The sequence below is a fragment of the Phoca vitulina genome, unplaced genomic scaffold, assembly GCF_004348235.1.
Source record: "Phoca vitulina isolate PV1807 unplaced genomic scaffold, GSC_HSeal_1.0 scaffold23, whole genome shotgun sequence".
Classification (NCBI taxonomy): domain Eukaryota; kingdom Metazoa; phylum Chordata; class Mammalia; order Carnivora; family Phocidae; genus Phoca; species Phoca vitulina.
Genome location: NW_022589726.1, coordinates 22,227,921 through 22,372,099, shown reverse-complemented (window position 1 = coordinate 22,372,099; position 144,179 = coordinate 22,227,921). Strand labels below are relative to the sequence as shown.

The 144,179-nt window shown below is 39.6% G+C and overlaps 3 protein-coding genes across 3 annotated transcripts; 1 reads left to right on the top strand and 2 right to left on the bottom strand.

Annotated features, from left to right (window-relative positions):
- The first annotated feature begins 45,410 nt into the window (after positions 1–45,410).
- On the top strand, positions 45,411–83,739 carry LOC116642630 (testis-specific H1 histone). The gene is made up of 3 exons (XM_032421109.1): positions 45,411–45,783; positions 71,732–71,848; positions 80,347–83,739. The coding sequence occupies exons 1-3, from the start codon at positions 45,411–45,413 to the stop codon at positions 81,219–81,221; spliced, it is 1,365 nt and encodes a 454-aa protein (XP_032277000.1). The 3' UTR covers positions 81,222–83,739.
- A 2,200-nt stretch (positions 83,740–85,939) lies between these two features.
- ZNF641 (zinc finger protein 641) lies at positions 85,940–100,651 on the bottom strand. Its single transcript, XM_032420437.1, has 6 exons — positions 100,533–100,651; positions 97,138–97,346; positions 96,508–96,599; positions 95,213–95,342; positions 94,484–94,597; positions 85,940–93,399 (listed from the first exon to the last, which is right to left on the bottom strand). Exons 2-6 carry the CDS (start codon positions 97,319–97,321, stop codon positions 92,645–92,647), a joined length of 1,275 nt encoding a protein of 424 aa, XP_032276328.1. The 5' UTR covers positions 97,322–97,346; positions 100,533–100,651; the 3' UTR covers positions 85,940–92,644.
- A 35,342-nt stretch (positions 100,652–135,993) lies between these two features.
- LOC116642629 (olfactory receptor 8S1-like) lies at positions 135,994–136,923 on the bottom strand. Its single transcript, XM_032421108.1, has one exon. It carries the CDS (start codon positions 136,921–136,923, stop codon positions 135,994–135,996), a length of 930 nt encoding a protein of 309 aa, XP_032276999.1.
- Between the last annotated feature and the right edge of the window lie 7,256 nt (positions 136,924–144,179).

The window sequence follows — 144,179 nt, the reverse complement described above, 5'->3', positions numbered from 1 at the left end:
TCCTGTGAAGTAGATACTACCTTCATTTTACAGATCAGGAAACTGAGGCTCAGAGAACTAAAGTAACTTGCTTAAGATCCTATAGCTATTAAATGAAAGCAATGAAACTCCGACCAGGCCTTTAAGGTCCTTAGAAGACCTTTTCCACCATACCAAGGTGCCTAGGGCAGAGATGTTACTACTTCTTGCAGGTTATACCATTAATTAATATCCCACTTAGTGAGGAATACGCATGCACATACACATGTATTATAACCCACATTTCCTTATGGTTATATTTCTCATTCTTTGAATTTAATCATGGTAGAGAACAATTTATTGTGTGTGTGGAGGGGGAAATCCCTTTGAAATGTGAATGCATTTATTAACCATTTTAGCCTTTTCCCTCAAGCTGAATATTCATGAGACCTTTTACCATGCCTTGCTATCCTTATTTCCTCATTAACTTTAAAGTTTCCAGAAATAAGAAAAGAAACAACGAAAGAAGAAATCGACTGGAGACATGAAGGAAAGTATAATAACTAAATAAGCACATTTTGCATTTTTAAAAACTGAATGTGTATAACACCCTTGGCTGACAGGCTGATCAGATCATCCCTGGAACAAAGAGTTATATACTAAGGAGGCGGTTGAATCAGAACACTGAAAAGAGAGATTTAAGAGGTTAAGAAAGAACAATCTGAAAATACCCCTGGGGCGCCTGGGTGGCTCAGTCATTGGGCGTCTGCCTTCAGCTCAGGTCATGATCCCAGGGTCCTGGGATGGAGCCCCACATCGGGCTCCCTGCTCCGCGGGAAGCCTGCTTCTCCCTCTGCCAGTCTCCCTGTTTGTGTTCCCTCTCTCGCTATGTCTCTGTCAAATAAATAAATAAAATCTTTTAAAAAAAATACCCCTATTCAAATATAGCAACCAGCTGTTCTCCAACTCTTGCAAGACAGACCTATAGGAATGGAGGTAAGTGCAACAAGAGTATTAAAATTGAGACAAGACATACTTTATTGATTTTAATGAGGGATTTGAAAGCATCAAAGGGACTGACCAAGGAGTGATGAAAAACCTTTTCTGTGGTCTTTGGAATTAGGACAGATTCCAGAGCATCAGGTCTTGTTCCAGCTCAAAATGGTCCAAAAGCAAAGAGTGGACTGGAGCCTACATATCCTTCTGTTTGCTTTCTTGTTTAACAGCATCAGTAGGAGACTGGGTGACCTCATCTGCTTCTTCCTCACTCATCTCCATATCCAATTAGCCTTTCATTCTCTCATTTCAATCTCCTCCACCACCTTTATGCACCCTATACTGCAGTTACTATTTACCATACACAAACCCATCCATCTGTTCATTCAGTTATTAGTTGGTGCCTACTACACACACATTCCACTCCTTCTTGCCTCCATGCTTTCACACATGCTGGTTGTTTTCTATGTAATGCCCTTCACCCTTATTGGCATCTGGTGAATTCTTTCTTTTTTTTGTGATGCAGATCATATGCCATCTCCTCAACAAAGCCTTCCCCAAAAACCTATCACTCCTCTCCAACTTTCTTTTACTGAAAGTGGCTTAATTTTTTTAAAAGATTTTATTTATTTGACAGAGAGAGAGAACAAGCAAGCACAAGCAGGGGTAGTGGGTGAGGGAGAAGCAGGCTCCCCGCTGAGCAGGGAGCCCGATGCAGGGCTCTATCCCAGGACCCCAGGATCATGATCTGAGCTGAAGGCAGATGCTTAACTGCTTAACTGACTGAGCTACCCAGATGCCCCGAAAATAGCTTAGTTTTTTTAGAAGTAAGCTCTTTTTATTCCATTCTTTGCTCTCTTTTTCTTTTTGAGTATAGTTGACACATGATGCTACATTAGTTTCAGGTGTACAACATAGTGATTCAACACTTCTATACATTATGCTATGTTCACCACAGGGGTAGCTACCATCTGTCACCATCCAACACTATTTTCTCTTCGAGCCACGAGTGCTGTGTACAATTTATACAAGGCCCTCAAAATAATTAGAAGAATTAAATTAGCTTTATAACAGTTCTCGGGAATAGATCAATACTGAGATATTTAACAATTTTATAATGGATTAGCTAAGAAATAAATACAAATATAACTGACAGAAATAATCAATACAAAAATAAAACTGAAAATAGGCAAAACTGGATGTGGTAAGATGTAGATCTATAAATTGTGACCCGGGAAAATGGGACTGGATAAAAATAATGCCCACAAAAGAAAACCCATAGTAGCAGAAACTATTATGTAAAATTTGATTTGGACAAAAGCTGATAACAGAACTGTTTGATAAGCTAAACATAAATGAATTAGTCTGGATGAAAATAATTTAGTATTTTTTATAGTTTTTATTTTTATTTTTTGTTATTTTGATTTAAAATCAATTAATTAATATATAGTGTATTATTAGTTTCAGAGGTAGAGTTTAGTGACTCATCAGTTGCATATAACACCCAGTGCTCATTACATCAAGTGCCCTCCTTATTGCCCATCACCCAGTTACCCCATCCCCCCCACCTCCCCTCATGACAAAATTGGAAATATTTTAAGTACTATACTAGAAAATTGATTAAGGGATTAATTCAGGTTAATGGAATTAATTATTAAGAGTAATTTCATATCAATAATTTATATGAATTTGGTGCTGATATAATTCTGATTTTAATGTGTGTATTCATTAACATAAATTAATCTCAGGATCAAAGTAGTGAGGGAAAATTAACTATAGGGACATAATTGTGGGACAAAAATATCTACTGGTTTTCCAATAGAGAGTAAAAATTTTTTTTTAAGATTTTATTTATTTATTTGACAGAGACAGACACAGAGAGAGAGGGAACACAAGCAGGGGAAGTGGGAGAGGGAGAAGCAGGCTTCCCGTGGAGCAGGGAACCCAGTGTGGGGCTCGATCCCAGGACCCTGGGATCATGACCCTAGCAGAAGGCAGATGCTTAACGACTGAGCCACCCAGGTGCCCCCAGAGTAAACTATTGATTAATGAGTTTTGAACAAGGAAATGAATATTTAAACTGTAATTTTTGTGATCACTTTCTAATTATGTAATCCACAAACCGAAATCTGCTTGAAATTCAATATTTAATACAAGATTAGATTATTTTAATTCTCTGAAAATTTTGCATTACTTTGTGTGCTTCTCCCCTTCCATTTAGCTTTCTTTGGAGCATTTCAAGGAGTTTTAAATTCTAATTTATATACAGACCCTTCTGTCTTAATTTCCAACAAGCATATTATATTAATCAGGAAACGAGAGCATTTGATGTAAGTCCATCATACAGAAAAAACGTGACAATTATTCTTTTACAATTAGAGAAAACACCATCATAACATTTAATATTTCATTATTTCATTGGTCCTTCTGCTTTCCAAAAAAGAAAGAGAGAAACTTGAGGACAAGAGAAAAGAAATATAAATTAATCTCTTTCCTTTAGTTTAAAAAAGCAACTAGATGCTTCACACCACAACCTAATTATAGTTGCATAAAATTTTGAATATATTTCAAAAACTCACAGAAGAACTAGAAGAAAATAGAATTGAATTTTGAATGAAGGGGAACTTCTGAACCAAAGGTGATAAAGCATCAGCCCTCTGGCCCACACAGATGTGTTTTATTAAGCCTACAGTCTTCTCTGAAGGATATCTCACATAGAAATCTAGATTCTAGCTTCTCCGGGAAGAACAATCAGTTGCACAAGCCTCAAGTCCCTCCAGTCCCAAGACTTCCCACTGTCATGCCACTGCATTGTCTTTCTGACCACTAAAGGAATTTGAGCTTGAGGACTTTGTCTAAGTCATACAAGAAATCACAAAGAGGAAGACAGATCTGATAGATTTTTACATCATATGGGAAACTTTGGTACAACAACAAAAAAAGCTACCTTATTTATTTTTAACAAATAACTGATTCAAAAAACATGCAATTACAAGAGGCAACAATATATTAAATTTATTATGTAAAAAGCTCAGCAAAAACACCAAAATGTTAAGAGATAGAAGGATTAAAACACCATGATGAGTCTAGAGAAAGATGAAAAAGAGAGAAATAAAAGGATAAGAACTCTTAACTCATAGAACTAGAAAAAACACCCCAAAGCATACAAACTCATTAGTAATCAAACAACAGTTTCAGAACAATCAGATACCATTTCTGAGACATTAATTTAAAAAAACTTAAATTATAACATCAGTGCTGGTGAAATGATATTCTATTCTTGGTTGCAAAGCAGTTTGGCAGTTTAAGAATGTTAATTCCTTTTAATGCACAGTCCCTTTAAAAATACAGACCTTGGAGTTCAATTATCTGGATTTAAATCCTGGCTTTGCCACTTAGCAACTGTGTAAACTGAGGTGACTTAAATTAACGTGCCTCAGTTTCTTCTTTTCTAAGATGAGAATAATAGTGATAGTACTTTATTGAATTAGGAGGATTAAATGAATCAATACTTGTGAAGTTTTTGGAATAGTGCCTGGCAAATAGTGCTATATAAGTTTGCTAAATGTGAATAGATTCAACTATTTAAAAAATTTACTCCAAGAAATTAACTACCAATTGAGAAAAAGCTTTGTAAACAAAATTATAAATCAGCATTATTTATAATAGCAAAAAATAAGAAGCTATAATATGGGAATGGTTATATCATTGAAAATTTAATGAAATATTATAGTCATTAAAATTATGTTTACAAACTCTGTGTAATAATGTTGAAATACTTACATTATAATTTTAAGTGAAACAAAAGGCAAAATATAAGCCAGTATATTTGGTACTCTCACTATATTAATAAAAAAGAAATTTCCTTTGCATTGATAAAAAATTGGAAGGAACTTCACCAAAATGTTGAATGGCTCCTTATAGATGATAGATCTATAAAATATTTATTTTTAATGCTTTTCTCTACTTTCCATTTATTTAAAACTCAGCATTCTTTACTTTTACATATTTCTTTACACATATTTTCAAGGTAGAAAGCGATATTTGTTTAATATTATTATTCTATGATTTAAGCTGTCATAAAGTGCACCAAAGAAAACACACTTCTCATTTACCCATTATACCTTCTTACTCTTAGTGTTTAAATACTCCTCTTAAACTGAACATTGTGTAGTACTAGTTTGTTTAATAAATATATAGTTATTACATATGTATGTAATTAAAATATATTGAGAATATTAAAAGGGATAAATCAACTTAATAAATATCTAATTTATTCATTCACTCAACAAATACTTATCAAGACCGTGTTATAGGCCAGGCCCTGTTTTAGACACTTGGGAAATAGCAACAGATCAAGATTATTGTCCTCATGATGCTTCCATTCCACTGGAATTGAGAAAATAAATTGAAAATGGTTTTGGCTAAAGGAATCTTGAGATGTCTAAAAATATATCTCTCAAAGAATTAAAAAGGATTTAGAAGGGTGAGACTCATGGTATAATTAACCAAAGTCCAACAAATTTAAAAATTCTTAGACATATCAACTTCAGACAACCCTATTCTGAGATGATTTTCTTAGATGTTAATATTAAAAAAATAAAGACAGACCCATAAACAAATGCAAAAATAGAAAATATCTGAAGTCATTTAATTACATATAAGATGTTACAAATTTAATAAATGTCAACTTGTCATTGTGAAAATTAACCATTAGGCTCATAGGAGAATAGGTTTTAGGATACTTAGTTTGCTGTCTTTGGGCCATGGTAGAATTAATAACTATATAGCTTTTGGAATTTTTTATGGGAATTAAAAGGAATACTGATATCAAATGCCTGGCTAGATCTTACCTACATCTATTATGGAACAATATATGTTGTCCTTGCCTTAGCAAAAATTGCAATTTATGTTCAATCTTTACTATGTGAAAGACAAATTTAACAAATTTGTTAAATTATAATAATATTTTCTATTATGTTATCTAGACATTTTTCAAGGTAAATGTGGTTTCTTTCCCTTTTCTCTATTACAGATTCTGCCCTCTTATAGTTGGATCCACTGCAAAGTCTCCATATTTCTACAATTGAGAGATCCTGGTGGGGTCTTCATATCTAATGATGGTCTGACTGACAGTGTGGGGGCCCTTGCTTGGCATGACAGATCTTTACTACTATGGACAAAAGCACAAGCTCTGTTTACAATGAAATTTCTCTGGCATCCACAGGAGAGACAGCACAGATAACCTTATTTTAGATCTTTATTTCAATCTATTTTCTTAATTCTAGCTGGATGACTTATCCACTTATCCTTTCTGCTAAAATACTTAGTAGTTGTTCACAGTTTCCCCTCCAGAGTAACAATTTAAGCTATTTATAAAGTAAAAATCAAATAAAGCCAAGAATACATTCTTCCTCCTGACAATGGCTACTTTTAGAAGGGGATTTTAAGCAATTGCTGAAAAAAGTCCCTAAATAACCCCCAAAACTGCCTCCTGACCCCAAATAACCCTAAAATGTACAAGGAAAACAAGATGAAAAGGTGACCAATTAATCCACACATAAAATGATTAATCCTTAAATATTAAGGGTTTGGCTATTTGTAGAAAATTATACAGACTTTGTGATTGATGAGGGCAAAACTGAGCATTAGAGTGGTTCTTTTCAAGCAGTATTAGCAGCCGTGGTTAATGTGAACCACATGTCATTTATGTGGTCTTGAAAAATTCCACTGATTGTAAAAATAATCAGAAACACAAAGATAGGGACATGAGATCGTCACATATGAAAGTCCTGGACTAGAGAGTTAGTTGGTCAATGATATAGATAGTATTAAGAAGTAAAATAGGGGCACGTGGGTGGTTCAGTCACTTAAGCAACTGACTCTTGATTTTGGCTCTGGTCATGATCTCAGGATCTTGTGTTGGGCTCCACGCTCAGTGGAGAGTCTGCTTGAGATTCTCTCTCCCTCTCTCTCTGCCCCTCCCCCTGCTCTCTCTCTCTAAAATAAATAAATCTTTAGGAAAAAAAAGTGAAATAGTCACTTTTTGAGATCCAACATCCACATGTGAAACTCACATATATATGGTAGATGTATAGAAAAAGCTTAGGGTTTAGAATTCGATAAACCAGTACTTACATCTCAGCTTTACCATTTACTTATATTTTTTTGGGATATTCTCTCTGGCTTGTCAAATGGTGTAAAGATAAACTGATAATGGAAATAATATACTTAAAGTGACCAAAAGACAGTAATTGCTTAGTACATGTTCATTACCTTCTCCTTTACTTCTTTTCTCCCATCTTTTCTTCTTTGCACCTCATATGTTGGAAGAGATCTTTTAAGGTCTTGAACCAATATTCCACTGCCATGGAAAATTCCTAGGTAGAAATTATGGTTTTAAAAAAGTAACTTTTCTAGATCAGGAAATTCTTTTGTATAGCAGATTAAACTCCTGTCCCATCTCTGACTCCTTGAACTATTTCCTTTTAATTTTATTTATTCTACAGATCATAAGGAAATGAGAAAAACTGAATCTTCATGTTATTTACCTTATTTTGTAATATGTTTATCTCTATGAGAGCCCTAACCCATCTTTTCTCAAAGGAGCAGGAAAGAAAAATGCACAGATAACAGGAAAACTATTTAAGCAGGCAAATGGATTAAGAGAAAAGCACAAATGGGGAAGGAGGAAGAAAAATAAATTGTGAGGCAGATAAAGGAAAAAAAAAGCAGATGAGCAGAAAATGGAAGATAAAGTCAAATAGGGAAAGTGAAAGTTAGAAATAAGAGGAGACAAGAATAGACTGTGAAAGACATAATTGCAACAATCCCTCCCATTTCTGTGACTCTCCATGGCTTAGATTCTCTCATATGCTCCTCACAACAATCAGTGAGGTACTTTGTGCTCTAAAAAGGTGTCACTAACAGGCCTTCAAGATGGAGAAATGGAGGGGTGCCTGGGTGGCTCAGTCGGTTTAAGCATCTGCTTTCGGCTCAGGTCGTGATCCCCGGGTACTGGCATCGAGCCCCGCATTGAGCCCGGCATCGACTGGCATTGAGCCCTCTGCTTCTGCCACATGCTCTCTCTCTCAAATAAATAAATAAAGTCTTTAAAAAAATGGGAAAATGGAGTCTCAGGAAAGAATAAGCAAGCTGACTTGTCAAGTAGCTAGACAGGAATAGAGGCAAGACTCTAATTATGATCTTTTAGTGTCCTTAAACCTCTATGGATCAAGGCCACTTTTACATAAAGTATTAAAACCGAAAGAAATTTTCTGGCTCTTAGGACAGTTCTCTTTCTTCTACTCATGCTAAAAGAGGATGGAAAAATGATTAAAGGAGGGATCTAGAGAGAGGGAGGTGAAGGACATGGTAAAGGCAGAAAGAAAGCTACAAAAAGAGATGGAAAAAGACCACAGAAAGATGAAAAGCCAAATAGGAAAGAGACTGAGAGGCCCACATAAGCATAATGGCACATGTCTTTGGATGAAATGGAACCAATCTCCCAATCTAGGGGTTTAGAACCTTCTCCCTTCAACCAGGTGACTCTGAGACTACCTGGTCTGGTCTCTGGGTTCTTTCTGCCTTGTAGACAGGTCACCTCAAAACCAGACCAGCCCTCTCATTCAAGTCATCTGCCCCTCAGCCAGAGCCAGAAGGGCAGGTGGGCAGACTCAGAGCCTGATGGAAATACAGAGGGGAGACACAGAAAGAAGCAACTAACCGGAGACACAGCTAGACATCTAGAGAAGAAACAGAGTAAGGCAGAGTAAACTGAGTCAAGATCTGTGACATCTTTTTTTTTTTTTTTAAAGATTTTATTTATTTATTTGACAGAGAGAGACACAGTGAGAGAGGGAGCACAAGCAGGGGGAGTGGGAGAGGGAGAAGCAGGCTTCCCGCTGAGCAGGGAGCCCGATGCGGGGCTCAATCCCAGGACCCCGGGACCATGACCCGAGCCGAAGGCAGACGCTTAACAACTGAGCCACCCAGGTGCCCCAAGATCTGTGACATCTTATCAATGGCCACTATGTGCAGATCTCTGGTGCGATCTGAACACAGGTGATTGCTGAGGGAGGCAGTGAGCGTTCATCTCTGAGAGATGCCAACTTTCAGCACAGGAGAAGTAAACATATTCACTGACCTTCTCCATGGGCTTCAGCATCTGCATGTGAGGACAATGGCTGTGCTGATATCAGGCCCACAATGAGGATGCAGTAAGTTCTGCTGTAAAGCAGCTGCTCATTTATAGTGTGACCTCCTGATTCTCTGCTCCCTCTGACTCTATTGTACTCTCCACGTTATCTCTCACACCACACCACACATACACACACCCCACACGTGCACGCACACACCCCCACACGGATGTACTAGGATATCCAGTAGGCTCTCAACATCAGGGAGGTAGAGGCTCCTTCTCACTGGTCACTGACAGGAGACTAACTGTAACAGATAAACAATCTATTCTTTCAGTCTGCCTTAATCTGACCAGGTCTCAGGAGTTTAAGCAGATCAGACCAGTCCTAGGATCCTCAGGGAGACCTGTACATTGGCAAAGGGCCCTGGAATTTCTTAGTTTCAGATTTCCTAAGCAGAATCCTTTCCCCACCCAAGATTGCTGTTTGAAAGAACTAAGGGTCAGGGTATTTTCATGTTTCCTGCTCCCTAATGTCAGACAAAGAACCCTCATCCCCCAAGGTAGAACCTATCTAGAACTGATCATCCTGACCCTCAGCCCAAGGGGTTCAGGGAGACCTAATCCAACATGGGACCCCAGGAAATGCAATGGATAGTAAATTTTCTTTGGAAAATGTTTATTCAGAACAATTCCTGAACTGAATCACCTATCCAGTCATGTTCAAAATTTCCTTCTTGTCTCATCAGCTTTTCTTTTTCTTACAGTTGGTTTCTTAGAATGAGAATTCAAACAAGATCCAGAACTTAAAAGCAGCACAGGAAATAGTGGGCCCATGTCAACAAGACTAATTCTGCATATCTCTGCTGGCAGAGGAGGTTATAATTTCCTCCCTTGCCTTGTTCAGATGGGCTTAGCAATTGCACAGGGTGAAGCTATAAGAACAGCGTTTAAGTCTCTGCTGTGAGCTTGGCCAGAGACTACAGGGCTAATAATGAAATAGTAAATATATAATTCTATCGGGCTTGAAATACTCCCTTCCTGGAGTTCCAGATACTGAAGCTAAGAGGTTCAATGTGACACCACGTTCCAGGAAGCAGCCATTAGGAGAACTGTAAAGAGGGTGGAGTCAACTCCCAACTACATTTCCTAGAATCCCAGAACTCCTTTCCAGTCTTTTCTAATGTTGGGTAGACTCTTTTTGAGGAAGTGATTTTAGATAAATCTGAGGTGCTTCACTCATTCCCCTCTTCTTTCTTCCATACTTTTTTCCTGAATGGCCCTTATCCCCCAAAGCTTGCCAAGGGAGCATGAAGAATTGAACTGTTTGGATTTGGTGTCTATTTTTCTACTTATAGTGGTTTGAAGTTTGTGCCATCCTCTGTCTTCTAATTATGCTGAGGCATGTGTTTTGTGAGTTTTAGTTTTTCTTTTTGGCCTATATGCTTCTAAAATATTTGTGGAGAGATTCGGTTTTAGGTAGCTATCATTATCCTTGATAAGCCAGAATCCAGCCATTTCAGTTTCTATTTTTGATACTAAAAATCCTTCTTTTGCTCTAATATCTCTTCTTTGTCAATGTCTTTTCTCCCTGGCTTTTTTTTTTTTTTTTTTAAACATTTTATTTATTTATTTGACAGAGAGAGAGAGAGCAAGAGAGGGGACACAAGGAGGGGGAGTGGGAGAGGGAGAAGCAGGCTTCCCGCTGAGCAGGGAGCACGATGCAGGGCTCGATCCCAGGACTCTGGGATCATGACCTGAGCCGAAGGCAGACACTTAACGACTGAGCCACCCAGGTGCCCCTCCCTGGTTATTCTTAAGACCTTCTCTCTGTATTTGGTATTTTGAAATTTTACTACCTTTTTAATTTTTATTTATCCTGTTGGAGATTTGTTGTCCCTCTTAAATTTAAGAATAAAACCTTTTCATTAACTTGGGAAAAATCACTCAGCCATTATCTTTTAGAATATGACTTCTTTATTCTTTCTGGTATATTAGTTTTTCTTTTTTTTAAAGATTTATTTGAGGGGGAAGGGGCAGAGAGAGAGGGAGAGAGAGAGTCCCAAGAAGACTCCACACTGAGTGCGGAGCCCGACCTGGGGCTTGATCCCATGACCTAAGACCACAACCTGAGCCAAAACCAAGAGTTGATCGCTTAACTGACTGAGCCACCCAGGCGCCCCTATTAGTTTTTTTCATTCTATCTTGCCACATCTCTTAATTCTCTTTTATTTTAGTTTATCTCACTGTCTCTTTGAGCTATATTCTGGGTAATTCTTTAGTTCCACATCTCGTAAGTTTTCTAACTGTTCCTTCTGTGATGTGTAAGGTACTGTTGAAACGTCTAAGTTTTTATTTCAAAAATATTTTGCAGTTATATATCTTATTTGTTTCTGCCAATTTATCTGCCTTCACTGATAGTATCTTGTTCCTTTCTCATGTTTTCAACTTTAGATTTTATTTCTTTGAACTCCCTCATGGCCCTATGTAGTTAATTTAGTCAACTCTTCCATCTACCCCCAAACCCTTGGTAATCACTGAACTGTTTTCTGTACTAATAGTTTTGCCATCTCCAGAATGTCATATAAATTGAATTATATAGTACATAGCCTTTTGAGTCTGCCTTCTTTTATTTAGCATAATGTATTTGAGATTCATCCATGTTGTGTATATCAATAGTTTTTTCCTTTTTATTTCTGAGTAGTATTTCACTGTATGGATGTACCACAGTTTGTTTACCCATTCATCATTTGGAGGTATTCACTACCACTCAAAATGTCAGCTTTTGGTGATTATGAATAAAGCTGCTATAAATACCTGCATATAAATTTTTGTGTGAAAGTTAAGTTTCCAATGCCCCTGAGTGGAAACCTAGGAGTAAGATTTCTAGGTGATATGTTAAGTGTTTAAATTTATGAGACACTGACAAATTATTTTACAAGAAGTTGTACCTTTTACATTCTCACCAGCAATATATAAGAAACATATGAGAGTTCTACTTGCCTTATTTCTTTGTCAGCACTATTTTCAGATTTTAATTTTTTCTGCAATTCTAATAAATGTGTACTATGTTCAAATTGTGATTTTATTTGCATTTCCATAATGACTAATGATGACAAGCATTTTTTGTGTGTGTGTGTGCTATTTGCCACACATATATTTTCTCTGGCAAAATATCTATCAACTATTTTGCACATATAAAAAATTGGGTTGTTTTCTTCTTATTTAGTTTTGAGCATTATTGATGTATTTTGGATACAAGTCATTTCTCAGATACGTGCTTTGCAAATGTTTTCTCCCAATCTGTTTGGTTGTTTTCATTCTCTTGATAGTGACTTTCAAAGAGCAAAAGTTTTAAATTTTGATGAAGTGCAATTTACTAATTTTTTTCTTTTATGGATTATGCTTTTAGTGTCATAGTTAAGAAAACTTTGCCAAAACCAAGGTCATAAGAATTTTTACCTATGTTTTCTTCTGGAAGTTTGATCATTTTACATGATATATTTAGGTCTATGGCTCATCTTGAGTTAATTTTTTTATAGGGTACATGATAAGAGTTGAAGTTTGTTTTGCATATGTATGTTCAATTTTCTCAGTGTAATTTCTTGAAAAGATCATCTTTTCTTTATTGAATTAACTTTGCACCTTGCTGAAAATAAATTGGCCATTTATATGAGGATCTATTTCAAAAATCTATTCCATTCCACAGATTTATAGGTCTTTTTTTTCCCTTTGAGAAGTTGTTTTTGGTTTTTTTTTATTATGTTATGTTAGTCACATACAGTATATCATTAGTTTTTGATATAGGTCTATCTTTTTGTCAATACCACATAGTCTTTGTTATTGTAGCTTTATAGTGAATCTTGAAATCAGGTAATGGGAGTCCTCCAACTTTGTTGTCATTCTTTTTAATTAATTGACTCTATTTTTAAGAGCAGTTTTAGGTTTACAGAAAAATGAACATAAAATACAAATAATTCCCATATATCCTCTAGCCCCTCACCCCACCCACCCAGCTTCTTCTATTATGAAGATTTTGCATTGGTGTGATGCATTTGTTCTAAATGATAAGCCAATATCAATATATTATTAACTAAAATTTATTGTTTACATTAGGATTCACTCTGTGTGTGCACATCCTATAGGTTTTGAAAAATGTATAATGGCACGTATCTACCATTGCTGGATCATACAGCATTGCTTCCTTGTCCTGTAAAACACCTGTGTTCCACCTGTTCTTGCCTCCCTCTCCCCATGAACTCCTGGCAACAACTGATTTTTAAAAAATTGTCTCCACAGTTTTGCCTTTTCTAGAATATCATACAGTTGGAATCATATAATATGTACCCTTTCCAGATTGGCTTATTTCACTTACTAATATGCATGTAAGAATCCTCCATGACTTTTTGTGGCTTGATAACTCATTTCTTTTTATCATTGAGTAATATTATTGTATGGATGTACCACAGTTTGTTTATCCATTCACCTACTGAAGGACTCAACAATTATGAATAAAGCTGCTCTAAACATTTGTCTACAGTTTATATCTCATTTGGGTAAATACCAAGGAGTATAATTGCTGGATCATATGGAAAGAGTATGTTTAGTTTTGTGAGAAATTGCTAAACTGTCTTACAAAGTGGCTGTATCATTTTGCATTCCCACCAGCAATAAATCAGAGTTCCTGTTGTTCCATATGCTCATTAACATTTGGTGTTGTCAGTGTTTTGGATTTTAGCCATTTTAATGGATGTGTAGTGGTATCTCATTGTTGTTTTAATTTGTAGTGCCCTAATGACATATGACATTGAGCATCTTTCATATGCTTACTTGCCATCTGTATATCTTCTTTGATAAGGTGTCTGTTCAGATCTTTTGCCTATTTTTAAAATCAGGTTGTTTGTTTTCCTATTGTTGTTTTAAGAGTTATTCGTATATTTTCGATACCAGTCCTTTATCAGATACATGTTTTGCAAACATTTTCTCCCAGTCTGTGGCTTGTTTCACTTTCTGGCCATTGCATTTTGCATAGCAAAAGTTTTTAATTTTAATGAAATCCAATTTATCAATTTTTTATTTTATGCATGATGATTTTGATATTGTTTCTAAAAAGTCATTGCCAAACCCAAGTTTCCATAGATTTTCTCCAATATTATTTTCTAGGAGTTTTATAGTTTTGTGTTTTACATTTAGCTCTATGATCCATTTAAATTAATTTTTGTGAAAGATGTAAGATCTGTGTGTAGTTTCTTTTTTTTTTTTTTTTTTTTTTGCATGTGTATGTCCAGCTTTTAAAGCACCATTTGTTGAAAAGACTATCCTTTCTCCATTGAGTTGCTTTTGCTCCTTTGACTATTAATTGACTATATTTCTCTGGGTCTATATCTGGGTTCTCTCTTATATTCCATTGATCTATTTGTCTGGGTTTGTTTGTTTGTTTATTTATTTATTTATTGCCAATAGTATACTCTCTGGATTAATGCAGGCTTATATTAAGTCTTAAAGTTGAATATTGTCAGTCCTCCCACTTTGTTCTTCTCCTCCTATTATTGTGTTGGCTGTTCTGTGCCTTTTGCTTTTCCATGCAACCTTTAGAATCAGTTTTTTTGTATTCACAAAATAACTTGCTGTGTTCTTTTCAAAGTTGTTTTGGATACTGTAGTTCCTTTACACTCCCATGTATATTTTAGAATCAGATTTATGATTTCTACAGAAATCCTTCTAGTTTTTTGACATTCTATTGAATCTATAGATCAGTCTTGGGAGAAATGACATCTTAACAATGTTTAGTTTCTAATTCCTGAACACAACATAGCTTTCCATTTTTGCTTTTACTTCTTTCCTCGGCATTTTATAGTTTTTATCATAAAGGTCCTATATATAATTAGATTTATAATTTAGTATTTCATGTCTTTTTAAAAAAGATTTTTTGTATTTATTTGTGTGAGAGAGAGTGAGAGTGAGTGCACAAGCAGGGGAACAGCAGGCAAAGGGAGAAGCAGGCTTCCCACTGAGCAAGGAACCCAATGCAGGACTCAATCCCAGGACCCTGGGATCATGACCTGAGCCAAAGGCAGACACTTAACTGACTGAGCCACCCAAGCATCCCTAGTATTTCATGTCTTTTGGTGCTATTGTAATTGGCAACTTTTAAGTTTCAAGCTTAGTTATTTATAGCTAGTATATAGAGACACAACTGGTATACTGACCTTGCTGAACTCACTTATTTTGTAGATTGAGATTTTCTCTGTCAACAACCCTGTCATTTGTGAATAGAGACAGTTTACATTTATTGCATTCCAATCTGTACTTTTTCAGAGGTACCAAAATCTGTACCCTCCCTCCTTCTATTTCTTTTTCTTCTTCTTAAGCCTTTTTCTTTAGTATTACTTCACTTTCTGAGACTTCCTGTATGATGAATAAGAGCAGTAATAGCAGATATTTTTGCCTTTTCTCAATCTTAGTGTGAAAATATTTAGTCTTTCACCATTATGATATTAGCCATGGGTTAAAAATTTGTTTTCAGATGTTCTTTATCAGTTTGAAGAAGTTCCCTTCTACTCAGAGTTGCTGAGATATTTTATAGTAAATGGGTATTGAATTTTGTCAAATGCCTTTTTTCATCTATTAAGATAAGCATATGGTTTTACTTCTAAAATCCACTACATGGTGAATTTCATCAACTTTTTAGTGTTGAACCTACCTTGTATTCCTGGGATAAATCTCACTTGGTTGTGATGTACTGTCCTTTTCATATAATGCTGTATTCTATTTGCTAATACTTTTTCTTGAAGATTTTTCTACCTATGTTAACAAGGGGTATTGGGCTGTAGTTTTCTTTTTTTTTTGTAATGTCTTTCTCTCATTTTGATATTCTGACCTTAAAAGAGTTGAAAAGTATTCCTTCATTTTCAATTTTCTGAAAGAGTTTGTGAAGAATTGGCATTATTTTTCCCTTAAATATTTAGTAGAATGCATCAGTAAATACCTATGGGCCTCATGTTTTCTTTGGTGGAATGTTTTCAACCATGAATTTATGTAGTATATATAACTTTTCATGTTATTGGTTTCTTTTTCAGTAATATTTGGTAGTTTGTGTTTCTCAAGGGATTTGCCTATTTCATTTAAATTGAATTTTGTAAGCAAAAAATTGTAATATTTATTATCCTCTTGTTAAATTTTTATTTTTAAAGTTTTATTTTAAATTACAGTTAGTTAACATACAGCGTAATATTAGTTTCGGGTGTACAATACCGTGACTCAACACTTTCATACAACACCCAGTGTTCATCACAAGTGCACTCCTTAATCCCCATCACCTATGTAACCCATCCCCCCCAACCAGCCTCCATTCTGGTAACCATCAGTTTGTTCTCTATAGCTAGGAGTCTGTTTCTTGGTTTGCCTTTCTCTCTTTTTTTCCCTTTTCTCATTTGTTTCTTAAATTCCACATATAAATGAAATCATATGGTATTCGTCTCTCTGACTGACTTATTTCACTTAGCATTATACTCTCTATCTCCATGCATGTGATTGCAAAGGCCAAGATTTCATTGTTTTTTATGGTTAAGTAATATTCCATTGTGCACACGCACACACACACACGCACACATGCACACACACACACCACCTCTTCTTTCATCAGTCAATGGACACTTGGCTGTTTCCATAGTTTGCCTGTTGTAGATAATGCTGCTATAAACGTTGGGGTGCATGTATCCCTTTGAATTAGTATTTTTGTTTTCTTTGGGTAAATACCTAGTACTGCAATCAGTGGATACTATTTTTAATTTTGTGAGAAAACTCCATACTGTTTTCCAGAGTGGCTGCACCAGTTTGCATTCCCACCAACAGTGCAAGAGGGTTCCCCTTTCTCCACATCCTCACCAACATCTCTTGTTTCTTGTGTTTTTTATTTTGGCCTGACAGGTGTAAGGCGATATCTCATTGTGGTTTTTATTTGCATTTCCCTGATGATCAGTAATGTTGAGCATCTTTTCATGTGTCTGTGGGCCATCTGTATGTTCTTTCAGAAAATGTCTATTCATGTCTTCTGCCCATTTTTTAATTGGCTTATTTGTTGTCTGGGTATTGAATTTGATAAGTTCTTTATATTTTTTGGATACTAGCTCTTTATCAGATACGTCATTTGAAATATCTTCTCCCATTCCAAAGATTGCCTTTTACTTTTGTTGATTGCTTCCTTTGCTGTGCAGAAAGAAGCTTTTTATCTTGATGAACTCCTTATTTTTGCTTTTGTTTCCCTTGCCTCAGGAAACATATCTAGAAAGAGTTCCTATGGCTGATGTCAAATAAGTTACTGCTTATGATCTCTTCTAGGATTTTTATGTTTTCAGGTCTCACATTTAGGTCTTTCATCCATTTTGAATTTATTTTTGTGTATGATGTAAGAAAGTGGTACAATTTCCTTCTTTTGCATGTTGCCGTCCAGGTTTCCCAACACCTATTTGTTGAAGAGACTGTTTTTCTTCCACTTGATATTCTTTCCTGTTTTGTCAAAGATTAATAGACATTTCTGGGTTTTCTATTCTGTTCCTTTGATCTGTGTGTCTATTTTTGTGCTAGTACCATACTCTTGATTACTACAGCTTTGTAATGTAACTTCAAGTCTGTAATTGTGATGCCTCCAGCTTTATTTTTCTTTTTCAAGGTTGCTTTGGCTATTCCGGCTCTTTTGTGGTTCCATACAAATTTAAGGATTATTTGTTCTAGCTCTGTGAAAAATGCTGTTGGCATTTTGATAGGGATTGTATTAAATGTGTAGATTGCTATGGGTACTGTGGGAGAGGAAGATGGTGGCAGAGTAGGAGGATCCTAGGCTCACCTGGTCCCAGGAACACAACTAGATAACTATCAAATCATCCTAAATACCCTAGAAATCAACCCTCTTACTATTATCTTAATATTTGTGGCATATTTTGTTGAAAGTATTGTAGCATCTGTAATGAAATTTCCTATTTCATTTCTGATATTGAAAATGTGTGTCTTTGTCTTTTTTCTTTGTCTGACTAGAGATTCATTAATTTTATTGAATTTTGAAAGAACCAGGTTTTTATTTCATTGATTTTATTGTTTTTGTTTTCAATTTCATTAGATTATTCTTTTTTATAATGGATCAGTTATTTAATTAGGTTCTTTGCAAGAAATTTAGAAGACCAACTTGTTCATTTTTTTTATTTAAATTCAATTAGCCAACATATATTACATCATTGGTTTCAGATGTAGTGTTCATTAATTTATCAGTTGCGTATAACACTGAGAACTCATCACATCATGAGTGATGAGTTCTTAATGCCCATCACCCAATTACCACATCCCCCCACCCATCTCCCCTCTAGTATCCCTCAGTTTTTTTCCTATAGTTAAGAGTCTCCCATGGTTTTTATCCCTCTCTGATGACTTCCCATTCAGTTTTCCCTCCCTTCCCCTATGATCCATTGCACTGTTTCTTATATTCCACACATGAGTGAAACGATATGATAATTGTCTTTCTCTGATTGACTTATTTCACTCAGCATAATAATCTCCGGTTCCATCCATGTCAATGTAAATGATAAGTATTCATCCTTTTGGATGACTGAGTAATATTCCAGTGTGTGTGTGTGTGTGTGTGTGTGTGTGTGTGTGTGTGTACACCACATCTTCTTTATCCATTCATCTGTCAATAGACATCTTGGCTCTTTCCACAGTTTGGCTATTGTGGACATTGCTGCTATGAACAATGGGGTGCAGGTGTCCCTTGGGATCAATACATTTGTATCTTTGGGGTAAATACCTAGTAGTGTAATTGCTAGATCATAGGGTAGCTCTATTTTTAACTTCTTGAGGAACGTCCATACTGTTTCCAGAGTGGCTGTACCAGCTTGCATTCCCACCAACAGTGTAAGAGGGTTCCCCTTTCTCTGCATCCTTGCCAACATTTGTTGTTTCCTGTCTTGTTAATTGTAGCCATTCTGACTGGTGTGAGGTGGTATCTCCTTGTGGTTTTGATTTGTATTTCCCTGATTCCAAGTGATGTGGAACATTTTTCCATGTGTCTGTTGGCTATTTGTATGTCTTCTTTGGAGAAATGTCTGTTCATGTCTTCTGCCCATTTCTTGACTGGATTATTTGTTTTTTGGGTGTTGAGTTTGATAAGTTCTTTATAGATCTTGGATACTAGCCCTTCATCCATAATGTCATTTGCAAATATCTTCTCCCATTTCGTAGGTTGCTTTCTAGTTTTGTTGACTGTTTCCTTTGCTATCCAGAAGCTTTTGATCTTGATGAAGTCCCAATAGTTCAATTTCGCTGTTGTTTCCCTTGCCTTTGGAGACGTGTCTAGCAGGAAGTTGCTGCAGCCAAGGTCGAAGAGATTGCTATCTGTGGTCTCCTCTAGGATTTTGATGGATTCTTGTCTCACATTGAGGTCTTTCATCCATTTTGAGTTTATCTTTGTGTATGGTGTAAGGAAATTGGCCAGTTTCATTCTTCTACATGTGGCTGTCCAATTTTCCCAACACCATTTGTTGAAGAGACTGTCCTTTTTCCATTGGATGTTCTTTCCTGCTTTGTTGAAGATTAGTTGACCATAAAGTTGCGGGTCCATTTCTGGGTTCTCTATTCTGTTCCATTGATGTATGTGTGTGTTTTTGTGCCAGTACCATACTGTCTTGATGATTACAGCTTTGTAATAGAACTTGAAGTCTGGCATTGTGATGCCAACCAGCTCTGGTTTTCTTCTTCAACATTCCTCTGGCTACTGGGGGTCTTTTGTGGTTCCATACAAATTTTTGGATTATTTTTTCCAGCTTTGTGAAAAATATCAATGGTATTTAAATAGGGATTGCATCAAATGTGTAGATGGCTCTGGGTAGCATAGACATTTTAACAATATTTATTCTTCCAATCCATTAGCATGGAATGTTTTTCCATTTTTTTGTCTTCCTCAATTTTTTTCATATGTGTTCTGTAGTTTTTATAGTACAGATCCTTTACCTCTTTGGTTAGGTTTATTCCTAGGTATCTTATGGTTTTTGTTGCACTTGTAAAGGAGATTGATTCCTTAATTTCTCTTTCTTGTGTCTCATCGTATAGAAATGCAACTGATTTCTGTTCATTGATTTTAAATCCTGCCACATTTCTGAATTGCTGTCTGAGTTCTAGCAATTTTGGTGAGGAGTCTTTTGGGTTTTCCACATAAAGTATTATGTCTGCAAAGAGTGAGAGTTTAACTTCTTCTTTGCCAATTTGAATGCCTTTTATTTCTTTTTGTTGTCTCATTGCTGAGGTGAGGACTTCTAGTACTATGTTCAACAATAGTGGTGAGAGTGGGCATCCCTGTCATGTTCCTGACCTTAGGAGAAAAGCTCTCAGTTTTCCCCATTGAGAATAATATTCACTGTGGGCTTTTCATAGATGGCTTTTATGATATTGAGGTATGTTACCTCTATTCCTACACTGTGGAGAGGTTTTTTTTTTTTTTCTATTAAGTTCAATTAGCCAACATATACTACATTGTCAGTTTTTGATGTGGAGAGTTTTAATCAAGAAAGGATACTGTACTTTGTCAAATGCTTTTTATGCATCAATTGAGAGGATCATATCGTTCTTGTCCTTTCTTTTATTAATGTATCATGTTGATTGATTTGTGAATGTTGAACCACTCTTGCAGCCCAGGAATGAATCCCACCTGGTCGTGGTGAATAATCCTTTTAATGTACTGTTGGGTCCAATTGGCTAGTATTTTGGTGAGTGTTTTGGCATTCATGTTCATCAGGGATATTGGTCTGTAATTCTTTTTGGTGGGGTCTTTGTCTGGTTTGGGGATCAAGGTAATGCTGGCCTCTACAGAACAAGTTTGGAACTTTTCCTTCCATTTCTATTTTTTGAAACAGCTTTGGAAGAATAGGTATTATTTCTTCTTGAAATGTTTGGTAGAATTCCCCTGGGAAACCATCCATCCCTGGACTCTTGTTTGTTGGGAGATTTTTGATGACTGCTTCAATTTCCTTGCTGGTTATGGGTCAGCTCAGGTTTTCTATTTCTTCCTGTTTTGGTTTTGGTAGTTTATAAGTTTCTAGGAATGCATCCTTTTCTTCCAGATTGCCTAATTTGTTGGCATATATTTGGTCATAATATGTTCTCAAAATTGTCTGTATTTCCTTGGTGTTAGTCATGATCTCTCCTCTTTAATTCATGATTTTATTAATTTGGGTCCCTTCTCTTTTCTTTTGGATAAGTCTAGCCAGGGGTTTATCAATTTTATTAATTCTTTCAAAGAACCAGCTTCTAGGTTCATTGATTTGTTCTACTATTCTCTTGGTTTCTATTTCATTGATTTCTGCTCTAATCTTTATTATTTCTCTTCTCCTGCTGGGTTTAGGCTTTATTTGCTGTTCTTTCTCCAGCTCCTTCAGGTGTAAGGTTAGCTTATGCATTTGGGAACTTTCTAATTTTTTGATAAAGGCTTATACTGCTATGTACTTCCCTCTTAGGATCACCTTTGCTGCATCCCAAAGGTTTTGAACAGTTGTGTTTTCATTTTCATTTGTTTCCATGAATTTTTAAAATTTTCTTTAATTTCCTGGTTGACCCATTCATTCTTTAGTAGAATGCTCTTTAACCTCTAAGTGTTTGAGTTCCTTTCAAATTTCCTCATGCAACTGAGTTCAAGTTTCAAAGCATTATGGTCTGAAAGTCCCAATCTTTTGGTACCAGTTGAGACCTGATTTTTGGCCCAGTATGAGATCTATTCTGGAGAATGTGCACTCAAGAAAAATGTGTATTATGTTGTTTTAGGATGGAATGCTCTGTATATATCTGTGAAGTCCATCTGGTCCAGTGTGTCATTCAAAGCCCCTGTTTCCTTGTTGATCTTCTGCTTAGATGGTCTGTCCATTGCAGTGCGTGGGGTGTTAATGACTCCTACTATTATTGTATTGTTAACAATGTGTTTCTTTAATTTTGTTATTAATTGGTTTATATAATTGGCTGCTCCTGAGTTAGGAGCATAAATATTTATAATTGTTAGATCTTATTGTTGGATAGACTGGTTAAGTATGATATAGTGTCCCTCTTCATCCCTTACCACAGTCTTTGGTTTAAATCTAATTAGTCTGTTATAAGGACTGCTACCCCAACTTTCTTTTTTTTTAAGGATTGTATTTATTTGACAGAGAGAGAGAAAGAGAGCAAGCACAAGCACGGGGAGTTGCAGGCAGAGGGAGAAGCAGGCTCCCCGTTGAGTAGGGAACCCGATGCGGGGCTCAATCCCAGGACCCTGGGATCATGACCTGAGCCAAACGCAGATGTTTAACCGACTGAGCCACCCAGGCGCCCCTACCCCAACTTTCTTTTGATGTTCATTAACATGATAAATGGTTCTCCACCCCCTCACTTTCAATCTGGAGGTGTCTTTGGGTCTAAAATGAGTCTTTTGCAGACAGCATATGATAGATCTTGCTTTTTTATCCAATCTGATACCCTGTGTCTTTTGATTGGAGCATTTAGCCCATTTGCATTCAGAGTAACTACTGAAAGATATGAATTTAATGCCATTGTATTACCTGTAAAGTCCCTTTTCTGTATATTGTCTCTGTGTCTTTCTGGTCTATGTTACTTTTGGGCTCTCTCTTCGCTTATAGGATCCCCTTTAATATTTCTTGCAGGGCTGGTGTAGTGATCAAAAATTCTTTTAGTTTCTGTTTGTCCTGGAAGCTCTTTCTCTCTCCTTCCAATCTGAATGACATACTTGTTGGATAACATATTCTTGGCTGCATGTTTTTCTCATTTAGAATGCTTTCTGGCCTGCCAGGTATCTGTGGATAGGTCTGCTGCCAGCCGAATGTTCCTACCCTTGTACGTTAAGGAACTCTCCTCTTGTCTAGAGCTGCTTTCAGGATTTTCTCTTTATCGCTGAAATTTGCAAGCTTCACTATTATATGTCAGGTGTTGATCTATTTTTTTTTTTTTTTTTGAGGGGGGTTCTCTGTACCTCCTGGACTTGAATGCCTGTTTCCTTCCCCAGATTAGGGAAGTTCTCAGCTATGATTTGCTCAAATATACCTTCTTTCACCCCCCTCCCCTTTCTTCTTCCTCTGGAACCCCAGTAATTCTAATATTGTTTCACTTTATGATATCACTGATTTCTCAAAGCCTTCCCTTGTGGTTAATTAGTTGTTTTCCTCTCTTTTCCTCAGCTTCCTTCCTTTCCGTCATTTTGTCTTCTATGTCATTTACTCTCTCTTCTGCTTTATTTACCCTGGCTGTTAGGGCATCCATTTTAGACTGCATCTCAGTTAAAGCATTTTTAATTTCAGCCTGATTAGATTTTATTTCTGCATTAAGAGATTCTCTAGTGTCTATGCTTTTTTTAAGTCCAGCTAGTAACTTTATAATAGTTATTCTGAATTTTATTTCTCGCATTTTACTTATCCATATCGATTATATCTATAGTAGAGAGTATTACCTCTGGTTCTTTCTTTTGCTATGAATTTCCTGTAGTCTTTTTGTCCAGAGAAGAACAGATGAACGAGAGAACAAAATAAAAAATAACAACCATGACCCCAGTGAAATACACACTAGACAAATCTGAAGAGGTCAATAACAAAAAAAAAAAGGCGGGGGGGAAAGAGAGACTATAATCTCACAGGTGGACAAAACAGGGTTATCCACTTGGTCCTGGGTGCCTTTTGATCTGTTTTTTAGAAGACACTATATCCCAAAATTGTAAAGAAAGAAAAACTTATATATATACAAAAATAAAATTGAACACAGTGAAAGGAAGCCAAAAATGAAGAATACATCTATAAAATATAAATGTAAAAATGAAAATTAAAAAAAGACTTAAAAACAAAGAGTTGATACAATAAGAAACTAGTTGAAAAGGCAAAAAATGTAAAAAGGAAAGGAAAATTTTATTTATTTATTTATTTTGAAGATGTTATTTATTTATTTGAGAGACAGAGAGTGAGAGAGAGCACAAGCAGGGGGAGCAGCAGGCAGAGGGAGAAGCAGGCTCCCCACTGAGCAGGGAGCCCAATGCCCTGGGATCATGACCTGAGCCAAAGGTAGACACTTAACCAACTGAGCCTCCCAGGCTCCATGAAAAGAAAATTTTAAACTGAAAGACTAAATACTCATGGGAAAAAACTTTGAATTCTATATACTATTTTCCTCTAGGGCAGGAGTTTTTCAGTTTGGAGTGATCCATAAACTTGGTATTCGACAGATGTTCCTGCTGGTCTTCTGAGGGAGGGACCCGTTGCACTGATTCTCAGGTGTCTCTGCCTGAGTGGAGTTGCACCACCCTTTGTCAGGGGGCCCGGCTCAGTGTAAGCTGCTTTGGGTTGCTCTATGTGGCTTTTGTTCCCTGGAGGCTTTTCATGCCACTTTAGAGGATGAAAAAAAAAGTAAAAATGGTGGTCCCCAAATCTCTAACCCCTGAGCTGAATGATCACTGCCCCAACTCTTCAGTGCACCTTTAGAGAAAAGCAGTCCGTCCCTTCTGTGTGCACCAAACTCCACAGACTCCTGCGGTGCACACCCTCACCAATCCAATCCTGGGGGTGGGGGTTCTCACTGTGGCCCCACAGCTCTCTGGGACCCTGCTCAGGGAGCAGCTGCCTGATCGTTGGGTGCACCTGCGCCACTCCTCCAGGGGGAAGGAGCAGGGTCTCCCAGTGGTTGTCACTTGCTATGCCCCTGCTTGGAGAGTGGTCACCTAATCCTGCCCAGTTTGCAGTTTATAGCAACTCCTAGCTGAGAGGCCACTCTGGGGTTCACTAATTGTAGCTGGCTTCTGCTCCAATGCTTGAGAACTCTGCCACACTCAGGCACCCCCATTCTTTCTGTGACCTCGGGGATTCTGAGACCACATTGTCCCACCTACGATTCTGCCCTGATTTGCCACCTGAGCACCTGTCAGGCAGGGATGTCCCTCACAGATTTCTAAAAGTTCCAATTTTGTACTTAGCTGCTATATCACTTTCCTGTAGCTGGCTTATGGAGGGCCCGCTCCCTCCAAAGTTTATATTCTGATATATCCCCTCAGATTCACGTCTCTGCACCTCCTACCTTGCAAAAAGTGTTCGCTTTTCTTTTATTTTTTATAGTTTAAAAAAAAATTTTTTTAAAGCTTTTATTTATTTATTTGAGAGAAAGAGTGAGAGAGAGAGAGAATACGAGCAGGGGGAGAGGGAGAGGGACAAGCAGGCTCCCTGCTCCTGTTGCACAGGGAGCCCCTTATGGGGCTTGATCCCAGGACCCTGTGATCATGACCTGAGCTGAAGGCAGATGCTTAACTGACTGAGCCACCCAGGTGCCCCCATTGTCACTTTTCTATTTGTAGAATTGCAGCAATTCTTTTCTTAGATCCCAGGTTGAATTTACAGGTGTTCAGAATGATTTGATAGATAACTAGCTGAATTCAAGGGACCAGATGAAATGCGGGTCCCCTATTCTTCCACCATCTTCCTTCTCTCCGAGAAGTATAGACATTTTAACAATATTGTTCTTCCAATCCATGAACATGGAACGTCTTTCCTTTTCTCTTTGTGTCATCTTCAATTTCTTTCATTAGTGTTTTATATTTTTCAATGTATATGTCTTTCACCTTGTTGGTTAAGTTTATTCCTAGGTATTTTATTCTTTTTGGTGTAATTGTAATTGGGATTGTTTTCTTTTTCTTTTTTTTTTTTTAAGATTTTATTTATTTATTTGAGAGAGAGAGACTGAGAGAGAGAGAGCATGAGAGGGAGGAGGGTCGGGAGGGTCAGAGGGAGAAGCAGACCTCCCTGCCGAGCAGGGAGCCCGATGCGGGACTCGATCCAGGGACTCCAGGATCATGACCTGAGCCGAAGGCAGTCGCTTAACCAACTGAGCCACCCAGGCGCCCGGGATTGTTTTCTTAATTTCCCTTTCTGCTACTTCATTATTAATATATAGAAATGCAATAGATTCCTCTATATTTATTTTGTATCCTGCAACTCTACTGAATTTGTTTATCAGTTCTAGCAGTTTTTTGGTGGAGTCTTTACGGTTTTCTATATACAGCATCATGTCATCTGCAAATAATGAAAGTTTTAGTTCTTCCTAACCAATTTGATGCATTTTGTTTCTTTTTCCTGTTTGATTGCTGTGGCTAGGACTTCCAGCACTATGGTGAATATAAATGGTGAAAGTAGACATCCTTGTCTTATTCCTGATATTAGGAGAAAAGCTCTGTTTTTCCCCATTGAGTATGACATTTGCTGTGGGCTTTTCCTATATGGCCTTTATTATGTTGAGGTATGTTCCCTCTAAACTTGCATTGTTGAGGGCTTTTATCATGAATGTATGTTGTACTTTGTCAAATGCTTTTTCTTAATCTATTGAAATGATCATATGGATTTTATCCTTTCTCTTGTTCATGTGATGCACATTGATTGATTTGTGAATACTGAACCACTCTTACATCCCAGGAATAAATCCCACTTGATCATGGTGCATGATGTTTTTAAATGTACTACTGGATTCAGTTTGCTAATATTTTGTTGAAAATTGGTGCATCTATGTTCATCAGAGGTATTGATGAGAAAGAGAGAGGTATTCTCTCTCTTTTTTTGTACTGTCTTTTTAAAAAAAATTTTTTTTTAGTAGGTTCTATGCCCAACTTGGAGCTCAATGAACATAGAGGGGGGAAAAAGAGAGGAAAACCAAGAAACAGACTATTAACTATAGAGAACTACTAATGGTTACCAGAAGGGAGGTGGTCAGGGGGATGGGTTAAATAGGTGATAGGGATTAAGGAGGGCACTTGTGATGAGCACCAGGTGTTGTATGTAAGTGTTGAATCACTGAATTCTACACTGAAACTAATATTACACTGCATGTTAACTAATTGGAATTTAAATAAAAACTCAGGGAAAAAAATCAAACTCACAATCCCTAGAGATCAAGAGTATCATGCTCTACTGACTGAGTCAGTCAGGCGCCGTTTTTGTAGTGTCTTTATTAGGGAATGCTGGCCTAGCAAAATGAATTTGGAAGCTTTCCTTCCTCTTCTATTTTTTGGAATAGTTTGAAATAGGTATGAATTCTTTTTTAACTGTTTGATAGATATCACCTATGAAGCCATCTGGTCCTGGACTTTCATTTGTTTGCAGTTGATTACTGATTCAATTTCATTGTTTGTAATTGGTCTGCTCAAATTTTCTATTTCTTCTTGTTTCAGTTTTGGGAGGTTATAGCTTTCTAGGAATTTATCTATTTCTTCTACATTGTCCAATTTGTTGGTATACAATTTGTCATAATATTCTTATAATCCTTTGTATTTCTATGGTGTTGGTTGTTATTTCTCCTCTTTCATTTCTGATTTTATCTATTTGAGTCCTTTTTTTTTTTTTTTTTTTGATGAGTATGGCTAAAGGTTTATCAATTTTGTTGGTCTTTACAAAGAACCAGCTCCTGTTTTCATTGATCTGTTCCATTGTTTGTTTTTTTTTTTCAGTTTCTATTTCACTTATTTCTGTTTTAATCTTTATTATTTCCTTCCTTATACTGGTTTGGGCTTTGTTCTCTTTCTAGCTCCTTTAGGTGTAAGGTTAGGTTGTTTATTTAAGGCTTTTCTTGCTTTTTAAAGTAGGCCTGTATTATTATAATCTTTCCTTAGAACAGCTTTTGCTGCATCCCAAAGATTTTAGACCATTGTGTTTTCATTTTCATTTGTCTCTTCATGTATCTTTTTATTTCCTCTTTGATTTCCTGGTTGATGCATTCAGCGTTTAATAGCATGTTATTTAACCTCATTGTATTCTTCCTTCCAAAGTTTTTCTTGTGGTTGATTTCTAGTTTCATAACATTGTGACCAGAAAAGATGCATGATATGCTTTCAATCTTTTTTAATTTGTTTAGACTTGTTTTGTGGCCTAACATGATGAGAATGTTCCATGTGCAATTGAAAGAATGTGTATTCTGCTGTTTTTAGATGAAATGTTCTGAATATATCTGTTAGATCCACCTGGTCCAATGTGTCTGTCATTCAAAGCCACTGCTACCTTGTTGATTTTCTGTTTGAATGATCTATCTACTGAAGTGGGGTGTTAAAGTCCCCTACTATTATTGTATTACTATTGATTTTTCCCTTTATGTTTGTTAGTAGTTGCTCTACATATTTGGGCACTCCCATGTTGAGTGCATAGATGTTTACAATTGTTATCTCTTATTGGATTTTCCCTTTATGATTATTTAGTGTCCATCTTTTTCTCTTGTTATAGTCTTTGTTTTAAAGCCTATTTTGTCCAATATTAAGTATTGCTACCTCAGCTTCCTTTTCACTTTGCATGATAAATATTTTTCTATCTCTTCACTTTCAATCTGTATGTGTCTTTAAGTCTGAAATGAGTCTCTTGTAGGCAGAATATAGAAGGGTCTTGCTTTTTTATCCATTCAGTCACTCTATGTCTTTTGATTGGAGCATTCAGTTCATTTACAGTCAAAGTAATTATTGATAGGTATGTATTTATTGCCATTTTGTTACTTGCTTTACAGTTATTTTTGTAGTTCGCTGCTCCTTTCTTCTTTTGCTCTCTTTCCTTGTAGTTTGATGTCTTTCTTTAGTGATACACTTGGATTCCTTTCTCTTTATTTTTTGCATATATATTACAGGTTTTTGATTTGTGGTTACCATTAGGTTTATATATAACATCCTGTGCATATAGCAGTCTATATTAGGTTGATAGTCACTTAAGTTTGTCCCCATTCTAAAAGCACTAAATTTTACCCACTCCGTGTTTAATATGTATTTTGTCATAATTTACATCCTTTTATTTTGTGAAAACCTTGACTGACTTTTATAGATATAATTGGTTTTCCTACTTTTGTTCTTTAATCTCCATACTGGTTTTATAAGGAATAATTCACTACTTTTATTATGCTTCTATGTACCTGTGACATTTTTTCCTTTCCTAATTTTCCTACTCCTAATTGTGGTCTTTTCTTTCCACTCAATGAATTCCCTTTGATGTTTCTTATAAGGCTGGTTCAGTGGTGATGAGTTCCTTTAGCTTTTATTTGTCTGGAGACTCTTTCTCTCTCATTGTATTCTGAATGATAGCCTTGCTGGATAGAGTATTATTGGCTGCAGATTTTTCCCATTCAGCACTTGGAATATATCATGCCATTCCTTTCTGGAATGCAAAGTTTCTGCTGCAAAATCAGCAGATACCCTTATAGGGTTCCCCTTATATGTAACTGTTTTTTCTTGTTGCTTTTAAAATTCTCTCTTTATCACTATTTTCTGCCATTTTAATTATTATGTGTCTTGGTGTGTGTGTACCTCCTTAAGTTTATTTTGCTGGGGGGCTCTCTGTGCCTCCTAGATCTGAATGTCTATTTCCTTCCCCAGATATAGGAAGTTTTCAGCTATTATTTCTTCAAATAAATTTTCTGCCCCCTTTTACTCTCTTCTTCTTTTGAGATCCCTATAATTCAAATGCTATTACGCTTGATGAAGTCACTGAGTTCCCTTAACATTTTCTCATTTTTATTGTTTTTTTTTTTCCTATTGGTTGCTTTCTATTACTTTGTCTTCCAGCTCACAGATCTGTTCCACTTCCTCAGCAACCATTTATTCCCTTAGTGTATTTGTAATTTCAGTTATTGAGCTCTTCACCTTTGATTGGTTTTTTATATTTTCTATCTTTTTGTTGAAGGTCTCACTGAAATCTTCCAGTCTTTTCTCAAGTCCAGTATCTTTATGACCATTATTTTGAATCCTCTCCAGCATATTGCTTATCTCTTTCATTTAGCTCCTTTGCTGTGACTTTGTTCTTTCATTTGGTACATATTCCTCTCTCTTCTCATTTTATCTAACTCTGTTTGTTTCCATGTATTAGGAAAGTCAGCTGTGTTTCCTGATCTTGAAAGTAGTGGCTTTTTGAAGAGGTCCTATAGTGCCCTGTAGTGCAATGTCCCCTACTCACCAGAACCTGGTACTTCAGGAGTATCTCCTATGTGTGTTACATGCACTCTACTGTTGTGGTTCAGCCAAATTTGCCTTCAGTCCAGTCAGCTCTAATGGCATCTTCGCCTGTGGTGGGCAGGGTTTGGTCCCTGTGCTGTTAAGGGGCCAATCTGGGGCCACCTAGGGCTTGTAGTTGAGTCAAACCAGATGTCTACCTCCAGCCCGTTTGCCAGAGTTGCAGTCCCACTGAACTGCAGCACGCTCTACCTGCATTGTCCCCTGAGACACTTTCACTGGTGGGTGGGTCCTGCAGTTAGATCAGATGTCTGGTCCCTGTCTATTAGGGTTGCAGTGACCCTGAACTACAGTGCTCTTTGTGCTGCCTCCTATGAGTTTTTTGTTGGTGGGAAGGGCTGGCAGTCAGATCAAATATTTTCCCCTAGTCCACTGCTGGGGCTGCACTTGAACTGGTGTGTGTAGTTATCTTCCCCTCTCCATAGCGCCAGAGTCACTTTGGAGTAGTTCTGGTCACTGTGGGGCCTGCTTACAGAATGAGATATGTCCAGCATCACTTTGGAGGGACTCCTGTTATGTGGGGTTGTTTGAGCGGGGCAAGTCCACAAGAGAACTCAGGGATGGGGGGATGGGGTGTTAGCAATCTAGATGATGAGTGTTCATGCTTGTTCCCACAGGTAACTGGGTATCTAGGTTGAGGGATGGGGGAGAAAAATGGTGCCCACCAACTCTTTTGTTATTGGAGAAGTCTCCTAGAGATCACTGCCCCTCCAGGGCATGTTTTGAGATTAGTAAATAAATCTCCTTCCTGTATACCCCAGATACTTTTCAAACTGCTGTGTCTATGCTGTATCTCAGTGGGATGGTTTGTTATGCTAGCTCTTTAAGGGAAGGGACAGTTTCTTATTGCCCTCCAGCTCTCTCAGAGCCAAGCCTCCTGATTTTTTTTTAAAGTAGGCTCCACATCCAGCATGGAGCCCAATGCAAGGCTTAAACTCATGACCCCGAGATCAAGACCTGAGCTGAGATCAAGAGTTGGACACCCCATCGACTTAACCACATGGGTGCGCCTCAAGTCTCCTGATTTTTAAAGTTCCCAGTGTTAAGCCCCGCTGATTGTAAAAACTCATGAAATTAAGTCCATCTTGTTTTCAAAACCAAATGTTATGGGGACTTGTCTTCACAGTGCGGGTCCCTTGTGTCTGGGGTGTCTGGTGTGGGGTTTGTTCCTCTCCCTTCTCCATGCTTGTGGTGTTCCTCCCATTTGTGGGTAGTTTCTTAATTTAGAATTTATTTTATTCAATATTCTAGGTGGCATGTGATAAACTGAACCTCTGTTGGTTTGCAGCTTGATTCATGTATCTGTGGCAGTGTTTAATTTGGTTCCCGACTGACCAGGACTATCCTTTCCTACAGTTTTTGATGTGGTCTCCTCTCTATGATTAATTGTGGAGAGTCTGTTCTGCCAGTCTTTGGTTCATTTTCTGGGTTACTTACATTGATGTGACTATTATCTAGGTGAATCCATGGAATGAGATGAGTTTAGGATCCTCCTATTCCACCATCTTCCCAGGCTTCCTTCTCAGGTCTATTATATTTTGTGGTTGCTGTCTACTTGTTGAATTGATTACTGAAATGTAATCAATTCCAACTATAGCTATTTGACCTTTTCTCCTTCTGGTTTTATTCATTTTTGCCTTATGTATTTTGAAACTTTTTTTTTTTTTTAAGACTTCATTCATTTGACAGAGAGAAAAGAGAGAGCAGGAACACAAGCAGGGGGAATGGAAGAGGGTGAAGCAGGCCTCCCGCCAAGCAGGGGGCCCAATGGGGGGCCCGATCCTAGGATTCCAGGATCATGACCTGAGCTGAAGGCAGACACTTAATGACTGAGCCACCCAGGCGCCCCGAAACTCTCTTCTTAGGTACATACACATTTAGGTTTATTATGTCTTTCCAGTGAATTGTCCTTTTATTGATCTTTGTTTGATTATAATTATTCTACCTGTCTTTTGATTTTTGTTTATATGATATATCCTTTTACATCTGACAATCTGTCTTTTTACAAGTGTTTGGACCATTTGCACCTAATTAATGATACAACTGGATTAAGATCTACCATATTACTAGTTGTTTTCTATTTGTTCCACCTGTTTTCTTTTTTACCCTTTTCTGCTACTTTTAATTGATTTTTTATGATTTGATATTTATCTTTGCAATTAGTTTATCATTTATAGCTTTTAGTGATTGCCCTATGATTTCTAATAGACACATTTAGTTATTTACATTCTAGCTTCAAGTAGTACTATGCCACTTTATGCATAGAGTAATAGCTTCATAACAAGATACTCTTAATACCTCTTACCCATCCTTTGTCACATTTTAATTATACCTATTATCTAAACCCATAGTACATTGCTACTATTTTGCTTTAGACAATAAATTATTTTATAAAGTGATTAAAAACAAGAAAAATATTTTATATTTACCTTCATCTTAATAATTTCCAGACATCTTTTTGTGGATCCAAGTATCTGTCTGAAATTATAGCCCTTCCTCTTAAAGAACTTCTTTTAACAGTTCTTGTGGTGTAGGTCAGCTGGCAATGAATTTGCTCTTTTTGTTTTTGTGAAAAATATATTTACAGGTGGTCCCTGACTTAAAATGGTTCAACTTAGGATTTTTTGACTTAACAATGGTGTGAGAAGGATGCGTATTCAGTAGAGATCATACTTTGAATTTTGATCTTTTCCCAGGCTAGCAATATGTAGTAAGATACAATCTTGTGTGTCAGTGAGCCACAGCTCCCAGTCAGCCACACAATCATGAGGGTAAACAACTGATACACTTACAACCATTCTATACCCAACCATTAGTGTTACTTTCAGTACAGTATTCAGTAAATTACATGAGATACTCAAAACTTTATTATAAAATTGGCTTTATGTTAGATGATTTTGGCTAATGTAAGTGTTCTGAACACCTTTAAGGTAGGCTAGAATGAACTATGATGTTTGGTGGATTAGATGTACTAAATGCATTTTCAACTTAAGACATTTTCAACTTACAATGAACCCATTGTCAGGAAGTAACCCCATCCTAAGTTAAGAAAGATCTGTTTTTCTCATTTCTTTTGAAAGATATTTTCAGGGGCACCTGAGTGGCTCAGTTGGTTAAGCATCTGCCTTCGGCTCAGGTCATGATCCCAGGGTCCTGGGATCGAGCCCTGCATTGGTCTCCCTGCTCAGTGGGGAGCCTGCTTCTCCCTCTCCCACTCCCCCTGCTTGTATGCTCTTTCTCTCTCTTTCTGTCAAATAAATAAATAAAATCTTTTTAAAAAATAAAGATATTTTCACTTGATATAGAATTCTGTATTAAGTTTTTTTTTTCTTTTAGCACTTTAAATATGTCACTCTGTTGTCTTAGTTTCTGATGAGAAGTATGCCACGATTTTAATCTTTTGTTCCTCTGTATGTGATGTGTCTTTTTCTCTGGCTGCCTTCAAGATTTTCTCTTCATCTTTGACTTTCATATTTAAATACAATGTGTATAATTGTGTGTGTGTGTGTGTGTGTGTGTGTGTGTGTGTGTGTGTGTTGGTTTTTATTCGGCTGTGATTCTCTGAGCTTTTTGGACTTGTGATTTGACATCTTTATTTTTTTTTGAAAATCTCAGCTATTATTTCTTCATTTTTTAAAAAATTTTATTTAAATTCAATTAACCAACTTATAGTACATCATTAGATTCAGATGTAGAGTTCAGTAATTCATTAGTTGCATATAACACCCAGTGCTCATCATATCATGTGCCCAGTCACCCAGTTACCCCAACCCCCTACCTCCCCTCCAGCAACCCTCAGTTTCTTTCCCATAATTATGAGTCTCTCAAGTTTTGTCTTCCTCTCTGATTTCTCTGATTTCTTCCCATTGTTTTTTCCTCCCTTCCCCTATGATCCATTGCACTGTTTCTCTCCTCATATGAGTTCTTCACATTTTTCTACCTTGTTCTCTCATCTTCTAAGTTTCTAATTACATGTGCGTTAAGCTTTTTGATATTGTCACACATCTCTTGAATATTTTGGTTTTTTTCCCACTCTTTTTTAATTTCTGTGTTACAGTACGGTGATTTCTATTGATCTATCTCCCAGTTCACTGACTCACTGCACACACACCCCCACCCCCCGGGCTATGTTGAATCACCTTATGGGCCTATTGGAGGCATTCTTCATTACTGTTACCATTTTTATTTCTAGTATTTCATTTGTCTTTTTCCTATAGTTTCCATTGCTGTCCAACTGAAATTACCCAACTCTTGATGCATATTGACTATATTTTCTACTAGAGCCTTTCATATATTAATCATATTTTATTTTTTTAAAGATTTTATTTATTTGACAGAGAGAGACACAGCGAGAGAGGGAACACAAGCAGGGGGAGTGGGAGAGGAAGAAGCAGGCTTCCCACTGAGCAGGGAGCCCGATGTGGGGCTTGATCCCAGGACTCTGGGATCATGACCTGAGCCGAAGGCAGACGCTTAACGACTGAGCCACCCAGCCACCCAGGTCCCAATCAGAATTATTTTAAATTCCCTGTCTGATAAGGTAAACATCTGGCTCACCCTTTTGTTTGTTTTTTTTCTTTGATTTTGTTTTTTACATGACTCCTAATTTTTGATTGAAAGTTACACATTGTGTGTATGGCAGAAGAGACTGAGGAATATAGTATTATGTCTGGAAATGGTCATGATCTAGTATCTATAATTTGGGGAAAATTCTCAATTGACCTCACTTTCCTTCCAGTTATTACCTCAATTACTTCCAGTTATTCCTTTCAGTTTTCAAAAGAATCTTCCTTGAAGAATCATCTGTGTAAGTTGTCTCTCCTTCCTCATGTTTCTTTAGTTCATTGCAATCTGGCTTCCATCCCAATTCCTTTGGAATTGCTCTCATTAAAGTCTCCAACAATGTAGATAGTCTCTTATCTATCCTAATTTTATTCAGTCTCTCAGCTGTGTTTGGGGAGGTCATCAAGAGGACATGCCCGCTGGCTGACCCATGAGCTAGACCCTGGCAATCAGAGGCTCCTTACCCCCTCCGCTGTTCTTAGAATGTGTACTTTGTTTGCCTTCCCTGCTCCCAGAAGCTGCCCCAAGGACATAGTCTCGAGACAGTGATGTGGTGTTGAGACCATTTGGATGGTACACATAACTGAACCCAGTTAAGGCCTCTATAGAAACTTTTAAGATTTGGCAGATGTGTATGGAGATCTACTCATCTTGCGGCGACCCAAGACAAGCCTCGTATATAAACTCCTTTGCTTTTCAAGTCTGCCACCTACTAATCTAGAGTGGCCTGCCTCTTTCTTCAGTCTCCCCTTGCCCTCCATGGTTTACAGGGGCTGGTTTCAGATTACATCCAGGAAGCTCTCAAGGAGGTTGCAACCAACAAGCTACTTACTTTCTTTCTTGAACTTTTTTTAAAATTTAAACTCAATTAGCCAACATATATTACATCATTAGTTTCAGATGTAGTGTTCAATAATTTATCAGTTGCATATAACACTGAGAACTCATCACATGCCCTCCTTAATGCCCATCACCCAATTACCCCATCTCCCACACACCACCCCTCCAGCAACCCTTAGCTTGTTTCCTATAGTTAAGTGTCTCCCATGGTTTTTCTCCCTCTCTGATGACTTCCCATTCAGTTTTCCCTCCCTTCCCTTATGATCCACTGCACTGTTTCTTATATTCCACACGAGTGAAACCATAAAATTGTCTTTCTCTGACTTATTTTGCTCAGCATAATACCCTCCAGTTCCATCCATGTTGATGTAAATGGTAAGTATTCATCCTTTCTGATGGCTGATTAATATTCCATTGTATGTGTGTATAGTATAGAAGATATACCACATCTTCTTTATCCATTCATCTGTCAATAGACATCTTGGCTCTTTCCACAGTTTGGCTATTGTGGATATTGCTGCTATGAACACTGGGGTGCAGGTGCCCTCTTGGGATCAATATATTTATCTTTGGGGTAAATACCTAGTAGTGCAATTGTTGTAGGGTAGCTCTATTTTTAACTTCTTGAGGAACCTCCATACCATTTCCAGAGTGGCTGTGCCAGCTTGCATTCCCACCAACAGTGTAAGAGGGTTCCCCTTTCTCTGCATCCTTGCCAACATTTGTTGTTTCCTGTCTTGTTAATTGTAGCCATTCTGACTGGTGTGAGGTGGTATCTCCTTGTGGTTTTGATTTGTATTTCCCTGATTCCAAGTGATGTGGAACATGTTTTTTTTAAGATTTTTTATTTATTTATTTGAGACAGAGAGAATGAGAGAGAGAGAGAGAGCACATGAGAGGGGGGAGGGTCAGAGGGAGAAGCAGGCTCCTTGCTGAGCAGGGAGCCCGATGCGGGACTCGATCCAGGGACTCCAGGATCATGACCTGAGCCGAAGGCAGTCGCTTAACCAACTGAGCCACCCAGGCGCCCTGGAACATGTTTTAATGTTCAATTAGCCAACATTAGTTTTTGATGTAGTGTTCAGCGATTCGTTAGTTGCATATAGCACGCAGTGTGATGTTGAGCATTTTTTTTTCATGTGTCTATTGGCCATTTGGATGTCTTCTTTGGAGAAATGTCTGTGCATGTCTTCTGCCCATTTCTTGACTGGATTATTTGGTTTTTGGGTGTTGAGTTTGATAAGTTCTTTATAGATCTTGGATACTAGCCCTTTATCCATAATGTCATTTGCAAATATCTTCTCCCATTTCATAGGTTGACTTCTAGTTTTCTTGACCATTTCCTTTGCTATGCAGAAGCTTTTGATCTTGATGAAGTCCCAATAGTTCAGTTTTGCTTTTGTTTCCACTGTTTTTGGAGACGTGTCTAGCAAGAAGTTGCTGCAGCTGAGGTCAAAGAGATTGCTCTCTGTGTTCTCTAGGATTTTGATGGATTTCTGTCTCACATTGAGGTTTTTCATCTATTTTGAATTTATCTTTGCATATGGTGTAAGAAAATGGTCCAGTTTCATTCTTCTACATGTGGCTGTCCAATTTTCCCAACACTATTTGTTGAAGAGACTGTCCTTTTTCCATTGGATGTTCTTTCCTGCTTTGTCGAAGATTAATTGACCATAGAGTTGAGGGTCCATTTCTAGATTTTCTGTTCTGTTCCACTGATGTATGTTTGTGTTTTTGTGCCAGTACCATACTGTCTTGATGATTACAGCTTTGTAATAGAGCTTGAAGCCTGGCACTATGATGCCACCAGCTTTGGTTTTCTTCTTCAACATTCCTCTGGCTATTGGGGGTCTTTTGTGGTTCCATACAAATTTTCGGATTATTTGTTCCAGCTCTGTGAAAAATGTCAATGGTATTTGGATAAGGATTGCATTGAATGTGTAGATGGCTCTGGGTAGCACAGGCATTTTAACAATATTTATTCTTCCAATTCTTGAGCATGGAATGTTTTTCCATTTCTTTGTGTCTGCCTCTATTTCTTTGAATCAACTTTTTATGACAGAGCCAGGCACCTAGCCCATATTCATTCTCACCCTTATTATTTTTTAACAAAATCGTGGTCTCATTTAGTGTAGCAATGTGCTCAGCTGAAAAAAAAATTTTTTTTTCAGGCTTCCTTAGATATAGAGATGGTCATTTGACTAAGTCCTGGCCAGTGAGATAGAAGCAGAAGTTTCTGGGTGGTACTACCTTTAAGAGGGGTAGGGGCTGACCCTGATGGTTTTTGCCCCTTGCTTACTCTCCCCTTCTCCCTTCCCCCCTTTTCTTGGCATGGAATGAAGATATTGTCATTGGGATCCAGAAGGTCTTTTGCAACTGTGAGGAGACCCTGAGGATACTAGCACACTATTACTTCTGCCTACATTCTATTGGTCAAAGAAATGATCATGTCCAGATTCATGTGACAATGGATAGGAATTATTAGTGTATTTCAAGGAGAGAGAAACTAGTCTATTAAACCAGTCAATACAATTGCTCATTCCAGAAACCTAGGAGTCATCTTTGATGCCTCCATTTTCCTCACTCTTCACATCTAATCCATTAGGAAGTCCTGTTGAATCTGTTGTTAAAGTACATACAGAATTCATACATTTTTCTCTGCTACCCTAATCCAAGATACCACCACCTCTTTCCCAGGCTCCAGGAGTCTCTTAGTTGGTCTTCTCCCTTTTACCTTCCTTTCATCAATTTTCCTCACTGCTTCAAGAGTGACCTTAAGGGTGCCTGGGTGGCTCAGTCGTTAAGCGTCTGCCTTCGGCTCAGGTCATGATCCCAGGGTTCTGGGATCAAGCCCCGCATAGGTCTCCCTGCTCAGCAGGAAGCCTGCTTCTCCCTCTCCCACTCCCCCTGCTTGTGTTCCCTCTCTTGCTGTGTCTCTCTCTGTCAAATAAATAAAATCTTTAAAAAAAAAAAAAAAAAAAAAAGAGTGACCTTAAAATGCAAATCAGTTTGCTTTGTTCATTCACTTAAAAAATGACTTTATGGGGTGCCTGGGTGGCTCAGTCAGTTAAGTGTCCAACTCTTGATTTCGGCTCAGGTCATGATCTCAGGGTCATGAGATGGAGCCTGCTAAAGATTCTCTCTCCCTCTCTGCCCCTCCCCCTATTCATGCTGTCTTTCTAAAAAAAAAAAAAAAAGACTTTATATTGCATTTAGGATAAAATTTGAATTCCTAATAATAGCATTCAAGGCTATGTATCATCCTCCCTCTGCCTGTCTCTAATCTCATCTCATTCTGGTTTCTTCTCTATATTTCAGCTGCATGAGTCTTATTTCAGAAACTTAAACTTCTAAGCTTTCCTATTTCACTGCCTTTTCATATGTTGTTATATCTTTCTTGAAAGTTCTTTCCTTAATTTCTGCCATGACTAGCTCACTCTCACGCCTTAAGTCTTTGTTAATGTATCATTTTCTCAGATCAGCCTTCCCTGATCCTCCTCTTTAAAGTTGGTCCCCTTGCTATTCTCTGCCTAGCTCCTTGTTGGATTCTGTCGTAATTCTTTTTTGTCTGTTTACTTACCTCCTCAAATAGAGTGTAAGCACCATGCAGGCAAGAGCCATTTCTGTTGTTCACAAGGCCCCATACCTGGCCTTGACCCTGGTACTTTGTAGGTTTTAGACAAAAATGTTGAATGAGTGAGTGAATGGATAAATGCGATAATGAAGGTCTGATCCAGGACAGTGGCCATGGGTAAAAAGGGAAGGAATATTTGAAATTTTTAAGACACAGGTTAAATGCCCAGTCCTCTCTGAGGCCTCTCCTTATCTCTCTAGTCAGAAATTGAGTATAATGTCCCATGGCTGAACATCCTCTAATTTCTGTTTGTGCCTCACTTGGGGCCCTTAACATGCCCTAACTCTTATAGTGATTTTTAATGACTTCTCTTTCCTGCCAGATTTTTACCTATCTTAATGCAAAGATTACATTTTATTTATCTGTCTCCCATAATGTGCAGCATTGGCACATAGTAGACTGAATATATGTGTTGAATAAAAGAATGAGGGAATGATCTGAAAATTTTCCAGTTCTAGGGTAAGGAGAAGAGGTTTCCATAGACTGGGTACCTGGGTAGCTTCCCCGTGAATCAGCCTCTTGCGGAGGAGCCCATCCTGCTTGAAAGTTTTCCAATCTCATTACAAAGGTTCTTTGTCCAGGGCATGAAATTTCCATATTTCACTTTCTGAAATAAACCAAAGAAAGATACAAATAATGGACTGATCTTCTAGATTTAATAATCTCAAGTAAAAGCCTGCTATTCCCCCAGTGAATTAAAATACAGAGCATTTGAGCATTTCCCAGCACATCCCAGTTAGGCCAATAGAAATGACTTTGAACTTCCAAACTTTGCTACTTGGGGAAGCCTGGTAATAGGACTGAGTATACTCTGAGGAGGTACTTGGGTCCCAGCCAGTCTCTGCTCAGGCTGAGCCCCTCATCCTCCCTCCTTCTCTGGTGTCTGCAGGAATAGACCTTAGGGGAGAAGAAGGTAAAATCGAACTGAGACTTTCAGGGCCTCATTAGCATTTGCTACTTAGAGATTCCCCGAAGTTCAAGTGTGGAAATCCCCACAGGCAGCTTTACTTTAGATCAATTAAGGTCAGCCTCACATTTGCTTTTATTCTAAATAAGTCTCAAGAGGTTAGTTAGAAAGATGCCTACAGGAACTCCCCAAGTGACAGCCCAAAGAGAATCAGCAGGGATTTATTAAAAGAGTAAGTAAAGGGCAGGTGTCCAGGAAGTGTCCCTACAGATCTTATTCCAAGCACCCTGAGTAACCTGGCAACTCCAGGGCCAGCTCTCTCTGCTATGTAACTTAAGGACTGTCCCGGAAGACCCTCTCTACTCCTACCCTAAATCTTTGCCTTGCAGTCATTTCTGGATTAGTCAGGAGAGGCTAATCTCTGACTTTGGGACATCTTTGTTAACAAGCACTTCTCTAATCTACACAAATCACCAATAGCCAGATTAAATCCCCTTCTGGAAACAAAACCTTCATCTCATCATACACTGCATCACAGATTGTTTCCAATAACAAAACAAAAAGAACCCAAACAAAACAATTATTCAAAAAACAAATAAACTGTAAAATATGGAAACACCTATATAATGGCATTTTGTGCAGTCACCAAAATATTTATAATGAGTTCCTTACTGCATGAATAGCTATTTACCTATAATTTTAAGTGAAAAATCAGGATCAAGAATTCTATATATCATATAAAAAGCTCTGTAAAACCACATTTAGGCAAGGGATAAATGGGAAATACAAAATGATAACCATGAAAGTATTATGAATACTATTTCCTAATTGTTATGTTTCTTTAAAATTTTCTATTGTTTTAATAGCATGTATTACTATCATAATCAGGAAAAAACACACTAAAATGGTAATGGAGTCATTTAGCATAGTTATGATGCCAGATGGCAAGGAAGCCCATGATGGAGACCATACAGATTATTCGCTGGGAACACTGACCAGGGTGGAGAATGGATTTGTAAAGGCAAAAGGAAGCCATCCAGCACATGGATATTTATTTAGTGTCATGGGTGTTTGTATGCTTGGACTGAGGCCTTGGTTCCTCCCTAGTATACAAGAGGCTACCCTCAGTTCCTTGCCACATGAGCCTTCCCACTTTGCTTCATTGAAGCACACAAGAAGAGACAAAGAGAGAAAATGCCAGCCAGATGGAAGGAGAAGTCCCTTATAACCTAATCATGCAAGTGACATCCTGACATTTTTCCTGTATTATATTCAGTAGGAGCAAGTCAGTAGGTCCAGTCCATACTCAAAGGGAAGGAATGAAACAAAAATGTGAACAACACTGCCCCCCTTTATTCTAATAGATTCCTAATTTTGTTCCCTCTCTTCCTAATGATCAAATGCCCTAGGGGTAGTTGGGTCTCTTCCCAGCTCCAGGGGGTCAATCTTAATTAGCCTATACCAATTATGGTGATCCTATTTCCCTTACCAAGCATTTTAAGTATAAGAGTATGAAGAAATTCCACTAAAAATATGTGAGGCTAATCTCCTGGGAGGCTTCTGGGAAGATTATCCTCACTCTTTAAAGGGACATAAACACAGGGACACTTCCTGCTCCTCTGAATGTGTGATGTCCAGAACTTTGTCAGCCATCTTGAAAGTAAGGGACATCCAGATTAAGAAGGCAAATCAACACCAAGTGAGGACAGCAGAGCAGAAAGATTCAGAAAACACTTGGGCGGGGGCGCCTGGGTGGCTCAGTTGTTAAGCGTCTGCCTTCGGCTCAGGTCATGATCCCAGGGTCCTGGGATCGAGCCCCACATCGGGCTCCCTGCTCGGCGGGAAGCCTGCTTCTCCCTCTCCCACTCCCCCTGCTTGTGTTCCCTCTCTTGCTGTGTCTCTCTCTGTCAAATAAATAAATAAAATCTTAAAAAAAAAAGAAAAGAAAAGAAAACACTTGAGCTTCTGATGAAGTTACTGAGTTGCTGAATTAACCAACTCTGGATCATCCATCTCTGTAGTCCTTATTATGTGATTTAACCATGTATTCATTGTTTTGTCACTTTTGGTTGGATTTATATTACATGCAACTGAAAGCATCGCAACAGATAACAGTGTGCCTTATTTCTTAAACATTCTCTTACAGAGTAACTCTTTTTTAAAGTCTGAGACCTTGAGCAAGTTATTTAATCTCTCTTTACTTCACAAAATGGGAGAAATAACAGTATCTACATCATATATCCCTTGCAAAGATTAAATACACTAATGTACATAAAGTAAATAATGCCTGACACATTATAATGGTGCAATAAATGTGCAGTATTATTATTATTTATGTCAGACATTAAACTAGGCAACTTACACGGTGATTATTTTTTTTCCAGGGAGGCAGACATTATCATTTTTATTTTACTGGTGAAAAAATGAGATCAAGTAGATGAAATAATTTATTCAAAGTCACAGAATGACTACATTAAATAGAGACTGGTATATTTCCATTTTATAGATATGGAAATTGAGGTTTGGTCACAACTAGTAAATAGCAGAGCCAGGATTTGAAGCCAGACATTCGAATTCCAGGGACAGTTTTTAACCATTATTCAATGTACTACCTCCACAGATGGATCATAATTTATTGAGCCATTCCCCTGTTGTTGGATAATTGGGTTTCTAAACTTTGTTACAAGTAAATGAAATGAACATCTTGTACAAATATCCTTGACACAGCTGAACAATGATTTCTGTATGATAAATTCCTAAAAGTGGAAGAAGGTCTGTTTTTTAATAGCCAGCAGTGCCTTACATAATCAGAGGAGCAAAAATCAGAAATTAATAGAAACTTTTTAACATGCTCTAGAGCAAGGCATGTGAGCTGGGGAAGAGAGAGATCTTTGTGTATTTTCTAAATTGGACTTGGACATGCAAATTAGGAGATCTGTGCTCCCAGCCCCCACCCCTATCCTCACAAATTTAGGACTCTTTTTTTTTTTCAATATTACCTTGAGATTAAAGCAAGAGTATGACACAAAAAATCAGAGAGGAACTCATGACAGGGCTTCCCAGGAATGGGGCTGCTTGCTCTAGTCCCTCCTCCACCACTCTCACCCTAAGCAGCTTCTTTCCCCTTTTCTTCCTCCAGACCTTCCCCTACCTTATTGGAAGGCAGGGATGTAAAATGACTGAAGGGAGCTGTTCCACTAACAGGAAGTACATGGCATTATCCAGAATTAACATTCACGGATGACATCATGATTTTGGATATTGGTGTTATCTGTGTCATCCCCATTCATTTATTCATTCCACAAATATACACAGAATGACTATCATTTGCCAGGCAATGTTCTAAGAACCAGGGATACATCAGTGAACAAGAACCAAAATTCCCTGTCCTGTAGAACTATATTCTCTGACAAGGTGTTGAATGAATAACTATATAGACATGCCAATACACAGATTCATTATGTCATTTTGAATACTAATACATTCAGAAAGTCTCTTCTACCTCATTCCAGAAATTCTCTCTAGCTTTACCCTGTCCCCAGAAATGTCCAAAATATTTGCCTCTCCAGCTAAATGATGCCTTCCTTAGATCCACTACTCCAAGCTTAACTTCTTCACCTGAGTGATGTCCTGCCCAAGGAAAATGCATACCTCAATCCACTTCCATCAGGCTGTTAGGCCTACCCTTGTCCAGAAACTATTTAGGCACAGCAAATTCATAAGCAAGTCCCCCATTTTCCCTTTTTAAGATTACTTTATTTTTAAATAGGTAATATAGACACATAATTATGTCTCCAGCTTCCAAGTTTCCTTTGCCAGAGGCAACCACTGTTTCCACTTATTTATTATTTCAGGGGGAAAAAAATCACGGTAAATGTAACTCATGTTGAGTGGAACTATCTTTGTTGCTCCAGAATCGGTGTCTCAGGCCTGTAGTGAGGCAGAGAGGTATTGAAATCCTCATGGAAGAGAAACCACCAAGACGCCAGCCACACTTGGGAGTCAGATACTCCCTCCAGGTTTAATAAGATTCAGACAAACCAGTTCTGCCATGCTCAACTATGTACTCCACATTTCCCAATTCATAAAATCAAAAGACTAGGGAGGGGAGAGGAAGAAATTCTTAGAGTTGTGATAGCTCAGAAAAGACTTATGGCTTTTTTCTCCTTTCTCACAGAAGACAGGGCAGCTTCCTCCACTACCACACCAAGAAAAGTAAGGAGGGAAGTCCCGAGAAAATCCCCAGTAGGTTTTAGGGAGTGTATTTAGAAAGAGGAGGCAAGTAGATAAATCCCTGGTTGCATGCTCACAGAATGGTGGAATTGATGATGCTACCATCATAACTTTTATGGGGCGCCTGTCATGTTTATATGTTTCTAAAGATGTGTGCCTACAATTTGCCTTGAAATATCTGGACGTGAGGCTTGCTGGAGTAACCTGAGCCAGTGGGACAAGGGGCAATGGAAGTACAATGGTTGATTTTACATGTCAGTTTGCCTGGGTCACAGGATGCCTAGATGTTTGGTTAAACATTATTTCTAGGTGTGTCTGTGAGAGTGTTTCTAGAAGGGATTAGCAGTGGAACAGGTAGACAGAGTAAAGCAGACTACTCTTCCCAATGTGGGTGGGCATTAGTCAATCTGGTGAGGGCCTATAAAAGATTTAAAAGGCAGAGGAAAGGAGAATTCACTCTCTGTCTGAACTGTGGCAACAGTTTTCTCCCGTCCTTGGACTGCAGCTTATATTGTTGGTGGTCCAGTTCTCAGGCCTTTGGACTCAGACTGCAACTACACACCAGCTTTCCTGTGTCTCTAGTTTGCAGATGGCAGACTGTGGGACTTCTCAGCCTCCATAAACCTATGAGCCAATTCTTCATAAATCTCTTAAGATATATATACTATACTATTAATCCTTATCCCAGCCTTCCCCAAAGGTAACTGTGGCCTTTTACCAGAGTTACTGTGCACTGGGGAAAAGGAAATAATTAGACTTTCAGGGACTACTGGACACTGACTCTGAACGGACTCTGAACTGACACAAATTCCAGGTGGCTCAAAATGTCACTGTGGTCCCCCAGTCAGAATAGGGGCTTATCGAGGTTAGGTGATCAATGGAGTTTTAGCTCCGATTCACCTCACAGAGGGCAAAGTCGGCCAACAAACCTACCCTGTGGTTATTTTTCCATTTCTAGAATGTATACTCAGCAGCAGGCAGAATCCTCACATTGGTTCCCTGACCTGTGGAGTGAGGGTTTTATGCTGGGAAATGCCAGACAGAACTGCCTCTATCTAGGAAAATAGTAAATCAAAGGCAGTACCACACTCCTGGAAGGAATGCAAAGATTAGTGCCACCATCATGAACGTGAAAGATAAAGGGGTAGTGATTCCCACCACATCCCCATTCAACTCTGGCCTCTGTGATGGATCCAGAGATTATCCTAAACTTAACCAGGTGGTGGTTCCACTGCTTGACCAAACTGACACATCCCTTGGGACCTGGTATACAGCTACTGATCTAACAAATGCTTTTTTCTTGATACCTTCTAGTAAAGATCCCCAGAAGCGGTTTGATTTCAGCCGACAAGGCCAGCAATACCCCTTCACTGTCTTACCTCAGAGATATAACAACTCTGCAGAACTATGTCATAATTTAGTTCACATGGATCTTGATCACCTTTTCCTTCCACAATATATCACACTCATCCATTACATTGATGTTGTTATTGGAAGTTTGAAATTTTCTTTTTTCCTTGGATTGAAATAATTGTTTTATAAAGTAAGGATTTTCTTAGCAATGTCTTCATCATGATAGTCAAATGGACTGTGTATTCATCACCAGTGGAAAAAAAGCCCATGTTTTCATGTTTATACATGAAACCTTAGAAACCATGGAAATTATACAAGCTTTAAAGACATCATGCACCCTCTTGCCTTCTTGCCTCAGACCGTAGTCCCTAGGGAGTATGCCAGCCACCCTTATTAATCTTACTCTTCAACACAGAGCTAATTCCCTAAGTGGACCCAAGACTCCTCGTTGGAAAGGATGGTATCTTTTTCTCTTTGCAGGCATACCTGGGAGTATGTGGTCCAAAACTTAGAGTTGGGGATCAGGGGAAAGCGAGAGCCCCCACTTAAGCCTTGAGCCTAAGCAACACTTGCTAACTCAGAATTTACCAGAAAGTCCTATGCTAGGAGTTTCTAGAGACTGACTCAACTAATTAATGACTCTCATTCTGTCAATTCTCCTTACTTCTGGGTCTAGGATAAGGTCAGTGATGTACAGGCCCAGTGAAATTTCAGAAGAAAGATCAATATTAGATAAGGCTGGGGGCACCTGGGTGGCTCAGTCGGTTAAGCGTCTGCCTTCAGCTCAGGTCATGATCCCAGGGTCCTGGGATTGAGCCCCACATCAGGATCCCTGCTCTGCGGGGAGCCTCCTCTCCTCCTGCCCTTCCCCCTCACTGTGTGGGCTCTCTCTCTGTCTCTCTCAAATAAACAAAATCTTAAAAAAAAAAACAAGATAAGGCTGAAGTCTAGTACTATCCAAAAGATTTATCACTGATTCCCTCACGTGAAATGTACCCACTATCTTGGTAGTATCCTATTTTATTTATTTATTTATTTATTATTTTTTTAAGATTTTATTTATTTATTTGAGAGAGAGAATGAGAGAGAGAGAGAGCACATGAGAGGGGGGAGGGTCAGAGGGAGAAACAGACTCCCTGCTGAGCAGGGAGCCCGATGCGGGACTCGATCCTGGGTCTCCAGGATCATGACCTGAGCCGAAGGCAGTCGCTTAACCAACTGAGCCACCCAGGCGCCCGGTAGTATCCTATTTTAAAATTCCTTACTTTCTCTTTCCTTAGCTCAATGTTATTCTCAAATAGTAGAAAGACAAATAGTTATATAAATATAAAAATAAACAAATATAAGTAAACTTGAGATTTAATACTTGAGGAATGTGGTTGTCTATTTCCTGACTCCTGTGCTATTTCACATAGGAACCAAATCTCTCTATACCCCCAAGCAGTTATTATGTAAGTGATGAAAAGGGGTATAGTTTTTTTAAAACTAGCAACAAGAGCAGGCAACAAGCAAAAGATGTGGAAGTCAAAAGGAAGGTAAGAAGTTTGTTTAAGGAAAATAGGAAAGAATAAGCATTAACTACGCTCCACACGTTCTTTTAGATGCAGGAGTTGCAGCAATGAAAAGACGGATGAGTTCCCACTCTTATGGATTATAGATTCTGGAGGAAGGGGAAGTCAATTAACAAATCAATAGGTAAACAAAGAGGACATTATTCAGATAATAATAAATGCTATACTCCCTTAGATTGGGTGGTCAGGGAATGACCTGAGACAAGAATGATGTGAAGGAGTAAATATCAAGATTTTGGAATAGAGGATTCCAGGCAGAGAGGACAAAAAGTGTCAGAGTGCTAAGGTGGGAATAAGATTGGTGAGTTCATGGAACAGAAAGACTAGAGTGACTGGAACAGAGTGCAAAGGACAGAGAAGTGACAGATCATGTAGGGTATATAGATCAGGGAAGGAGTTTGAATTTCATTTTACATGTGCAGAGAACAGAATTCTCTAGAGTAGGATTCATAACTTCATCACAGAGTAAGGTAAATGAAGAAGAACTGCAACAGGTGGCAGAGTTATTTCTTTTTTGGTTGAACATTTCTTTTTGCTTTCAAAATAGCTTATTATATCATATATCAATTATGAAATCACCTTCTGGGAAAAACATAAACAAGAATAAAAAAATACATTAAAAAACAAGGATTTCTTGCTAAGGAAGGATTTAACTGACAGTTAAATATTAATACTCCATTAATAAGAGCTTTTACAAATAGAATCTACTTAATTACTAAAATATATTCATGAAGAATACATTCTTAAATAAACCATAAAAATTCTTCATATTCTAGAATGCTATTTTTTTATTTTTTATAATCTTTCATCTCCTCCTCTATTTGCTCCTCAGCATCTAGCTGTGGTAGCAAAGAGATGGTGTGAAGAAAATGGAACATTATTTAAAATGCTATTAGGCAACACATGATTTTTTTAAAAGCTTTAAGTAATAGTAAATAGTTAAAATAAAGAGGTAAATTTGTCAAAATGATGATTTCATGACAATTTGGTAAACTGGCCATTTGCTTTTGTTGCACTGGCATCCTACATATTGTTAGTGAATTAATTGAGGGCTAATAGGAGAGGTCAAAGTTCATGGGAGCCAGAATATTGTACTTGGAATACAAACATCTAATTTAGCAAAGGGATTTTTTTTTGAAAGACACAAACCTACAGAGTAACCAAAAGATAAAACATCAGCACAATATATTTTATTTTATTTTTTTAATGAAGATTTTATTTATTTATTTATTTATTTAGAGCGAGCAAGCGAGCAGAGGGAGAGGCAGAGGGAGAGGGAAAGAGAGACTCTTAAACAGACTCCATGCGGAGCGCAGTGGAGCTCCATCTGATGACCCGGAGATCAGGACCTGAGCTGAAATCAAGAGTCAGGCGCTTAACCGACTATGCCACCCACCGGCCCCAGCACAATATATTTAGAAATGGAAGGCAGAGAGATGCATGGTATCTGATTTTGCAGAGCTAAGAAAGACAAATTTTAGGCAGCAGCTAGGTGGGAGGATGGGACTAAGAACAAATATGATGTGTGAAATCCTCTGGAATTGAGAACGAAAGGTGTGCGGTGGAGGCCAAAACGGGAAGAACTGGTTGGAAGTTATTTCAAAAACTTTTTAATCCTTCATCCTTTCCCCCATTGCAATAGCTGTGAGACCATCTCTTACCGACCCTAGCAGAAAATTGGAAATTTATTCTTTGGAGACAGTAAACATAGTGATTTCATCTCAGCTACAATAGGTCTACTTGAAGGCATTAATATTATGCCAAAAAATAGGGGGATTAAAGAAACATATGCTTCCTAAATGCTAAGATTCTCAGATCTCTTCTCCCATTTAACTCCCAGAATGCTGGCAGCTAGATTTTTAGCCTCCAAGTAGACCAGAAGAGTCTTTTCTGATGAATCAGAGCCACCCAAGAGGAAAAAGACCTAAACACATTGATAGCAGGGCTTCCTAACCAAAGACTCAACCAGTTTAACCAATAAAGAAAGCTCATCATTGACAAGTCCCCACCAAAGCACTTTGGAATTTCAATCTATATTTTAGTCTTCTACTTTACATATGAACAGACAACCAAGTATTACCAGGCAAACGAGAAGCTTCCAATATGAAAGATAAAGGCCAAATTAAGGCACGTGTTGTGATGAGCACTGGGTGTTTTATGGAACTAATGAATCGTTGAACACTACATCAAAAACTAATGATGTACTACATGTTGGCTAGCTGAACATAATAATAATAATAATAATAATAATAATAATAATAATAATAAATAGTAAAAGAAGGGGGGAGGCAACTTGGAGGAAACAGAGTATCAATAGAAAAGAAAATCAAAAGTCACAATTCAAAGATACTTAGAGAGATGAAATGCATCCATGAAGCAAGTACACGATGCTATGAAAAGGAATATGTAGAAAACAAACAAATTAAGGGCTCTTAGAATTAAATATGATACAGAAACAGAATATAAGAGTTGGAAAATAGCTAAGAGTATCTCTCAGGAAGTAAGGCAAAGAGCCAGAGACTGTCATATGGGAGGAAACCATCATCATGATCACTTAAGAAATTTTTCTTAGAACCAAACAATTTCTTAGAACTTCATGAATTTCCAGGTTGAAGGGTCCACAAAATGCTCAGTGTGACACAGAAAATGGAAATACACCACAGCACATCACTGTGAAATGATACTACGCTATCATTACAAAGAGAAGATTCTATAAGCTTCCAGTTAGGTAGAAATATAGAAAAATAGAAAGATAGATAGAAGTAATAAGTAAAATAAGAAGAATCAGAAATAGGGATACTTCTCCAAAGCAATTCCAAAATCTAGAAAACAATGGGTAAATACCAGAGAAAAAGAATAGTTCCAGCCGAGAACACTAAACCCAGTGAAACTCCCAATCAAGTGCGAGGGTAGAAAAAAGACATTTCTAACATGCAAGTTCTTACTTTTATCTCCCATGCACTTTTTCTCAGACGATACTACAGGATACTTTACTCCAAAAAAAGGGAATAGATTAAGAAAGGAGGAAGATATGGGGTGCAGAACACAGGAGATCCCACAAGAGAGAGAAATGAAAGAATCCCAATGATGAAGGGATATCCTAAAAAGAGAATTATGTACCAGATTGGAGCAGTGTGATCCAAAAGTCATACATATTAAGGGCTGCTATCCCCATTCCCTCTGTCATTATGCCATTTTTAAAATCTTGACAAAGCTACTAGTAAGTGTATTCCATCAGAAAAAAAGGAAGGCATGAGATCCAAGAAATATGTAATTCAAATCAGGAGAAAACCAAGGGGAATTCCTAGGATAGCAGTAAAGGGAAGTCTCAGAATCACAGCTACATAGCAGGATCAAAGGACAATCAGAGTAGAATGAATCTCTAGCAAGAGTCTCTCTCTCTATCTCACTCACTCTGTCTCTGTCTCTGTCTCTGTCTCTCTCTCACTGGAACTGATAGATTAGCTGATGAAATTGCCCCTGTGGGAATCTAAAATGAGAAGTTATTGGAAGATGCGAGAAGAAATAGCAATTGGTAAAAGAAAAATTATGTAAAAACTGTGAAAAGATAAAGCAATTACTAACTTTAGGGAAGAAGAGTGTAATCACAGTATTTTACAATAGTCTAATAGAATATCTGGACAGACAATAATAATGTAAATATTGAACACTGATTTAACCAAAAACGTATTATAACTCTACTGGGAAGATGGGGAAAGAAAAGCAGAGAGGATGGAAGCACAGCAGAGCTAAATCTTCTCTACCATTCCTATCGACCATAATAGGAAGTCAAAGGACAATGTCAAAAATAAATCAATGAAAAAGATATTTGGAAATTTGTAGACAGGTAAACAGAGATACATGAAAGCCAGAAGACACAGCTAGAAAAGTAGTCCAAAGTTTTTGCCTCTGGGGAGGAAGACTTGAGGAAGTAAGGAGGAGTGGGGTAGAAAGCTATTATATTTATAATAAGTCTTTCAATACTATTTGACTTTTTATTCTTACTACATGCATTACATCAATCAAAATCCAAAGTATTATTTAAAATCCCTGGGTTCCAAGAATGGCCATAATGCCTGATTTGGCCTGATTTATATTTAAATTGGATATTCACTCTGAATATCCAGCTTGATCTCCCCTTGTAAATGCCCACACTTTACACCACCCTCCGTATTTCCCAAATGCACAGTGAAATCTCATGAACATAGAATAGGGATAGGGAAACTACAGAGTCAGGCAAAATTGGCCTGCCACCTGTTTTTCTATGAGCTGTGAATAAAAATGGCTTTTACAATTTTGAATGGTGGAAAAATCAGAAGGAGAATACTATTTTGTGACACATAAAATTATATGAAATTCCTCTCTCGGCGTCCATGCTCATTTGCTTACATTTTGTCTGTGGCTGCTTTTGTGCTACAGTAGCACGGCTGAGTAGTTGTGACAGTGACTATGGCCAGCGAAGGAAAGAATATCTGCCATCTGGTCCTTTAGAGAAAATGTTTGCCAACTCAGGACTTAGAAACTTAGTAAGACAGGATGGTACATGTAGGACCATCTCTCCTCTGTTAGCACCTTTCTGAAATCATATTCTGGAAATACAGGCACATATAAGCAAAGGCACTCTCCAAACTAGCAGAAAATCATCTCTCCTAGTTTCACCATCAAAGCCTTTTGTCAGATTTCATCAGAGCTGGGATTTCCTGGCAGCCCCCACTTCCCAGCACTATGATTTCTGAATCAACTTGTGGCCTGTCATCCTCTCAATAAGAAACAAAGAAAAACTGACTTGGGACCTGACTGTAAGAAAATTGGAGATACCATCTTCCAGTCTTTAGCATTACTGTCATCAGGAAGAGAAGGAAACTAGGAAGGTGAATGATCTAGAAAAGAAGAAAGTAATTAGAAATGAGCAATATTCTGATTTTCTTCATTACAAGAGGGCCTATCTCCCCAAAGGTAGTACTATACTAGCAACACTAGGAAAATGAAAACCGAACTGTATTTTTTGTTTTTTTTCATCACTGACTTGAAATCTAGATCTATTCTCTATAAAACTGATTCTAGAAAGGTAGTTTGCCTTCAAGACCTTCTGTTCCTTGGCTGTAGGGTGGCCCAAAACTGAATTTGCATCTCAGAAACTGAGACTAAGAACTTTGGGATGGGGGAGAAGGATAGAGGTCATAAGTTGTTTTCTGTCTATATTGGGTTTAAACAACTGAGACATTTCCACTCACTTACCTGGGCCTTCCCTGTTCCTCTAATCTGGGATACAGATACTGTGACCCCTTCTCCTAGGGAAGTTCTTCAAGTTACGGTTTAGTTTTCTGTACTGGGAAAGTCAGTGATGTCGACTCCACCAAAAGAACTCCCTGGTCCCATTTCTGGATCGAGACTTGAATGCTGTAGCACTTCAGAGTCAAGACTTCTTGGAAAACTGCCTTGAATTGTGCCTAGACTTGAGGAATAAGAGAATGGGAAAGAGAAAATAGAGTCCTATTTTCAGGGGTTATTTGGGACATCAAATAAATTTCCAAAAGATTCTGACCTAAAGATAAAGCTAGGATCTACTGAAATATAGGGTACTGAGAGTTAGCAGAAGGACCTTATGATCTCTACTCAACTTTGTTGCCCTGTATTATACCTTTATTTTCACTCATTCTCATCCGGCCTCTGCAGTGCTGTTACAGTTTATAACTTCAAGCAAAAAGACAAATTAATATTAGAGGTATAGGGCCTTAGGAAAGCATCACAAACCTCTTCTCTGAAAAGATTAGAAGCCCAAGAGAAATATAAATCTTTATAACACAAAGGAAGGATATTGGCCCAAGGATACAGAACCTCCTTCCTCACTGCTGCTCATTGTTTTCCTTTCTGGCAGAAAATCCTCAAGAACATTTTCTACTGTTCCACATACTGAATTTGTATGTGTCTTTATGGGAAACAAAGAGGCAATGAGCCCTATTCCTTCTCTCCAACTTTGCCCTTCTAGCTTCCCTCCCTCTCTGATCACCTAAGTGCCCCATCTCACCTACTATGTGAGCTCCAGGACTCTTTCTACAAGTTTTCTTTTCTGTCATGGTTACACATTCCTCATCACTTTTTGGATTCTGCTACTGAACATGGAACGAGATATCCTTAGGCAGAACATTTAAGAATTTGCTCCTGTCACTCCAGGATCTGTTCATTGGTGTGGTTCTGACCTCAACCCCTTAAGGCATAGCTGCCAGAATTGAGTCAGAGCTAATTCAAAGAAGCTATGGCAAGAAATCTTTGGGCCAAAAGAGTTCCCACTTAGGTTGAACTCCTGATCCAGGGAGGATGTTCCTGAGTTTCAACACAGGGTACTCTCCTATCTCTAATACCTGGCCATTATCTAGCTCAGAGGACAACTGCAGGCCAGGGGGAAGGCAGCATTTAAGAAAAGAGACACAGACTTTCAGAAGTGCATCCTGGCATACAGGAGCCCTACATGCTGGCATTCCAAATTTTGGTTATATACCCCCTGCTAACCATTCCCTCAGTGAAAAAGATCTCCCCCATAACTTCCTCTAAATACTTCTTTTTGTGTTTCTTACTTTTCTGGTTCTTCAACTACAACTCAGGGACATTTGGGAACTGAAGCTCAAAACCCTTGAAACCAGTGTACCCTTTACCATGTGTTAAGTCTTTTACTTTGGTATAAATCTCATTTGTGTTCTACCACAGCCCCATGAAGTATTAGTACCCCCATTTAATAAATAAGAAAACTCAGAGAAATAACTTGCTTATATCAGATTTAATCATACAGCTGGGACTTGAATCTAGGCTTTTCTAAAGCCAAGGCCTCTGATCTTTCCAAGTCCCGTGCTGCTGGTCATCATTCAATTGGGAATTCCATTTCTAAAGGTTTCTAAGAAGAAAAGAATAAAATCCTCTAACTCCAAAATTTCATAGGTTAGGTTAGAACTGATAATAAAAATCATGAGGAAGAGGAAACATGAAATGAAAGGGATAATAAAGCTTAGACTGGAGCATAGGATACAATTGAGTATGTCTACTTTACCAATTTCATGGGTCCCAGGCTCCTTATCACTGGAGATTCAAACTGTTATTCCTCACTTCCCAAAGCTCACAGGAAGGGTAAACTTGTTTTGTATAGCCGAACTACACAGGAGAGTCCCTGGAGCAGAAGACATCCATTTGTCTAGGCAGAAAGGCCAGAACTCTGACAATGCCGTTCCCTGCCACTGCCTCCCTGAGAAGTGTGAAAAGCTTCTCACCACACTTCACTGGCTTGCCTATATGTAAGTCACTGGGGAACGAGCCCTGCGTACTAGTTTCAGTGCTGTTGCCATGCAGTGGTGGGACCTTGATCAGGGCCCTTTATCTCGCAGTTTTTTCTTCCGTGAAATGAGGGAATTTTCAAGATATACTTATGGGGTGTCAAGCAATGGGCAAGGACAGACCCATAGATCCTCTGACCCAAACCATATATTTCTTTCTCCCAAGTCCCCATAATGGGTAATCACTTTTACCCTCTCAGAGCCCTTTACCATGTTAGATTCAACAAAGGCCATATACCTACTGGCTTCTTTGCAGGAAGCACTGTGCTAAGCATCTTCCTCAAGCTTCCCCATTGGCACTCTCAGGGAGAAAAGAACAAAAACCAAACACAACCCCACTCCCTCACTCCAATGCTTAGGTGATCAAAAGTCCTAGTCAGATTCTGGGACCCTTGGCAGTTTCAAAGAGACTGAAGGAGTGTAGGGTCTGTTCTTCAGGAGGGTGAAATTTAAGAAGCTGCTAAATTCTACCCCAGATTGTCTACAGCTATCCTCTCACCCATTTCTCATTCTTCTACGTCTCATTAATAGGGAGCACAACAGCCTCTTCCTTCTGAGCCAAATCACTCATACAGCATCTTGGGGCAATGGCCTCTTAGTCCCATCCCAGAATCGGGACAGAGGAGGCCCTGAGACTACATTCCCCACAAGACACTGCTCCGCTTCCGGTCTCGGAATTTTCTTCCTAGGGGGCACTCATGCTCTGATCGTTAGTACAAGATCCCCGTGATTGGAGTATAGGACAGGTTAGACCCACCCAGCCTTCAGAATATGGGAAAGTACTCAAAAGATAGGTACTTTGGGCTTTTACCCAACTCCTGGCACCCAATCTTTCTCCAACATCTCTTGCGGTAGCAAGAAGGAACTGTCTTGTGATTTGGGCTTGTGTTACGTTTGGGAACAGCATGGTTCCTCAGTCCGATGCCTGTGGTCCCTGGAGGACAGGAGTCCGCTGCGTATGTCTCCTCAGCCTTACGGCAAGAAGAAACCAGAGCCCCAGGAAAGGGACTTCGGCGAAACTGCACATAAATTATTCGCGCAGCTTGCATAATTTAGTTTTAAGTGTAGTAGGCAGGGAGAAAATTGTGAACAGGTGTGAGGCAAGCAGTCAGTTTCTTAGCCAATCGGTAAAGCACAACTGATGTTGCAGACCTGAAAAACCCGCCCCGTTGCCACGGCAACAGCCCAGGGACTAAAATTTCTGGTTTCTTTCATTCTTGAATCTCAAATGCACCGGGAAAGGCCCACCAAATAAGATCTGGCCTTTGCTCTCCAGGAGGTGAAGTAAGGAGGATAGTTGGTCAGTCGACAAATATTTATTAAACTCCTACTGTGTAGGCAACATACTAGACATGGAGGTAAAACAAATTAAACGCTGCTCTTGCTATCAAGCACATTTTTCTAAGACAGAAGTGATGATTGTTGTGATGTGTGCTATGCGGGAAAAAAAACACAAAGACTCCTAACCCAGACTGTTGAAATGGAGAGCTAAAGAGTCAAGGAAAGCCACCCAGAGAAAGTGATAAAGTGTCCTAGATTTGCAAAACTTCAACCCTCATTATCTACACACAAATTTAAAGTCCAGATAAAGAACAAGGCTTAAAAAATAACAGTTTAAAAAGAAAATATAGGATACTATTTTTATGACCTAAGGCAGGGAAACAAGTCACAAAGCTAAGAAGCCATAAAGGAGACTGATACAACTGACAACATAAAATTAGCAACTTATCAATAACAGAAGATACCATAAACAAGGTTAAGAGATAAGAGAACGACAAGGGGAAAATATCTGTATCATGCATGAGAGCAACCAATATCTAGAGGTCTGTGCCCACCAGCCAAAAGTGCCAGGAAACATACTTGTAAGCAAGCAGATTTGGGTTTTTACATGTTGCAACAGGAAAGACTGTGCACCATGGGGAACCTATTGGACATCTCATAAGAGGGGGTTAAGAAGGAACTGTCTTGTGATTTGGGCTTGTGTTACGTTTGGGGACAGTCTGTCAGAAAGTGGGGCAATTCCATGATTGGATAACTTAATTATTATCTATGGTGATAGCACTTGAATGGAGCTAAAGCTGTATTTGATAAAGCAGTAGCAGGCCCTCATGTTTGCTGCGAGAAGGAGATGTTTGGTCTTTTTTTTTTTTTTTTTTTTTTGTAATTTTCACAGTGTTCTTGCCCTTATCTGTGCTCAGACGTGATTACAAAGTGGTTGTATTTTTGTCTTGCTCCAACAGAGTCACAGAATAACCCTGTTTGATGTTGGTGTTCTCTGAAATTGTTTCTGTTAAGTAGGGAACTTCTGGGCCTAGGTTCTAGTTACAGGCTAGCTCTTATCTGACACCATTTTCTTTCTTGTAGAATATATAAAGAGCTTCTACAATAGTAAAACAATATAAAACATTATGGAAGGATAGAAACAACAATTCACAAAAGAAATACAAATGAATGAATAATTAAACACATGAAAAGATGTTTAACTGCACCAACAGGAAAATGCAAATTAAAACAGTAAAACGCCACTGGCATTAATTTAAATTGGTTTAGCATTTTTAGAGGGCAATTTGCCAATATCTACCAAAACATTATATACATATATCCTTACCAGGAATTCCAGTTCCAAATATCTCTCCTAATGAATTATATGCACATATACACAAAGAGGAAGGTGAAGAGAGACTTACTGTAGCATGTTTGTAATAGTAAAAACTGTCAAAGGGGAATAATTAAACTCTGGAATATTATACAATAGTTATGTCAACAGGCACTAATCTAGACTAACCGGCTTGGCTAAATGATTGTCAAAATGTAGTACCTATACAGAAAAGAGCTCATATGGGAAAACAAGATTTTCCCAAAGTACCCAGACTCTATGACCCATTTTAAAATTACATGAGGGCTTGCAAGGAAGAGTCTGGTTACTCTTATGTACAAGTGCTGCCAACATTCTAAACTGATTTAGTGACCTTGGTGACATGTTAATACTGCTTTAAAAAGCTTTTGTTATTTTTAACTACCAAGCAATGCGAGCAGCAGGCCCTTTTATTTTATTCCTGTGTCTTATTCCAATTCTGGGCTTTGCCAGAGGGTCAAGGTTTGGGTGAGGTTTGAAGAATGAGGTCAGGGAGGAATGTATAATATATTCATAGGATATATAATCTATTTAATAAAATATTTAAACTGTTTCTATAGACAACTTTCACTGAAGGTTAATTTTCCTAGTTCTGGAATATTTCCTTTTATTAGCTCAAATGTAAAATGCTCAAAACCAAATATATCATTTCCTCTCACAATGAGCCACTATTTAATAATTAACACAGAACTTTCAGAAGAAAATGACCAAACTCTAGGCCTATTCCATCTCACTGCAGAAAAACCAAAGCCTAACAAGCTTTTTAAAATTTTGACAAAAGTGTATCCTACAGTTGCAGATCTTATCTGACCGCATCCAAGTAATTCCACCATAAAGAAGAGAATGAAAAATGTAACTAAGAAGTAAGTTCAAGGAGGCCCAAGTGCTGAAGATGAGCTATATACCTGGACTCAGGTATATCTCAAGGTTATGGTGTAGTAAGGGTCAGGCTCCCAGTGAAATTGCCACATAGACTTTGAAGTGGTTTTGTACAGAGAGATAAGAATGAGGGTGTCAGTGGGTTCATGAAGTAGTTCACTGTATAACACTGTGCTAACAGGTAAACTTGATGATAGAAAGCTTATGAATATACTCAAGAGTTTAGAACCAATTAGAAGATATAAGTAAAGCACAGCTACTGTAATATGCTTATATCCAAACAGTATTATAACCAGATTGGTATTATAGCTCTAGAGAGTGAGAAAATGGCCCAGCTTCATTGGGCAATTTCATTTGGGCTTCACTTTAACCATTAGGAGAATAAAAACTAATGATAATAATATATATAATAGCCAAACTTTTTGCATGCTTAATATGTTGAAAGGCCGTAAGTGCTTGATATTCATTCATTTAACCAATATTTATTGAGCACCTAGTGTGTGCTTGTCAGCATGGTGCTAGTTGAGAATAGGATAGTTAACAACTCAGACAAGATTCTTGGTCTCATTGGGCTTCTTTTCTTTTCTTTTTTTTTTAGTTTCAGGTGTAGAATTTAGTAATTCATCACTTACATATAACATCCAGTGCTCATCACAAGTACCCACCTTAATACCCATCACTTATTTAACCCATCCCCCAACCCACCTCCCCTCCAGTAACACTCAGTTTGTTCTCTATAGTTAAGAGTCTGTTTTCTGGGGGCACCTGGGTGGCTCAGTCATTAAGTGTCTGCCTTTGGCTCAGGTCATGATCCCAGAGTCCTGGGATCGAGCCCCATGTCGGACTCCCTATTCCGTGGGAAGCCTGCTTCTCCCTCTCCCACTCCCCCTGCTTGTGTTCCCTCTCTCGCTGTCTCTCTCTGTCAAATAAATGAATAAAATCTTAAAAAAAAAAAAAGAGTATTTCTGGTTTGCCTTCCCCCCCTGCCCCATGTTGATCTGTTTTGCTTCTTAAATTCCACATATGAGTGAAATCATATGGTATGTTTTTCTCCGACTTATTTTACTTAGCAGAATACACTCTAGCCCCATCCACACTGTTGCAAATGTCAAGATTTCATTCTTTTTGATGTCTGAGTAATATTCCATTATATATATATACCATATCTTCTTTATCTATTCATCAGTTGATGCACATTTGGGCTCTTTCCATAGTGGCTATTGTTGATAATGCTGCTATAAACATTAGGGTGCATGTATCCTGCTGAATCAGTATTTTTGTACCCTGTGTGTAAATATCTAGAAGTGCAATTGCTGGGTCATCCAGTACTTCTATTTTACACACACACACACACACACACACACACACACACATTTTTTTTTAAGTAGGCACCACGCTGGGCCTGGAGCCCAACATGGGGCTTGAACTCACGACCCTGAGATCAAGACCTGAGCTCAGATCAACTGTCAGATGCTTAACCGACTGAGCTACCCAGGCACCCCTCTTCTGACCATTTTTTAACTGGATTATTTGTTTTTTTTGGGTGTTGAGTTTGATAAGTTCTTGATATCTTTTGGATACTAACCTTTTATGAGATATGTCATTTGCAAAATATATTCTCCCATTCCAAAGGTTGCCTATTACTTTTGTTGTTTCCTTCACCATGCAGGTTTTTATCTTGATGAAGTCCCAATAGTTTATATTTGCTTTTGTTTCCCTTGCCTCAGGAGACATATCCAGGAAGAAGTTGCTATGGCTGATGTCAAAGAAGTTACTGCTTATGTTCTTTTCTAGGATTTTTATGGTTTCAGGTCTCACATTTAGGTCTTTCACCCATTTTGAATTTATTTTTGTGTCCGGTGTAAGAAAGTGGTCCAGTTTTCCCAACATCATTTGTTGAAGAGACTGTCTTTTTTCCATTGGATATTATTTCCTGCTTTGTTGAAGATTAGTTGATCATATAATTGTGGGTTCATTTCTGGGTTTTCTATTCTGTTCCATTGATCTATGTGTCTATTTTTGTGTCCGTAACATACTGTCTTGATCACTACAGCTTTGTAATATAACTTGAAGTCCGGAGTTGTGAGTTTTTTTTCACGGTTGCTTTGGCTATTCGGGGCTTTTGTGGTTGCATACACATTTTAGGATTGTTTGTTCTAGCTCTGTAAAAAATGTTGGTAGTATTTTCATAGGGATTGCATTAAATGTGTAGATTAATTTTGGGTAACACAAACATCTTAACATTTGTTCTTCCAATTCATGAGCATGGAGTGTTTTACCATTTCTTTGTGTCATCTTCAATTTCTTTCATAAGTGTTCAATAGTTTTCAGAGTATAGATCTTTTACCTCTTTGGTTAGGTTTATTCCTAGGTATCTTATGGTTTGTGGTACAATTGTAAATGGGATTAATTCCTTAATTTCTCTTTCTGCAGCTTTATTATTGGTATAAAGAAATGCAACAGATTTCTGTATGTTGGTTTTGTATCCTGTAACTTTACTGAGTTCATGTATCAGTTCCAGCAGTTTTTTGGTGGCCTTTTGGATTTTATACATAGAGCATCGTGTCATCTGCAAATAGTGAAAGTTTGACTTCTTTGCTGATTTGGATACCTTTTATTTCTTTTTGTTAATCTGATTCCTGTCCTAGGACTTCTGGTACTATGTTAAATAAGAGTCGTAAGAGTGGACATCCCAGTCTTCTTCCTGACCATAGAGGCAAAGCTCTCAGCTTTTCCCCATTAAGGAAGATATCAACTGTGGGTTTTTCATATATGGCCTTTATGATGTTGAAATTTGTTCCCTTTATCCCTACTTTGTTGAGGGTTTTTATCATGAATGGATGTTATACTTTGTTGAATGCTTTTTCTGCATCTATTGAGAGGATCATATGGTTCTTATCCTTTCTTTTATTAATGTGGTATATCATGTTGATTGATTTGCAAATACTGAAGCACCTTGCAGTCATTGGGCTTATTTTCTTGTAGATTTCATGAGTAATATAATCATTTCAACAATGTCTCATAGGTAGTATTAAACATATTTTATAAATAATGAAATCTGAGGAACATAGAAATTAAATAATTTCCTAAAAATCACAAGAGTAGAAAGCATCAGAGTTAGGAAAATGATCCCAGATGGAATGACTTCAAGGTCACTTCAAAACCTTTAGGTATGAGCATGGTTAATTGATCAAGGACAATAATACAGTTCCATATGTACATCAAGGAGTTCTTCTACTGTTCAAAATGCAGTAACTTTTGAGGGGAGAAGAAAGGTCCCAATCACTACTCAAAAGGAAAACTTATTCTTAGGTCCAAGACCAATTAGAGAGATCCTCCAACATTTGTGATAGCCTGAATCTTATAGTTCAACACCAAGAGCAAAGCAAAATTACCTTTTATAATTCTTAAATGAGAAACAACAAATGTGATGTTTCTGCAAATGGAATGTAGTGAGAAAGAAAAAAAAAAAACTATCCCTAATACCCAGGAACTGATTTGACACTTACACCTAAGCTATGATGTCTTCTTATTGGACATAATCTCACAAGAACATCCACTTCAGACAAGATCATTGTACAACCCACAAAATGCCAAACATTTCCTTGTCAACTAAATGAACGAATGCTACTTCTTTACCAATTACATTTCTGCCTTTGCTCTAGCTGCCCTCCCTATAGATAAAATTTATTGAGATACCCAATCACAGTGTTGCCCTGATTTCTGGCACCACCAAATCTAGAACCTCTACTTCCTCACACCCTCCCCAAAATTAGCCAACCAAAGCCCAAATCCCAAAATAAATTCTAACATCCTCTTACTGAGACACCCCACAGCTCCCCACGGTGTGTGTTCTCTGTTGCTACAGTGAGTAAAAGATCCAACTTGTTTAACTGTAGGTGTTCCCTCAGCCTTTGACTGAAGAGCACTGATAGTAGCATTAATAATAAGTAACTGCTGGTAAATTTCACTAACCATTTATTGAGCCTATACTATATGCAAAGTAATGTGTTAGTTTCTAGGGAGTATTTGTGCAGAGGAGCTTATAATCTATTGAGGGTGAAAATAAGTACACTAATGAGGTACAAAATGCTTGGATTTTAAGAAGCAAAGGTTATATTGAGGGAATGAGGACAACTTCATGAAGAGGTGTATTTTGAGATTCATTTCAAAGTAGAGGAGGGTTTCTGGTTTCTACATGTGGAAATAAGAAAGAGGATATTAAGAGATAAGGTAAGAGCACTGTATTTTTCTTTCTTAAGCTATAACAACATTGTCTATAAAGCACTAAGTGCTCTAAAAATATAGGCCTTATTTATTCCTCATAATGTCCACATTTTATAGATGAAATTGAGAGAAGTTAAATCACTTGCCCAAGGTCACAAAGCAAATAAGTTACAGAGCTGTGATTCAAACCCAAGTATGTTTGACTCTAAAGTCCATAAACCTTAACCACTACAACAGTGCAAGCCAGGCTTTGTGAATAATGGCAACTCTGCCTTGATGCCCTCCAATGTTGAAGTTACAACTACAATTTAAGCTACTTAAGTACTGGACTCAGTCAATGTTGATAAAAACAAGAAAGCAAGCAAGCAAGCAAACAAACTGAAAAAGGTTTGAAGGAAGAAAAGAAAAAAATAATTGGTCAGTGTGGATAAGAATACTGTTACTGCCTAATACATGGAAAAGTACTGTGGTTACTCATATCCTCATTTGAGTACATACATACTCATTTGAGGATGAGTAAACACAAAACTCTCCAAGGCAAATTATTCTTTTTTTTTAAATTTTTTTATTGTTATGTTAATCCCCATACATTACATCATTAGTTTTAGATACAGTGTTCCATGATTCATTGTTTGTGCATAACACCCAGTGCTCCATGCAGAACGTGCCCTCCTCAATACCCATCACCAGGCTAACCCATCCTCCCACCCCCCTCCCCTCTAAAACCCTCAGTTTGTTTTTCAGAGTCCATAGTCTCTCATGGTTTGTCTACCCCTCCAATTCCCCCCCCTTCATTCTTCCCCTCCTGCTACATTCTTCTTCTTCTTTTTTTTTTCTTTCTTAACATATATTGCATTATTTGTCAAGGCAAATTATTCTACTGAATTTACATTGACCAGCTAAAGGTCCATCACAGGTGACCCAGTGATAACGTCTACTCTGATTGGAGGGGCCCTTCATGGGAAAAAAGGGACCCTAAAGGATGGTAGTCAGGAGAATAATTTACTTATGAAGGCAGTAAATATCAACAGTGACCACAAAATGGTAGCCATGAGACACATAATAATTATGAAAGAGAAAGGTTGTGTAATTTCAGGACAAATAGTGGTTCAGAATCCTTTCAGGGTATAACAGGCTTTAATGTAGGAGATAAAGTTAATAAATGATGCTCAATATTTAAGGAAATTTGTCAAATTTATAAACTAAATGAGCACTAAATCTAAAAAGAAGCAAGTAAACATAAACTTTTACAACAAAATCTAGGTTGAATTTAAAGTTTATAACCTTACTATTAAAAATTAAGACAAAAGTCACTATGAGTGTTACCCTTCTTTAATACACACACATATAAGTGCCCCTCAGACATTAAAACCCACTAGGTGGGCAATAGGTGACAGGAAAATTTAGCATCTCTTCATCTCCCAAGGATTTTTTTCTCCTTAGTGTGTAATGTCTTTATTGAGACTGTACTATGAATTACATTAATTCAACATGAATTGAATAAATAAGGTAATTAGCATGAATTATATGACCTAATATAACTAGGCAAATGTAGAGGACAATAAACTGGTACCTCACAGACCCCCATGGGGGACACCCTAGTAACGAAATAGAACTTTGCCTCTCACTCCAGAAACTCTATTTGCCTTGTCCCAGTGATAATCCTCTCTCCCCCCTCATATGTAACTGCTATCATGACTTTTAAAGTAATCACTCCTAGCTTTCAAAATTTTATCACTTTTTCAGTTTTATCACTCAAATATGCATCCCTAGTTATGACTGTTCCGTCTTGTCCATTAAAAAATGTTTGATTTATTTTAGGCTTCTTTTCATCTATAGAGTTGTCTTATATATCTTTTCCTTACAATTTATATACTGAACCCAGGCCCATTTGCCCTGTAGTTTCCCACAATATAGATTTTGCTGATTGCATATTAATGTCTAATTCTACATGTAGAATTTATCTTCTTTATCTTCTGTAGTTTCTGCAAATGAGCAGCTGGATCCAGAGCCTATATCAAACTCAGGTTTGATCTGAATATTAAAGATATATATGGTGAGTAATATTCCATTGTGTATATATGCCACATCTTCTTTATCCATTCATCTATGAATAGATGCTTAGATTGCTTCCATATCTTGGCTATTATAAACAACGCTGTTATGAACTTAGGGGTGCATATGTCTTTTCAACTTAGTGCTTCTGTTGAGGGTATAATGCTAAGTGAAATAAGTCAATCAAAGAAAGGTAATTACTATGTGATTTTACTCATGTGGAATTTAAGAAACAAAACAAATGAACAAAGAAAAAAAGAGATAAAAAGCCAAACTCATAAATACTGAGAACAAACTGGTGTTGGCCAGAGGGGCAGTGGGTGGGGGGAGGGGTAATAGAGGGAATCAAGAGTATACTTACCTTGAGCACTGAGTAATGTATACAATTGTTGAATAATTATAGTCTACACCTGAAACTAATATAACACTATGTTAATTATACTTCAATTAAAAAAAAGAAAAAAATTCAAAGATTCATAGCAAAAAAAAAAAAAAAAAAGATATGTGTGGTGTTTGCCAAGACTATAGAATGCAAATATCTAGTCTCTTTGTGATGTTAACAGCCATTGATGCATCATGTATATATCTCTTAATTCATCAGGAGTTGCAGAATGGTGATATGCTTCTAGTTTTTTTCCATGTGTTAGCTGGGATACTTTTATAAAAAGAGATACTTCATCTATTTCATGTACTATTTGGTTATGCAGTGGTATAGTACATATGGGAAAGGCCAGATGAACACTTGATTCTTTCATTTACCAGATAATGAATTGGTTTCCTATTATCTTCTGTGAGCGGCCAATCCTTTCTTTTTAAATATCTATTATGAACTCATGGATTTAAACCCATCTGATGGGTTTCAATCTATGCTATTTCTCATCCTTATTGATACTCAAATAATCCCTTCTTAGGCTAATGGATTATCTTCCCTTGGCTGCTGATGTCTTTTGATATGACCCTCCTAGTCTTTGAAAGCTTCCTAACTATCCCATGTGTCAAGACGGTCCAAGCTTGTTTTGTACATTTCCGGCTTCAGATTTGGAATTGGCTACTTCTCTAAGAAGCCCTGGTTTCTGGTAAGAGTGGCTCAGTCGGTTAAACATCTGCCTTCGGCTCAGGTCATAATCCCAGGGTCCTGGAATCGAGCCCCATGTGAGGCTCCCTGCTCAGCGGGGAGCCTGCGTGTCCCTCTCCCTCTGCAGCTCTCCCTGCTTGTGCTCTCTCAATCAAAATAATAATAATAATAATAATAATAATAATAATAATAATAATAAAATAAAATAAAATAAAATCTTAAAAAAAAAAGAAAAGAAGCCCTCGTTTCCTCTAATGTGAAATGGTATTTCAAGACCACAATATAAATGCTAGGGATGCTCACTGCTACTGTTTTTATTTTCTTTTCCTTATTGTTTTTAGGAATTTCCAGTGGATATAGCAGCTATATATTTATACCTTATGAGTTCACATTGATGTTTCCAATTCAAATCCAAGACTACAGAGTTGTTTTTTTTTTTTTTTTAAGATTTTATTTATTTATTTGACAGAGAGACAGAGAGCACACAAGTAGGCAGAGCGGCAGGCAGAGGGAGAGGGAGAAGCAGGCTCTCGCTGAGCTGGGAGCCCAGTGCGGGGCTCGATCCCAGGACCTTGGGATCATGACCTGAGCCAAAGGCAGCTGCTTAACCGACTGAGCCACCCAGGTGCCCCAAGACTACAAAGTTTTTAACTTAACATTTTTTGGTACTACATCTGTGTCTCCTTTGTCCTACATTAATAATCCTGATTATTATTAAGGATGAAGAGACAACAGAATTAGAAAATTTCATAATTACTCATTTGCTTTATCCCACATCAATACGTTCTCAGAATAACAATACTAAGACTACCACCACAATGATTACTGAAACACTAAACATTTTGGGTATATACTATTGCTCAGTTTTGCCTATTTTGAGCTTCATATATATAGAATCATACAAAATGTATTTATGTCTCTTTTTCCACTCTATTGAATGTCTGTGAGATTCACACTAATCAGAGGGTTTTTTTCCCATTGTCAGGTAATGTTCTACTACATAATTCATAGAAAATGAATAATTATTTAGAAAAATTTATCTGGTTCAAGTGCAGTGACCATTTATCACTCATAATAGAAGTTCAAGAATTTGGCCTCAGAGACCACATAGCTTGTACTCTCTTCGGATTGGTCTCCAGACCCCAAAAAGTGTGTTGATATAAACTGCACTACATTTTCCTGAACTCCATTTTCACTTCTCATTCACATTTCATCTCTGGGCAAAGTAAAGAAACAGAGATATTGATGGAATTATCCTACACACTCAAGCCTCAGTCAGGCCAGTTAGATTGATATAGTATAAATTTCCATAATCTTATGTCAGCACTGAGCCTATAGGAAGCCATACCTTCAGAGAATCATCTATATTAGGAGGAAAAACCTTGAAAATCAACCATTTCTGTGTGTCAAGTCTTTGGTCTCCAAACCTCTAGGAGTTAATTAACAATTTTCAATATTTGAAATGTTCTAACAGAAATCTCCTAACTACCTCTATAAATCTTGTTTCTCCCTTTGCCTGACATCTCAACTCAGGATGGCAATCATGATTATCTAATGCTAATCAGAAACAAAAATGTCTTTAATTAATAAGAAATATGAAACAAAGAGTTTCTTAACAAATACAGTACTTTGCAAGACAAAATCTTTCAAAGCATGGGACCCAACGAGGAAAAGTAGTAACAAATTAGGGTTCTTGATGGTCTAACTGCTGTAGTCCAACCTACCCAAGTTGAGGAAGGGTGAAATGATTCACCCAAAGCTAATCTCCTAGGGAACATAGTTCAGTAAAGGTATTAAAAATTTTTTTAATTGGGTTAAAATACACATAACATAAAGTATACCATCTTAACCATTTTTCAGTGTACAGTTGGGTGGTATCACTTTTATTCATATTGTTGTGCAGCCATCACCACTGTCCATCCCCAGAACTCTTTTCATCTTGTAAAACTGAAACTATACCTATTAAACAATAACTCAACATTCTCCCTTTCTCCTCAGCCCTGGCCACCACATTCTACTTTCTGTCTCTAAGTACTTCATATAAATGGAATCATACAGTTTGTCTTTTTGTGAATGGCTTATAATGTCCTTAAGGTTCACCTATACTATAGCACATGTCAGAACTGCCTTATTGTTTAAGACTGAGTAGTATTCATTGTATGTACATACCACATTTTACTTATCTTTTCATCCATCAATGGACACTTGGGTTGCTTCCAAATTTCAGCTATTGTGAATAATGCTATGAACATGGCTGTACAAATATCTCTTTGAGACTCTGCTTTCAGTTCTTTTGGCTCTATGCCCAGAAGTGGAACTGCTGGATCATACAGTAATTCTATTTTTAATTTTTTCAAGGACCATCTCACTGTTTTCCACAGCAGTTGTACAATCTTACATTCCCACCAACAGTGCACAGGATTCCAATTTCTCCACATTGGTTTTTTTTTTTAATAGTAGCTAACCTAATGGGTGTGAGATGTGATACTGAGCATCTCATGTGTTTATTGGTCATTTGTGTAGTTTTGGAGAAATGTCTATTCAAGTCCTTTGCCCATTTTTGAATCAGGCTGTTTTTTTGTTGTTGAGTTTTAGAAGTTTATATATTCTGGATATTATCTGGATATCCAGATATATGATTTGCAAATATTTTCCCCCATTCTATAGGTTGCCTTTTTACTCTGGGGATAGTGTTTTTTGATATACAAGTTTTTAAAATCTTCATGAAGACCAATTTGTCTATTTTTTCTTTTGTTACCTATGCCTTTGGCATCATATCCAAGAAATCATTACCATGTCCAATGTTATGAAACTTTTATCCTATGTATTTTTCTAAGAATTTTATTGTTATAGGTGTTACATTTAGGTCCTTGATCCATTTTTGAGTTAATTTTTGCATATGGTGTTAGGAAAGGGTCCAACTTTCTTTTACATGTAGACATCCAATTTTCCCAGCACTACTTGTTAAAAAGAGTATCCTTTTTCTATCAAATGGCCTTGTCACCCTTGTCAAAAATCATTTGACTGTATAAATGAGGGTTTATTTCTGGGTTCTTTATTCCATTGGTCTGTATGTCTATCTTTATTAGCAAAGGTATTTTTAACCATAGCACAATAGTGTTCTCTTTGCCTGCTTATTGTTTGGATCAAAGAAGAACATGAAGCTGGGTTCCAGCCTGAGGGTAGGGAGGTGTGTTTTTGTAAATTTCAGCCTTTTCTAAGAATGAGTAATCTCAGTCATTAGCCTCAGCCAGATTTACTCCCCATAAGAGAAATATTAACCCCATATGTTACTGTTTTGATAAGAATTGCATGTAAAATAAATCACTCATTTAGTACAATGCCTGAACTTTGGTAAATTTTAGCTATTAGATATGGTAGGCCAGTGGTCCCCAGAAGAGCAGCAACAGCATTAGCTGGGAATATATTAAACATGCAAAATCTTAAGACATCGAGATGACCAACAAGTACATGAAAAAGATGCCCAACATTACTAATCATGAGGAAAAGCAAATCAAAACCACGGTGAGCTATCACCTCACACCTATTAGAATGGGTATTACCAAAAAGAAGAAATAACAAGTGTTGGTGAGGATGTGGAGAAAAGAGAACACTTTTATGCCATTGGTAGGAATGTAAGTTGGTGCAGCTACTATTAAAAACAGTATAGAGGTTTCTAAAAAAACTAAAAATAGAACTACCATATGGTCTAGCAATTCCACTTCCAAGTATTTATCCCAAGAAAATGAAACACTAACTTGAAAAGATATCTGCACCTCCATGTTCACTGCAGCATTATTTACAATAGCCAAGACATGGAAACAGCCTAAGTGTCCACGGATGGAAGAATGGATAAAGAAAATGTCATACATATTTATTCAGGGAATATTATTCAGCCATAAAAAAGAATGAAATCTTGCTATCTGTGATAATATGGATGGAACTTGAAGGCATGATGCTAAATGAAATAAGTCAAAGAAAGATATATATAATATGATATCACTCATTTCTGGAATCGGGGAAAAAAAAAAAAACAGAAGAAAAAACCCAACTCATAGATACAGAGAACAGATCGGTGGTTGCCAGAGATGGAGAGGGATCAGTGAAATGAAGGGGGTCAAAGGTTATAAGTCATAGGGATGTAATGTATAGCATAGTGAGTATAGTTAGTAATACTGTATTGCATTTTTGAAATTTGCTAAGAGTAGATAAAAGTTCTGATCACAAGAAAAAAAATTTATAACAGAATGTTAGCTAGACAGAGTGGTGGTCATTTCATAATATATACAAATATCAATCTTTGTGTTGTATACCTGAAACTAATGTTATATATTATACAAAACAAATAAGCACAAATTCTTGGGCCTCATCCTAAACCTACTAAATCAGAAACCTGGGGTAGGATCTCAATTTTCTTAACAAGCCCTTCAGGTGATTCTGATATGCAGAGCCAACGCTTGAGAATGAAGGCCTACCATGATAAAAACAAAAACTGACATTCTCCTGACGGTATCTTATTTACAAATATCTTGCTATGTTTATCATTGACACATTTTAAAGGTATAAACTAGCAGTAACACAGGGAGTTAAATTTTTTTTTTAAGATTTTATTTATTTGACAGAGAGAGCCACAGAGAGAGAGAGGGAACACAAGCAGGGGGAGAGGGAGAAGCAGGCTTCCTGCGGAGCAGGGAGCCCAATGCGGGGCTCCATCCCAGGACCCTGAGATCATGATGTGAGCCGAAGGCAGACGCTTAACGACTGAGCCACCCAAGCGCCCCAATTTTTTTTTTTTTTAATTGAGAGCGCGCACTGGAGCGTGGAGGGACAGAGGGAGTAGAGAAAGAATCCCAAGCTGGGCGCCCAGCCCTGAGCTGGAGGCGGGCCTCCATCCGACCACCCTGAGATCCTGATCTGAGCCGACATCAAGAGTCCGAGGCCTAACCAACTGAGCTGCCCAGGCGCCCCTTTTCGTTGTTGTTTTTTGGTTTGTTTTTGTGGGTTTTGGCGGGGAGTTAATTTTAATAACATGTCTGGTGAAAAACGTGCTGATGGGCAGGAGAATGAGGTAAAGAGAGCCTGAGTGCTCAAGGCCACTACCAGCATCTACACTGAGAGCCGATAGTAGGAAAGATCGTCAGAAGATGAAGGAAACACTTACAGGGGGACACAGGAAGGGAAAGGATTATTTTTTTGCGAATTATTCAGAAATAGCTGTTGTATGTGCAGGAGAAGTGATGTCCTGTGGCTCTGCCGATGCCATCCTTTCTGGCTAAATGTCTTGTGTCCTGTTCTCTACCCATGTTGACCTTTCATTAACAACTCCTCCTCACCTGCAAGAGTCTCCTCGGCCGTCTGTCCGTCCGTCCGCTGGGCCAGCATGTTCCTCTCTCCCCTTGCCTATTACTTGTCTCTTTTCGCTCCCCCTATTCCTCGCGGGGGGTGCTCTTTGAGAGCAGGTACCACAGTCCCTTATAACTCCCTGTGGGCTCTAAAGGAGCCGCCTCTCTCCAGCCTCAGGGAGAAAGGGCGGGAAAGCTGCAGGAACAGATGCTCTCATTGGCTAACGTTTGCCTTCCTCACAGCGCGTGGGGCCTCCTGGGAGGAGAGTTTGAGGGGGTTTTTTTGTTTGTTTCCTGTTTTTCTTCTTGCAGCGAAGCACCGCCCTAATTCCTGGGCCTCGGGGCTGTTGGGGGCGTGAGTTCCGGGCTGTCAGGGCCCACGGGTCATCTTCCTCTGTGGGCGGGGCAGCTGTGGGAGCCTCTGCCCCCTCCCCAGAGATCCCCTGTGAACCATCATTTTAATTTGGACTCCTCTGGCCCTATAGGGGGCCCTCGACCTCCCTGGCAAGCCTTCTGCCTGCATCACCGCATACGTCTTACTGTTGTGAGCAACACTTCTGGAGTTTCGCAAGATTGCGAATTTTTGGAAGAACGATTTTTGAAGACCTAGAAATGGAGGTTTTCTGAAGACAAATATTCTAAGCAGGGGAAGAGGCAGGAGACTCGTTATGTGATCAGGGCAAGTAAAGTGAACAGGACAAAGGTAGAAGAAGCAGGGGAAGTGTTGCCCACTACATTTTCTTTGGGAAAATTTCAGCACACAGCAGAATTGCTTTAGATACAGACATAAATATAAATAAATATAAATTTTTAAATAAATATTTAAAATAAAAATAAATATAAAAATATTTTGCTACACAGAATATTTATTAAAAAGAATGGTAATCAAGGATTGAGATTTAATAAAATTATAATTTTTATTGCTTCATCAAAGATATTTCAAGTAAAACTTGTTTTCCTTCCCTTCTTTTCTATCGGTGTGTAGCAGTAAAGAATATAGTGCCTTCTAGTACAGTTTGGTACCACCGCCTTGATTCATACTTCGAGGCCAGCAGTTTTACCCACTATTGGTTTTACGCTGTTGAAGTAAATGGCAACACAGGTAAATAATGTCTAAGGATTATTATGAAAAGTTTTGACCTCATGATAGTCCCCTGAAAGTCTTGACTCCCCCAGGGGTATAAGGACTACATTTTGAGAATCAGTGCCCTAGGGAATAGTAAGGCCTTTTCTTTCTCTCTCTAATCATCATTCAGAGAAGGTAGTACACTTTAGTGAATTATTCAGGATCTCCTTTATGTGTGTGTACAGTTGTTCATCCAATTACATGCAAACACCATATTCAATTTGCAACCCACAGAAGAGATTTTAGAAGCCATTTGGACCAATAACTAGTCATTTTAAAGATTTTATTTATTTTATTTTATAAAGAGGGAGAGCACGCAGGAGCAGGATGGGGGAGGAGCAGAGGGAGAAGCAGAGAGAGGGGGAAAGAACCTCAAGTAGACTCCCCACTGAGCCCTGCTGGGGCTCAATCTCAGGACCCTGAGATCATGACCTGAGTTGAAACCAAGAATCTGACATGTAACTGACTGAGCCACCCAGGTGCCCCAATAACTAGTTATTTTAAAATGTTCTGGCCTGAATTCCATCATTAGAGTCTTTACCTAAATGTAATGTCTTATATTTCTTTGTCTGCTTTTAGGATTTTTTTCTTTCAGTTTTAAGCAGTTTGATTATGATGTGTTTGACTATAATTTTAAGTTCATCTGTTTGGGTTTTTCTGTGCTTCTTGGATCTGTGGATTTATACTTTTCACAAAGTTTGGGTAGTTTTCAACCATTTTGTATGTATGTATGTATTATATATTTTTTTCTACTCCAATCTCTTTCTTCTTTCCGTCTGAGAAATCTGTGACATGAATATTATTCCTTTTGATATTGTCCTACAGGTCTCTAGGACCAATTTCAATTCATTTCATTATTTTTCCTTCTCTTATTTATATTGAATACATTTCATCTTCAAGCTCAGTGACTTTCTTCTGTCATCTCCATTCTGCTGAGTCCCTACAGTGTTGCTCTAGGGTTCTGCTATGCAGAATCTACCACTGCTGCACAGTGGGGAGAGGGAGTAGCTCTGCTCTTCTTTTTTTTTTTTTAAGATTTTATTTATTTGAGAGAGAGTATGAGTGGGAAGTAGAGGGAGAGAGAATGTGAAGCAGACTCTGTGCGTAGTGCAGAGCCTGACACGGGGCAGGGCTTAGTCCCAGGACTCCAAGATCATGACCTGAGCCGAAACCAAGAATTGGACACTCAACTGACTGAGCCACCCAGGCGCCCCTAGCTCTGCTCTTTATTAGCACTTCTCTGGTATAGAATAGAAGGCTGAAATAGGGCTTTGCTCTTCAGGGGCTACCTCACCGCTGGTGAGGAGGGGAAGGACTGCTGCCAGTTTGGGGACAACCATGGTGTGGGATGGGTAAAAATCAGAATGGTCCCTTTCCTATTTGCCAGTCTTACAGCTAAAGAATAGAATCTTCTCTCTTCTTCTTCTTCTTCTTCTTCTCGTCCTTCTTTTCTTTTCTCCTGTCTGGGCCATTGGAAGGTCTGGATTTTAGGCTGCTCTAGTGTCCAGGTAGGGATATATATGAGACGAAAAGAAAACCCAAGGAACTTGTAGCTACCTTGTCCCCTAAGTCCTGAGACCCTTAGTCTGCTTGTAACTGCTTTTTGGAGTCTTCTGGTAGTTTTACATATTTAGTCCATGGTTTGTGGAAGTTGTTGTAGGAGAGGTTGAATGGAGGGTGATTAGTTTGTTTTATTTAGAAACAGAAGTCTCTTGGGGCGCCTGGGTGGCTCAGTTGGTTCAGCATCTGCTTTCAGCTCGGGTCATGATCCTGGGGTCCTGGGATTGAGCCCCACATCAGGTTCCTTGCTCAGCAGGGAGCCTGTTTCTCCCTCTCCCTCTACCACTACCCTCTGCTTGTGCTCTCTCTCTCAATGTGTGTCAAATAAATAAATAAAAATCTTTAAAAAAATAGAAGTCTCTTATCTCTATGTTTTTATTAAAAAAATAATTTGTTACTTTGATAGGTCAAAAATTATTACTTATTTTGTAGTTTTGTTATAGTCAAAGGAAGAGCTTATTTTTCACATACTAACCATTATTTTAATTTCTACATTGCTTAATTTGGGGTTTTACTCTTAATTGGAATAACTCATAGACTTTTTTTGGCAGATTTGTTTCCTGTTTGCTTTTTTACTCTTGTTTTAATTTTTTAATGTACAGAATTTTATGGTTTTTACATAATCATGTCAGTAATTTCCTCTGTGATTTCTTCCATTAATTTTATGCTTAGAAAATCTTTCTTCTTCCTAAAATCCAATAAATACATATACTTTTCCCCGCTTTCATTTTCTATGTTTAACTCTTTGATCCCTCTTAATTTCAGTATTTGGTGAAACATGAGTATTGTGTTTAAAAAATTTCAAGTTATTAACTATTGTATCCTATACATTGTTCTCATTAAAAGTTACTCCTAACTTGTTGAAAGTTAGATCTAATAACAAATAGATAAAAGCTCCAGTCTTTTTTTAAAAATATAAAGTGATTTTAAGGATTGGAATTTTATTTATTTATTTATTTATTTATTTATTTATTTATTTATGTTTTATTTATTTATTTATGTTTTATTTATTTATTTATTTTTAAGTAAGCTCTACGCCCAGTGTGGGGCTTGAACTCACAATCAAGTGTGTCACATGCTCAGGGAGCCTGGGTGGCTCAGTTGGTTAAACATCTGACTCTTGATTTTGGCTCAGGTCTGGGATCTCAGGGTCATGAGATTGAGCTCCACATCAGGCTCCATGTGGCTGGGTGTGGAGCCTGCTTAAGATTTTCTCTCCTCCCTCTGCCCTATCCCCCACTGTGCATTCACATGCTCTCTGTCTCAAAAAAAAAAAAAAAAAGTCACATCCTCTACCAACTGAGCCAGCCAGCTGTCCCAGATTGGAATTCATTGTAAAGATATAAGTTTGTTCTTCAGTGCCACCAGTGGAGAATTGGGGACTGTATATTTGGTAGCCAGCATAGGTCCTGGAGAGTGGTGAGATATGGCCCAGGCCAGGGAGGCATATGTTGGGAGTGGAGCATGAAACAGAGGTGGGGACATTATGTCTTGTTCTCTGCAGCTCAAAGTGCTAGTGCACCTGAGTTGTGCCTACAAGCCACACAAAAATAGGCAGCAGGCTGGTTTTGGCCCATGGGCCACAGTTTTCCAACCTCTGCTCTAGGAACCTTGGTAAAGGACAGACCAGAGAACCAGAACTAGAAGGGAAAACCCTCTCCTCCTGCAGTCTCTCCAGTACCCTTTACTACAAAGCTTAACATCATGTCAGCTGAAAAAGGAAAAATATTTAAAAGGCCCAGATCCATTTTCACATTCAGGTAACAAAAGCAATAAATTGGTAACTGGCATAACCAGTATGGTAGAAATTATAGTGAGGAAGGAGAATCTGAATTTCTTGCTCAAAGCTTTGATTAGTGAAATGATAGAAGAGGTGGTATAGCAATTTCTTTTCTCTAGGTGGAAGATGAAAAATAGGAATCTTTGAGTTACCTGGGAGATATAGAGAGTTCTCATTCCAAACTTTTCCTTCAGTACACCATTTACCTTCTCATCTGTAAATGTGAATAATATTATCCACTTTTCAGTGTTGCTGAAAGAATTAGTGATAATTTATACACAATACCTGATCCATAGGCCTTCAATAAATAAGTAGTAGCTCTTCTTCCCCAGATGGATCAAAGGCTGAGAAAAAGCCAAGGGAAGAAGAGTAGGATTAAAATAGAAAATCAGATGTGATTTTTAAACAGGAAATGGAGATGTGTTTTTTGAAATGAAATATTTAGAACCGCAGCTTTGAAGGAAAAAATGAGGAAAGTTATGCAGTATAATTCCAGAATGTGTATTGTGAATTGAGAATGCAAATAAAGCTTACTCTTGGTTATATTCCTGAGCATGGGCATTTATTTATACCACTTAATTTGGAGGAAAGCAATTTTTAATTAGTGAATTTGGATTTTCTGGAATTTTAGATCTGTAGAGATTAGGCTAGAAATAAGCTTCTCTGTAGTGGGTTGTAGGTCTGGGATATTTCAGTTCTCTGATTCCAAGAGTTACATATATATGGTAAATGATTTCTACTCTGCCATTTGTGTGTGTGTGTGTTTCTGCTTTGGCTTCATTTGTACAGTATTCTGGGAATTGACAAGGGCATGGATGGCTGGGAGTTACTATAACAGAATTGAATGTTGTCCAGAATGTAGCGTTATTGTGGGACTGCAGCTTGTCTGTGTCCTGGGATGCCCTGAGCCTCATATTGAAAACAAAAATCCTCAGAGAAATGGGTTTTTGGTTTTGAGATTTAACTGATTGTAGCAGAATGGTTCTTGGAGCTCCCACATTATGGGCTCATGGAAAGATATAACTATTAATAATACTTGATTTATGAGAGATTTAATTTATATAGACTCCTTTGGGTGAAAAAAAAGTACTTGGGTAGGATTTTGCTAATACCAAAGCCCTCATTTTTCTCATGTCATTTTTGGAGGGATGAGTATAGATTTTATATTTGTGGGGAGGGGTGTGTTACACTGGGTGTTTAGAGCTTCTTGGGAGGAGTCAGAGAGACCAGATCTTCATATTTTTGGGATAATTGCTGAGAAATTTTCCTGGTCCTCCAATAAGATCACCTGGATCTATAATCTCTAGATTCACTTCTGGACAATTGTGCTGAGGATTAGAAGGATGAATGCCCAATTACTAGTCTGTCTCCATGCTTTTATGGAATCTTAATATTTTTATTTTCACATGTGAACCTCTTTAGTTCTCCCAAAAGCCATGAGTCGACTGGTGGGTTTATTTGCTGAAATGACTGTTGTGGGGTTATTGACATTAAAGTGGAAGGCACAAAGTGGTTCAGGAGAGGAAAAGAGTCTTTTGGGGAAAAACAACTAGCAGTTGAAGGTTAAGTTGGGGAGTTGTAATAGATTGTTGAACAGGTTTATATTATTTGGTTTTGGGAGAGATAAACTGAATCAATGCAAGATAATTGAGTAAGCAAGACCTAGAACCTTAGGGTCCCAGGACTGTGGATCAAGGAGGGGCAGTGAGGTATAGATTGGGGTTAAATCAGAGGATGCTACTAAATTTTGCTGTACTCTTGTATGGAGTTTTTCTTAATGAAGTTAGAGCTGAATAACTATGTGAGGGAGTAAGATTAATAAAACCTCTGACGTTCTTAGAATTTTGTATAGTAATTAAAGGTTGCTATGCCTAAGTCAACCAAGTTCCTCTGGAGTCCTCAGTCACAACCACCATAGAGGAGTCTTGATATCAACAAAAAACAATAGATCTTCCTCTGGAACTTGAAGCAGAAAGATTTAGGCTAAACATTATTCCCAAATATCCTTTTTCTTCACCACCAGCCAACCCCAAGCCTTCCAGAAATTAAGAGCTATTGATCTTTCTCATAACAGGGTGGCGCTAGGTGGTAACTTCTGGTTTATAATCATAGATGATTAAAATTGGAAGGGATGGTTCAGTCTTGTTTTTCTGGAGCTGGAGTTGGTGTCTCCTGATTAGAGGTATGACACTTGTTTGTACTGACTCTTTTCCTCAAGAAATTGTTTTTTCTGAAGTGTCTTTTTCTTTTGAGATATCAGAAGAAGAGGGCTGGCAAGTAGATTTATTCCAAAGAGGAGCAAAATAACTCCAAGGGATTGGTGCAGCAGAAAGTTTGTCATCTAGCTGGCTTTCTTGTCCTCTGAGCCAGCTGAGTGGTAGTGGGACATTGGTTTCCTGCCTCTCATTTTTTGTTATTCCCCTATTACTTACAGTATATTTATACAGAAATCTATATAGAAATGAATGGTTATGTATAAATGAAAATGTTTTGTTTTGTTTGGTGTGGGTTTTTTTTCATATAATTCTTGTCCTTTGATTTCAGCCTTTCCCAAAGGTTTCTAATTGGCCTCTTTTCTCATCACAGGGGTATCAATAAACATGGTTTGATTTGGTTCTTTTTTTTTTTTAAGAGATCCAGAGGAGGGGCAGAGGGAGAGGGAGAGAAAGAATCTTAAGCTGCTCCACTCCACACCCAGCACAGAGCCTGACGTGGGGCTCGATGTGGGGCTCAATCTCACAACCTGAGCCAAAATCAAGAGTTGGTTGCTTAACCGACTGAGCCACCCAAGTGCCCCTGATTTGGTTTTTGTCTTTCTTTCATGATGTTACCATTGTGTGCAGCCAACCTATCTTTACCTGGAGTCAGTTGATATGAAGGTCAGACTTCACTTACTCTCCTCTTATTCTCAAAGCAGACAGTTTTGTCTTTTTTCTCTGATGGTTGTCCCATCCTACGGCCAGTGGCCTATGCAACCAGGAAGTATAGCCAGACCAAGAGACTACACAAATGAGAGAAATCCTGCTCCATGTGGTTCTGCCTCTCAGTCTGGCAGCTCTTCATTGGTGCACTGTCCCTGTGCTGATGTGTTAGTCTCCTGTTCTTGGAGATCCACAGTATCCTGCTCTAATTTAAAGACTGGGAGAAGGTACAGTGAGTGCTTGTAGATCCTTCTGATTCTGAGCTGTGAGTGTGGAGATAAACTTCCTCTTGCTCTGTAGTGGAGATACATAAAGGTGTGGAGAGGGTCAACCTTGGAGAAAAGGAAACCTAGCTCAGTAATTAACAACTCAGGCCTTAGAATTAGGTAGACTTACGTATGAATCCACACTCTACCTCTTACTGCTGTGTGACTACTTACAGCTGTGTCATTATGTTATGTGTCCTTCATACCTTGGCCCTAACCTACCTTTCCAGTCTGATGATCTGCCACTTCCTTTCTCATTGTCTACTCCCCACTCCCCAACAGTTGTGTTTTAACTGAGTGGAACTACCTAGAACCTTGTTGGAAAGGTAAAACCTCTGGCCCCATCCCAGACCTAATGTACTGGAATCAGTACTTTATGAAGTACACATTAAAGTTTAAGAAGCACTGGTCTAAGCTACTTCCTGGCACTTTTATTCCTGGCAGAAACTATGTCACAGTCCAGCCTGTGACTGCTGAGTATATGTGAATGTCCTTTAGAGAAGTATGATATGCTTTTGCAATTTGAAGTATTCTTTGAATAATTCCCAACTAAGTTGTGTCCAAAATAAGAAGTCCTTGAGTAACTAGCTTCCTTGGTCCCCTTCATTTTCAACCCTTTGAGATATATCCCGCTCCTTTCTCCTGATTTCCTGGGAATTTCCTTTAAATCCAGAGAAATCCTCCTCACCAGAGAGAAGCTTACACAGACTCAATTAAATGCCTGCTCTGTGTATAAGGAAGAATAGTGTTAGGTGCAGCAGGGGCCATAGAAATTCAAAGGCTATTTGGCTCTCAGGAAACTTTTTATTTAGTTGGAAAGGCATAAACATTCAGAGTAAAATTAATTTTATGCCTTATATTTGGGTAATCCTTTGTCATCTACCATCACCTCTTCTGAACCTCTCCAATAATTCTGTGATGTTGGTAGGAAGGGATTATTAGCCCCCCCCCCCCTTTAAAAATAAAGAAGTCAGATCCAAAGATATGGAGGGATTTATCAATGCCATATGGCTGTTAAAGAGCCGGGGGGTGGGGTAGGTGTCCATGTCTTTCAGCTCTAAGTCCAGGCTGTTTTCTTTTTAAAACTATTGTGCTGTATTGTACTCTCTAGTACCAGACTAGTTTAAAATAAAGAAAATGCAGTGTAGGATTGCAAAAGTTTAATGTGGTAATTAAGAGGAGAGAAATCATTTGAAAGAGTGAGGGGGCTTCAGTGAGGGAAGGATTCAGCAGGATTTTGAAAGATGAGCAGAATATATCTGGACAGAGAAAGAGGGTGAGCAATCCAAGAAGAGGGACAAGAGATAGAAAAGCAAAGTCTGTTGAAAGAATAATGATTAGACCAGAGTTCTTGGTCTATTTGGAAACTGGATTGTTTCGATCCAACTGAATGAGGCATCTGAATTACCCAGGTGTGAGAATCATTGTTTAGGGTAGAGGGACCACAGTGATTCCCTCTTTCCTTCATATTCTTGCACAGAATCCCCCATGTGGAGAGTCAGGGAGACATGACTGTCGATCTCTAGGTGGTGGGACCTAAAGGCGGGAGTTTCTAGGTCGGGTTTTGTTTGATAGACTACCACATTTACTTTTTAAAGGCATTGTATTACCTGTTTTAGATAGTTGGGAGCAGCTTCTTTCACCTTAGGGAAATGTGAGTAGATGGGTGTTCAGGACCACAGAAAAATAGTGAACTTCAGAAATTGGTTGAGATCCAGGTCAATGAGAAGTGGCAGCATTATAAAGGGCAGGGAACAAACCCTGGAAATTATAAAGGTGATTCTTAGGGGTGTACAGGCGCCGAGATCTGGATTGGTTTAGACCTAGAAAGAAGTGGAGTCTGATTGGACCACCTACCTGGGTGGGATCTGGCAGCTCGCCAACTAGGACCTGAAAGTCTAGGCCAGGGGTGCCATTGTGACGTGGTCCAGCCAGCCTCAGCTTAAGCTCGTGCCTTGGTGGGGGTGGCCCAAAAGCAGTGGCCCCGCAGAGGGGGGAGCGGGGCCATGGCTGAGGTGGCTGGGCCCACTGGTGAATCCAAAGGCACTGAAGTTAAAAGCCAGCAGGCCACGGAGAAAACCCTCACGGCCGTGCCGAGGCGGGGCCTGCTCTCCGTGCTCAAAGTGTCCCAGCTGTTGCTCCGAGCCATCACCGCGCACAAAGGGCTGACTCTGGCTGCCCTCAAGAAGGAGCTTGGAAATGCTGGCTACGAAGTGCGCCGTAAGTGCTGCCGCCACTCGGGCGATGCACCCTGGTCTGAGGTTAAGGGCACGCTTCTCCGGGTCAGTGGCAGCGATGCCTCTGGCTACTTCAGGGTCTGGAAGATTCCGAAGCCGAAGAGAAGGCCAGGACGCCCGAGGTTGGAGGAGGGCACGCGCTCTTCGAGGAGGACCCTTCCCGGGCCGCGGAGCCCACGGCGGCGCTGCACGCGTCGCAGGGCAGCCAAGAAGGCCAGGGAAGTCTGGAGACGCAGCACGAAGGTAAACACAAGGGGGCGGAAGAAAAGGACAAGAGCCAAGGACTCGGTGCGTTCCAGAACCAGGGAGGAAGTGAGGGCCAAGGGGATGGATGAGGGGAGAGGACGGACCATGAAGGAAGACATCAGGCCTAGGACCCGAGAGAAGAAGAGGCCAGGCCCGAAGCCCAGGGAAGAGAAGAAGCAGGACCCGGTGAAGCCGGTAAAACGCACCATCCAGAAGACAGCCTTGGTTAAAACTGACCAAAGTTCTAGCAGTCAGGGGAAGACTCATGACCTAAGGTCTGCTCGCACAAAGACTTCCACTAAATCTGAAAGTCTTCAGAATGCAGCCGGGTATTCGTAGTGTGGGAGCAATTTCCCTTCCTCCAGGCACAGATGCCTTTCCCCATAGGCTCTAATGAGAGCAGCTCTCACACACTCAAGTGGACAAAACTATATACAAGACCTTTCCACTACATTGTGTCCGTTTCCTCTTTGCCGCACATGGGTACGCGTGGGTGTTGAGGGGAGACATACAACAGGGACATATGGGGTGAAGAGACAAAAAGATGTCGAGATTCTGTTCCTGCTTCAGGCCTCAGGACAATGCCTTTCAGAAGGAAAAAAGAAAACAGGTAGAAGAAAAGCAGCAACTTGGGGGGATTAGACAGAAGTGTTGAATTAACGTTAGACACCCTATCAAATCCAGATTGAGTTTTGGGGAGAAGGGCTTATAAAGAGAGAAGTGGGGGGCATCGTCCGGGCAAGAGAAGAGTAGACAACTTTAAGTTGAGTAGTCCCACTGATCCAAAGTGTTCTTAACTGAAATTCCTTTTAGGAAAAAGGCCCTTCTCCCAAAGTTGATTGTAATGGGTCTATAGTTTTTGCCTGACTTGATAATAGTATTTTAACTGTAAAACTTTCTTATTATGTCAGTCTTCAGTTAAATGAGAGTGTGTGAAAGCATCTAGAACAGGGCTTGGCACAGGGTAGGTGCTCATTACTAAGAGTTAAATAAGAGTATAAATAGTTTGTGATGATGTGATAATGTGCTATAGCAGAAAACTCTACCAGATCAGTACTTAATGAGACCAGGATTCTAGTCAAAGTTCTGCTACTCTGACCTTGGCTGAGTTGTTACTTAACCGTTTATAGTCTTGTTTTCCTTCTCTGTAAAAAAAAGGTTGGAATAGGGCTAGGATTGTTTTAGGTGGTTTTAAGTGTTAGTAAAATAAAGACTTAAAATATCATGACATTAGGCTTTGTTTGACAAAATGCAGTGAGGGAATTTTCAACTGGGAAAATACTAACTCCTAGAGAGGAAATTATTAAGATTTATAGAATACATATCAGAAATATAAAGAGATGGGAAGGCTAACTAATGAATAGCTAGGTCTTTTGCTTTTCTTAAAAAACAACATGTATTGAGCACCATATACCAAATATAGAGCAAATGTTTTGTTTTGTTTTGTTTTGTTTTGTTTTGTTTTGTTTTGTTTTGTTTTGTTTTAGTTCTGAATGCAGAGATTAAGAACAGCATGGGAATAGTTCTCATGCTATAGGTCATAATAGGACACAGAAATGGTTCCTAGGGAAGTAAAAACATCAGAGTAGCCAGTTCAGGGAAATGACTTACTGTTTACAGCTGAAGCCAAAGGGGTAGGGAAAAAGGAAGCACTGGGAAGGTGCTTTTCATTCTTGTAAAGAGGTGAGAGTGACGGTGGGAGGTGAGAATGATTTGGAACAACCTGGGGAGCTTTTTCAGTGTACCCGACCAAGCTTTTCCCAAGAGTCTGATATCTTCTACAAGGGGGAACAGGGTATGTGTATTTACACACACACAGGAAGGGAGGGAGGGGTAGGAAAGAAAGCTTAAATGATACTAATATTCACCCTCTCACACCCTTAAATGAGAATCACTGCTTTAAACCTATGCAGAGCTACTAGCAAAATGCTTGTTGTGCATCTCATCTATAGATGATCTGAACTTTGAAACTCCCCCCTGCTGTAATTAGGTTCACTGTGCACTTGAATTGTCTGTGAGTAGCAGAATGAAGCAAACAGAGTAAGAGAATAGGGAGCCATCTGGTAAAAGGTAGTGGGAAACACTGTCCATTGAGCACACTTAGAACAAAGTTAATCAGATGTCTTTATGATAGCCAGATGTATTGCCTCTTTATAGTCCTGGGAGATTTTTACCTAAACAATCAGATGGCCTAGAACTAGAAGCCTTTTCTCCTAAGATGGGATGGGAAGGACACTGGCAAAAATTTTTCTAGATTTCCTAAGAATCATCACAGTTCTATATGTATTGTGATGATTTCTTCATTTAAGCAAACTTCCAATCATTCAGTCAGTAAATTTGGCAGAGCTATTAAGTGTCAGGACATTTAATAGTGAACTGGTCATTTCAGATTATTTTTCATTGGTAAATTTTAGGATGGCTATACTCCAATGAAATACAAGAAATGATTTTAACTCATTGGCAAGCTATCCACATTATCTAGGTCATAATGCTAGCTGGGTCTTCTGTGAAAGGAATTCCCAAGAATAGTTAATCTCATCCTAAGTATTCACTAATGACTAAATGCCTGCAAAATTCTGGGCACTTTGCTGAATGAAGATGGATAAAGCATAATCCCCACTTTTCACTGCTCACATTCTAGTGGCATATTTGGGTTTTTAACTTTAGTCAGAGCAAATGGAACATCCCTGACCTCAATTCTTTGCTTTCCTTTTATCTCAACTGCCTCGTGTGATGATGATCAGAAAACTGTTGGACTTTAGAGTGGTAACAAAGTTTAGATGCTCTCTGGCATCAGATATTCAATGATTGTTGATAAAACAGTTAAGAGAAATACAAATGGCCTTTAAAAACATGAAAAAGGTACAATTTTGGGGCGCCTGGGTGGCTCAGTCGTTAAGTGTCTGCCTTCGGTTCAGGTCATGGTCCCAGGGTCCTGGGATCGAGCCCCACATCGGGCTCCCTGCTCCGCGGGAAGCCTGCTTCTCCCTCTCCCAATCCCCCTGCTTGTGTTCCCTCTCTCACTGTCTCTCTCTGTCAAATAAATACAATCTTTAAAAAAATAAAAAAGAAAGAAAAAGGTACAATTTTACTCACAAGGGAGATGCATATTAAAACAATAAGATAATATTTTTTTAATCAATTCAAAGGTTTTGAGAACCTACTCCATTGGTGAGGCTGTGGGAGATCAGGCACTCACACACAATGCTAGTGAGCATGTAAATGGAAGGAATCTGTCTTTCATAATTACAAATGCAAAGGTCCTTTGATCCAGCAGAACCACTTTATCTTTTAGATGTAAATGCATTTGTGAAAAGACTTATGTCCAAGGTATTCAGTGCAGTACTGCAGTAACAAAACAGAAAAGTAAATAATCTAAATGTTACTAGGGGACTGGTTAAACTGAAGCTTCCATACAGTGAAACTGCACGCAGCTGTAAAAAAGGAGGAGATTCTCGATGTATTATTATGACAAGCACCCAAAGATATAGTAAGTGAAAAAACAATTCAGGACATTAAGTATACCATACTACCTTTTGTGTAAAATGAAGGAAAATATACCTCTTTGTAATTGTATAAAATTCTGGAAAGATACACACAAAAAAACTAACTGGTTCTCTACTGGGAGGGGAAGATGATGGGAATTGTAGAGGATACATAGAAATGAGACTCTCTTACTCTCTCTTTTTTCGTATTTTCAGAACATGTACATTGTAACTTGTTCAAAAATAAGGTAAAAAATTCCACACAATTGTCAGTTATAGCTTTTTCATTTATAAGGTGGTTTGTACTTTTGCATGCATTATTTCATTTCATTTTCACCTCAGTCTCTTAGATCTTAAGTGAAAAAGCTAATGTTTGGAAAATGTGCACTTTAGAAATTGGCTTTTAACTATGGATTCCAGTGCTCTCTTGTCTACAGTTACCCATGCCAAAGGGGGCCTCACCATCCACTCAGTAACTCTCTGAGACATCCTTTCTATGTAGGTAAAGGGCAGGAGTTAGAACTCATTTCTACATTGTTTTAAAAGTTTGAGGTTTCTTGTGGGGGAGGGTGTTCTCAAACACATTGCGGGGTGTATTTTCAGAGCATGGAAACATCTCCATTTGTCAGTGGTCTCCAAGCAGTAGCTGTCCCCCCTCCTCTGGGGAGCTCTGTGACGACAAGTCTATGAGGTTGGGCTGGAGATCACTCCAGCCACAACCTAAATGCCTAGCAAGGACAGGAAGACATTCTGGGAAATAAATATAGGGGCACTATGTCAGAAAGGGAACTTTAAAAAGAGAAAAAGCCAAAGGATTTAGAAGAGAGGAACTGAAGACTGAGGGGGTGTCAGCATGAAGCATTGGATGGGGCTGAGAAAGGCACTGATAGAAGGGAGCAAGGAGAGGAAGTCAGGATTTCAACAGACACCACTGGAGATGGCAGAGAGAACAGGGGTGGTGGGAATGCAAGCTGGTGCAGCCACTCTGGAAAACAGTATGGAGGTTCCTCAAGAAGTTGAAAATAGAGCCACCCTATGACCCAGCAATTGCACTACTGGGTATTTACCCCAAAGATACAAATGTAGTGATCTGAAGGGGCACCTGCACCCCAATGTTTATAGCAGCAATGTCCACAATAGCCAAACTATGGAAAGAGCCCAGATTTCCATCGACAGATGAATGGATAAAGAAGATATGGTATATATACAATGGAATACTACTCAGCCATCAAAAAATGGAATCTTGCCATTTGCAATGATGTGGATGGAACTAGAGGGTATTATGTGAAGGGAAATAAGTCAGAGAAAGACACTTGTCCTATGATCTCACTCATATGTGGAATTTAAGAAACAAACAGAGGATCATAGGGGAAGAGAGGAAAACATAAAACGACGAAATCAGGGAGACAAACCATAAGAGACTCTTAATCATAGGAAACAAACTGAGGGTTGCTGGAGGGGACGGGGGTGAGGGGATGGGGTAACTGGGTGATGGACATCAAGGAGGGTATGTGATGTAATGAGCACTGGGTGTTATATGCAACTGATGAATAACTGAACTCTACCTTTGAAACTAATAATACACTATCTGTTAATTAATTGAATTTAAAGAAAAAAATAAAAATAAACGGCAAGAACAGGGGCCTCAGTGAACAATCACAGCTGTGTTACTCCTCCCCCTTTTTGGTTAGGAGAAAGACCAGACTTGTCAAGAGTATTACTCCAGGTGACTGGGGGAAGTAAGAGTGAACACAAGAAAACAGGGAAATATGAAGCATGGAGGTAGGTGTCAGAACAGCCTGGCTGGTGCTCAGGGAGCTGTAGAGGTGGATCATCCCCTAAACAGTAGGCCTGAAGCTCCATTAAGGCACCTCCCATGGAGGAAGAGCAAAGCCTTTGGGTTGCACTCAAGGGCCGAGGAGGGGTTCCTTCCCCTCTTTCCCACACCCCAGGAAGCTCCACAGGTGGGAGGCTGTGTCAGTGGGTCAGAGGCTGGCAATTTCCATGCCAGCTTCCCATGTTTTCTCCCACACTGTTTTTTTTTCTCTTACCTTATTCTCTTGATACCCTCTGCTATATGCCCATCCTCTTTACCCACAAAGGTGAGTATGTCTGGTGGACCCAGCTCCTGCCTGACCCCATCTGTGCATGCCTCCTCTGGCTCCCCTCACATCGCCAATTATTGTAAATTTGCCTAAGGGGTCAAGCCACAGTCACCACCATCACCTCAGTCTCTAGACTCGGCTTACCACTTTAAGGGGCTCCCAAGAGCAAGGTCAGCACTTGAATGACCCTGAGATGGAGGACCTCCTTAAATTTGCTCCCTAGGCCCTTACCTGCCTTACCCTAGGCCTAGTCCTGCTCAGTACTCTGCTTCCCTCATCTCCAGGTTGGGTTAAGACCAGCTAACTGGGGAGGGACATCTGGAAGCCAGGACACCAAGAGGGAAATGGGGAGGCCTAACTTGTGGCATCTTAAGGTTTATGTTTTTGGGAGGGGCAGTGAAGGGGCTCACACATGGCTGTGTAACTCCCCCCAGAGCTATCTGGTGTCCCCCACTCTGTGGCAGCTTTTTGATCACCAGAGAAGAGCTGAGAATGGAGGAAAGAGGAGAGGAGAGGACTGAGAGATGAAATCAGTGATACAGTCAATACGACCTTTATTCAACTGACAGGGACCACAGGAACATATTAGAGACCCTCAGGATACAGACAAAGTTCCCCAGTGGGTAACCCATGGGAAATTCACAGTCCATCAGAGGGAACCAAGTCAGACAACAGCTAGAAATCTGGCAGGCACAGAGCAGTTGGGCTGGATGGCAAGTGGGCATACACCTCCAAAGCTTCCTGTATGAGGGTGCCGTGGTGGCAGTATTGTGAGGCATGGCAGGAAAGTGGTGCCAGGGAAGGGCTCAGCTGAGGAACATGCTGAGTACAGGGACTGTGTTAACACTTGACCTCCCAGGCCTGGAACAGCCAGTGCCTGGCACATAGTGAGCTGGCCAAAAATGGCTTTAGAATTGAGACTGATTCTCAGAAACCACAAGAGACAGGAAGGGACTAAGCAAATCAAAGTAGCAAAAAGTAGAAATCCACTTTGGAAGCTACATCAAGGGAAAAAGCCTGCAGGGAATGGAGTGCGGGGCCTGGACTTGGCAGTATAGACAACCCGTTGGCCAGGTTAGGGTGTGTGAGGAAGGTTGAGAGAGACAGGAAGAGATGCAGAGTGGTGAGATAGCAGCTGAGTTGCTAGAGCCAAGCCAAGGATTTGAGGGAAGAAAGTGGGAAGTATGAGTAATTGACCCTGCTTCGTAGGCTTAAAGCTGACAAACTGGACAACAGGCAGAGGGACAGGGGGCTCTTAATGGAACAGAATTGGCTAGAAGCTTGAAGAGAATTAACTATGATGGAAAGAGAAGGATAGGGAGTAGAAGAACAAATACCCTTGGGAAGGTGAGGCATTCCCCAGGTAAAACAAAAAACAAACCAAACCAAACTAACAGAAAAAGAGAAGTGGGAGCGAAGAGTGGACAAGGAGCTCCATTTATTGGGAAAATGGAGGCAGGGACTCCTCCCTGAGGCCTGGAGTTGAAGAAAACTATGGCCAAGTTTCTCCATCTTGGGGAGAGGGGCTGATCACCTCCCCCCAAACTCCAACCTTTTGATCTTGGGAGAGCCCCCACAGGGGTGGTGAGTTTGCAACGGTCAGTTCAGTCTGTCCTCGTGGGTTTGGTTAGGAGAGGAGCTAGAGGGGGTAATGGGACCAGGGCCTGCCAGACAGGTCCCTTCCTGCAGTCTGAACTGGACAGAATCTTCAAAGCAGGAAATGTATTTTTGACATAGGTACCATGGCTTAATCGATTACAACTCTACCTGGTAAATAGAGTCTGGGTTCAAATCTCGCTGTGTCACATATTACTAAATGAGCTTGCTTCTTTCTTGTGTCCTGGGGGCTCTCCAATGCTTCTGTTGCCCTTGCCCATAGGGTAGGCCAAATCATGGTTAGGAATCCCTTGCATGGTACCTCATTGATCTCCAATGCAATTGTGAGGTTGGAAAACTTGGTTCTTTAAGGGTTTGTGAGAGCTAGCCTTACTCTCTATCCTGAGCTAAATGTTCACCTTGAATGCCTCCAGGCCAACTTATTAGGCCAGGAGAAGGAGGACCAGGTAACTAGCAAAGGAAGACCATTTCCTTGGATGTTGGTTTTTCAGTTTTACATTGGATTTCCCTTCTTTGAGGTGCCTGCTCCTTTTTGTCCTTTCAGATTTCTGGACCCATGAATCCTCAGTGTCCATTGTAGAAGCTCTAGCCCCAATCAGTCACAACAGTTTGGTAGTGGCCCCACCACAGTTTCTAAAATTGTTGACTAACCCAGTCCTGTCACTGATTTAAGGGTGGGGACTCAATGAAACCAGAACTGAAGACAAACTAGCCTTGAGGGGTTGCAGAAAATAAATTTGACAAGATTCCCCTTTCTCCCTGTTTGAAGAGGGTGAGGTACCACTGATTGAAGTGGAATTTGAATCTCCTGGCCAGTAATTCTCAAACTTTAGCATACATCAGATATTCTGGAAGGCAAGAGAAGACTGATTGCTGGGCTCCGCTCTCAGAGTTTCTGATTCAGTTTGTCTGGGGTGGAGCCTGAGAATTTGCATTTCTAAAACAAGTTTCCAGGTGATGTTGATGTTGCTGGTTCAGAGACCACATTTTGAGACCCAAGACCTAACAGAGCACTCCCAGGAATAGAAGGAAATTTTGCCAGCTCAGGATTTCTAAGGGGTCTAAGGGAATAGACTTCACCTTTCTGTTACTGTCCAGCCCCACTCATCCCCGTCCAGTGCACTCATCTGAACAGAGATGGAAAGAACATGTCTCCTGGCATCTCTGGTTCTGAGTCAGGACTCACCTTGCCCTTAAGGAAACAGTAGTTTGAGTGCAGGAATGCAGGAAAGGAGAGGATTTTGTCAGAAATTATCACACCTTTAGCTCCCTGAAGGCACAACGTCACTTTGACAAGGGAAAACTTTTGCCTTCCACTTCTACATCAGCGTTAAGGCTTAAAATGTAAATAACTCTGGTGACTAACATAATAAAAAAAAATGTAAATAACTCTGGGAAAAGCTAACACTTTGAAGGGATTCTTTGCAGACATACTTTGATGGGGGGACAAAGGGGAGGTATTTGGGCCCTGAACAGGGTAGAGGCACCGCAGAAGGAAAAGGTGACAGGTTCCTGAAGATGGACGTCCCCATTTTACATTTGCCCAGAGAGAACACAGAGACAGGTTTTTTTTTATTTAAAGGGGGTAGGGTGGACATGTGGCAAAGCCAGTTAGGAGAAAGATGGGAGATTCCCTGTGGGAAAAATCATTCAAATCTATTCACCCATCTGATGGCTGCTGCTTATTTTATTTTTTCGTCCAAGGGAAGTGGTATTGGACCGAGGTAGAAAAGACAGTGGTATACCAGAAATGACCTAAGGGGATGTCCTTTCTGCAGAAAGCTCTTAGACTCCATCATGCCTTTCATTTGGGTGCTACGACTGCACCCACACTTTGGGGGCTTTACTTGCTATCCTTACAATTACTAAAACAGATCAACTGCTGGAGGTTAACATTTGGTTATTAAGATGTGTGATCTGATAGTACAGAGAGTCACCTCCCACAAGTCTTTAAAATAAGGTTTGTGAGGAGCTCCATTTGTCAGCTTGTCATCTTTAAAAAAAAAAAAAAAAAAACATAGAGTAGAATATCAGCAATACTCTTCTAGTCATTAAAGACTAGACTCTGTCTTTATACCCTACTGCCTCTGGTATCTTAGTCCTCAAAATATTTAGTGATCCTTGCCTTGTAACTTTTGACACAAATATATAAATGATCATATTGGGTCAGGGTAACTCCCAATGACCCCAGTTTAGTTATTCCATGGATGGGCTCTGAACCTGCTAAATGTATATATAAAACAGAGTGAACTGCTAATGTCTGTTTTTCTCAAAAGGGTGTTTCTGGTTTTTATCAGAGTCTCATAAGGGTCTGTGATCTAAAACAGGTTCTGAACCATTGCTTACATAGAGCTGATCTGCATTAATGAATGAGGCATAGTGAGAGGGTAAAAGAAATGGCACAGTCCGGTTTTACCACTGGAATCCAATACTCTCTTATACCTGGGGTATCTCTAATCCTAAAATGCTCCTGGCTCTGAGGACCTTACAAAGGGCTGGCCATTTTGCTCTATTTGTAGGAACGTAAGCAAGAGAAGTGCATTCCAGGCAAAGAAGGAAGGCTGCTCTGAGTGGCAGAACGGAGTTGGGGGCTGGGTTGCTCAAGTCATATCCACTCTAAGAAACCCAGTCAACAAAATGACCCTATTTTCAGCTCCATTTAGGTCCAGAATTCTAAGGAGCTGTGATTCACCCAGTTTTTCCTAAGCAAATGGGACAATCACTAAACTAGATTGTTGCAGCTTACTTCCTCTTGCCTCTCTGGTTAATTCCACCAATTGTGGTTGAGAAATAAGTGTGTTAAGGAAAAACCAGAATCTAAGCATTAAAGAGAAATTATCCCACTTTCACCTGCTTTGCTCCTCTCTCTTCCTAACCCCAAACTGCTCATACAAGATAATTTTTAAATTATAAGACTGGTATTAACACGTTATCAATAAAGCAAAACAATGACCAACTCATCAACAGATGCTAGAATACTTATGCAAGTCCTGGAGTTAAGAGTCTTAAGTGTGGCTACCTTCCCAGAATTGGGAAGTAAACCCAGTGCACACCCCCCCGCCCCCCATCAGCTGAAAAGCTAAACCATAGCCATTTCCCCTAAAGTTCTGTTTCTGGGAGAATGAGATCCTCAAGAAAAACTGTCTCCTTGATGAGGCAATCAAGGTCAAATAAGAGAGATAACAACAACCTGCAAGCACTGTGATTCCTGTCCTAATTTCCCAGCACTAAAACAAGACAAAGAAACCCACTCAGCATAAAGCTTCTATATGCACCTTACTTGAAATCAACAAGAAACAGCTCACCTCACTGAGGATGTGTCTTTCTCTCTTCTCCCAGGCAAAAAGAATCTGTGGCCCAGAGATTTAGACATAGACATATATATCCACAGTTGTCTTGATCTCAGTAATACCAGGGAAGGCTTTACACCTCAACTCTCACAGCTTAACCCATCACTTAACCCTTTCCATGAGGGCTCCCTTAATCGCTCAGCTTACTTCCTATCTTGAAACAAAACAAAAAATCCCATACAATCCCTACTACCCTCATCCCCAGAAAACAGCCCCTAGAAAATCTAGTTTGTACAGTTTGCACTTTGCATGCTCTCTTCAAAGACCCTGCACACAGATACACATAGACACAAAAAGACACAGTCAAGAGGAGAGGGGTCTGTTCAAGGGGATAAAGATTTTTTTCTTCTATGTGGGCCTGGGTTCCTTGGGGGGGTATAAGTCCATCTCTTAGCATTGTAGCGTGATCTCTCATCTGAATATGTGTATGGGGAGGATGAAGGGAGTTGGAATAAGAGGGTGAAAAGGTTCTTGTTTCTATTTTTCAGCAGGTGGGGGTAAGAAGTGTGGATGTATATTTGGATGATCAGGGAAAGGGTGATGGACCCACACAGGAATGAGGTCTGCCCCTCAGCTTTCATTTGAATTAAAAAAGGGGACTCTGGTGCCTGATCACTATCTCTTTCCTGTTTCCTCATTACTCTCTAACCCAGTGTTCACCAGTGTGTTTCATGGAGTCACCAGTTCTGTGGGATGTGAAATAGAAAGGACAGAGGTCAAATCCATTTAGGAAACACTGCACTAAAAGAGGCTTAACAATTCTCTGTACGAATAAGTTCTCAGAGCCTTCAACATGCTAATATGGTCTTTCTCTCTATATACAGAGAGGATATAATAGTTACAGTATACAAAGGTGTTACTCAAATATTTAACTGGTATGGCATAGGCTCCAACCACTTAGAATGGACCTCAGCCATAAACTGCTGATTCTCAAGTGGTACCCTTGAGAATGGGCTAGGGCTGAATATCAGCCCATGCAGTAAGCATTGTTTCCTAAAAGTTTTGCCCAAAGAACTCCATTTTATGTGGTATCTCACAGAACTGGTGAGAAATGTCTGGCCAATGTTAGAACCTCATCTTTCGAGGGACGGAGCCAGGGCTTATGATTCTGGCCACTGGGGTGCAGGAGAGGGGCAGTTCTGGCAGAGACTCCTGGTAGCACCAGCTGCTGATAGATGTGACCACAGCTGCAGCAGAAACAGATTTCAAAAGACAGATGTCCCTCTGTCCCAGCTGCTCCGGGGACTTTGTCCCTGGTGGGTCAGCAGGTGTCTGTCCAGGTGATGTTTACGGCCAAAGCTCTTTTCACAGCGAGGGCACTGGAAGGGCTTCTCCCCAGTATGGGTCAGCCAGTGTCTCACCAGGTGGTGCCGTCGGCCAAAACTCTTCCCACACTCAGTGCACACATGGCACTTTGGCACTGGTGGGGCACGCTGCCGTTTCCTAGCCCCTGGGCTCTCTCCAACCTCTTGGCCCTTGCAGGATTTGCCTTCCGCATGCACTCTCTGGTGGCTGGCCAGATGGGAGTTGCATCGGAAATTCTTGCCACACTCTGAGCACCTGCTGGGCTTGTCATGTAGGTGGGTTTTCTGGTGCCGGATCAGGTGGTGTCTTCGCCCGAAGCTCTTTTCACACTTGAGGCAGCTGTAGGGCCGCTCCCCAGTGTGTGTTTGCTGGTGCCTGGCAAGGTGGGAGCCCCACACAAACTGTTTCCCACATTGGGGGCATGTGTGTGGTCTTAATAGAGAATCCATCTCTGTGCTACATAGAAGGTTTGAGAAGCTATCTTCCTGAAGAAAAGGTGGGCCCAGGAGCATTCCTCTGGAGCCCCTGGGCATGGAATCCCAGCTCTCATCCTGTTCTGGGTTCCAGAGAACAGTATCTTCAGACACACTAGATAACATTCGGGGAGGTTCTGCTTCTAGTTCAGGGGTATCACCCTCGTGCTCACTTCCATCTCCTGTGGAGAAGGGAAAATACCAACCCCAAGAGGGGAGTCACAAGAGAGTACTCTGGGACCCAAGTCACACGTGAAGTTGTCTGATTCCTGTTAGGGCCTAAACCTCACCCCATAAAGGCTGGGAGAACAGACTCTAATGTTGTACAAGACAGTGCAAGAGGTGTAGAAGTTAAAAACCTAAGCTTAGGAGGCAGATTACCCAATTTTGAATCTCAGCTTTCCCACTTAACTTTTGTAAGCCTTCATTTCCTCTTCTGTAAAATGGGAATAATTATAAGATAGATGTTATAAGATAGGTAGTATAATACCTGCACATAGTGAGCACTTAGTAAATGCTTTATGCTATTGTTGTTATTTATTTATTTATTTATTACAATTACTTCCATCTTCCTGACTAAGCATAGATGGAGAGAGTTAAGAAATGTGCTGGAGTGCCTGGGTGGCTCAGTCAGTGAAGCGACTGCCTTCAGCTCGGGTCATGATCTCAGTGTCCTGGGATAGAGCACTGCATCGGGCTCCCTGCTCGGCGGGAGGCCTGCTTCTCCCTCTCCCACTCCCCCTGCTTGTGTTCCCTCTCTCAATGTCTCTCTCTCTGTCAAATAAATAAATAAAATCTTTAAAAAAAAAAAGAAAAGAAATGTGCTGCAATCCTTACTGGCTAAGCGACCACCTGTCAGCAATACTAGAGACACTCCGGAAAGCATCTCCACAATGGGTGGGAGGTTGAACAATAACATCAACAGTAACAACAACAACTAACATTTACTGAGTGCTTATTATGTGCCTGGTACTGTTCTACTCTGTTAACATACTGAAATATCACAATAATTTACCGATGAGGAACCCAAACAGGGGTTACTTTTCCAAGGTTCCCAGGTGTGGGCCTGGATTCAAATCCACAAAGTTTGGTTCTAGAGCCTGCCTTCTAAACCATTCTGCTACACTGTCTTGCCTTTGAAGAAAAAGATCTGTAAACTTTTTGACTCTGTAAGTCACTGAGCAGAGAAGGGATTAGATGGACACGTAACAATGACATTCCAAGAGGGTTGAAAGCAGTGGCTGAAAGTCTATTCTAGGTGCTTACCTGTATATGTGACCCTCAGGATGTCCCTCTCCTCCAAGTCCTGAGGGTCAGGAACCCATTGTTCTTCCCCTCCTTCTAGTTGAGAAAGCATGTCCAGTTTGGGAATTGGAAATCCTGCCCATGGGAAAGGAAAACAGAGATGTCAGTGAGTTCAACTGTAATTCTATTTCCGAAAAAAAGCTGTTTCCTAGATTACTCCTTGGAACTGAAGATAAAAGAAGGCCAGATACAGGCCTTTCTCCCATCCCCATTTCTGTTAAGTCCCTCTTCTTTCTCTTAGAAAATCATATTCTCTTACCTAGCATGTCTGTTTCCTGCCACTCAAATTTCAAATACTTCCAGACCAACTGTCCTTAACTTCACTTAATTAGCCCTACCACAGCTGTCCCACCCCCACTCCCATCTTACCTAGATGGCTTGCTGAGTTTCTATCTATCACTTAAATGTCCTTCTCTCTGCTTTGTAAGAACCTCCCAATTCCCAACCAAGAAGAGCCTAAAGTTCTCTTCTCCACAATTCAGCATTATTTTGCTCTTGTTTTTAAGAAATGACACCTCATTTCCATTCTCTCTGGATTAGTCCTAATGCTCTTTCTCTGGTGAAAGCTTAGACAGATTTCCAGCCAAGGAAAGAATCCTAGATAGACACTATCCAATAGCTCTGGAGCAGATGGCTCCATCCTCCCAGAATAATAATCTTTTAAAAGTGGCTAGGGAAGATCATGCTTACTTAGAGAGACCACTATCCCACAGTTTTCCTGCATGACATATTCTCCATAAAAGTCTGTCTGAGAAGGGTCCAGGCTCCGCCACTCCTCCTGAGAGAAGCACAATGACACATCCTTGATGGTTACCAGGCCCTGAAACAAAATGTAGCATCATCTGTCAGTAATTGTTCCTTAAGGAAAATGTGATCCCAGTGTAAAAGGCTGAAGTAGTAGAGGAGAGGGCATGACAGCATCTAGAGAAAGAACTTCCCAGAGGTCCCTGGGTAAAGCATATAGTTTTGATGAAAGATAAATGAGCAGATGGGCAAAAGTATGGTCAGTGAGTGAGTGAGTGAGGATAACGTCTCTTGAGGAGTTTCCCACTGGGACCATGGGAATTTGGAGGCACCATGAACTCACTGCTCCCTCTGTTTAACTACAGGTGTCTGCCCAGTCTTTTTCACTTGCCTTATTCTTTTCATTGCAGAAATTGGGTACTAGCCCCTTCTTCCACCACTTGACCTTTCCTTTTCTATCAGCACAAAATCATTTAGATAAAACATTCTTTCTTGCCCTGCGCCCATCATGCCATATCCTTATCTTTTGAGACAGCATAGTATAGTGGTTAGGAGCCCAGATTCTTGAGCCAAATGACTCCTAGCTCTGCCACTTATTAGCAGTTTGTCCTTACACAAGTGCCTTAATCTCTTCCTACTCTATTTTCTCATCTGTAAAATGGGCCTAATTGGGTTTCTCTCAGGATTAAATGGGTTAATATATACATAGCATTCAGAGAACTGCAAGCATGGTAAGCACTCTGGGAGTGTAGCTACTACTACTATTATTATCTTTCCCTGGGTCTCCCAGTGCCTTCTGAATCTAAACCTATTTTCTCTCTCTGGCTCTGCCCCTCTTTACATCTCTCTATCTTCTCTTCTTTTCTATAAATTCTCCATTATCCACCCGGTCCTGCCTACTTTATGTTCTTTCAAGCTTCCTTCAGGTCCTTTTTTCCTAATCTTTCCAGATTTTTTTCTTAAAGGACATTAATAAATTGTTCTTAAAAAAATCTCTCTAGGGATGGCATAGCCATCCATTAGAAACAACTTAACCTCTGGGAATTCCCCTCTTCTTGTCATGCCTCCACTCATTTTTTCACGGGTATTATAAGCCCCGTGGAAAGGTAATCTGTTCAGTTATAAGGTGAAGATACCATTAGTGATCATGTGAGATAACAAATCGATGGGCTGATGCTGAGGCTACAGAAAGGCAGCAGTGATGAGACCCTGGGAGAGGCCAAGGGAAGCAGATAGCCCACCTGTGATCCTGCCGCAAGAAGTGCAGCTGCCATCTCCCAATCTCCGGTGCTCCCCTCCTGGGGAATGGCAGGAACCCAGGGAGCTGACTGAGCTGGAGAGGAGAAAGAGGAACCACTAGAAATGGATCATCCACCCTTACCCAGTGAGAGCCTGGGCCCCATGTTAGAGGAGCTTAAGGGTCATATTTTCCTATATCTTTGCCCATTGGTAAAACTCAAATGCATACACATAGTGGAAGAGACATTCACTCAAAATGTTCTGCAAGGCTATTAGGTGGTTTTTAGTAGAGCTTATATGTCAGCCATCTCTACTAGGCTAGCTGTGCTTTGAATTTATATTATTTGAATATAATTTTCACCTAGTAAAGTGCATCTTACTGGGTGTGTTCTCAACAGTAATCGGAGTTGTTGTCACTTCCTTTGTCTCCCACATTCAATACCACTAACCATGCACTTGCAGCATGTGGAGGGAGTGATCATGCAAGAAATGGGAGAAGCCCAGTTTTATGGTTTACAGAATCCAGGAGCTCCTTATATTCCTGTAACCAGGGCCCAGGAAGCCAGGAAGAATGGACTAGTCCTGGTACTGGTTACTGTACTCAAACACGCATACACCCTGTAGGCTCTCACCCTTCTCCTGAAGGGACTGTGGCTCCTCTTCAAGGTCACAGCATAGGTGTTCCAGTGACCCTGGTGCTGTTCTCCATGGCCCCTCTTCTTGGCTTCCCCTTTCCACCTGAGGCTCTGCTCCATCCAGCTGGACATTCATTGACTCCCATCCTGTCCCCAGGACTGCAGTCTGTTCTGAAAGCATTTTTGCTGCAAACCCAAATTGTGACCTGGAACAAATTCATTATCAGATGTGCCCATTAAAAATGGAAAGGGGTGATATTCCTAAGGGAGTTATGGAGAACAGCCTCAGGGATAAAAAGATGAAACTGGGTAAGAGGAGCTTGATGGCAGATGAACTTTAAAAGCTTGGTGTGTTCCAATCAACTGAGCCTGGGCCAAGCTTCTTGGAGGAACTCAGAAGTGAGCAGGTGCTAAACAGCAAAGTCACTAACAGTTATTTTGGGGACCTCATTGCAGAAACAGAATATCCCTGACAGCTGGAAGAACTTCATTAAAACAAACAAGCAAACAAACAAAAACAATCCTGGAAATTCAAAAGCTATTCATTTAATTTCAACAAATACAATGAAGTAAGCAATCTGGACACATGTAGGATGGGATGTGCACTGATTTACACTCAACAAAAATGGATGTAATCACATATAAGATTTTCTGCCACAAATCCCATTCTCATCAATTAGTTCAGAATGATTACTACAGGTAGAAGACCCAGCCAAAGGTGTGTGTGTGTGTGTGTGTGTGTGTGTGTGTGTGTGTAAGGAGCACACGCCTCCTTTATAAGACTGAACCAAATGACACCTCACTTAAGCCTCAACAAAGAGACATAACCTGTCACTCTGATGCAGAAAATGAGAATCTGATGCAGAAAATGAGAACTGGTAGTAAATGTGGTGGAAAGACAAATAACTCAGAAAGCAGGTATAAAAATCCAAAACTGTAACAGACAGGAGAAATTGGTCAGTGAGGAATTGATTCTAATTGAAAAAAAGAACACAAAGGGTTTGAACCAGAGTGAATAAAGGGGAAATAGTTGATGCTAACATGACCTCAGTGGGTGAATTAACAATCCTGTGAGTTGAGACATAGGAAATAACCTGAGACATAAGAAAGAACCAGTCAGATCTCATTAGAAAAATATATTCAGTTTTAAAGAAGGGTATGAAGAAGCCAGAATATGTTTCATCAGAAGAAACAAAAGTGGAGAAAGGGATGGGAAATATGGCCATTGGGAAAAGTTAAAAACAATAGACATAGTTTTCTCCTGTCTAGGGAAAAAAGCTGATGAATGATGCTACCAAGAAAGAGAAATGGTTTCTATCTCTGTATAGATCTATTCTTTTGATTGCAAGAGAAGAGATTTAGGTTAGATAAAGATATTCTTTCTTTTTTTTTTTTTAAAGATTTTATTTATTTATTTGACAGAGAGAGACACAGCGAGAGAGGGAACACAAGCAGGGGGAGTGGGAGAGGGAGAAGCAGGCTTCCCGCAGAGCAGGGAGCCCGATGTGGGACTCGATCCCAGGACCCTGGGATCATGACCTGAGCCGAAGGCAGACGCTTAACGACTGAGCCACCCAGGCACCCCTCTTTTTTTTTTAACAGATTTTATTTATTTATTTTAGAGAGAGAGGGAGAGAGAGAGAGAAAGAGAGAGTGCGCATAAAAAGGGGAAGGGCAGAGGGAGAAGCTGAGCAGGGGCTCAATCCCAGGACCCTGGGATCACGACTTGAGTCCAAGGCAGACACTTAACCAACTGAGCCACCCAGGCAAAAATTCTTAACAATAATCCTGTAGTGCACAGGACCAGGTTGTGGGCTTTTCTTTTCTCTGGACATTTTAGGAGTCAGAACAGGTCTCATGTGTTGTGACAAGGGCTTCCCTGACTTCTGGCAGAGAAACAGTCTATGAGACTGCACAGAGTCCTTTCTGCTTGGCAACATTTTGTGTGTGTGTGTGTGTGTGTGTGTGTGATTATTATTCAGTACTCAAGCAGTCAGAGCCAGTGAAAGGCTTCCAAAAACAGGTCAGAACCTTGGTTAACTATCCTGGCTCACTCATATCCATTCAGTAACATTTGCAGGAACCCAGAAGCCCAGGACAGGTAATGACAGATGTCAAGTTGTTTATTTTCTTGCCTAACTGTCTTTGACAAAAGAGGTAGGTGGCAACCCTAAGACCAATGCACAGGAAGGCAACAAATTACCCTTTCATCTCAGAAGTCCAAAGAAGTCTCAGGGCCTCATGGGAACATCCTGGACTGATTCCCAGCTTAGGAGGTTTCCTTTTCAGAGACTTCTCATGAGAAAGGAAAATTCCCAATAAAGCAATAAAGGGAAACTTCCATTTTAACTCTCTCTTCTGAATTCCAGCCCCTGTATTTGCCTTATTTTTAACATATAAGGCACCAATTCCCTCTCTTCACTGGAGGTCTTTGCTTCTCAAGCTCCCTTTGAACATCCTCCCTCAGGGTTTACCTACAGCTAATACCTGGACACCTGTCTCAAACTCATTTCTCCATCTCTCCAGCACAGTCCCTTGATGGGAAGCCTCTTTCTGCAGAGCCTCCTGGGCTAGCGGTGAGCCTCTCCAGACCACTGACAGAAAACCTGTGGAAGCGCTGGTAAAAATCTCAGCAACAAGGGGGTGGGTACTTATCCTCACACTGCATTTCCTCCAATGTTCACTCTCTCAGAGCCAGCACCTGGGCAGTTAAGGGTGTCAGCCCTAACCAGGTTTCTCCTGGCTCCAGGATGTTCCCAGGCCTACTGGAGTCTGGGTTCTAGGGCTCCCACTTCCCACTTTTCCTCACATACCCGAGGGTCAGGGCACCTGCTGAAGGAAGTTTTTGCAGCGGGCGCTGTTGGACAGGGAAAGGAGGGTGTAAGGAGAGGAGCAGCCCAAGGGCACAGGGACGAGTCGCGCTCTGTCAGAGAACCCTGCCCTCTGCCCCGCGTGGGGCAGGAGCGGGACGGGCGCCTGCTCCGGAGTAAGGCTGCTTCTCCCCTCCTTCTTGTCACAGTGCCCCTGGAGAGGGTCAGATTTCAGAGAATCCGAGAGAGGCAGAGCTGGGGCAGGGGAAGTGAGCTCAGAAAACAGGTTTCCCGTGAACGGAGGCAAGAGCAAGTCAAGAGAAAGGAGCCACGGGGTAACCTGTGCGCGAGTGACAGCGGCGGGAACCCGCGGGGCCTGACAGCGACGCCGGAGACCGGGAAGCCAGGGCGAGGGGCGGGCACAGAATGTCAGTGGGGCCGACCCCCCGGTTAAGGCAGCGACCCGGAGGCCGCGTCGATCCTCCTCCCCGCCCCATGGGTGACTGGGCCCCCACCCGCCGCCCCGGGAAGCCTGGCGTCCCTCCCTCCAGCCGCGACTCCCTGCGGCCCGGCCCCACTCACCCCGGTCGGCTTGGCCTGCGGCCCGAGCCTCCCTTCTGGGCGCCGCCTGCCCCTCCCCTCCGCCCTCCGCTTCGTCGGAGCCGGCGGCCGCGGAGCCAGCGACGGGCGGAGACGGCGGCCGGGCGGGCGCGGGCGGGGCGGACACAGGAAATCCCCGCCCGCTTCCGGGGCTCGGCGGCAGCGGCGGCGGCGGCGACGTGGGGGAGGGGGTGTGGGGGTGATGGGGTGGGCGGGCTGCGGCCCCCACGTCCCCCGCGCCCGGGCCCGCGGAGCCCCGGATCTCGGCGCACGCCCGCCTGAGGACGCCGCGGGCCCAGGCATCGGGGTCCCGCCTACGGTGGCCGCCCGCCTGCGCCCGCTCCCTGACTGACCATTTTCGGTCCCGGCCCCTCGGCCTCCCACGGGGTTCTTTGCACACGGGATCATTAATTACCCCGACATTTAATAACCGCGCGTTATATGCCAGACAATCGCTGTGAGAGCGAATTCTCAGGCCACAGTCCGGAATTCCTCGAAAAGCTTGACTGACTTCTAGGTTTCAAGACAGCAAGGATAGGGGGCTTGAGAGCACTGAGGAGGAGTCACTCGTTCCGCTTGAGAGATAGTCAGGTTGACTTCACCGAGACTGTGCTGTCTCAAGCAGGCCTTGTAGCCGCATTGTCCGGTTTGCGGGAGCCACTAGCCCCATGTGGCTGCTGAGTGCTCGCGGTGTGGCTAGTCCAAACAGAGATGTGTTGTAACACACACACCAGATGTAGATGAATTAACAAAATGTCGAAGAGCTAATAAGCTGTATTTGGCATATATAGGGTTAAATACATTATTAAAACTAATTCCACCTACTTCTTTTCACTTTTTAAGTATGGCTACTGAAATTATTAAATTATATATGTCGCTTGCGTTATTTTTCTATTGACAGAGCTACCTTGAATGAAGCATTAAGATAAATTTGACTGAAAAAGATGAGAAGGGACTACAAAACAGAATAAACCATGATACCATTAGAATCTGTTTATAATCTACAAATCACATTATTTCATTATCACAATACTGTAAAATTTTATAGACTTAAAAAATAAGTGACTCACTTAAGGTCATAGGTGACAATCATTCCTTTAATAAAAATTTATTTTTTTGCCAGGCGCTATAACTAAATGCTGGCGGTCAGAGATCCCAAAGGAATTAACCGTGGATTCAAGGACTCAGTCTTTGGAAACTCAAGTCAACAAATATTTGCAATCAAATGAAGGAGATGCTAAAATGGGGGAATATACTCTGCACTAGGAACAAAGAAATATAAATGTATGGGAGGGAAGTCAGAGAATGCCTCACAGAAGTCTTGAGGCAGAGGAGAGTGGAGAGGGCTTCATAATGAGAAAGAAGAGAATGTGCTAGACATGTAATTGGGAAAGGGTATAGAGCATATTCTATAGGATCCAATCATAGGATATGTGGGGGGAGTGGTACAGCCAGGATTTATATCTCAGGTCCTGGAACTAAGTCTAGGGGTTCTTTTCATTTATGTTACCACTGTTGATAAATACAAGGTGTGTTAACCAGGGTAGGCTAATGAAACCAGTATCTCAGCGGTTTAACACAATAAAGGCTTATGTTTCATACAAGTCAGTGTATAGTGGGTTAACTGGGGCCAGTGGGCGGGCTGTCTGTTCCTTGCAATCATGGAAGGACATGGCTTCTATCTTGTGACTCCATCATCACTGGTTGCCTTGGAATCATCCAATCTATGTGCCTTAGGTAAGGGAGGAGAGCCGTGGTGGACTTGTTGGAGATACCACAGGGGCCAGCCTTGGAAGTGGAGTACATCATTTTCACCCCATTTCCTTAGTCTGAATTCAGGTGTATAGGCACATTGTCCCACCTAACTGCAGGGGTGGCCGGGAAGTAAAATGCTTGTGCCTGGTAGAAAAGGAAATGGGGTTTAATGAACACTTACATTGCCTCTGCCACACAATGTTAAATTGAACTTAACCAAGCACCTAAACCTGACTTTACTTAAAAGGGATATTTGGGGAAAGCTGGCAGATAGATAGATGGGAGAGGCAGCCCAGACTCTCCTCTCTTCTTCTTTGAGAAACAAACCAGTGTAAGATTGTATCCTTAAAAAAAAAAAAAAAAAAAGTGTGGGGAGGGTGAAGGGAGGCAAAATAGTCTTTGGCCTAATGGCATGATAGTGGGGCATTAATATTTAGTAAACATGTGCTTTATGTCAGAACCTTGCCTTAAACATCACAGGGAAAAAATGTAAAATACCTCTGTATTATGCTTTGATGCGCCACCTCTTTACCTATCAGTCAACAAACTGTGAAGTGTAGATATCATCTCAGCATGGTTCAAGGGTATTAAGTGAACCAAAAGGCAAAATTAGGACTTGAGCTCTGGCCTTAGACTTAAAACCTGGCACCAGAGTAGTACCTTACCTTTCACAGTAATATATGGACAAGTCCAAACTCCTATATAATGTTACAAGATAGAGTAATTAAATATGCAGTGAGCAGCAGGTAGAAAATTCCATCTTTTTAAAACTTCCTGGTGGAAAAGTTTCAAGATCAGTTTTGGTGGCAAAATGTAGGAAGAACAGCCTGGATAGAGTCAGAAGGCAGAATTGGATAGGCTGTCACGTGCTGTAGGATGAAGAACACAGATGTGGGGGTGTCTATCTAGAGTAGAGGAGAAATGAAATGGGGAAATTGATAGAAAGATTAGAATAGTGGGTTTTTTATTTGCCATGTCAAGTAATAGGGAGTCTTTATACTTAGTGTTATAAGGAAGTGGTATACCTGACGGGTCTAATTATGTCATTCTAAGGAGACTTCGTGGTCTGGGGCTGCCCTATTGATAGAGTTCAGAACAACAGAATGGGATGAGTTGAGCCCATAGCCAGATTCTAGCGTATGGAATACAGAGTTCCTTAGGACACAGCAGTGTTCTTTCTGAGGCTCAGGGAGAATTCCCAGACATTTAAGGTTTCAAGTTCTTTATAGGACTTTGGAAGACCTTAAGAGACTCAGTCTCTTGTCTGTCAGCCTTGACTTCTTCATTTCTGAACTCCTGTTCTGCTGTGGTTTGAAAAAGAAAGTGCAATGCAGGTGTTCACCAGTTAGGACTGTGTTTTAAGTTCCTTTATCAGTTGATTGTAATGAATTAACAGCTTGGCTTATAAAAGCCTGTTCAACCGTAATGAAACCATACCTTCCATTGCTAACTAGAATCTAACCACCATTTATGACACTGCTTTCCTTTCATTCAAAGTTTTAAAGCTTGATGTCAGAGATGAATTTTCTATGAACAGGTTAGTGGAGTTGTTCTTCTATGTCCTACATAGGAAAAGAAGAAAGGAAAGAGAAAGGTTGAGGGAAGTTTCAAATTAGGACTTTTATGGAGAGAAAAGGTAGGGCCCCCTTGTCAGTAATTAATAATTGTAACTAACATTTGGACAGCACTTTACAATTTACAAAGTGCTTCTTGTATATGTGATCTTCATGACTCACAGAGATAAATTATCTTTATTACTAGTTTATGGTTACGGAAATAGACATTTTATTTATTTATTTATTTATTTATTTATTTATTTATTTATTTTGTAGTTTTTAATTTTATTATGTTATGTTAGTCACCATACAATACATCATTAGTTTTTGATGTGGTGATCCACGATCCATTGTTTTCGTATAACACCCAGTGCTCCATGCAATACATGCCCTCCTTAATACCCATCACCGGGCTAACCAATCCCCCGCCCCCCTCCCCTCTAAAACCCTGTTTGTTTCTCAGGTCCATAGTCTCTCATGGTTCATCTCTCCCTCCAATTCCCCCCACCCATTTTTCCCTTCCTTCTCTTAATGTCCTCCATGTTATTCCTTATGTTCCACAAATAAGTGAAACCATATGATAATTGACTTTCTCTGCTTGACTTATTTCACTTAGCATAATCTCCTCCAGTCCCATCCATGTTGATGTAAAAGTTGGGTATTCATCTTTTCTTATGGCTGAGTAATATTCCATTGTATATATGGACCACATCTTCTTTATCCATTCATCTGTTGAAGGGCATCTCGGCTCTTTCCACAGTTTGGCTATTGCGGACAATGCTGCTATGAACATTGGGGTGCATATGGCCCTTCTTTTCACTACATCTGTGTCTTTGGGGTAAATACCCAGTAGTGCAATTGCTCAGTCATAGGGTAGCTCTATTTTTAAATTTTTGAGGAACCTCCACACTGTTTTCCAAAGTGGCTGTACCAACTTGCATTCCCACCAACAGTGTAAGAGGGTTCCCCTTTCTCCACAACCTCTCCAACATTTGTTGTTTCTTTCCCTGTCCATTTTTGCCATTCTAACTGGTGTAAGGTGGTATCTCAGTGTGGTTTTGATTTGGATTTCCCTGATGGCTAATGATGATGAACATTTTTTCATGTGTCTGTTAGCCATTTGTATGTCTTCTTCAGAGAAGTGTCTGTTCATCTCTTCTGCCCACTTTTTGACTTGATTATTTGTTTTTTGGGTGTTGAGTTTGAGAAGTTCTTTATAGATTTTGGATACCAGCCCTTTATCTGTAGTGTCATTTGCAAATATCTTCTCCCATTCTGTGGGTTGCCTCTTGGTTTTGTTGACTGTTTCCTTTGCTGTGCAGAAGCTTTTTATCTTGATGAAGTCCCAAAAGTTCATTTTTGCTTTTGTTTCACTAGCTTTTGGAGATGTATCTTGAAAGAAATTGCTGTGGCCGATGTCAAAGAGGTTACTGCCTATGTTCTCCTCTAGGATTTGGATGGATTCCTGTCTCACATTGAGGTCTTTCATCCACTTTGAGTTTATCTTTGTGAATGGTGTTAGAGAATGGTCGAGTTTCATTCTTCTGCATGTGGCTGTCCAATTTTCCCAGCACCATTTATTGAAGAGACTGTCTTTTTTCCATTGCATGTTTTTTCCTGCTTTGTCAAAGATTATTTGACCATAGAGTTGAGGGTCCATATCTGAGTTCTCTATTCTGTTCCATTGGTCTGTATGTCTGTTTTTGTGCCAGTACCATGCTGTCTTGGTGATCACTGCTTTGTAATATAGCTTGAAATCGGGCAACGTGATGCCCCCAGCTTTGTTTTTCTTTTTCAACATCTCCTTGGCGATTCGGGGTCTTTTCTGATTCCATACAACTTTTAGGATTGTTTGTTCCAGCACTTTGAAAAATGTCATTGGAATTTTGATCGGGATGGCATTGAAGGTATAGATTGCTCTGGGTAACATAGACATTTTAACAATGTTTATTCTTCCGATCCATGAGCATGGAATACTTTTCCATCTTTTTGTGTCTTCTTCAATTTCTTTCATGAGTGTTTTGTAGTTCCTAGAGTATAGATCCTTTACCTCTTTGGTTAGGTTTATTCCAAGGTATCTTATGGTTTTTGGTGCTATTGTACATGGAATCGTTTCTTTAATTTCTCTTTCTACAGTTGCGTTGTTAGTGTATAAGAAAGCAACTGATTTCTGTGCATTGATTTTGTATCCTGCCACATTACTGAATTGCTGGATGAGTTCTAGTAATTTGGGGGTAGAGTCTTTTGGGTTTTCCACATAAAGTATCATGTTGTCTGCGAAAAGAGAGAGTTTGACTTCTTCTTTGCCAATTTGAATACCTTTTATTTCTTTTTGTTGTCTGATTGCTGTTGCTAGGACTTCTAGTACTTTGTTGAACAACAGTGGTGAGAGTGGGCACCCTTGACGTGTTCCTGATCTTAAGGGAAAGGCTCTCAGCTTTTCCCCATTGAGGATGATATTCGCTGTGGGTTTTTCATAGATGGATTTTATGAGCTTGAGGAATGTTCCCTCTATCCCTATACTCTGGAGAGTTTTAATCAGGAAAGGATGTTGTATTTTGTCAAATGCTTTTTCTGCATCAATTGAGAGGACCATATGGTTCTTCTCCCTCCTCTTATTAATGTGTTCTAGCACATTGATTGATTTGCGAATGCTGAACCACCCTTGCATCCCGGGGATAAATCCCACTTGGTCGTGGTGGATGATCCTTTTAATGTATTGTTGGATCCTATTAGCTAGGATTTTGTTGAGGATTTTGGAATCCATATTCATCAGGGATATCGGTCTGAAATTCTCCTTTTTGATGGGGTCTTTGCCTGGTTTAAGGATTAAGGTAATGCTGGCCTCATAGAATGAGTTTGGAAGTTTTCCTTCTGTTTCTATTTTTTGAAACAGCTTCAGTAGAATAGGTATTATTTCTTCTTTGAATGTTTGGTAGAATCCATCAGACCCTGGACTCTTGTTTTTTGGGAGGTTTTTGATCACTGCTTCAATCTCCTTACTGGTTATTGGCCTATTCAGGTTGTCAATTTCTTCCTGTTTCAGTCTTGGCAGCTTATAGGTTTCCAGGAAGGCCTCCATTTCATCCAGATTGCTCAGTTTATTGGCATATAGTTGTTGATAATAATTTCTAATAATTGTTTCTATTTCCTTGGTGTTAGTCGTGATCTCTCCCCTTTCATTCATAATTTTATTAATTTGGGTCCTTTCTCTCTTCTTTTGGATAAGTCTGGCCAGTGGTTTATCAATCTTATTAATTCTTTCAAAGAACCAACTTCTAGTTTCGTTGATCTGATCTACTGTGTTTCTGGTTTCTAATTCATTGATTTCTGCTCTAATTTTAATTATTTCTCTTCTAATGCGTGGCTTAGCCATCGTTTGTTGCTTTTTTTCTAGTTCTTTAAGGTGTAGAGTTAGTTGGTGAATTCAGGATTTTTCTATTTTTTTGAGTGAGGCTTGGATGGCTACGTATTTCCCCCTTAGGACCGCCTTTGCAGTATCCCATAGGTTTTGGACCGATGTGTTTTCGTTCTCATTGATTTCCATGAATTGTTTAAGTGCTTCTTTGATTTCTTGGTTGACCCAAACATTCTTGAGCAGAGTGGTCTTTGGCTTCCAAGTGTTTGAATTTCTGCCAAATTTTTTCTTGTGATTGAGTTCCACTTTTAGAGCATTGTGGTCTGAGAATATGCAGGGAATAATCTCAATCTTTTGGTATTGGTTGAGACCTGATTTGTGACCCAGTATATGGTCTATTCTGGAGAAAGTTCCATGTGCGCTCGAGAAGAATGAGTATTCTGTTGTTTTAGGGTGGAATGATCTGTAAATATCTATGAGGTCCATCTGGTCCAATGTATCATTCAAAGCTCTTGTTTCCTTGTTGATTTTCTGCTTAGATGATCTGTCCATTGCTGAGAGTGGAGTATTGAGGTCTCCTACAATTAATGTATTGTTATCAATATGACTCTTTATTTTGGTTAACAGTTGGCTTATGTAGATGTTGGGGGCATAGATATTTACAATTGTTAGATCTTCTTGTTGGATAGACCCTTTAAGAATGATATAGTGTCCTTCTGTGTCTCTTATTACAGACTTTAGTTTAAAATCTAATTTGTCTGATATAAGAATTGCTACCCCAGCTTTCTTTTGAGGTCCGCTGGCATGGAAGATAGATCTCCATCCCTTCACTTTCAGTCTGGATGTATCTTTAGGTTCAAAATGAGTCTCTTGTAGACAGCATATGGATGGGTCCTGTCTTTTTATCCAATCTGCAACCCTTGCCGTTTTATGGGAGCGTTAGGCCATTCACGTTGAGAGTGACTATTGAAAGATATGAATTAATTGTCATCATGTTGCCTGTGAAGACGTTGTTTTTATAGATTGTCCCTGTAAATTTCTGTTGTAGATCACTCTTGGGGTCTTTCTCCTTTTATAGAACCCCCCTTAATATTTCTTGCAGGGCCGGCTTAGTGGTCACATATTCTTTCAACTTCTGCCGGTCGTGGAAGCTCTGCATCTCTCCATCCATTCTAAATGAAAGCCTTGCCGGATAAAGTATTCTTGGCTGCATGTTCTTCTCATTTAGTACCCTGAATATGTCTTGCCAGGCCTTTCTGGCTTGCCAGGTCTCTGTGGATAGGTCTGACGTTATTCTGATGTTCCTCCCTCTGTACGTAAGGAATCTCTTCCCCCTAACTGCCCTTAAGATGGTTTCCTTGGTTCTAAGATTTGCAAGTTTTACTATTACATGCCGGGGTGTTGGCCTGTTTTCCTTGATCTTAGGAGGGGTCCTCTCTGCCTCTAGGACTCAAATGTTTGTTTCATTCCCCAGATTAGGGAAGTTCTCAGCTACGATTTGCTCAAATACATCTTCTAGCCCTCTCTCTCTCTCCACTCCCTCCGGGATTCCAATTATTCTGACATTGGAACGCCTCATGGTGTCACTTATTTCTCTGATTCTATTTTCATGGATTCTGAGTTGTTTTTCCCTGGCCTCCTCTTTTCCCTTTTTATCTATTATACTGTCTTCCAGATCGCTTATTCTCTCTTCTGTCTCAGTTACCCTAGCTGTTAGATTATCTAGATTGGATTGGATCTCATTGATAGCATTTTTAAGTTCTGCCAATCCCCTTTTATTTCTGCCCTTAGAGACTCTATGTTGCCATTAATTGATTTCTCCATTCTAGCCATTGTCTTCACAATTGCTAGCCTGAATTCCATCTCCGACACCTTGGTTATATCTGTATCCATTTGTAAATCTGCAGCATAAGTCATAATCTCTGAGTCTTTTCTGTTTTGGGGGCTCCTCCTCCTAGTCATTCTGTTGATGGGTGTTTGAGGGAATGTATAGAGTCGAAATTATTGACCAGAACCCAAGCAAGATGCACCTGTTTTCTTGGGACCTTAGGGTTGCTGGCCTCTTGTTTTCCCAGCCTGTCTTCTGTGGGAGGGGCCTGCCGCGCTGTTACTCAGGCAACCCTGTTTGGGCGGAGTTGCCCTGCGCCCCTGTGGCGGGGGATGGGCTCAGCGGGAATCAGTCTTTGGGGCTTTTGTTCTCTGGCGCCTTTCCCTGGCGGCTTTCCGCGTCTCTTCCGTGAGTCAGAGCAGAAGAGACCGTTTCCAACCCTCTGCCTCAGAGCAGAGAGACCTCAGTCTGTTCTTCAGTGAGCTCTCCAGGCCACACCGTCTCCGTTTCTCCGTTTCACCGTGCTGCTATAAACTGCAGCGTCCTGGGTTGTGTGCCCCTCCGCAGCGCTCCCGGTCCTGCCTCCAGGTCGGGGCACGTCTCTGCCCTTTGTGCTTCTAAAACCGCCAGCTGCTCCCAATTCGCGCGCCCACGACTCCGCCGCTTGGGGTTTCCACCCCCGGGGGTTGCAGTTCACCGGCGCGACGCGGGCACCGGGTTTCCGTCTCGGAGGCTGCAGTTCACGTGCGCGCGACCGTCGCTCCGGCTTCTGTCTGGGGGGCCTGCAGTTTGCGTGCACGCGACCCCGCCGGTCTGGTTTTCCACCCCGGGGGCTGCCCTAAAGTCCTTTCCCGACGCTACCAGTCTGCGAGTCTGTACCCGTCCGCAGCGCACGAGGCTGTCACTCACCGGCGGTGTAGGATCCCCACGTCCAGGCACCCTCCTGCCTCCGTTTATCCTCCGATATCTGCCCGCAGAATCACGGCTCTCCGCTTCGTACCTCAAAACCAACTGCCTGTGATATTCTGTTTGTAGAGATCCAGATCTTCTTACATCTCAGGCTGGTTTCGTGGGTGCTCAGAGTGGTCTGGTAGATACCCAGCTCAATTCCGGGGACCAGTTGAAATAGGGTCCCCTACTCCTCCGCCATCTTTCCCCCCTCAGGAAATAGACATTTAAATTATAGAACCTCCCCTTTGTATAATCTTGAGCAGATTTATGTATATAAACCTGTTTCCTAATCAATAAAATGAAAGCCATTATACCTACTTGGTGGGGTTGTCGTGAAGGATGGGATGATGTAGGTAAACAATTTAATACATAGTAAGAATTCAATAAATTATAAGACCTAAGGATCGAAGCTGCATAATGAGTAAAAAGAGGACTTTGGTAGGGTGATGGACAATGCAAAGATAGGATGAAAGATCAATTTTATTCCAGAGTTTTGATGAGGTAGACAAGTTGGTTGGAATGGAATGAGCTGAAGGTGTAGGTCACAGAGTGGGGTGCTTGAATTGGAGATAGGGAGGGGTTGCAGTTGTTGGTAATAACTAGGTATAGGGTATGACCGTGAGAATGAGTGGCCAAGATGGTGGACAAGGTCATTTCAGGTAAGAGAAAGTCAAGGAGCTTAGAGGCTAGGGTGTCAGCAGGATTAGTATTCAAAGTATTTACCAGTACTAGCTGGAGATGGATCTATCAAAATGGGTGTAGCCTGTAGTGCTGGTCCTGGAGGCACCAGTGACTATGAAAATATTTCAGTATTTTCATAATCACACCTGTGCAATCTAACCCAGGGCATAGGATGGAATTGTCCACGTGAATATTGAAGTCACTAGGAATGATGATAGGGTTATGGAGGGTGGTCTAGCAAGCTAGGGGAGGGAGTCTTTAATGAAAGAAGGAGAATGACCAGGATATGTTAGGTGATAATAAGAAGGAAGGGTTCTGTGTAGAATGCTTTAATGGCAAGTGCTTCAAAGGCACAGGACATTATTTATGGAGGAAGGAAGGAAATGGTACTTGAGGCAGCAATGAAGAGCGAAGAGAACACTTTACTTCTAGCCCTAGATAGTGTAAAGCCATCATTTATATAGTTAAAACAAAACTTTCATGAAACAATACTCACCTTAACTACATGCAGTATATGCTGTTGATTTCTGTTCTATTACCATATTTAAAAAGTTTTCTATTTACTACCCACTAAATTGATTTTACAATTCACTAATGGATTGTAGCTTATCATTTGAAAAGTATTGGTATGTAAGCTGTAGGAGCAAAAATAACCACCTCTTGAAATGACTGCATGGGAAGCATGCTTTGTTAAGGGACAACCAGGTTTTGACTAGATAAAGGAGGAGAAAGAAACATCTATCAAAGAGGTTGAAGGATAAAGGTGTCTGAGTCTGTTCAGGCTGCTGTAACAAAATACCGTAGACTAGGTGGCTTATAAACAATGAGCATTTATTTCTCACAGTCCTGGAGGCTGAGAAGTCTAAGATCAGGGTGCTGACAGTGTCTGGTGAGAACCTGCTTTCAGGTGTCTTCTCACTGTGTTTTCACATGGTGGAAGGGGTGAGGGAGCTCTCTGAGGCCTCTTTTATGAGCGCACTAATCCCATTCGTGAGCTCTCTGTCCTCATGACCTAATCACCTCCTGAAGGCCCCACCTCCAAATATCATCACACTGGAAATTAGGTTTTAACATATGAACTTTTAGGGAGACACAAACATTCAGTCTATAGAAAGGCGGTTTTGTTGAAGACAGACCCTGAATTCCAAAGGTCACAATGGAAGGATTTAGAGGTTGTTTTGGGAGTTAGAGTCTGATTCAAATTACACAATGTAGAGGACTGTAATAGGGTAAGAATCTCTATTTCGAGGGATGATCTGGAGGCTAAGGATTCTTATGGTGAATGTTGTAAGCAGAGATATAGGACATGATGGGATTAATTCTCTCATGGGGAGGTGGATAATCAGTTCTAATTATAGCCCCCTTCTTGGGACGGGTCTCTTAGTTTGTCAGTGGTGGGGTGAGGTGTAAGGGTTGGTTGGGGTTGAGTAGATGAGGTGTGTGAGGTAGAATGAGGATCTCACAGAAGTGTGTTGAGCTCTGTGGACCCTTTTACAGTTCTATTGTGGATAGAGTTAAAGTTAGAGGGACTATCTTTCTGGAAGTGCCAGGGCTCTGAGGGTCCCTTAAATCAGGCTTGGCAATGAGTGGTAGTGGTTTCAAGGCTTAAGGAGTTCTGCAGCTTACAGTTAAATCCTGCTGTCCTTGATGTTGAGGGGGAGGAAAAGAGTGGCCTTACAAGAAGGTAGTAGTTTCATATGTACTCTTTAAGTAGGAAAATTTTAATTAAAAAGACAGTGCTAAATTAAATAGTGGGCACAAAGATATGCTAGAAATAGCACTAAACTAAGAACCAAAGATTTGTTTTTTAATTCTGGCTGTGCCTCTGGGTGATAGATCAGAGCCTTAACCTCATCTACCAAATTAGTATAATGTTGTTCTTCTTTTCCTTAAAAGGTCTTCTGAGGAATAAATTAAGTAAAAATATAGGCATATGGTGTAAAATTTATAAAGCACTATTCAAAGGCAAGATATTGGCAATGGGCATTACTTGGCAGAAACAATTTGTAGTCAGTGCAAATAGTGGACTAAGTGCAAGCAGCTGTCAGTTAGTGACAGCTGGTGTTGCAATCAGGGTAAGACTAGACGTTTTATAAGATTTAAAGAGATTTTTGTTGGTGAGATGCAACTCAGACAAATAGATAAAAGGCAGAACCCTTTGTTACTTATAGCTCCTAAGAGAGAAGTCTGTTGTGCAGGGCCATATAGCTGGTTATACTGAGGACAGGGTAACAGTAGGCTGGAACTGTAGGAGGTGCTTATGTATGGCAAACAGGATAGAGTTAAGTAGGTTTCCCAGGCTTCCTGGGGATTGGGTATTTTGAATAATTCAATGGGCCTAAGAAAGAAGGAGCTGTTCCCGAGTGTAGGTATCTGGGGGCCTCTGGCAGTTGGGTATGTGTGTATTGTAACCCAGGAGTGTTAGAGCCTGATAAGGGAAATAGCTGGGGTGGGGATTTGATAAGTTGCCCGTGAAGGGGAATTGAGAGTTTTAGCCATGACATCAAGACTGGGTCAAAACAGCACTTGTGAAATATCATATTACACTGGGACAGCTTTGGAGTTGTGTAATCTCAAACTGTCATTTTTTTTAATTGTACAAAAACTTACAGCAGACTTCTCATTGACATAGTATAGTTTCTTAATTTAGCTGTTTATTTACAACACATTTTATTTATAAGTTACTGAAAATCTAATCATTAATTCTGTTATCTCTGGCACTTAATTTATATTTTAAGTAGGCCAGATTGTTGAATCATTTTAGAGAAATACCTGGCATCATCTAATACCCAGTGTCAGAAAGAATTAGACTGGGTTAAAAGTTCTTTTGAGATTATAAATGCCTATAGCATATAATGGCTGGTATAATTCAGGCTCAAAGTTGTTTTCCATCAGGTTAAAGTTTTTTTCCATCAGGTTAAAGTTATTTTCCTATTATATGGCTGTGGTAGAAAGAATATTAAGATGCCCCCTAACATTCTGGCCCCCTGATGTACATGTCCTGTATAGTCCCCTCCTCTTGAATATGGGTAGGACTTGTGAATATGGTGGGATTTAATTTCCATGATTAGCTACTGATTGAGTTAATCAAAAGGGAGATAATCCTGAGTAGCCCTGACCTAAGAAGGTGAGCCCATAGAAGTGGGCACTTCCTAAAGTCAGATTAGAAAGTGCCATGCTATGAGGGGGCCATGTGGCAAGGAACTGAAGGCAGCCATAGGAGCTGAGAACTGTCCCTAGCTGTCAGCTAGCAAGGAAGTGGGGACCTCAATCCTACAGCCACAAGAGATCAGATTCTGCTGACAACCATGTGATCTTGGAAGAAGACCACGAGTCTCAGATGAGATCATAGCATAGCTTACGTTTGATTTTAGCCTGATGAGACCCTGAGCAGTGTACCAAACTGACCCATGCCTGGACTTCTGACCCACAGAAACTATGAAATAATAAATTTGTGTTGTTTTTAGCTACTAAGTTACAGTAATTTGTAATGCAACAATAGAAAATGAGTACACTATGTGTCTCGTTTTTCATTTTTATGATTGTACATGTATAGGCACTACATTTATTTTTTTTCTTGTACATGGAAATTAGTTGTTCATACTTTTTTTTGTCTTTTTGAACAATGCTACTGTGAGTACCTTGTAAATTACTTCTGGTACATTTGTTTAAGAGTTTCTCTAGGATTAGAACTGATGAACCATAGAGTATGTGAATGTTCACCTTTATAAGATAATGCCAAATGGCAAAAGTTGTTGCAAAAACTATTAAAAACAAACAATAAAGTTAATAAATCTCCACTAGACTAAAAGAAAAAGTGAAAAGACAAGTTACCAACATCAGGAATAAAAGAGTGCCTCACTACAGATTCTTCATACACTCAAAAGCTAGTAAGAGATTGTTATGAACAATTTTATGCCAATGAATTTGGCAATTAGATGAATTGGACAAATTCTTTGAAAGACAGAAATTATCGAATTATAGGAAAATATAGAAAACCTAAATAGCACTATATCAACTAAAGAAATTAGATTTGTAATTATAAATCAGAAGTAATCTCAAGGTCCAGATGGTTTTACTGGTGAATCTGATCAAACTTAAACAAAAGGATGCTAATCCTACAAAAAAAATCTTTTAGAAAAGAGAGAAGGGGACACTTCACTCATTTAAAGAGGCTGTAATTATCCTAATACTAAAACCAGACTAAGACATTATACTTCTAAACTTGTTATGAGACAAATATAACCTTGATGTCAAAACTAACAAGAACATTACAAGAAAATAAAGTTACAGACCTTCATGGACATAGATGCAAAAATCCTTGACTAATTTTTAGCAAATTGATTACAGCAATACATAACCAATGACCAAGTGGGATTTATTCCAAGAATGCAGGTTGCTTTAGTATTTGAAAATCAATATACCACATAGCCAGAACAACATAGGAAACACTTATGGTTTCAACTGATAGGAAAAAAGCAACCTACAGTATGTAACACTCCTTCACAAAACTAGGAATAAAAAGCTTATCTCTGAAAAGCCTATAGCAAACATAATAGTTAATGTGAAAGCCTGAATGCTTTTATCCTAAGATTGGAAACAAAACAAGGATGTCTGCTCCCACTGCTTCTTTTCATCACTGTACTGGAAGCACTAATCAGTGCAAAAAAGGGGCAAAAATATAAAATAAAATGCACATAGTTTAGAAAAAGTAACAGTCATACACAGAAAATTTTGAGTAATTTACAAAGAAATTACTAGACTATAGTAAGTGAATTCAAGTAGGTCACATGATACAAGGTCAATACAGAAATCAATTATATTTTTAAATAAAAGCAACAAACAATTGGAAAATAAAAGTAAAAACAGGTAACTGCTGGGGGGAGGAGCAAGATGGCAGAGGAGTAGGAGACCTAAATTTCGTCTTGTCCCAGGAATTCAGCTAGATAAGGATCAAACCATTCTGAACACCTACGAACTCAACAGGAGGTTGAAGAAAAGAATAGCAGCAACTCCCTGACCAGAAAAGCGACCACTTTCTGGAAGGGACCCAACAAGTGGCAGCCGGGGAGACTCCACTTCCTCCCCTGGGAGGAGCGGCGCGGGAGTGCACTGCAGGAATCTGCTGAGTTTGGAGACTCCACACGGGGTCAGGTGCCAGAGACAGAAACGCTAGGTCACAGGCTGGGTGAGCACGGGGTGCGGCTGGAGACTGGGGAGACAGGAGTGAGTGATTGCTTTTCTCTGGGGGCGCACTGAGGAGTGGGCCCCCGAGTTCTTGGCTCCTCCAGAGGGAGATTGGGAAGCCGCCATTTTCACTCTCGTCCTCCAAACCTGTACGGAAAGCTTGCAGGGAACAAAAGCTCCCAAGAGCAAACCTGAGCAGATTACTTAGCCCGGACCCCAGCAAGGGAGGGGCAATTCCGCCTCCAGCAAAGACATTTGAGAACTACAGCAACAGGCCCCTCCCCCAGAAGATCAGCAAGAACAGCCAGCCAAGACCAAGTTTACTGATCAATGAGAACGGCAGAACTCCAGCACTAGGGGAATACTGCACATAGAGTTCATGGCTTTTTGCCCATGATTCTTTAGTCTTTCAAAGTTAATTTTTTTAATTTTCTTTTTTTTTTAAGATTTTATTTATTTATTTGACAGAGAGAGACACAGCAAGAGAAGGAACACAAGCAGGGGGAGTGGGAGAGGGAGAAGCAAGCTTCCTGCCAAGCAGGGAGCCCTATGTGGGGCTCGATCCCAGGACCCTGGGATCATGACCTGAGCTGAAGGCAGACGCTTAATGACTGAGCCACCCAGGCACCCCTCTTTTTTTGTTGTTTTTTAAAGATTTTATTTATTTATTTGACAGAGAGAGACACGTGAGAGAGGGAACACAAGCACGGGGAGTGGGAGAAGGAGAAGCAGGCTTCCCGCTGAGTGGGGAGCCTGATGCGGGGATTGATCCCAGGACCCTGGGATCATGACCTGAGCCAAAGGCAGACGCTTAATGACTGAGCCACCCAGAGGCCCTTATCAATCCCTTTTTAAAAAATATTTTTTATTTTTCATTTTTAGAATCATATTCTATCCCTTCATAGTAGTTAACCTTATTTTTGGTAAATATATAAGTTGTTATCTCTTTAAAATTTTGGGATACAGTTTCTTCTAACAGACCAAAATATACCATAAATCTCTAGTGTATGGCTTTGTTCTAGTCTCCTGCCTGATCACATTCTCTCCCCCGCCCTTTTTTTAATTTCTCTTTTCTTTTTTCAACCAACTTCTTATCTTATCAAATCCTTTTATAAAATCTTTTATAATTTTCATCTTTACAGTCATATTCCATACCTTCATCGTATTTACCCTTATTTTTATACACATATAAGCTTTTCTTTCTTTAAAATTTTGGGAGGCAGTTTCTTCTAACAGACCAAAATATGCCCCAAATCTAGTGTGTGGCACTGATCTATTCACCAGCCTGATCATATTTGATCATATTCTCTTTTTTTTATCCTTTCCTTTTCCTTTTTTTTCTTTTTTCTTTCTTTCCCTTTCTTTTCCCCTGGTTTCAGGTCTCTTCCGATTTGTCTAGCATATATTTTTCTGAAGTTTTTGTTACCCTGTTAACATTTGTTCTCTCATTCATCTATTCTCCTCTGGACAAAATGACAAGACAGAAAAAATCACCTCAAAAAAAGGAACAAGAGGCAGTACCAACTGCCAGGGACCTAATCAATATGGACATTAGTAAGATGTCGGAACTAGAGTTCAGAATGATGATTATAAAGATACTAGCTGGGCTTAAAAAAAGCATGGAAGATATTAGAGAAACGCTTTCTGGAGAAATAAAAGAACTAAAATCTAACCAAGTCGAAATCAAAAAGGCTATTAATGAGGTGCAATAAAAAATGGAGGCTTTAACTGCTAGGATAAATGAGGCAGAAGAGAGAATTAGTGATATAGAAGACCAAATGATGGAAAATAAAGAAGCTGAGAAAAAGAGAGATAAACAACTACTGGATCACGAGGGCAGAATTTGAGAGATAAGTGATACCATAAGATGAAACAATATTAGAATAATTGGGATCCCAGAAGAAGAAGAAAGAGAGAGGGGGGCAGAAGGTATATTGGAGCAAATTATAGCAGAGAACTTCCCTAATTTGGGGAAGGAAACAGGCATCAAAATCCAGGAGGCACAGAGAACCCCCCTCAAAATCAATAAAAATAGGTCAACATCTAAGAGTAAAACTTACGAGTCTCAGAGACAAAGAGAATATCCTGAAAGCAGCTTGTGAGAAGAGATCTGTAGCCTACAATGGTAGAAACATTAGATTGGCAACAGACCTATCCACAGAGACCTGCAGGCCAGAAAGGACTGGCATGATATATTCAGAGCACTAAATGAGAAAAATAGGCAGCCAAGAACACTATATCCAGCTAGGCTGTCATTGAAAATAGAAGGAGAGATGGGCACCTGGGTGGCTCAGTTGGTTAAGTGACTGCCTTCAGCTCAGGTCACGATCCTGGAGTCCCAGGATCAAGTCCTGCGTTGGGCTCCCTGCTCAGCAGGGAGGCTGCTTCTCCCTCTGACCCTCCCCCCTCTCATGCTGTCTCTATCTCATTCTCTCTCTCAAATAAATAAATAAAATCTTTAAAAAAAAAAAAAAAGAAAGAAAATAGAAGGAGAGATAAAAAGCTTCCAGGACAAACAAAAACTAAAAGAATTTGCAAACACGAAAACAGCCCTACAAGAGATATTGAAAGGGGTGCTCTAAGCAAAGAGAGAGCCTAAAAGTAACATAGACCAGAAAGGAACACAGACAATATACAGTAACAGTCACCTAACAGGTAATACAATGGCACTAAATTCATATCTTTCAATAGTTACCCTGAATGCAAATGGGCTAAATGCCCCAATCAAAAGACACAGGGTATCAGATTGGATAAGAAAACAAGACCCATCGATATGCTGTCTGCAAGAGACTCATTGGAGACCCAAAGACACCTCCAGATTGAAAGTGAGGGGGGTGGAAAACTATTTACCATGCTAATGGCCACCAAAAGAAAGCTGTGGCTTTCTTCTATAAAGGTGACAATCCTTATATCAGACAAATTAGATTTTAAACCAAAGACTATAATAAGAGATGAGGAAGGACACTTTAGCCTACTTAAAGGGTCTATCCAACAAGATCTAACAACTGTAAATATCTATGCCCCTAACATGGGAGCAGCCAATTATATAAGCCAATTAATAACAAAAGCAAAGAAACACATCAACAACAATACAATAATAGTGGGGGACTTTAACAACCCCCTCACTGAAATGGACAGATCATCTAAGCAAAAATCAACAAGGAAATAAATAATTTAAATGACACACTGGACCAAATGGACTTCACAGATATATTTAGAACATTCCATCCCAAAGCAACAGAATACACATTCTTCTCTAGTGCCCATGGAATATTCTCCAGAATAGATCACATCCTAGGTCACAAATCAGGTCTCAACTGGTACCAAGATTGGGATCATTCCCGGCATATTTTCAGACCACAATGCTTTGAAACTAGAATTCAATCACAAGAGGAAAGTCAGAAAGAACTCAAATACATGGAGGCTAAAGAGCATACTACTAAAGAATGACTGGGTCAACCAGGAAATTAAAGAAGAATTTAAAAAATTCATGGAAACAAATGAAAATGAAAACACAACTGTTCAAAATCTTTGGGATGCAGCAAAGGCGGTTCTAAGAGGAAAGTATATAGCAATACAAGCCTTTCTCAAGAAACAAGAAAGGTCTCAAATACACAACCTAACCCTATGCCTAAAGGAGCTGGAGAAAGAACAGCAAATAAAGCCTAAACCCTGCAGGAGAAGAGAAATAATAAAGATCAGAGCAGAAATCAATGAAATAGAAACCAAAAGAACAGTAGAACAGATCAATGAAACTAGGAGCTGGCTCTTTGAAAGAATTAATAAGATTGATAAACCCCTGGCCAGACTTATCAAAAAGAAAAGAGAAAATACCCAAATAAATAAAATCATGATGAAAGAGGAGAGATCACAACCAACACCAAAGAAATACAAACATATTATGAGCAACTATGTGGCAGCAAATTAGATAATCTGGAAGAAATGGATGCATTCCTAGAGTTGTATAAACTACCAAAACTGAACCAGGAAGAAATAGCAAACCTGAACAGACCCATAACCACTAAGGAAATTGAAGCAGTCATCAAAAATCTCCCAACAAACAAGAGCCCAGGGCCAGATGGCTTCCCAGGGGAATTCTACCAAACATTTAAAGAAGAATTAATACCTATTCTTCTGAAACTGTTCCAAAAAATAGAAATGGAAGGAAAACTTCCAAACTCGTTTTATGAGGCCACCATTACTTTGATCCCAAAACCAGACAAAGAGCCCACCAAAAAGGAGAACTACAGACCAATATCCCTGATGAACATGGATGCAAAAATTCTCACCAAAATACTAGCCAATAGGATGCAACAGTACATTAAAAGGATTATTCACCATGACCAAGTGGGATTTATCCTGGGCTGCAGGGTTGGTTCAACATCCACAAATCAATCAATGTGATACAATACGTTAATAAAAGAAAGAACAAGAACCATATGATCCTCTCAATAGATGCAGAAAAAGCATTTGGCAAAGTAACGCATCCTTTCTTGATCAAAACTCTTCAGAGTGTAGGGATAGAGGGTACATACTTCAGTATCATAAAAGCTATCTATGAAAAACCCACAGCGAATATCATTCTCAATGAGGAAAAACTGAGAGCTTTCCCCCTAAGGTCAGGAACACAGCAGGGATGTCCACTATCACCACTGGTATTCAACATAGTATTAGAAGTCCTAGCCACAGCAACCAGACAACAAAAAGAAATAAAAGCCATCTGAATCAGCAAGGAAGAAGTCAAACTCTCACTCTCTGCAGATGATATGATACTTTATGTGGAAAACCCAAAAGACTCCACCCCAAAACTGCTAGAACTCATACCGGAATTCAGTAAAGTGGCAGGATATAAAATCAATGCACAGAAATCAGTGGCATTCCTATACACCAACAACAAGACAGAAGAAAGAGAAATTAAGGAGTCGATCCCATTTACAATTGCACCCAAAACCATAAGATACCTAGGAATAAATCTAACCAAAGAGGCAAAGAATCTATAAAACTATAAAATACTCATGAAAGAAATTGAGGAAGACACAAAGAAATGGAAAAACGTTCCATGCTCATGGATTGGAAGAACAAATATTGTGAAGATGTCAATGCTACCTAGAGCAATCTACACATTTAATGCAATCCCTATCAAAATACCATCCACTTTTTTCAAAGAAATGGAACAAATAATCCTAAAATTTGTATGGAACCTGAAAAGACCCTGAATAGCCAGAGGAATGTTGAAAAAGAAAAGCAAAGCTGGTGGCATCACAATTCCGGACTTCAAGGTCTATTACAAAGCTATAATCATCAAGACAGTACGGTACTGGCACAAAAACAGACACATAGATCAATGGAACAGAATAGAGAGCCCAGAATAGAGAGCCCAAAAAACAGACACATAGATCAATGGAACAGAATAGAGAGCCTCAACTCTATGGTCAACTAATCTTCGACAAAGCAGAAAAGAATGTCCAATGGTAAAAAGACAGTCTCTTAACAAATGGTGTTGGGAAAATTGGACAGCCACATGCAGAAGAATGAAACTGGACCATTTCCTTATACCACACACAAAAATAGACTCAAAATGGTTGAAAGACCTAAATGTGAGACAGGAGTCCATCAAAATCCTAAAGGAGAGGGGGTACCTGGGTGGCTCAGTCGATAAGCGTCTGCCTTTGGCTCGGGTCATGATCCCAGGGTCCTGGGATCAAGCCCCACATCAGGCTCCCAGCTCCATGGGAAGCCTGCTTCTCCCTCTCCCACTCCCCCTTCTTGTGTTCTCTCTCTCGCTGTCTCTCTGTCGGATAAATAAATAAAATCTTAAAAAAAAAAAAATCCTAAAGGAGAACACAGGCAGCAACCTTTTCGACCTCAGCCGCAGCAACTTCTGCCTAGAAACATCGCCAAAGGCAAGGGAAGCAAGGGCAAAAAGGAACTATTGGGACTTCATCAGGATAAAAAGCTTTTGCACAGCGAAAGAAACAGTCAACAAACCAAAATACAACTGACAGAATGGGAGAAGATATTTGCAAATGACATATCAGATAAAGGGCTAGTATCCAAAATCTATAAAGAACTTATCAGACTCAAACCCAAAGAATAAATAATCCAATCAAGAAATGGGCAGAAGACATGAACAGACATTTTTCCAAAGAAGACATCCAAATGGCCAACAGACACATGAAAAAGTGCTCAACATCGCTCAGCATTAGGGAAATCCAAATCAAAACCTCAATGAGATACCACCTCACACCAGTCAGAATGGCTAAACTTAACAAGTCAGGAAATGACAGATGTTGGCAGGGATGCGGAGAAAGGGGAACCCTCCTACACTGTTGGTGGGAATGCAAGCTGGTGCAGCCACTCTGGAAAACAGTATGGAGGCTCCTCAAAAAGTTGAAAATAGAGCTACCATATGACCCAGCAATCGCACTACTGGGTATTTACCCCAAAGATACAAATGTAGTGATCCGAAGGGGTACGTGCACCCCGATGTTTATAGCAGCAATGTCCAAAAGCCAAACTATGGAAAGAGCCAAGATGTCCATTGACAGATGAATGGATAAAGAAGAGGTGATATATATATATATATATATCCTAATACACACACACACACACACACACACACACACACACACACACACACAATGGAATATTATGCAGCCATCAAAAGGAATGAAATCTTGCCATTTACAATGACATGGATGGAACTGGAGGGTTCCATGCTGAGCGAAATAAGTCAATCAGAGAAAGACATGTATCATATGATCTCACTGATATGAGGAATTCTTAATCTCAGGAAACAAACTGAGGGTTGCTAGAGTGGTGGGGGGTGGCAGGGATGGGTGGCTGGGTGATAGACATTGGGGAGAGTATGTGCTATGGTGAGCGCTGTGAATTGTGTAAGACTGATGAATCACAGACCTGTACCTCTGAAACAAATAATACATTACACGTTAAAAAAAAAAGATAGTAGGAAGGGAAAAATGAAGGGGGGGAAATCGGAGGGGGAGACGAACCATGGGAGACTGTGGACTCTGAGAAACAAACTGAGGGTTCTAGAGGGGAGGGGGGTGAGGGGATGGGTTAGCCTGGTGATGGGTATTAAAGAGGGCATGTATTGAATGGAGCACTGGATGTTATACGCAAACAATGAATCATGGAACGCTACATCAAAAACTAATGATGTGTGGTGATTAACATAACATAATAAAATTTAAAAAAGTAAAAACAATTCCATTTATGATATTTAAAATATGATATACTCAGGGATAAGTTTAACAAAAGATGTGTAGGACTTGTACACTGAAAACTAGACAACATTGCAGAGAGATATTGAAGAAGTTTAAATACATGGAGAGAAATACTATGTTGATGGATTGGAAGACTCACTATTATTAAGATGTCAGTTATCTCCAAATTGTTCCTTAGTGTCTTTAGAAGGAAATAGGAGGATAACTTGACAACACTGAGAACATCTTGGTGAAACAGTACAAAATGTTAATTTTATTAAATCTTGACACTCGAGTATATATCTTTTTACTATTCTGTGTAACAAAATGGGAAGTATGCATAAGTCACTTGTGCTACAAACCAGACCATGATGGTTGTCTCAAGGAAAAGCACCTGTACAATTATTTTTGTTGTGAACTGAAGGAATTTCTTTTCTAAAAAAAAAGAACAGCACTTTTACTTGAAAGAATGCCTGGCAAACTATAGCTATTGAAACATATTTGGCAGACTTTTTCTTGAAACCAACTTAAATGAGCATGACAGAGAAAAAAACACCTGACATTATTTGTTGCCAGTGATAAAATTTTGATTGAGATTTGTGGTGATATTAATGGATGTGATTTTTTTAATATTTTGTAATTAACTGTGTTAATATTTGGAGCATCTGTATAGTATATAATAAATGTGTCAATATTTGGAGCATCAGGGAACCAATAGTTTTCAAATGACTAATGCATGGTATTTAAAAAATCATGCCTGGATGAAAGTTCCACTCAAAGTGCAATATAGACCAATGGATTTTAACAGAGTATAAAAAGTTCATTTATATTGTTTCATATCTGAAAATGTTCCTCCCTTTCCAATAATGTCTCTATTTGAGGCAGGATATTCTTCATATACTTCAGTAAAAACAGATTCAGCTATCTTCATTAAGTCAGATATTAAAAAAGATTTGCAAAAATGTTTAACAATGTTACTCTTCTCATTTTTTGTTTCAGAAAATATAATTATTTAAATAAAAATGCTACTTATGCTAACACATAATGATTGTTATTTTTAGATGAATTGATAAACTTTGTTAAATTCTCAATTTTATTTTATTTATTTATTTTTGAGAGAGAGAGAGAGAGCACAAGCAGGGGTGGCGGGGAAGACTCCCCACTAAGCAGGGAGCCTCACAAAGGACTTGATCCCAGGACACTGAGATCATGATCTGAGACAAAGGCAGACGCTTAACCGACTGAGCCACCCAGGTGCTCCTAAATTCTCAATTTTAATTTATAAAACAATAAATAACAACAGGTATAACCCACATTAAAAGATCTTTGGAGTCTTAAATAATTTTTAAGAATATAAAAGGGGTCCTGATAGCAAATAATTTGAGAACTGTTGCAATAGGACGCTGACAAAGTGTTGTCACTCAGCTGCCATGATAAATGAGATTTCAAAAGGCCATTCCACCATGTTATAATGGCAGCTTCCGGGTGATGGGGAATATGGTAAAACCAATAAATTCCACCATTGCTCATAAATTTTTGCTATAAAATGAACTCTCTGGTTAGAAGCAAGACAGTTTAACATACAATGACGGTCAATATGGCAATCCTACAGCCCATGGATGATGGTTTTGGAATCCCGCCATCTAGAGGACTTTCCTCCGAACAGATACAACTTAACTCTTTGCAATATCTTGTCCATTGTTTTTTCATATATTATAAACCTGCTACTTTTATTGCTAAGATCACTCTATTTTTCTTCACCCATGTATAACCTCTAATTTACTTTTCTAGGAATTTCTTAAGAGTATGATAAATGAAAAATGAGTTTTCATCATAGTGCGGTGGCAATATGAAAAATCATATTGATTAGAATAGACTGGAGCATCATCATTTGGTTTTCAACTAATTTGGCAAACTTTACAGGAAAAAAAAGGAAAGATGGTGTTATGGGTGGAATTGTGTCTCTCAAAGAAGATATGTTGAAGTCTTAACATCCTGTACCTCAGAATATGATCTTATTTGGAAATAAGATCTTTACAGTGGTAATCAGGTTAAAATGAGGTCATTAGGGTGGCCCCTAATCCAATATCCTTATAGAAAGGGGAAATTTGGACACAAAGCCAGACACCTATAGAAGGAAGATGACATGAAGACACAGGGAGAATGTCATGTGAAGATAAAAAATTGGAGTGATACAACTGGAGGATAGGGTGTAAGGAATGCCTGAGGCCACCAAAGATGAAGGGAGACCTGGAACAGTTCTCTCTTAGAGCACTCAGAAGGAAACAACTTTGTGGACACCAGACTAACAACTTCCAGAACTGTGAGACAATAGCTTTTTATTTTTTTAAGTTACCCAATTTGTGGTACTTTGTTATGGTAGTCCTAGAAAACTAATGCAGATGGCAAAATATTTACAGAAGTAACTCTCTTAATCAACCTTTTATCCCAGAAACTAAGCACTGAGTATTGAATACTCAATACATCAGGCCCACTGAATGTTGAATGAAGATCCTTGAAAGTGGAAATCTTCCTAAGACATATGTCAGTCATCTTGTTTCTTATTCCCTATTCTAGGTCTAATCCATTAGACATTGAATGCTGGCTGAATAAAATAAACACCTATAATTGGAATGAAAAGCAAAGATAAAATATGAATTTCAAACATATTTTACCATATTGTTATTTAGCACTATTTTACAATATTTATTTTCTTTAAATATGGGAAATATAACAACTACTTTTCTGGGAGCAGTTCTTTCCTCCCTCCCTCCTTCCCTCCCTCCCTTCCTTCGTTCCTTCCTTCATTCCTTCTTCCCTTCCTTCCTTCCTTCCCTTCTGCCCTCCCTACTTCCCTCCACTCATCTTCCTTCCTTCCTTCCTTCTTTCCTTCTTCCCTCCCTCTCTCCCTCTTTCTTTTTCTTTCTTTCTTTCTTTCCTCTCTCTTTCTTTCTTTCTCTCTCCCTTTCGTTCTTTCTTTCTTTTTCTTTCCCTTTCTTGTTTTCAACTACCCCCAAATTTTATTTATTACAATATCACCAAAATAACAATGAGGTATTTTTAAAATAAAAAGATTACCCAGAATTCTATCTAAGCAATAGGTATTTTGGGGGTGATCAGGGTCTTGGAAATTAAAGTGTGTTAAAGTTAGGATAAACACAGGTATTGAGATCCAAATACCTAGTCCTAGTTCTGCTCTGTAGAAATAAGCTATTAAATAACCCCTCTGAGCCTCAGTTTCCTCATCTGTAAAGTTGCAGCTGTTTAACATAGAGCTGTTGTGACAATGAAAGCAAAAATAGAATTATCTTCTATTAATTTTACAAATAAGAATATTCGATCACACAGATTCAATAACTTGCACAAAGTCACCATCTAGTTAACTCATTGATTCCAAGGCCCAAATTCTATTAGAACTGACCCATACTACATGAAACCCTTTAACTGCACTTCTCAAAGGTATATTTTAGATTTCAGGTGATTATGTACCAAAAGTCATAGCCAGGGGTGACTCAACCTGCATAGCCTGTCTAGCTTCCCAGTCCAGTTCAAGTTCTTCATCTATTAATGTCTTCTAACCCTCATAGGGCTCCAAAGGGCTGTGGGTTAAGGTCTCAATTTTCCAGAACTCATCTCTGTTTAGCAAAAACTTTGGGTACAAGGCAATGGTTTGTGGAATAGTAGATCATAATCACAATCACAATCACCCAAACTTGGTGTTTCATGTTTGCCTCACTTAAAAATTATATTTGCATTTCTAGAAAAATATAAAAGTACTTTTAAGCCTGTAACAGATAAAATGAGATATGGGAATCCAAATTTGAACACATGGCTTAGGGATGCAGGGTACTGGAGAAAAGTAAAAGATCAGAGGTGAAGAAAAAGAATCACAGTTTGGGCTGTAATAGATTCCATCACATTTGGTCATATCTGGGCTGGGAAGGCTAATTCAGTGTCATCAGACCATGCCCTTTAGAGGCACATGATTCTCAAGACAGAAAAGGGATCTTGACTCTGGGCAAGAGGAAGGCTAAAGTTTGGCTCATTGACTGTCTTTGTGTTAAGGAGAGTTCAAAGATTGTTGAGCCCTTAGAAGTAGTAGGATGTTCACTAACATAACGAATGCCCCAGTAGGAAATGAGGAGAGTGGCCTGCTAAGGAGGCCTAATCCTGGAGAGTAGGAGGAAGGCCAAGAGCACCTTCAGAATGGTTCACAGCTCAAAGTCAGGATAAAGTGAAAGGTGATGAGGGCCATTTCTGGCCACTCAAGGAGTCTTCCAGCAGGATCACTTCAAGAAACAGTGGCTATCCAGGCAGACTGAGAAAAATAGATCAATATGATCACCAACAAGAATCAAAGCAATGATGTAGAAATAAGCCTTAGAACTGGGGAAAAGTACTTACAAGCCACAGGGCTGTGCTTTAATAATTTATGGACATGAACATCTGACCTTGAGACTCATGTGCCAAACCAAGGTTATATATTGAGCCAAACACTTGCTCATTAAAGCAGCAGTGCTGTTTCTTGTGACCGCTGAGTTGTAGATCCTTTTAAAGGGCAGATTAAAAAGTTGGGTTAGATAGGAAAATGACATTACAGACAAACCTTAAATGTCCTTTCCCAGGCAAGAGGTGACTTAATCTAGACCAGTTGGACCCTTTCACCCAGGAATTTTAATCAGCAGAGGTTATGGTTGTCCAATGGGGGGATGATCTGAAGAGATTATTCATTAATTTCCACTACTTAGATCTCCACAGGTACTCTAATTTCTGACCTGCCCAAAGCCTGGATCTTCAGCTTTCTCTTTTATTTCTTGAGATTCTCAATGTCCTTCAAGTATATTCTATTATAATTATAATTATTATTATTAATGTTTTGCTGAGGTCAGCCATGTGGTGTGTCTTTCCATTTATTCAGAGCTTGTTTTATGTCACTCAGTATGGTTTTATTCATATAAATTCTGTATCTTTTTGGGGCACCTGGGTGACTCAGTTGGTTAAGCGTCTGCTTTTGGCTCAGGTCATGATCCCAGGGTCCTGGGATCGAGCCCTGCATTGGGCTCCCTGCTCAGCAGAGAGCCTGCTGCTCCCTCTCCTTCTGCTGCTCCCCCTGCTTGTGCTCTCTGTCTCTCTGTCAAATAAATAAATTTTAAAAAATTTTTAAAAATTCGGTATCTTTTTTTGTTGAATTTATTACTAGTTATTTTATGATTTTGTTGCCAGTGTGAGTGGAATTTGTTTTCCATTTCCAGTTCAAATTGATTACTGACAGGGTAGTAAAAGGCTATTTTTGTGTATTTATTTAATACGTTGCCAACTTAATCTCTCTTATTACTTATACTTTTCACCCTAGCCTATTGAGTTATCTGTGAATATAATCATATTATCTACATATAAAATAAGTAATTGGTCTTTTATAATCATTCTAAGTATTTCATATTTCTGTCTTATTACCTTAGTTATAATCTTCAAAACAATGTTAGGAAATAGTGGAGAAAACAGGCATCTCTGCCCAATTTCTGGCTTTAAATTTTTTGTTTTGTTTTGTTTTGTTTTAAAGGTTTTATTTGAGAGAGAATGAGAGAGAGAGAGAGCACATGAGAGGGGGGAGGGTCAGAGGGAGAAGCAGACTCCCTGCCGAGCAGGGAGCCCGATGCGGGACTCGATCCAGGGACTCCAGGATCATGACCTGAGCCGAAGGCAGTCGCCTAACCAACTGAGCCACCCAGGCGCCCCAATTTCTGGTTTTAATGGAAATTACTTTAGTATTTCACTATTTAGTTTGATGTTTACAGTTTCTAAGAAATTTTGAAATATGCCATACATCCTGAAAAGTACATGTAACACATATGTATAGTTTAACAAATAATTATAAAGCAAAGATCTTCATGAACACTATATAAGAAAACATTTTTTTAAAAGATTTTATTTATTTATTTGAGAGAGAGTGTGTGCACACACAAGAGAGAGCACAAGGAGGGGGAGGGGCAGAAGGAGAGGGAGAAGCAGACTCCTCACTGAGCAGGAAGCCCAACGTGGGCTCTATCACAGGACCCTGGGATCATGACCTGAGTCGAGGGCAGACACTTAACTGACTGAGCCACTCAGGCACCCCAAGAAAACATTTTTTAGATTTTTTAAAAAGATTAACAGCACTAGGAATGTATACCACTCTGTTCTAAGAATCTTGTTCCTTCCCCTGTTACACTAACTCAGACTGCCCTAACATTCTTACTGATTTCCTTGCTTCTTTATGGTTTTACCATTTATTTTTTTATTTCAATTTTTTAATTTAAATTCTAGTTAGTTAATATATATGGTAAAATTGGTTTCAGGTATAGAATTTAGTGATTCATCCCTTACATATAATACACATTGCTCATCACAATAAGCACTCTCCTTAATACCCATCACCCATTTAGCCCATCCCACACCCACCTCCCTCCATCAAACTTCAGTTTATTTTCTATAGTTAAGAGTCACTTATGGCTTGCCTTGCTCTTTCTTTTTTTTTTTTTTCCCCTTCCCCTATGTTCATCTGCTTTGTTTCTTAAATTCTGCATATGAGTGAAATCATATGGTATTTGTCTTTCTCTGACTGACTTATTTTTCTTAGTTAGCATACTACATCCTAGCTCTATCCACATTGTTGTGAATGGCAAGATTTCATTCTTTTTGATGGCTGAGTAATATTCCATTGTGTGTGTGCATGTGTGCGTGCGTGCGTGCGTGCATGTGTGTGTGTGTATACCACATCTTCTTTATCCATTCATCAGTCAATAGACATTTGGGCTCTTTCCATAATTTGGCTATTGTTGATAATGTTGCTATAAATATCAGGGTGCATGTACCCCTTCAAATCTGTATTTTTGTGTCCTTTGGGTAAATACCTAATAGTGCAATTTCCAGGTCATAAGGGTAGTTCTATTTTTAACTTTTGGAGGAACTTCCATACTGTTTTCCAGAGTGGCTGCACCAGTTTGCATTCTCACCAACAGTGTAAGAGAGTTCCCCTATGTCTGCATCCTTCCTAACATCTGTTGTTTCCTGTGTTGTTAATTGTAGCCATTCTGACAGGTGTGAGGTGGTATCTCATCATGGTCATTACTGATAAGAATTTAGTGCCATTTTATTACCTGTAAAGTCACTGATTTGGAGATTTTCTCTGTTCCTTTCTAGTCTTTGTTGCTTTTGGTCTTTCTTTCCACTCAAAGTGTCCCCTTCAATATTTCTTGCAGGGCTGGTTTATTGGCCACAAACTCCTTTAGTTTTTGTTTATCTGGGAAACTCTTTATCTCTCCTTCTATTCTGAATGACAGCCTTGTTGGATAAAGTATTCTTGGCTACATATTTTTCCCTTCAGCACATTGAATATATCATGCCACTTTCTTTTGGCCTGCCAGATTTCTGTGGAGAGATCCACTGTGGACCTGATCTGTCTTCTCTTGTAGGTTAGGGATTTCTTTTCTGTTGCTGCTTTCAGGATTCTTTCCTTATCTCTGTATTTTCAAATGTTACTACTATGTCTTGGTGTTGGCTGGCTTTTGTTGAATTTGATGAGAGTTCTCTGTGCCTCCTGGATTTTGATATCTGTTTCTTTCCCCAGATTAGGGAAGTTTTCAGCTACAATTTGCTCAAATAGAACTTCTGTCCCCTTTTCCCTCTCTTCTTCTTCTGGGACCCCTATGATATGAACGTTGTTATGCTTTATGGAGTAGTTGAGTTACCTAAATCTACATTCATGATCCAATACTTTTCTTTCCCTCTTCTTTTCAGCTTCATTATTTTCTGTAATTTTATCTTCTCTATCACTGTTTTGTTCCTCTGCTTCATCCACCCTTGTTGTTATTACATCCAGTCAGTTTTGCATCTCGGTTATAGCATTTTTTAATTTCGGCCTCACTAGTTTTTAGTTCTGTTATCTCTGCAGTAAGGGATTCTTTAGTGTCTTCTATGCTTTTCTCAAGCCCAGCTAGTTCCTTATGATTGTGTTTTAAATTCTGGTTCAGGCATATTACTTATATCTGTTTGGATAAGACCTCTGGCCATGACCTCTTCATGTTCTTTCTTTTGGGGTGAATTCCTCCATCTTGGCATTTTGTCTAGGTCACTGTTGTGTGTGTGTGTGTGTGTGTGTGTGTGTGTGTGTGTGTGTGTGTGTTAGGAAAGCCTGTTATATTTCCTGCTCCTGATTAATGGCTATATTAAGAAAAGGTCCTATACTGTCCAGGGCCTGGAGCTTCAGGAAGTGTTTGAGTGTGCACTCTGCTGTTGTGTTTTGGCTGCTCTTTCCCTCAGGTCAGTCCTTTGCAGCTTTTCCTTGCCTGCAGTGGGGAGTGTTTGGCCCTTGTCCAGTGTGGCATTTTAATTAGGTGTGCTTTGGCTTGCTTCTTAAAATAAGCCTGATCCTATTTCCACTAGAGCTGAAGCTTTGCAGCACTCTATGATCAGTAGACTTGGTGCATGCAGAGGGTTTGTACTGGTCTTCTGAGGGAAGGAACCTGCTGAGCTGGTTCTCAGGCCGACTTGCCCTAGTAAAAATGCAACTGCAGATTACAGTAGGGTGGGGCTTGGTGTAATTGGCTCCAGTCTCCACTGGGGGGTGCTGTGTTGCTCACTGAAGTCTGTTTCTGCTGATGGGGGAGTGGGGAAATGGTATCACCCCACTCTCTCAACCCTGGAGAGGGGAGTTCAAGCCACCACTGTTCAGGAAGCCCTCACAGAAGAGCAAACAATCTCTCCTCTTATGTTCCAGGCTTCCTTCAGAACCCTGCTTTCACCCTGTGTCCGAGCTGTCTGCCTTCCTGGCAGCACAGTACTCCTGTGTTTTATCTCAGATGCATGGCTGGGTTTCAAAACTCCAAGTTTTAGGGACCAGCTTGGCTGGACCCATGCTGATCCTCTGGGAGAGGGTCTCGCTGCACTGTGGCTGTTGCTTGTTTGTCCCAGAAAAGCAGTCACAGGACTGCACAGGGTCTGGGAGTTTATGGTAAAGCACAGCCAAAAGCTGGCTTCCAGGTTAGCTGCCTTCAGCAGGTGTTTCTTCCACTATGCTAATTAACAGGTCTGCTCAATAGTGCCTACTGTCTCTTTTTTCCCCTGAGAGGCAGTGCTACCTCTCCCAAATGCACTCCAAGAAAGGAACTGTTTCTCTCGCTGCAACCCAGGAGATCCTCAGATCATGCAGTCTGCTCCCAGGCCTCTGCCCTCCTTCCCCACAGGAGCACCCCTAAGCCCACCAGCATAACCCAGGTGATGGCATGGATTTCTAAAACTTCAGACTTTGAGCTCCGCTGCTTGTTAAAACTTGTGATAAACAGCTCCCCTCCTTTTCCCAGTCAATGGTTTTGGGGAAGAGTTTTTCTTGTGCAATCCCCTGCATGCAGCTATCTTTCTTTATTCTCTTTCTCTCCTGTCTCTGTGATCAGGGGTCCCTCCCCTCTGCAGTACCCACAATTCTTTTCTCTCCCAAATCAACTCTCCACAGCTCCTACCGTCCACAATGTGGCTATTTTTCACCCTCTAGATGCGCAGTTTGTTCTCTCAGTCCTCAGATCAATTTCTTGGGTGTTCAGAATGATTTGATATTTATCTAGCTATGTTTAAGGGATGAGGCAAGTATAGGGTCCCACTATTACTCCACCATCTTAACTCCCCCCGGTTTTACCATTTATATATGCATCTGTTTGCCTTTAGTTGACTTTTAAATGAACGGAGTAATTTATTACACATCATTTTGTCCAATATTATATTTGAAATTCATTCATGCTATTCCATATGACTATAGTTTGTTCATTTTCAGTGATTATATTCACTTCACAGTATGTATATATAAAATTTTATCTTTCTATTTCTATTGTACATGGCCATTTGAGTTATTTCCTGATTTTGGTTATTCCAAACAGTGCTACCATGAACATTTTGTACATTTATTTTGGTGGAGTGAGTATGAGTTTTTCTAGGATAAATACCTAGTATGGAATTCTGGGCTGAAGTAACTTTACCACATAATGGGTAGCTAAAACTTTTCCCAAAATGAGAGTCCTCATTGTTCTACATTATTGCCAATGCTTCATTTTATTGGGCTTCTTAATTTTTGCCATTCTGATACCTGTTTAATGGTACTTTTCATTGTGATTTTAATTTGTATGATTACTATTAAGGCTGAGGAACTTAGAGATTTGGATTTCCTCTTCTGTCAAGTTCTTGTTCTATTCTTTTGCTCATTTTCCTGTCAGAATAATTTTTTTCTTTTTATAATGTAGGATACTAGGATTTTGCTGTTCATGTGTGTGGCAAATATTTTTCCTACTTTGTGGTTTGTCTTTTCATTCTTATGAGATTTTTTATAAGGTTCATAATTTTAATATAATTGCATATATATAAATTACATATATACACATAATTGTATTTATCAATTTTTTGTAGTGAGTGCTTTTCATATCTTGTTTTTAAAAATCCTTCTTTACCATCAACACATTGTCCTATATGATTTTATTTTATTTATTTATTTTTTTTAAGATTTTATTTATTTATTTGACAGAGAGAGGGACAGTGAGAGAGGGAACACAAGCAGGGGGAGTGGGAGAGGGAGAAGCAGGCTTCCCGTGGAGCAGGGAGCCCAATGAGGGGCTCGATCCCAGGACCCTGGGATCATGACCTGAGCCAAAGGCAGATACTTAACGACTGAGCCACCCAGGCATCCCTGTCCTATATGATTTTATGAAAGATTTATAATATAAAGATTTCATATTTAGTACTTTAGTCTAATGGGAGTTGACTTTTGCCTATGGTGGGTAAGGATAAAATTTAAATAATTTTCTACCTGGACAGCTAATCATCCATCTGTATTGATTGAAAAGTCCACCCTGAACAAATTGATATGTCTTGCCATCTCAGTATTTGGGGCCCATTTCTGAGTTCTCTTTCCTTTTCCATTGCTGTATTTGTCTGTCTCTGTGTTAGTAATAGAAAATCTTGATTAGTTTTATAATAAATCTTGATATATCTAGTAGAACAAGATCATCTACTTTGTTCTTCTTAACTTCAAGAGTAGCTTGGCATTTTTGGGACCATTTTACTTCTTGATAAATTTTAGAATCAACTTTTTAAATTTATAAAAAGGGTACCTTGTCTGGAATACTATTCCAGATTTTTGACTGACATTATTCTGAATATATAAATCAACTTGGAACAACTGACATCTTTAAAATACCCAGTCTACCAATTCATAAGCATAGTATATTAGTCTCCATTTATTTAGGTTGTCTTTAACATTGCTCTGGAAGCTGCTGTTATATATTTATGTTTATTAAGTAGACCCAACGGGTACCTTGTTGATCTTTTAATTTTGCTTCTAGAATGATTTATATCTATCCCCCTCTCCATATACTGGTATACAATATGTATTTGGATCAAATTCACATACTATATTTTTATATTTTTATTTTTTTAAATTTTATTTAAGTTCAAGTTAGTTCATATATAGTGTAGTATTAGTTTTATGGTAGAATTTAGTGATTCATCATTTGCATAGAACACCCAGTGCTCATTACATCAAGTGCCCTCCTAAATGCCCATCACCCAATCACCCCATCCCCCCACGCACCTCCCCTGTAGCAACCTTCAGTTTGTTCCCTATATTTAAGAGTCTCTTATGGTTTGCCTCCCTTTCTGTCTTTATCTTATTTTTCCTTCCCTTCCCCTATGTTCATCTGGTTTGTTTCTTAAATTCCACATAAGAGTCAAATCATATGGTATTTGTCTTTCTCTGACTGGCTTATTTTGCTTAGCATAATACACTCTAATTCCAGCCACATCATTGCAAATGGCAAGATTTCATTCTTTTTGATGGCTGAGTAATATTTGAGTGCATATACATACCACATATTCTTTATCCATTCATCAGTTGATGGACATTTGGGCTCTTTCCATGTTTTGGCTATTGTGGATAGGGCTGCTATAAGCAATTGCACTAATAGGTATTTATCCAAAGGATACAAAAATAGTGATTCACAGGAGCACATGCACAAACTACATTTTTAGATGTAAGCCCCCAGGCAGGAGAGTTTAGGGCAAATAAAATAGGCACAATATACTGATTTTCAATCTGACAATCTATTAATTTTTCTTTTTCACTTTTCCCTGCTGTATTGGTTGCACTTTTCCAGAAAACAGAATGAATAGAATAGAATAGAATAGAATAGAATAGAATAGAATAGAATAGAAAGAGATCTATTATGACGGATTGTCTGGCATGGTTATGGAGGCTGAGAAATCCCATGATCTGCTGCCTGCAAGCTGGTGGCCAAGGAAAGCCAGTGGTATAATTCCAGTCCAAACCCAAAAGGCTAAGAACCAGGGGAGTCAGTGGTGTAAGTTCCAACCTGAGTCTGAAGGCCCAAGAACAGGAGCACCAATGTCTGAGGGCAGGAGAACAGATGTTCCATTTCAAGCAGAGAATGCAAATTCACCCTGCCAATGCAGTTTTGTTGTATTTGGGGCCTCAACAGATTGGATGATACCCACCCACATTGGTGAGGGCAATCTTCTTTACTTACATCGATTCAAATTTTTCTGGAAATACCCTCAAAGACACATCCAGAAATAATCAATTTGGCCAGACACCCTGCTCTGCTCCAAATACACTTCACCTGCTATCTTCTCAGATGAAGCCAAGATCCCTCCCTCAGATTATTTTACAAAGCGCTGCTAGATAGAAGCCTGTACCTCAAACTCTTTCCCCCCAGCACCCATTTTTGTTATATTTGCTTTGAAGTCCAGACACATACTTGAATTTAATTGAAATGCAATTTCCCCAAGTGCTCTAGGCCTATAAAAATCTTTCTTCTTTAGAAATAATTTTGTTCTATTTCTTGAGCAGAATCACACAGGTTTTTTTCTACCCTAAGGCACACTTTTGTTGCTTCAGCATCCTCTGCAGAGCTGCCTTCACCTCCTGGTTCTTGAGGCTGTAGATGAGGGGGTTCAGCAAGGATGTGATCACACTGTACTGAATGGAGATCACTCGCTCCAACACTGAGCCTGAGGCGGGGCTGATGTACCTGAATAGAGCTGTCCCATAGAACAAGAGCACCACGGTGAGGTGGGAGGAGCAGGTAGAGAAGGCTTTGGCTTGGCCTTTAGAGGAGTGGATGTTCAGAATGGCAGAAATGATTCTGGAGTAAGAGAAGAGGATCAGAGGAAGTGTCAGCAGCCCTAGAAATGCACATGACACTGCTAGAAGAATCTCGTTGACAACAGGATCAGTACAGGACAGAGGAAAGAGTGGAGGTAGCTCACAGCTGAAATGGGGGATGATGTTGGACTCACAGAAATGTAACTTGTGGATGAAGAGACTATTCATCAAGGAAATCAGAAATCCCATTGTCCAAGCTATGCTCACAGTCACAATACAGAGAGGTCTGTTTATGACCATGGTGTAGACCAGAGGGTGGCAGATGGCAGCATAGCGGTCATAGGCCATGGCAGAGAGCAGACAAGCTTCTGTTCCCCCAGAGAGAGTGAAAAAGAAACTCTGAGTGATGCATCCCCACACCGAGATGCTTTTCTTCTGAGATAGGAAGTTCTGTAGCATTTTGGGCACAGTGACTGAGGAGAAACTGAGATCCAGGAAGGATAGGTGTCCAAGGAAGAAGTACATGGGGGTGTGGAGATGAGAATCAACCCTGATCACCAGGATCATCACCAGATTACCCATCAAAGTCAGAAGGTAAATCCCCAGGAACAGCACAAAGAGCATGGTCTGGATCTGGGGGTCACTAGACAATCCCAGAAGGACAAACTCAGTAATTACACTGATATTTTTCATGGTTGCTTAGAGATTCAGTCCCTCAAAAGAAATGAATGATTTTTCCACTTGGTAAGACATTAATCTGAGTCTTTCCCAGTGAACAGGAGTTTCCTACTCACAGACAATATACCTCCTTACCTATAGACCAAAACAGGAAACTCAGGATAAGGAAGTGTCTTCTCAGATACAATCTCTTCACTTGCCCTTCTTTTCTAACTAGTAGCACTATCTTGTCATGATCTCTATACCTTCACCCTACTTCATCACTCTTTTAATAAAAATATCATGCACATGCAAGTCAGGTATGTCCTGGAGTCAAAAGAAGGAAGAAGAACCCCAGTGGTTAAGCCTGGAAAACCTTTTATGGTTAAAGGCTAGGAGGCCCATGGGCAAGTGATTCCTTCTCAGAATAGTAAGGTCATATACTTGCAGTGAGGGTGGTGTCATAGTGAACTTTAAAGCCTTTATCTTACACATGATGAGAATGCATTGCCTAAGGTCTCATAGCAAAATGATGTTGAGGTTGGTACTAGACCAGATGTTCCAACTAGTCTGGTATGCTCCCAGTGCACAACACTTGGTTTTGAATTGATTGTTACAAGCTGAGTTTTGTGTGGTTTTGGGGTCATAAACAACTTTGCTAGTAAGGAGTTCACCTAAAATATATTTCAATATTCCTTGGCTCTGATACTTAGACAGTGGCCTCTACAGTTGTGTGTCAGCTGCTATTGAAGTGGAAAAAGAACTAGTCTTAGAGTAGTAACCTTAGTTTGAATTTTAGCTCTGACATTCTAATAGTATCATCTGGTTAAACGTTACCCAGTTTCTTTAAGCCTTACTGTATTCATCTATGAAATTGAGCAAATGAAACAAATACTTTTGTAAACCATATAACTCATAACATGCTGTGCAAAAATCAAATTTTTGTATGTATGAACAAAGATTGATATAGAATACTGAAAAATAGCAAAGATGTCTCTATTGGGTAGTAGGCTTATGGGCCTTTTTTCTTTTAAATAGTTTCTCTAACGTTGTAAAATTTTTTTCCATTGAATACTTCTCTTTTTTGTAAAGAAATGACTTGGAGACTTTCAGGAAACTCTCAGCCTAGCTTTGTTTTCTCCAGAGAGGATGGCAAAGAGAAAACTGGATTGAAGTGAGAGAAAAGCCCCAGGGCAAAGGAAGCTGAACGCCTAAAGAGAAATGGTTTTGTGGTCTCTTCCCCATGACTGCTGGGAATCTCAGTAGTTTTGTTCTGCTTGGGTACATGGGACTGAAACTGATGCCCCCTTGAAATCCCTCATACCTAGGATCCCAGAACACTACCAGGGCTGTGTTTTCTAAGTGTGTTGAATGAAATCCTATATATTCTGTTGTAGTGCCTTAGGGGCCACTCTAAGTGTTGAGGGGGTGAGGAATTAGAGGCATCTTTGGGCCCTCACATCTATCTCAATCCATCTGAATCACCTCATCTCTTCTTTCATTTATTTAGTATTTATTTATTTATTTATTATTTATTTATTTTTTTACGTAGAAAAGCAATTTATTCCATTATAAGCACTTACACAGTTAGTCATGGAGAGTAACAGGCCTGCTGGTGAAACAGGTCACCCAGAGAAATCTCCTTTGTGCTCTTCATCTGGCTTTGTAGCCAGTAATGCATTCCCATTTAAAATAGCAGCCTAACTTTGTGTGTGTGTGTGTCCAAAACCTAATACATAAAGAAAAAGAACAGGATGACCCTACATGGACAAAGAAGACTTAATCTTCCAGCTCAGCTATTATCTGATGAGAAGTAACTATGTCTGACTTTGAGAAAGATATTACCCTAATCTAGGTCCTGTGTTAACTAGAGGGGCTTGGGCCAGAGGTCCCTCTACTAGACCTTCCCCAGTTACATATATCAATGTGCCTCTAAGGCTTTCACCAACCTTACTGAGCTGGATGGCTCTTGGTCTGATGTAACATCTGGTTTTCCAGCCAGGCTGCCTGCCACAGGACACTGTTACTGGAAGGAGATGTAGTTCCAACAGCTTGAGATGAGAGGCCTCAAACCAGGTCCCATGAAAAGTGGACTTTGTTTTCCAGCCAATAATATGAACAGAGATAAATATAGACAGGCAGTGGTTAAAAGCCAAAGTATTCTGGTGTGGGTCTTTCTGGAGGTAGCTCTCTTAAGACTTGGATTTTTCTCCTCTTTTTTCCTTGAGTACTGATGAGAGCTCCTGGCCAGTTTGTGTGACTTGTATTTCTTCTTTCATTAAATCTCTGGGATCTTGTGCCAGGCGGGCCCTGAGCAGGTGGTGAGAAGAGCCTCTGGAGAGTCAGGAATTGTTCACTGCCCATGGGAAACGCAGCATTAACCAGAGCCAAAGGGGCCACTGGTCCCAGGACAAAGTGGCTACTAATATGGCTATTGCCAAAAGAGGTCTGTCTGAGAGTACAGAAGTGCAGAAAGCTCCTGACCACAAATTGCTTTACTAACTAAGAAGCAGGGGGATCAGGAGGTTCTGTAAAGGATTTGTCTTGTCTCTAACAGCTCTTGGATTTTGAATGTGAATATGTACACACACACACACACACACACACACACACAGGTCTACACAATTTAAAAGTTCATTACTTCTATGAAGACACTCCTTTCTCAACCCTTGCTTCTCCAGCTTTCAGCTCAGGCTCTTGCCTCCTACTTCACTGACAAAATGTTCCTTTCTCTAATTTTGTTGTATTGCTCTCTATTGGGCTTTAGCACTGTTATTGCTCAAGTTTTTCCCACTTGAAAATAGAGTGGACAGAATTAGTATCCCTTCCTCCTCCAGAGGGAGTCGGCTTCTGTAGGGCCAGCGCTGTAGCAGGAAAGGACTTACTCTGCTAAGGAAACAGGTGGTGAGTACAGACACAAGAAAACGTAAAATGAAAACTTTGGCTTACCTCCACAAATTAGAATTTACTCCTCTGTAACAGGGAATGAGAGAAGCCAACTATCTGGAGTATATAAGCAAGCATATCAGACTCCAGGCTGGAGGAGTTCCCAAGAACTTCCTTGTCTTTCTTTCTCTTTATAGCCAATTTTTTCTTTTTGAGGGGGGTAGGAGTATACTCTGTACTGTAGTCTCCTCCTCATTCACTTCTCAGTACACCATCATCTCTCTTTTTCTGTTACCTCTATTGCCCCCAGGGACAATTTACCTACTATATTCAGAAGCCCATGAGAGACATAAAGACTGTGGTTGATTGGTGAGCATTGGTGGACTCAGTGAAGGCTTTGCCTTGACCCCCAGAAGACTGGATGCCCAGGATGTTTTGGATTAGGAAAAGACGCTTAGGGATACTTTATGAGCCCCACAAATGAAAATGACCTCACAAAAATTACCTGTTAACAGTAAGATCTATATTGGATGGAGGAGGAGTGGAGGCAGCTCAGAGTTGAAGAGAGGCTAATGGACTTACAGAAGGGGAAGTTGAATGTATCAGCCTAGGCCAAGTTATGCTGTGATAACAAGTGACCCAAAATTTCAGTGACTAACAATAATTCACTCCTGATGCTACATGTCTATTAAGATAGCTGTGGCTTTGTTACTTCAGGACCTAGCCTTATGGAGCAGCCTTTACTTTTATTTTTTATTTTTTGGATTTTGTGGTTGTATTTAATATGATTTATGGGATGTTTAAGAAGAAGTACTTGAAATCTATGCAACTGTTTGAGAAACAACTGTAAAATCTTGAGGAGTTATGTTTCATATATCTTTATAAGAATAGCTAAGTTACACTTTCTTTTTTTCTTAAGTTTATATTTAAATTCCAGTTAGTCAACATAATATCAGTTTCAAGTGTACAATATAGTGATTCAACACTTCCATACAACACCTGGTACTCATCACAACTATACTGCTCAAAACAATCTACACATTTAATGCAACCCTTACCAAAATATCAACAGCATTTTTCACAGAGCTAGAACAAACAATCCTAAAATTTGTATGGAACCACAAAAGAGCCAAATAGTCAAAGCAACCTTGAAAAAGAAAAGCAAAGCTGGAGGCATCACAATAGTTTATTTTTACTCTTGTTTTCTTTGCCTCAGGAGACGTATGTAGAAAGAAGTTGCTATTGCCGCTGTCAAAGAGGTTACTGCCTGTGTTCTCTAGGATTTTTATGGTTTCAGGTCTCACATTTAGGTGTTTAATCCATTTTGAATTTATTTTTGTGTATTATTTAAGAAAGTGATCCAGTTTCATTATTTTGCATATAGTTGTCCGGTTTTCCCAACACCATTTGTTGAAGAGACTTTTTCCCATTGGATATTCTTTCCTGCTTTGTCTAAGATTAATTGACCATATAGTTGTGGGTTCATTTCTGGGTTTTGTATTCTGTTCTATTGATCTATGTGTCTATTTTTGTGCCAGTACCATACTGTTTTGATCACTTCAGTTTTGTAATATAATTTGAAGTCCAGAATTGTGATGCCTCCAGCTTTGCTTTTCTTTTTCAAAATTGCTTTGTTTATTTGGGGTCTTTCATGTTTCCATATAATTTTTAGGATTTTTTGTTCTAGTTCTGTGAAAAATGCTGTTGGTATTTTGATAGGAATTGCATTATATGTGTAGATTGCTTTGGGTAGTATAGACATTCTAACAATATTTTTTCTTCCAATCCATGAGAATGGAATGTTTTTCCATTTCTTGTGTCATTTTCAATTTCTTTCATCAGTGTTTTATAGTTTTCAGAGTACAGCTCTTTCACCTCTTTCGTTAGGTTTATTCTTTTTTTTTTTAATGGACTTTATTATTTACAGTGGTTTTAGGTTCACAACAAAATTGAAAGTACAGATTTCCCATATACCCTCTGTCCCCACATAAGCATAACCTCCTCATTATCAACCATATTCCCTTAGAATGGTAAATTTGCTACAATTGATGAACCTAAACTGACACATCTTACCCAGAGTCAATAGTTTACATTAGTGTTCACTCTTGGTATTGCAGATTCTATGGGTTTGGACAAATGTATAATGATATGTATCTGCCTTTACAGTATCTATCATACAGAATAGTTTTACTGCCCTCAACATCCTCTGTGCCCTGCCTATTCATCCCTCTCTTTAACTTAAACCATGGCAACCACTGATCTTTTACTGTCTCCATGGTTTTGCCTTTTCCAGAATGTCATAGTTGTATTCATCCAGTATGTAGACTTTTCAGACTGGCTTCTTTCGCTTGAAATTATGCATTTAAGTTTAAGTTTCCTCCATGTAATTTCATGGCTTGATTGATCATTTCTTTTTAGTGCTAAATAACATTCTATTATTCGGATCTACCACAGTTTGTTTATCCATTCTCGTTAGGTTTATTCTTAGGTATCTTATGATTTTTGGTACCATTGTAAAATGGGATTCCTTGATTTCTCTTTCTGCTGCTTCATTATTGGTGTACAGAAATGCAACAGATTTTTGTATGTTGATTTTTTATCTTGCAACTTTACTGAATTAGTTTATCAGTTCTAGCGGTTTTTTGGTGGTCTGAAGGTTTTCTATATAGAGTACCATGTCATCTGCAAATCGTGAAAGTTTGACTTCTTCCTTGTTGGCTTGGATGCTCTTTCTTTCTCTTTCTCTCTCTCCCTTTCAGGTTTTCTATATAGAGTAACATGTCATCTGCAAATAGTGAAAGTTAGACTTCTTCCTTGTCGGATTGGATGCTTGCTTGCTTGCTTGCTTGCTTGCTTTCTCTCTATCTCTCTCTCTTTCTTTCTTTCTCTTGCTTGCTTGTTTGCCTGATTGCTGTGGCTAGGACTTCTGGTATTATGTTAAATAATAGTGGTGAGAGTATACATCCCTGTCTTTTTCCTGACTGCAGAGGAAAAGCTCTCAGTTTTTTCCCATTGAGGATGGTATTGGCTGTGGGTTTTTCATATATGGCCTTTATTATGTTGAGGTATGTTCCTCTAAACCTATTCTGTTCAGGGTTTTTATCATGAATGGATGTTGTACTTTGTCAAATGCTTTTTCTGCACCTATTGAAATAATCATATGGTTCTTATCCTTTCTTGTATTAACGTGGCTTATCATGTAAATTGATTTGCAAGTTTTGACCCACCCTTGCAACCCAGGAATAAATCCCACTTGATTGTGGTGAATGATTTTTTTAATGTATTGTTGGATTCAGTTTTCTAGTATTTTATAGAGAATTTTTACATACATGTTCAGACACATTGGCCTATAGTTCTCTTTTTTAGTGAAGTCTGTCTAGTTTTTGTATCAGGGTAATGCTGGCCTCATAAAATGAATTTGGAAGTTATCCTTCCTTTTCTATTTTTTATTTGGTAGAATTCACCTGTGAAGCCATCTGGTCCTGGACTTTTGTTTGTTGGGAGTTTTTTGATTACTGATTCAATCTCTTTGCTGGTTATCAGTCCATTCAAGTTTTCTATTTCTTTGTGTTTCAGTTTTGGTAGTTTATATGTTTCTAGGAATTTATCCATTTCTTCCAGATTGCCCAATATGTTGGCATATAATTTTTCATAATATTCTCTTATAATTGCATTTCTGTGGTGTTCATTGTTATTTCTCCTCTCTCATTTGTGATTTTATTTATTTAGGTCCTTTCTCTTTTCTTTTTGATAAGTCTGGCTAGAGGTTAACCAATTTTATTAATTTTTTCAAAGCTTCTGGTTTCATTGATCTGTTCTATTGTTTTGTTTTGTTTTGTCTTTTAGTTTCTATGTCATTTATTTCTGCTCTAATCTTTATTATTGGCTTCCTTCTGCTAGCTTTAGGCTTTATTTGTTGTTCTTTTTAGCTCCTTTAGGTGTAAGGTTAGGTTATTTGAGGTTTTTCTTGCTTCTTGAGGTAGGCCTGTATTGTTATATACTTCCCTCTTAGGACAACTTCAGCTACATCCCAAAGGTTTTCATTTTCATTTGTTTGCATGTATGCTTTTAATTTCTTCTTTGATTTCTTGGTTGACCCATTCATTCTTTAGTAGCATGTTGTTAAATGTCCCTGTATTTGTGGTCTTTCCAAATGTTTTCTCAGGTTTGACTTCAAGTTTCATAGCATTGTGGTCAGAAAAGATGCATGGTACAATTTCAATCTTTCTGTATTGTTGAGGTTTGATTTGTAACCTCATACGTGATCTATTCTGGAAAATGTCCCATGTGCAGTTGAAAAAAATGCATATTCTGCTGTTTTTAGGATGGAATGTATTGAATATATCTGTTAAGTCCATCTGGCCCAATATATCATTCAAAACTATTGTTTTTTTGTTTATTTTCTG

Excerpts from the sequence above, each read along its gene's own strand:
- LOC116642629 (XM_032421108.1), bottom strand. The coding sequence starts at position 136,923 with ATGAAAAATATCAGTGTAATTACTGAGTTTGTCCTTCTGGGATTGTCT.
- ZNF641 (XM_032420437.1), bottom strand. The coding sequence starts at position 97,321 with ATGCTTTCAGAACAGACTGCAGTCCTGGGGACAGGATGGGAGTCAATG. Across the intron at positions 96,600-97,137 it reads ACAGTCCCTTCAGGAGAAGG|CTCAGTCAGCTCCCTGGGTT; the intron begins GTGAGAGCCTAC and ends TCTCCTCTCCAG. Across the intron at positions 93,400-94,483 it reads CCTGAGGGTCACATATACAG|GAGATGGAAGTGAGCACGAG; the intron begins GTAAGCACCTAG and ends CCTTCTCCACAG.
- LOC116642630 (XM_032421109.1), top strand. The coding sequence starts at position 45,411 with ATGAACGTGAAAGATAAAGGGGTAGTGATTCCCACCACATCCCCATTC. Across the intron at positions 45,784-71,731 it reads CATTGATGTTGTTATTGGAA|CAGTAAAGAATATAGTGCCT; the intron begins GTTTGAAATTTT and ends ATCGGTGTGTAG. Across the intron at positions 71,849-80,346 it reads TGAAGTAAATGGCAACACAG|CTCGTGCCTTGGTGGGGGTG; the intron begins GTAAATAATGTC and ends CCTCAGCTTAAG.